This window comes from Telmatherina bonti (genome assembly GCF_933228915.1).
Source record: "Telmatherina bonti genome assembly, chromosome: 14".
Taxonomy (NCBI): domain Eukaryota; kingdom Metazoa; phylum Chordata; class Actinopteri; order Atheriniformes; family Telmatherinidae; genus Telmatherina; species Telmatherina bonti.
In genome coordinates this window covers 32530982-32675160 of record NC_136612.1, presented here as the reverse complement: position 1 = coordinate 32675160, position 144179 = coordinate 32530982, and the positions used below count along the sequence as shown (strand labels likewise).

At 41.5% G+C, this 144179-nt stretch overlaps 1 protein-coding gene across 1 annotated transcript; it reads right to left on the bottom strand.

Moving 5' to 3' along the window:
• Positions 1 to 24196: 24196 nt before the first annotated feature.
• LOC306766004 (shisa family member 6) lies at positions 24197 to 130820 on the bottom strand (the record flags this gene model as incomplete). The annotated part of the gene is made up of 8 exons (XM_079253578.1): positions 24197 to 24804; positions 30464 to 30592; positions 33452 to 33472; positions 34322 to 34384; positions 97681 to 97749; positions 98178 to 98273; positions 122365 to 122522; positions 130264 to 130820. The coding sequence occupies 8 exons, from the start codon at positions 130818 to 130820 to the stop codon at positions 24197 to 24199; spliced, it is 1701 nt and encodes a 566-aa protein (XP_079109704.1).
• Positions 130821 to 144179: the final 13359 nt, after the last annotated feature.

The window sequence follows — 144179 nt, the reverse complement described above, 5'->3', positions numbered from 1 at the left end:
TAGGGCCATTGGCGCTTGGTGGAGAGCGCAAACATCCACCAAGGCCCAATGGCCCTACCTCACAATGTTTAAGAATCCTTTTCCTATCCAAACGATGATCTGGATCACCACCAAAATTTAGTTAGTTCTTTATTTTCACATTTCCAACAACTCCTGAAAATTTCATGAAAATCTGTTGGTAAAATTTTTGAGTTATATTGAACACAGACAGATAAACGGCAGGTAAAACATAACCTCCTTAGAAACAAAGTGGTCAGTCCAGTGCTAGTTGGGATGTGTGATTTAGTTAGTTTTATGAACCAGCGAGACCAAGACATACACTATTTGCTCCAGAAACATGTCAAGGAAATGCCTGGTAAGCCTGATGTCCAGTTTGTTCCTGTATACTGGGTTAAATGGGCCAGTTTTCTTCCTGTACCAGACGCTCCATGAGCCAAACACAAAAAATAAGGAAGGAATAGAAACAAAGGAATCAAAACAGTTTTTTTAATCTGCTGATAACAGATGAAGCCAAACGAGATGAAGATCTCTAACGTTCCTGCTGAGGCATGTTTGACTGCTCCATCCGGCCTTAAAGGCAAGCTGGGCTGGTTTAGCTGACAAAGCTGTGATTAAAGATGTTTCAGAGGCTTCTTGGACAGGTTAGAATAACATTTGACAATCAATAACACACTTTAAAACCACTCCTGTGCGTGAGATTTCATTTAAAAATAATCTGCTTTAAATAAGAACATACAAGACAAACACTGACTCTGGTGGTTACGAGCCTGTGTGAGTGACGTATGCAGAAATGAGGAAAAGGTGCAGTTATCATGAGTTTTTGTGATTAACTGATTAGATATTTGTGTGAAAAACAGTGAAACAGGTGGAGCTAAAACGTGGCTGTAGAGAGAATTTCACTCTGTATGGTTATCTTCATATCCAAATGTTGTAATAAACAGGAACTGGATTTCTGCAAAGTAGCGGCTCCTTTCTTAGCAGATCGTCCACTCAGTGGCATCGTTCAGGATGTCATGAAGGCCATCTTATTTCTCCTCTTTTACTTTTAACTTCTCTTATTTTTAGCCAAATAAAACAAAATTCAATCAGGCAAAAGTGCTTGTAAACATGAATAATGGAAGGCATGTCCTTATAAGATGCCATCCCAGCATGCAACGCAGCCGTCATATTAAGTGTATGGAAACAGAAAAAACCCTGCAGATGAAGAGCAAGCCACTACTACTCATAGACCCGGCAGGAAAATATTTAAGCGGCAAAAGCTCATCCTGAAGAAGCTGTAAAGTGTGAGGACAACTTTCAGCTTTATGGATAACTGGGAATAAAAAAGTGACTGCTTTAAAAAGAAAAGGAGAAAGAACACGCAAAGGCTTCCTGGTAAGATGACATCATAATTTCACCAGTAAACACAACAATATGGATAAAACCATGGAGAGTTCGATGCAGGCAGTAACAACGTTCACAACGTGCTTCCATCGGATGCAAAACTCTGCAGCTGCCGCCGTAAACATAAAGCTTTCCATGAATATAGTTTTCCCTGATGAAAATGATTCCCTGATATTTGAGGAGGGAATTTATAATAACTCTCATAATTGTTGTGATTACTGTCATGATGGTAATTATCATCATCATCATCATCACCATTTGGCGGATGGAGTCCTCGTCCCTGATGCTTTGTGTGGCCCCGATAGCATCGCATGGATGGAGGTGATGAGGTCTGAGCACATTCAGGCTTCACAGTGGATCATCTGTGGTTCGGTGGTGCTTTGCTAAGCTTCATTAGAAAATCATTCTAATCATATTCAAGTCATGGATTATTACCTACAGGTAGCCGCTTTATAGTCATTCGCTGCTTGATTAACAAATGTTGTGGGGCAGAGCAGTGGTGCCCAACCTGGGGTCCCTGGAGCACCAAGAAGGTCCCTGAAATAGCACAGGGGGGTCTGTGGGGCTTTGACTGTTCAGAGCCATGTCCACAAAAAGACCAGTTTAGATGGGATCATTTCTGTTTTTTTCAAGGAGTGGGACTTGATTAAAAACAATCTAATTAATTACAGGCTTTGGAATTATTTCATCTCGATTAATCGCATTTTAATCGCATATGAATGGATTTTAAGGGATTATTAAATCAAATAATAGTAAAAGAGATTAATATTGTAAACTCAAGTTCTAGATAAATAAATTTGACTTTGAAAAAGTAAAAAAGAAAAAGAACAACACTGAATGGACCCAAAATTAAAGTGTCATTTCAAATACTTTAACTAACAGCTGCAGCTCCCGCTATTCTCTAGTTAATATCCTCCAACATGTTACAGTAATTATAACTTTATAGATGTTTTCAGACAAATTAATATCCAACTGGAAAGCAGGACAGATCACTTAGTTGCAACTTCAGTCTGATCATGCAGCCGAGGTGATCACCTCCTGCTCTGACTGCAGCATGGAGCTGCAGGGGGACCAAGCTACGCGTGTTCATTAGGAGGGGGAGGGGGAAGAGGGAGGCGTTGATAACGGAGAGAGAAAATGACACGTCTTTTTATTGTTACTTACCAAAAGTCCTCCATACCACCAGAAAAAGATGCTAGACGCATTGATGCTGGTTTTGTGTTTAGAAAACTCACTGAAGGGTCTGAAACATCTCTAATTACAGCCCCAGTGTGGCTAAGTTAGTAGCGGAGGTAGCGTGTGCATCAGTGTAATTTGTGTATCAGAAACTTGTGCTCTGACAAAGGTTCTGTCATTAAATGTGTTAATTACGATTAATTATTTACAGAAACATTAATGTGGAGTTGGGACGTTAAAGTCCAACCCCTAGTTTTTTCATTTCATTTCTGTGCTTCATTAATATGGAAGCAGTGTTTCTGAGTGGCTGAAATCACAAGTTCTGCACCATTTCAATAATGCAACTTCTATCAAACTAGGGGGACAGGACTCCCATGGGGGTCCCATGATAATATCAGGGGGTTGCAATGTCAAAAAAATATATAAAATGAATTGAAATGTTTTTTATCAGGGCAGTCAAAATGAAGGTGTTAATGCAACAACATTCATCTGTGGAATCATTGCGTTCATTATTTCTAACATATAAATGCATAAAGTTATTACTTCCCCAAATGTGGCAGAGAAGCTGGTTTCAGATGCAGAGGTGCCATGTCATAGTGGAGAGCTGAATCTTAATCCTAAAAACCACTGTATCTTCCTTTTGTGTGTAAATTCTGACAGTTTTCAAGGCTTATATTTAGAGGTTGGCCGCAGGGTGACTCAGGCACTGCACCTGACACACACCCCAACATATGCCTTGAAAAAGTTCAGAGTTGCAGCATTAATGAGAAAAAATGCCATGGCGTAGATGATTTGTCCTTATTTTGAAATGGAAAAAAAAGTAAGGCTACATGTTTATAATTACCTTTACTTTGGTTTTGGCAACGAAAAGGAGTCAGTCAGCCAGGAACTGGATCCATCATCATGAACTAATGCAAAGGGACTTGAACTGTACACCCCATAGCCCAGCCAGCATGTCCATATGGGGGTTGTAAGGGTTCAGTTTGGGCTATACTGAGTGGGTGTGGGTTTGAACTGGGCAAATCTTTGTCTCATGTTGTTTTGGTTACACGGGGTCCATATGTGAGATGAGCCCATAAGGGATGTATGTGGGCTATATGGGCATTGGGATCCCATGTGGGCTGATTAAATACCCTCAAGTCGAGCCTCAGATGAAACCCATTCAGAACCAACATGGACATGCTGGCTGGGTGTTCAGCTAAAAAATTGATTGCTAGCTTAAGTAGAAGTGTGACAAAAACAAACCAAAGCTGCAGGACCAACAAAGATACTTTCAGGAAAATTTACTATCGGATCATTTACAAAACTTTCTGACCTTAAAACTCTGCGTGCCGGACTTGTTTGATGACTCAACATCTATCATGGCCATTTCTAGTGCCGCTGCTACCCAGCAGCGTCCTGAGGCCAAGAAACCGACACTATACAGCTTTTACAACCGGGATGCTGTGTAATGTTGCAACAGAGTTTCGCTTTACGGTATGATAAGAAATTGGCTGTTTTTAACACACAATGTTGCTGATTTAACAAAGAAAAGCAAGAAAGAGACAAAACAAGAGTCATCGTAAGATTGTCTCTGCCAGCTGGAGAGTGCTAACAGGTCAGGTAGAATGCTAGATGGACGCTGAATTAGACATCGATAGGGGGCGCGTGAGGGGAAAATGGCAGATGTTCTGTAGTGTATCTTTAAAGCAAAGACTGATATTAATGCTGAGGTTGAGGCAGACAGATAACGCTCATGTCAGGCTGCAGGACCCAGCCTGATTCCAGATGAAAGTCAGTTTAGACCACAATATGTTGAGGGGAGATTAGTTTAGCAGTTTTCGTGCATGCATTTGATTGGCTGTGAGGGGTGTTGACTGAGCCTTTGCATAGCATCACAACCATTGTGTTGATATTTTTTAAAAATTGTCTCAAAACCTGCCTTTAGCACAGCTTATGATTAATTTTCTTTGTATTAGGTTATTAATTTTGTGCTTATTTTTAAAAATTTATTTATTAAGCTTATTATTTAGCTTTTCTTTTCTCTTTTTGGAGCAGCTTTTGGAACCAGTGTTAGTATTACACGCTTTAGCTCTTAGAACATGCTAGTCGCTGTTTTAAGATGTGAATTTGGATTTATTAGTGACTCTAAATGCAGATTATAAAGTGACTCTAAAGAGCAGATTTGCATCCTTTTATGGAGTGACTTTATGGTATGGACTAAGTGATAATTTAAAATGATGTAATAATATTATCCAGTTTAAATAAATGTATAAGAAATTGTTATTGGATAAATATACAAAAGAAAAAGAAATTATAATTTAATTTGCTGTTTAAAATTTGCCTTCTGACTGATGATTTTCATTATGTAAAGGTTTGCCATATAACTTTGTAATCTAAAGATTGTAAATAAGGAGTAGTAACTAAATAAGCCTTGGGCTTCCTTCTGCTCCTTCTCAAACAAGGTTTACAGTTACGCAAATGTGCATCCTTGTTCTTGTGCTGTATATAGACTGTATATGTGTTTGAGATAGATACAAATAAATAAATAAATAAATGGTCCATACTGAAGGTGCCTGTCATTTACTTACATGTAAAACAAATCATCCTAACTGGATGTACTGGATGGAAACGCACTGAGAAGATTTCACCGAACCATCTTGTCTGTAATTAAAGGTAATATTTAACTATATCTGCAGTCTGTTGGTTGTTTAAACTCATAAAAATTCAACGTGCTGTGAAAAGCAAATGGAGAGGAAAAAAATCAGACATGCAGAATGTCTGAACAGACAATTGATTTTTGTGGCTTTTTCCCTTTTCTGCTTTAGCTAAAATATTTCCTTTGAAAAAAAACATCTTTTTTTTACCTCCTCATCCAACAAACATCCATTCCTCTGCAGAAACACTCAGGGCCCTTTCAGACACAGCTCTGCTATTGACCGCTCCCATTTAAGCAATGGTGAAGCGGTGTGTCGAGGAGATCGATACCAGCCCACCACGCATACACACATGTGTGTGTGTGCTAGCAAAACCCCGGCCTATTAGCCGCATCCATCATCAGACTCCCGTGGAGGTACGGTCGCCGGTGAATGCTGCAGTGTTTACACAGTCTGCTTAAGCACCCTGCTCTATTAACTCACCGCATTTACCTGACGCTCACATCCCTTCATTTTTCTCCAGAGGTGAGAGCTCTTGCAGTGAACCATAGATTTCATGAATTGTTCAATTTCTGCTCAGGCTGGAAGCCACTGGTATAATTGCAGCTCAGATAATGGCTCTTATTTTCGCCAAGGTGGCTGGTCAGCTGCAACAAAGGAACTGAGCATACTTGCGATTGTTTGACTATTTCTTTTCTTGTGCTACTGCACCAAAGATATCTACAGGCTGCTTTTTATTTTCTAGTTGGTTGTTTTGGGATCATGTTAATGTCAAATGTTTCTGAATGTGAAGGTGGAAAAAACATCAATATTTTGATGAAATTAAAGAAGGTGAAAAAGTCTGGAGAAGCTGTAAGGCTGACCATGTGATAAAGTGTTCTTGGATAATACCCATCCATCCATCCATCCAATCATGTGTTTTTGTTTATCCATCCATCCATCCATCCATCCATCCATCCATCCATCCATCCAATCATGTGTTTTTGTTTATCCATCCATCCATCCATCCATCCATCCAATCATGTGTTCCTATTTATCCATCCATCCATCCATCCATCCATCCAATCATGTGTTTTTGTTTATCATCCATCCATCCATCCATCCATCCATCCAATCATGTGTTTTTGTTTATCCATCCATCCATCCATCCATCCAATCATGTGTTTTTGTTTATCCATCCATCCATCCAATCATGTGTTTTTGTTTATCCATCCATCCATCCATCCATCCAATCATGTGTTCCTATTTATCCATCCATCCAATCATGTGTTTTTGTTTATCCATCCATCCATCCATCCATCCATCCATCCAATCATGTGTTCCTATTTATCCATCCATCCATCCATCCATTCATCCATTCATCCAATCATGTGTCCTTATTTATCCATCCTTCCATCCATTCATCCATCCATCCAATCATGTGTTTTTGTTTATCATCCATCCATCCATCCACCCATCCATCCAATCATGTGTTCCTATTTATCCATCCATCCATCCATCCATCCAATCATGTGTTTTTGTTTACCCACCCATCCATCCATCCATCCAATCATGTGTTCTTATTTATCCATCCATCCATCTATCATTTGATTTCATTTATCCACCCATCCATCCATCCACCTATGCAATCGTGTTTTTATTCATCCATCCATCCACTCACCCATCCATTCATCCATCCATCCATCAATCCATCCATCCATCCATCCATCCATCCAACAGTTCCATCCATCCCCTACTTGTCCATTCATCCATCTTTCTAACCTTCCTCTGTCTTTCTTTTCTTCCTCTCCCTTCATAATACATCCTCCCTCTTGCTCCTTCCTCGATTTATCTATTCATGCATCTTCCTATCTTCGTCATCCATCCTACCATCATGCTATTTATCTCTTATTACATCTTGTTTTTTTCTTGTCCTCTTTCATATATTTTTTTCCTTTCAGGAACAATCTGGGGGTCCGAAGTCGCTGGTATCTAGAGACATAGCCCGCGCTATACAAATAAACTCGCTTTGCCTTAATGACGATGATGACACATTCCTATACATACTCACTGCATGTGTTGCCTGTTTCTCATGTTGGGTCGCCTGATGCATGAAATGAGCTGTATAAATAAATGAGCCTTGCCTTGTGAATGTACAGCATGAGAAAAGATAATGCGTTTTCCTACATTAAAGAATGTAAACTGTGATGAACAAAAACACGGGGGCTTTAATGTAAAAACCAGCTGTTTTTGTTCCATGTGAGAAAAATGCACCACTGGGTTTGACATACATCAATTCTTAACAACAGCTAAAAAACTATTTGAAAAATCGCTAAAGAAACCAAATTTACATCCATGTATCTTATAACTATGTGGCTATTGACTCAACACATACAGAATAAATAAAAATACATTTGAAGAGCTCTGGAGTTGCTGGTCCGCTCCTTTTAGGTAAACTGGGAAATGCAGTGGGGAGGAGTGATGATGGGTAGAGGAGGAGCAGTTTGCTGCTTAAATGGAGGAGAAAGCATTTGTGCTGGTGAAAAGAGGATTTACCAAAACAAGGAAGGCATGGATGTTTGGCAGTGAAGTTGATTATTCAAATATTAGAGGTAATATTGAAGTGATCCCTTTGCAGGCCTTTGATTCAGGATGTGGTCTATAAAGAACACCAGTGTCCGCTGGAGGTCTCTAAACAAAAAAGGACAACGCAGTATAAAGTAGTTAAACTTTAAGCTGCTTAGAGCAGCCAAACAGAATCAGAACATACACCACACATCAACATTATTTATCAAGATAGAACATTTTCTAAACTTATCTGCAAAGCCACTCTGATTTGCTTTTTCATGCATGTTTAAGAGGGGCGTTCTTAAAGAAGTAGTGATGGAAAGTTCATGTCTTTTCACAGAGTCGGGTCTTTTGACTCAGGTCTTTTAGAAGAGTCGGCTCTTTCTGTTTCCAAATGTTTTTTCATTTAGTGTCACTCAGAGCTTTCGAGTTTAGTCTAATTTAGAAATTCTAAGTGGCTTGTCTGTTGGTAAGTAATGTTTTTCCCCTAAAAAATTATAATAAGAGCCTTATATTTGAGTATTTATTACACCAGCAACAGAACACAGAACGATGATAAGTAAGTCAAGTAAATAAACACCAAAGTCTCAACAGGAGTTTAAATATCTCGGGGTCTTGTTCACGAGTGAGGGAAGGATGGAGCGTGAGATCGACAGACGGATCGGTGCGGCGTCTGCAGTAATGCGGGCTCTGCGCCGGTCTGTCGTGGTGAAGAAGGAGCTGAGCCAGAAGGCGAAGCTCTCGATTTATCAGTCGATCTACGTTCCTACCCTCACCTATGGTCATGAGCTGTGGGTCGTGACCGAAAGAACGAGATCTCGTATACAGGCGGCTGAAATTAGTTTCCTCCGCAGGGTGGCCGGGCTCACCCTTAGAGATAGGGTGAGGAGCTCAGTCATCCGGGAGGGGCTCAGAGTAGAGCCGCTGCTCCTTCGCATCGAGAGGAACCAGTTGAGGTGGCTCGGGCATCTGGTCAGGATGCCTCCTGGACCTCCCTGGTGAGGTGTTCCAGGCACGTCCCTCGGGGAGGAGACCCCGGGGAAGACCCAGGACACGCTGGAGGGATTACATCTCTCGGCTGGCCTGGGAACGCCTCGGGATCCCCCCCGCAGAGTTGGCAAATGTGGCTGGGGAGAGGGAAGTCTGGGCTTCCCTGCTTAGGCTGCTGCCCCCGCGACCCGACCCCGGATAAGCGGCAGAAGATGGATGGATGGATGGATGGGTCTCAACAATTTAAATTCTCTAAATTCTCCATTTTTTCCTGACTTTGTGTTTTTGTTTAGTTTCCATCGGCTCATCAGCGTATCAGTCAATCAGAGGAAATGACCACCGCTGATTGAATCAAGGCGCTGATGTTACATAAATGATACATCAATTAAGCTACAGCATTTCAGAAACCCAGCCAGCTCAGCTGAGACATTTTAAACAAATCTCTGGCTTCATACCAAACATCTGCGTGTTTGTTGGTTTGTCTTTTAACTCACAGAAAGGTCATCCTCTCAGAAACAGATTTCAGGCTGGATTTTTAAGCAGACATGGTTCTTTTAGACTTTTTAAAACTGACATTTAGTCCAAATAGACAGAGATTATTTCCAAAAGGTAGATATGGATCCTTCTTATAGTCCGACCACTGAAACAATATATCTACAACATTACATCTTTGGAGAACATGTTCTGCTCATGATTGAGACCATTCAAGCAACCCGCTGAATTAATTGACATGATGAAGAACACAAGGAGATTAAGATTAAATTAATGGCAAAACATTTATTCTATTTGAGCCACAGATGTCCAAATAACCTTGTTTCTTTTTCCATCTAAATGCAAATGGAAGAGTGTTGCAGAAAGTGGAAACCATAGCTTTTTAGCCTGCTGCCCATTTGTGTGAGCACCGTTGTGGCCACAAGCTTTTGTTCTGGTAGTGTAAGAAATGCATTGCTCATCCGCTCTTCTATGAATTTAGAGATTTTAAATGACCTAAAACATGATGGGAACAGTGGGTTTTATTGAATGGGCTATAAAGGTAATGCTTTATGCTGCTTTTTGCCAGCGGATCAGTGACCAGATGCATGACCTACCGAGGTTTCATAGCTTTTTCTTTTTAATTTTGCAAGTTTAGAAAAAGACACTTCCAAGGATGTGAGGTTGAGATTTGAAAGACTCAAATGCTAAAACAGAAGAAAGCAGGAAAATGAAGGAATAAGTTCATTTAACTAAACATGGGAAATGCAGAGAGTTGCAGGTGCAGGAATAAAACAGAACACAGCCCATATGGAAGGACAGAATCCAAAAACAAATAAGCAGGACAAACATGAGCAAGCAGGAGTTTGGCTTACGGACAACGATCTGGCAACGAGGATGATCACAAATGAACAACAGGTGGTCGCAATCAGCTCACTGAAAACAGATGAGAAATAAGCCAGACAGCAGAAGTTGCAATAAAACGAAACAATGCAAAACAGTGGAAGGTCATTCCACAGCTTAAACATCTGTTTTGTTTCCCTACAAATTATAAATCAACCCCAACCCTGTTTTATACCATCGTCTACATGCATACGCGCTTCAACAGGCAAGAAACCTGAGCTGACTCTTCAAGCAAAGCAACAGTTTTGCAGCTTTTTATCTCTTTCGAATAATTTTTTTATTTTTATCATCATGCCTATCTAATCAGGTGATTAGTTACATAGAATACTCCTTTAGTCTACCCAGGTTGGTTCAACCAAAGCCATTACTGCTCATTTGGCAATGAGGGATTCATGCAAACAACCTAGTCTGACAGTTCATAAAGATCACAAACATGCCAAGTTCCAAATACAGCCGAATAAGCCTGCTTGTCCACTGAATAGTCTTTACTTATGTGAGTTCCTGTACTGAAATGAAGAGTCATTTGGGAGTGGAAAGAGTTAATTCTTCGAAGAGAACTGAGTCAAGTGTTGAATCTTTGAAAAGAACCAAACTTCTCATTACTCCTACCTGAAGCTCTCTCCACTAAATGTCAGATGTTGACTTGTCTTATCTGTCAATCTGCTCCCTTTTCTCTTTCTTTCACTCACTTCCTCTGATAATGTCCTCTTGCATTTTGCTAAATTAACCGCTTGTTTGCAACAGTTTCTCATCCATGCGGTGCTACTGAGCAAGATTGCAGGGATTTAAGTTCAGAAAGATCTCAATTTTTTGCATGTTTAACGCTAACTGTGGCTAATAACAGCACTGCCAGCTCAAACTCCAAAGAATGTAAACAACATGGGGCACAAACAGAGCAAATTGAGAAAAAAAGTTGTTTCAGAAGTTAAAATACAGAAGAACTTTTTCAGAACAGGAAACTTGAGGCATAAACTAAATATCTTAAACTAAAATACGTCATGACACAAATCTGTTACACTGTGGATATTTCTTAATGCAATCCAAGAGGTTAGGTGATGCAAAAATGCAGGAAAATTGGTTTTGAATTGCTTCCTCCCTCCCCCAAGACCCACAAATGATGCATCTCTCCAGGTTTTAACTCCCACACATGACCTTGCATCCTCCAAAACTTATATAGCTGAAGTTACATTCAGATAACTTCTACATTGCCTGGTTCGATTACTGAAAAAAGGAAGCACTGACAGCTGTAATTTCCCCCCAAATAGGATCTAAATACAGGTCATGTTGTAGCGGAAGTAAAGAGCTATCATGAGGGGCAGGACTAATGATGAACTCAGTGAAATGTCAAGACGAGATAATGCAATGACAACAGATGAACCAGAGCCGTGAAGAAGTGAGATGTGTTAAGTAGGAAAGGCATTAAGATTTAAAAAAAAAAAACAAAACTCATTTCACTTTGTGAAAATTGTCTCCAAACAGTTTTCCCTTCAGGCTGACATTTTACACAAGGTCACATGTATTGACTCACATTTGCAGACATAACAATCTCATACGAAGAGGCCAACAGCAGACCGGCAGAGAAAAGCTAAAACAGAAGTGGGCCTTCACTTTAATCTAGCAGATAATCTAGATTAACAGGTTATTACGTGTTAGTAAATGTTTGTTCAATCACCTTTTGAGATTGCACTTTCAGTCTTGAGAAGCAAAAGGCACAGCTGGGTAAAGACCATCATCCATGGCATTGTTTACCAGCGTCTTTATCTCTTTTCCATCCAAACTGAGCCGCTTTATTTCTCTCTTATCGGTGTTCTAAACATGAAATTTGCTGAATTAGCTACTTTATCTTCATAAAAAGAAAAATGTCTGTAGTTCTGTAAAGCCTGACTGGTAATATGCAAGCCTGTCTGGGATGGAGAGTCATTTAGAAAGCAAGTTTCCATTTGCTGATCAGATTATGGCTACTTACCCTCCGAACTGCTCCGTGTTTGGGACCCCGCGCATTGCACGGCGTGGAGGCAGACTTGCGCTCCTCTACAAGGACTACTTTCCGTGCAGAGAAGTGAAACTGGATCCATTCAACTCATACGAGCTTCAAATGACTAAGGTTGGAAACACTGACTCTTTTTATTGTGTTTTAATTTACCGACCTCCTGGTCCTGCACGTGAGTTTTTAAATGATTTTTCTGAACTCTTATCCTTGATCATTAAACTTGATAGAGTATTGATTCTTGGAGATTTTAATTTCCATGTAAATGACTCATCTTGTTCTGTAGCATCTGAGTTTTTAGCACTTACCAACTCATTCCTTTTAAAGCAACATGTGTCCGGCTCAACACATAAAAATAGACGTTAGATTTAGTCTTCTCCTTTGGCCTGGAGGTTGACTGCCTAAATGTGGTCGATGTTCTTGTGTCTGATCATTGTTGTGTGTATTTTAACTTGTCTTTAAAAGTGGAAACTTGCACTCAAAATGTGGTGTATCAAAAGTGCTTTATAAATGAAATTGTTGACTTTTCTGAATTATTTCAGCCCTGTTTTGAGGGGGTTGGTAATGATGCAGACGCTTTTGTAAATACCTTCAATGACCACTGTGAGACAGTGCTGAATGTGGTAGCACCTGTAAAGCTCAAAATGAATTCTCTCAAAACATCTCAGCCATGGTTGAATGATGAAATTTCTTTATTTAGGAGAACTTGTCGTAAGGTGGAACGTCTGTGGAAATCCACAAAATTAGAGGTACACAGATTGCACCTAAAAGAGCTGATTGTGTCTCTTAATGAAATGATAAAACAGGCGAGATCTACTTATTTTGTTAATCTTGTGAATTCAAATAAGAGAAGCCCCAAAGTTGTCTTTGATACAATCCATAAAATTGTTTCGCCTTCCTCCCCATCAGTGCCTGTTTACAGTATTGATGATTGTAACAAATTTTTGAGGCACTTTGTCAAGAAAGTGGAGAACATCAGGACAAATGTGAATCCTCCTGATGTCACCACTACTTGTGTCTCTTCTTCTGTCTGTTCTTGGTCTGTGTTTTCGAATGTGACACATGTAGACATTTTGGCATTGCTGGGGAAAATGAAACCTTCTTCTTGTCCTTTTGATGTCATTCCAACATCTTTGTTTTATAAGGTAACTGACCTTGTTGTCCCACATGTTGTTGAACTGATCAATATTTCACTTTCCACTGGGTCTGTTCCAAACTTTTTTAAACAGGCAGTGATAAGTCCCATTTTAAAAAAGCACAACTTGGACCCTGCAGAGCCTGGTAATTTTAGGCCCATATCTAAATTACCCTTCCTTTCAAAAGTTGTGGAGAAGGTGGTGGCTGAGCAGCTGACCACTTTTCTATACACCAATGACATGTTGGACAAATTTCAATCTGGCTTTCGTAAGATGCACTCTACTGAGACTGCCCTACTTAAAGTGTCCAGTGACATCCGAATGGCTGCAGACTCTGGTGAATATTCTATTTTGGATCTTTTAGATTTGTCTGCAGCATTCGATACTGTAGATCACATCTTGTTGCTTCAGAGACTGAACAAAGAGTTTGGCATCTCTGGAACTGTCCTTAAGTGGCTGTCCTCCTATTTGACTGATAGGACATTCTCTGTGTGTTTGAATAACTTTATGTCTGAGGCTACTCCTTTGCTGTATGGTGTTCCTCAGGGGTCGGTTTTAGGCCCAATTTTGTTTCTGTTGTACATCACCCCTCTGAAGAAAATCATCAGCTTTTTTAAAAATGTGTCCTATCATCTTTATGCTGATGATATCCAATTGTACTTTTCATTCAAGGAATCAGAGTTGCATACACTTTCAGAGTTAATGGATTGTCTGTCAAGTGTAAAGATGTGGCTGACGGAAAATTGTCTTCAGCTAAATCCTCAAAAGACTGAAACTTTAATCATTGCCCCAGAGCAGAAAATTCCTTTAATTGCTGGCCATCTTGGTTCTCTTGCTTCATCAGTTCAGCCAAGCATAAGAAATCTTGGAGTTTGGTTTGATCAATCATTGTCCCTTGACAGCCATTCCAGACTCTTGGTAAAAAACTGTTTTTATCATTTGAGAAACATCGCAAAGCTGAGGCCAATTTTATCAAGGTCTGATGCTGAATTGGTGATTCATGCTTTTATTTCGTCACGCTTGGACTATTGTAATTCCCTTTTTACTTGTTTTAACAAATCTGCTTTAAATCGTCTTCAGTTGGTTCTAAATGCTGCTGCGAGGCTTTTAACAGGATCTTGTAGGCGCGCACACATTACTCCAATTTTACACTCTCTGCACTGGCTCCCCATTAAATTCCGAATTGATTTTAAAATTTTGGTCTTGACGTTCAGAGCTTTGCATGGCCAGGCCCCCTCGTACATCTCTGAGTTGCTGCAACCCTACAGCTCCAGTCGGTCCCTTCGGTCCTCGGGCCAAAACCTCCTCATGGTCCCAAAGACCCGCTTTAAAACCAGAGGTGATTTGTCCTTTCAGGCAGTTGCTCCAAAACTGTGGAATGCCCTGCCTTTTTCCCTCCGTGAGATTGAAACTGTAGATTCTTTCAAAAAGCAGCTGAAGACGTATTTATTTAGACAAGCTTTTAGTTGACTGTCTTCTGATACAGATTTTCAAATGTACATTTGTTTATTTTGTGTTGTTGCTGTTCCCCTTTGCGCTCTGTGAAGCACTTTGTGATTTTATTTCTGTGAAAGGTGCTATATAAATAAAATTTCTTCTTCTTCTACTTAATGTTAAACTTTGAAACCAATCAGCTGTACCGCTACACCTGCCAGGTACATATGTTGCAGGGGGAAAGTCAGCTTTTCAAGTTGATGTTTCACAGGGAGAGTGTGGAATCTGAAAAACATTCTGAGTAACTCCAACTCAGCCTGAAATTTGGAAAACAGGAGGGTAACTTCCACTAAAAGTCCACTTCTTTCCACAGCCTCTGTATAATAAAGAAAACTAAAAAAGCCCTGTGAGTGGTCAGACCTCCACCAAGCAGCTCATTTCTACCATCTAGTGATTTTCAGGCGATGTTCTGATCGTACGTTCATTTTGTATGGATCCACTATCAGATTCCAGATCCACTGATAATGAATCCACAGTCACTCAGCTATATTGGGATGTTTCTTGCATGTGTGTTCTTTTTCAGTGATGGTAGTATCCAGACGTTCCTGTTCTGGATGGTAGTATCCACAACGTTGTTCCTGTTCTGGATGGTAGTATCCAGAACGTTGTTCCTGTTCTGGATGCTGGAATCCAGAACGTTGTTCCTGTTCTGGATGGTAGTATCCAGAACGTTGTTCCTGTTCTGGATGCTGGAATCCAGAACGTTGTTCCTGTTCTGGATGGTAGTATCCAGAATGTTGTTCCTGTTCTGGATGCTGGAATCCAGAACGTTGTTCCTGTTCTGGATGGTAGTAACCAGAATGTTGTTCCTGTTCTGGATGGTAGTATCCAGGATGCTTCTGGGATCCACATCTATCTTTGATATCTGGTAAAACCTTTTAGGAACCTCTCCTGGATTTTCCTCACCATTTGTTGTGGAGTTATATGCAAATACACTGAAAATTATCCTATTTCACAGTGAGGAAGAATCCTTCCCAACATTTGTGCATCCAGATGCTGATCCAGATCACTAACAAGATTTAATGGAGTCTAAGTTGAGATCAAGACCCATTCTCAGAAAACCTTTGTGAAAATCTGTCAAGTATTCATTCATTATCCTAACTGCTTAGTCCAATGAAAGGTTTGCAGGGAAGCTGGAGCCTATCCTGGCAGTCGTTTGGGCGAAAGGCAGGGTACACCCTGGACAGCTTGCCAGTCCATCACCGGGCCACACAGAGGCAAACAACCACTCACACTCACGGGCAATTTCTGAGTAACCAATTAACCTAACATGTAAGTCTTAGGTTACCCACGCCATCTGTCAAGTAATTTTTGTGTAATCGTGGACAAACAGACAGACAGACGAACACCAGCAAGAACAAAACCTTCTTGGTGGAGGTAACACTGGGAGATCTTGTGAGCTTTCCAAAAGTTCAGTGGTTTCTGTTTTAAAGCATTGGTCCACAAAGGAAACGCAGTAAAGTCTCACTGATGAGTGTTGAGGGTGACAACTGGCCATTGAGTCCTGAAACAGGTCTGGTTTGAACCCAAATGCAGTACACTCTGAGGCAGGAACAGTTGGTAATGACCTTTATAACACTGCAGCAAACAGAAACGAGGAGAGAATGGAGGTTGGAGACAGATGGAGGATCGAAGCCTGATAACCAGTCCTCGGGATCCGAAGCACCAATAGGAGCAGACGGGAGAATAACCAAGGCCAGGTGAGTGTTTACCAGCAGAGCAGTCAGACACCAGGGACACTGAGGCAGAGCATGAGGTCAGGGACAGAAGGCAGGTCAGTCTACCAGGCAGGGAAAGCAGGTCAGGAACACACAGGATCGGCACCAGGTAATCAGACAGAGAAACGCTGGAAAGTCTTGCATACTCCTGAAGAACAATCTGGCAAAGAGTGAGGGTGCTGAAGAGGTTTATAAGCAGGACTGATTGGGAGGAGCAAAGGTGAGCAGAGTTGAGCTGATGAGATGGGAGCGGCTGGCAGGTAGAGTGGAAAAGTACTGCAGCTGGGTAGCGGGAGCTATTTATTCACAAGCTATTTTCCTGTATATTCATGAATGAAGATGTTATATATGTAAATGACCCACCTCAGTGGATGTTTGTGCATCAATACATTACCACTCACTGAAGAATTAATATATACTGAATATACATGCATATATTATAATCATGCAAGTTTGCCTTTGTGATACATAAGAAAATGATACAGCTACATTTTTTAGATAAAATATTTACACCATATATTTATTACTATATTATTTTCTAGATATTTTACAGAATGCATTAAAATAAATGGTAGATTATGATAAATTTAATATCACTGATCACTAATCACTAACAAACAAAAACATATCTTGAATATTTCTGTAGAGGTAAAATACTCGTTTTCAAATGTTGCATTGCTTTATATTAATACATGCATGAAAAGGCCAGACCAGATAGTCCAGGGTATACGAGGGTATTTACAATTTACCCACTTTTTTCAGTCTGCATTGAGTATACCCACTTCTAAACACCCTTTGATGCTGCTTTTACAATTACAAACATCCCTACACATGTACCTACATCGTTCAACACCTCAGCTAAGGTTACCTATGCTACACTGGTGCAGTTAGCCATTAGCTGCGTGAAGACTAGTGAGCCTGTCCCTCACTTGTCTGTGTGCCAGTATTGGTTAGTCATTTCATTTCATAACTCTTCCTCACTGAAACCAAGAGCAGAAATTATGTGACTATGAGCAAATATTCTGATGCATTTTTGGGATAAACAAATGGTTAATCTTACTTTTTCAAAAATAGCATTTTTCTGGGCTTCTTTTTTATTTTAAAGGGGGAAAAAATTGAGAGCTTACCTACTTCGTGAGGAACCACTACACCACCTGGTACATGTAACTCTGGAGTACTAGGAGACATTCCAGGTGGTGTATTAGTTGGCAAACAAACGTGCAAAACTTGTTCTATCTTTAAATGTGACTAATATAAGGCCAGTGAGTTGAGGAGGTCAGGATGACTACACACATGTGGAAATAGACACGTTTTAGAGATTTCAGACATCACGACTGGGATCAAGAGCAAGCGGATAGTTTTATTGTGCCTGAGATGTCTATTTTTTCTACAGCACATTGTCATGTGAACACATCATAACTAAATGGAACAAAGATAATCAGAGCATGCCAGCTGAGAAAATGAGGTCTTACCCCATAAAAGCAGGACTATTGCCAGCTTGTTTTTCATATTATACACCAATCTGGGTCACTAGCTGTCTCTACGCCATGAGAGCAACGCTGCAAAAAGTCGTTAACTGTTCATGTAACGGTAAGTTGCATTGTTGGGGTTAGCTTGAACTGTTTTCCCGTAAGGGAAACAAGCATGTGGGATGGTTGGGTAAGGTTCGGAGAGCTTACAAAGCCTGAGAAAAGAACTAAAACAAGTGCAATGAATCATGAAATGAGGCAAACTCATGTAAAATCTACCCTTTTAATAACCACCATCATCTGCTGCACCATCATGAGGTGAAAGTCATCACAGGTTCTTCTGTTAAGCAAATCTTACATTACAAGCTATTATAAATGACAAAAACGATTGAATCAATATGTACAACACCCATGATGTGCTTTAAGAATTTGTAAACAAAAAATAATGCACAAGAACAGTCATAGTTTGTAGTTTTGAAGCCTTAAAATCTCCAGATAGTTGTGCAATAACACCAACACATTTTTCATTCACACCACATTTACTAGTTTTATAATAAAAACAACAAAAGAAAAAAACTCTTCTTTGACTACGAAAAACAGCACAGTCCTAAACCAAGAAGACAACAAAGCTTTCATGGCAGCAAAGGAAACTAACAACCTTTTAAAGAGAGTAAGTGGCTCTAGAGTTTTACAGCGTGAACAGGAAATATTGCACATAGAGAAAAAGGCTCTTGGGATGACATCATTAGTAATTAAGTGAAAATAAGGAGCAGAAGTTTGTGAGATTAGTTGCGTGAAGTGGATGAACACAGACACCCTAAAACCTACAGCATTCATTATTTATTTTTCTGCACGCACTCTGAATAAAGAAAGGAAGAATCATATGTACAAAGACAAGAATTTACGGCAAAAAACTACCTCTAAGTGACATCATTTAATGCAGACCTGGCATCAGAAGTAAAGTGGCACTTCAAGTTGAAGAAATACATTTCTTGAACTGAAGGTACATTTGGCCAACTTTTCTTATCCCTACAACGTTGTTTTAAATAAATGAAGTCAAGTCAGTAAAGAAAAAAAAGTGCAACAAGACGTGAGCATCTTTTAATATAGTCGTAGATTTATCTATGATAAGATGCTGCTCTCCTGCCACTGAGACCACACAGTTCATAGCACAAATAACACTGCATTCAAGTATATACAGTAACTAACAAATCAGAAGAAACAACAATTTCCTGATTTTCACAGGTTCAATTCAATTCAATTCAATTCAATTAAACTTTATTTATATAGCGTCAAATCACGGCAATGCCATCTCAAGACGCTTTACAGACAGGAAAAAAAAAACATAATGAAAGCCAATTAATAATAACCTATATAAGGAAACCAACAGATTGAATTGGAGGCTCCAACTCAATCTCCCATCCTGAGCAAGCACGCTGGCGACAGTGGGAAGGAAAAAACTCCCAAGGTCAATCTGTTAAGCTTTTTTTTTTTAAAGTAATAGGTAACCACAATTTGGCAAATGTTGGTATTTTAGGACGGGATCATGCAAACCTGCAGATTATAAAAGGTTTTGTTTTTTCATGGGTCATAAATATTGAGAATTTAAAATCCTATAAAATCGACAGTTTCCATTCGTTTGTGCATACGAGATGGAATCATGACTTCTTCTGTGGACCACCATGTTAAGCGTGTCAAGGTCCATTTCTGCACAACAAAGCAGACAGATTCACAGTTTGGTCCATCTTCGGTGGTCTGCACATAATTTGGTGGTTTTCAAAGGGCGGACCTATCTGTCACCTGATGCATAAAATGGAGCGATACCACAGGAAATTGCATCCAGCTGGCAGGCAACAGACAAAAGGAACAAACCAGAGAAGAAGAGGAACAGGAAGAAGACAATGCAGAAACCAGCAAACAAAAAGCACCTGAAGAAGATGCAGAAGAAGCTGAGAACAACAAAAAAACTTTGCAGTTTCATTCTTCTACTTCTTCTGGTTTTTTCGGATGGTCTGTTACCGCTACCAACCGGGTCAAAATGTGGCAGTGAACTGTAGTGGATGAACTGACTTAACTACCATGGCAACGTAAAAGACAAATGGAAGTCGGTCATATGATGTATAACAACATTTGAAATGGTTTTCCCCCCTGAATGGACTTAAGTGAGCATAAAAGGGCCTTAAACCCCAGAAGCCTGAGGGTGTTTTCGTTGCTTTTGTATTGCTATAATATGCCTAATATCAGATTTCTGGAGGGTTTTATACACAGCTGTCACCACTGCACAAGACATTCATTATGTAGAGCAGGACACACTGCATGAATCGGCTGAAACAGGTTAGATACAACTGGTTTCATAGGTAAACAAGATGCATCTACTTTTGTTTGATTAACCGTTCTATGGTCCATTAAAAAGTCCAGCAAAAAGAAAAATATTCATTTTGTAAATAGGTTATTTCTTCAGCTTTACATGGATGTCAGAAGCAAAGCTGAGGTGGCCAGATGTTGGCTTCAGCGGATGCACATGCATTGCTGTTGCGAGATGGATCTGTCACTCAAACTCTAAAGGGTTAACTGTTCGGTTTCTCCCATCTTTGTTCAGCCAGAGTTGATGTACTTTTCATAGTCCAAGTGAGAAGTGCAGACATTCAACATTGAGTCTGTTATAGCAGCCCACCCAAAGCAGGCCCACCTAGAAGAATGCATCATTCTGTTTCCCTGAAAGGAAACTGCAAGTGGAAAGTAACTTTGTAGAGATCAATGGATGATTGGATATTCGTTGGTCATGTTTGATCTGTAGTCTTATGTTTGTCCCCGACTTTCTGCCAATCGGAAACGGTCCAGAACAAGGTTTGTTTCCACTGTTTGAGGCAGTTATTAAATTCAAATGTGCATATCTAAAAGATGGAACAGACTTGCTCTTTTTCACATCATTCGGAAGTTGTTTTTGCATCGCATCTTTGCTTTGTTTGAAATTTTTAATAAGTCGATGAGTTACTAGGTGTTTGACCTGATGCACAGTAGCAAAGACATCTTTAGTCATTGGCAGATACGTTAACTAGTTTTTTCTTCGAGGATATTAACACGTTTATTTTCATTTGCAAAGTTTAGTATTCTTAAATGTAGGAATACATAAATAAACTGAATTTTCAAGCTACCATCAAGCAGTTGTTTTGGGAGATGCAGTTTTTGGCACATCCACCATGGCTTCATGTTTCTTCCTTGGAAGTTTCCATTTCCTCTCTCTTTGGCAATGATTAGGGTACACTATGGGTTAGTCCACTTGGGACAACACACAGTGACAAAAAACTGAGACCTTCAGAATTAAAACAAAGTACTACCAACCTGATTAAAATCTACCTGGCTCAGTTTGTGAATTAAATCTTTATTAAAGACCAGAAGAACCCTTGAAAACCTCCACACACCTGTTTGTCTGCCTGAGTGGCCAGAAACAAAGGACTGTACTGTGCATCAATGCATGCACATATTCACAAATAAACCTTTAACACAGCTAATGCTATAGTCAAGCCAGTTTCTGAAAAGGGTGTGTTCACACTTGAGAGGTTCAAGTTGATTAAAATGAATCCTGGTAAGGATCATTCGCGGAGACATGAATTTGGCTTCATTCTGTTTACAAACAAAATTATTTAAATGTGAATCAAAACCTGATCAGACACAACCTACAAGACTTGATTCTTTACTTTATGTGTAGCTTATTCTTCAGATTTTATCACAATACAACACCTCACAGTTTTATCCCAGTGGTATCCTAAAATACCATTGTGCATCACTTACTTTAGTCCAAAGCACAAAGGTTAGATTTACCCCCCACATTCAGGATAGTTTTGTAAGTTTGGCCACAAAGATATATAGGAGCTGAAGGTTTGACCACATGTAATCAGTGTTTTGAAAGCCTGAAAATGATTATCTTTTAAAACCGGGTTCCAAAGTGAAAACGCCATTTTGTTTCCATGTTTACGACCCATATGTGCCATAGCTCTGCTTCTCTCTGGCAAACCCTGCCAACAGCTTTAACAGCGGTGGCTTACAGTGCAGAAGCTACTGAACCTGAAAAGGCTTTTACAGCTAAATCTTTTGCTTCTCTACAACCACCAGCAGCGATCAGTCAATACGGCAGCATATGAGCAATATAAGCACAATGGCGCATGCGCTGTGTTTTTCTTTGCATTGGTTGCATTTCTGTGGCAGCATCACAATGCCACTTACACTCTGGCACCTGCACTACAGCGTTTTCGGTGGATTTGTGTGGATGCACACATTTCCTGAAACAATTCCATTTCATCTCTGTGGATGAAGCTTTACTCAGCCAGCATGTCCATAGGGGTTAAATTTGGGGTGCTGATAAGATGGGTTTATCCACAGTTTCCATGGTGGCCTATCCTGTGTTTGTCCATTTAGCCAGCTACATGCCCACTTGGCCCACCTACATCCCTTATTGGGCTCATACAGCCCATGTATGCTTCACATATGGGACCTATGTAACTGAAACCACATGGGACCTGCAAAATTTGCCCAGTTTAAGCCCATGTCCACTCAGTACCCACATAGCCCAAACTAAACCTTTGTGGTACCCACATGGACATGCTAGCTGGGCTATGGGTTCTACACGGGTCCTGTGCAACTCTCCAAGTTGGGTCCCACCTGAAACCCAGTCTGAAACAATTTTGAATCCATACAGGCAACTATAGGGACGGCCATTATCTAACCAACATGGACCCCTCATAGACATGCTGGCTTGGTAATTTACGCTGTATATAAAGCAGAGGCAGTGACTGTAATGACTTTTTTTTTTTTTAATCGAGCATTTGCTGGTACAATGAAAAAAAAAAACACCCAAGTGGAGCAGGACTTCTTTCTGCTTTGGTCACAATTAGAAAACCACAGGTGTGAACACACCCTAAAAGCAAGAAAAGTCACAGAGCTAATGATTGTTTTGCTCTTAAAGTTTGAGACTTCTTTCATCTTTTTGGGGTATATGTACTGTTTCATCCATCGCTTTACAGATTTCTACCGCTGGTTCTGCTCGTAAACTATAATCAATAATATTGCACACAAAGCTAAGACATATGGCAAAAGCATGATTGTTCATTTAAGAGCATATGGGATCCTATTAATAAGGCATTGATTTAATGAAAACATCTTGACAAACATTTTACAGTTTAATTGATGCTTGATTGGCATGTGATTATGTTGTCATCTTTAATACCGATTGATTCAGTCAGCATCGTACCACAACAAACCTACTACTTGGCCAATTTGCTCCATAACACAATATCTAACAATGAAAGGAGCTGGCCACTGAAAAACTAGAAGGATTGTTGTCATGGATAACAAAGCACACAGCAAAAAAAAGGCTACATATGGAAATGAAGTTGAAATTTAAAGACGATGGGCCTCTTTTCTTGCCAGTGTACACTGGTTAGAGTTTGTTTCATACACAATCATCTTATGCCACAAGCACAGTTTAAAAAGAAAACAAGTACTCCCAACATACGTACATATTAGATCCACATAATTTGCAGACATCAGTGGAAATAATACTAATTTGGGAACTCTGTCTTATCTAAAATAAAAAAAAAATAAATATTCAATGGAAATCTGGTAGATTCCACTTGGGAGAAGAAAAAAAACAAAGAAACAGGGCCTGCTTTTTTTTTGTTTAATGCTGCTAATGTAGCTTATTTACAATCATCTATTGTATGCAACAGAAATAGCCTGCTCTCACTAACAGCATAAGCTGATATGTTCTGGCCGGTCACCAAAGAAGAAAAAGAAAACTTAATCCAAAAGAATGGGAATTCATCAATTGTGCTTTTTAACCCACAAATCCACTTCATTGTTGAAATGGGACAGTTTCAAGAGGCACCACTTGAAGTGCTTACATCAGTTAATGAGAATCTCTAAAGCTATAACAAAGACTGAAAATACAAATAGTAAATATAGTTTATTCATATACTGTATTCATAAAGTTGATACAATTTCCTACGAGTCTCATGTCCAGTTTAAAAAATAGTTCCGTCATGTCATAAAGGTCTTTGTGTCGATGCGCAAAGCCCTTAAGATGCTCTAAGAGAGAAATGTCTCCGCCAGGGTTGATCCTAGTTACCCAAAATCTGGATGACACAGAAAGCTTGTGATAAAAAGCAGGAAGAGTTTTAATGTAGGAAATTGTTTGAACAGAAGACCGAAATGTTCTGCTGAAACTCGCCGAGATTATGGGTGTCTGCTGACATTGGTGGTGTGTCTCAGAAATCCTCCTGCGCCGCCGTTAAACAGTTACCTCATTCTTACTGGCAGTGCGGTATGTGTGGTGGTGGCCAGGAATGTACTGTAGGTGGTCCACCGTGTGTGTTCGTCGGTTAGCAAACGCCTGCCTCTTGGATGTGGATGCATGATGGTTGACCATCAGCGTGTTGTAGGAGTCATTAGAGGCACTGGGTTGAGAGTGCATCTTGGTCATCTTGTGACGGTCCATAACCGGCGTCGTTGGAAGCAACATGTCTGCGTGAGACATCGCCCGTGCCATGGCCTTCTCCCGGAACTTATCGCGCCTCATCGCCGGAGACAGCAAAGGATCCTGGGAATGTAGGCGGTCTGCTGAAAGCAGCTGCTCGTTTGATAGGTTGCGACTGCTTCCGTATGCTGCGGCTGCCATTGCACCATATGACGATAAGCCATAATCGCCACGTCGCGGCGTCCTGGGAGGAGACAGGACATGGTCCTGGGACATGGCCCTCTGGACCCGACGGGGACGCTGCCGTTGCTGGTGCTGCTGGGGTTCTGCATTCAGCTTAACCATGTGTGTAGGACCCCGGCCACCAAAGTCCGGATGATGATGATGCTTTCTGGGGTAGTAGTCATCTATGTCTTTATCACCTGGAAAGTCAGAAAGAACAGGACATCAGAAAGACACAGCAACACCAAGACTTACTGGATTGCCTTTGGACAAACAGCCTTGTATATATGAGACAAGTTTGACATTTTTTAGTTTTGTTCAGACGTTGATGAAAACTAATAAATTACACACATATTCCAATATAGTGTAGCCATAAAGGAAACCATCTTTGGTCACTGTGTGGAAAAGGGAAGGAGGTAATTGGTCAAACCATCTTTCCCATAAGCCATACAACCTTTTCCTTTTTATTCATATTTTACTCTGTATTTCTAATGTAACAGCTATCTGGTTGAGGACCTACCATCAGCTACAGCATAGCAGTCATTTCAGGTTTAAAATAGTTGATCGTGAGTGCTTAGCTTGAAGTTTGGAAAGGTTTTCTTATGAACAAGCTGCTACACACTGCAAGGGTTGAGTTTTTAGTTGGACCGATTTCAGCCTTAAATTAGTCACACAAAAAACGTATCTCTGACAGAAATTATAGCCTTGAACGTGGTATACAGACTCACAATCATCAATCTCGCTGCTTTGTGTACTGGTACATGAGCCCCCAAAAGAAAATCTCTGTTCCGCCTTGTGTCTTCATACCCAGTTGGAAGGTGGTCTCTTATTAGGTTTGCTCATGTAATAAAGATCCAGTACTAGGTGAACCCTAAGAGACCAGGTACGCAGGTCATTTATGATAGGTCATTGTGATCAACCGCTTGTGGAGTTTTGGACACTTTGTGTCCAAAAAAAAAAAAAAAAGTCAAATGGGTCCACACAAAATTTTACCATGATGAAACAAAAAAGTATGGTGGGGATTGTTTGGATGCTTGTCTCTTTCAGAAAGATGCCATGCTGTGGTAAACAGAAGGTCACCGAATACCACCCCCATGGAGGTGATTGCTCTGTGCATTCATAATGAAGGTGGGCCAGCTCTGGCCTGTGGCGATGCATTCCAGCCTTTTTCCCCGCAGGGCTGGTTGAGATATGCCATTATGGCAGAAAATGTCAACCAAATTCAGACAGGGTTCCAATTATAACAATCAGCACAGCTTCATTGGGATCTGAGTGGAAATGCGAATAAAAACATGTTCTCCACCGTTTCTTTCTTCGACTTCTGAATTTAACACAGCTGTGCCAGCATTAAGCTAGTTCTGAGGTTTAAATCATCAACAATTCTCAGCAGATGTAGAGTGCTCTTATAAAGTTTGAATCAGGTTAAAATAACCACAAAATGAATTGGCTTTCTTCATAATTGCCTCTGCTACCCTTTGATTTAAATCCTTTTTTTACAAACATGCACACGAACACTACACAGTTAACAGTTTACAAGACTGTGGGATTTAAGATTACCTGCGTCCTGCTCTGATGAAATACAGCACTTTACTATTAACATGATTGCATGGGGCTGACGGGTCTCGAACACAGAGGAGCCACTGGCACAGTAAATTGCTAACAACGGCTAATTAAACTCTAGCTCCCACTTTACTCGATTGCATTCACTACAACCACTATATTTATGTGTCAGCTATTGATCACAGAAGACTGTGATCATGTAATGCACTAACGCTCATGAAACTGCTGGAACATCAATTATAAAGCGATCTTTAGGGGTTTGGAGCTGGAGAAGTGGAATTTTAAAGTGTGTGTGTGTGTGTGTGTGTGTGTGTGTGTGTGTGTGTGTGGGTGTATGTGTATGTGAGTGTGGGTGAGTTGGGGTCCAGCAGTATAATTTAGATTTTTCTTACTGGGAGGATTAAAGACTTGGCTTGTATGTTCTGAATGGTGTTTTAATCCCTTTCAGGGTGATTAAGGTGATAGACAACAGAGCCTCCTTTTTCCTGCCTCCTTGGAGGAGTTAAGCAGGTTATTTTGAGAAGCATCCTCAGTCTTTGCCTCGTTGACGATGATGAAGGACATCATCCTAAATGCTAAATTATATTTGCAAATTATTTGATGACGGAAACAAATTTGATTTCGTTATGATCATCCCTCCAGATGGTTAAATTAAATTAGCAACTAATTAAAGAAGTTCTAGGTGTGTTTCCAAAGACCTCTCTCATGCTTAAAGCCTTGGTTTTAACCTCGTTTGTTTGCTTTGTTTTTTGGAAGGGTGCATCAACAAAACAACAACCTGCCTCGCTTGTTTGACAAATTCTGCTGGGCATCCTGTCTCGAACTTGAAAGCTTGTTTGAAGTTTGGCATGATTTGTCTCTGTGATTTCCTGTGTGTGGACAAGGTTCCAGCAAGATAAGAGCAAAGCCCTGAGTTGATAAGAGACAGAAAATTGTACTCAGGCATGTTTTTCCACTCTCATAACCAGGCTGTGTGAAACAGGACCAATGGCATATTTAAATGTGTCCTCCTTGTGCTATTTCTCTTCACATTCAAGGACTTAATGGTTGTAGTGATGCAAAAGTCGGCTACGCATTGATAAGCTTTTGAGAATAAATACAGCAAAAGTAGTCAGATGAAGGTTTAAGCAGTGCTTTCGCTGAAAAACGAATGCAGCATAACTTTATCAGACTGAAGGGAACTTTTTCTTTAAGAATTACATTAAATACATTTGTTAAATGTGATAACAACATAATAAACTGTGATAAAAGACAAACATTCTGCTTTCACACATATAAGATAAAAGCTTAAAAGAAATAAAAAATGGGCCTCCAGTTTGAAAAGTCAGGCTCCAAAGAGGGGAGTAAAAGCATAACTTTGTGAGAGTCTGTTCAACCAGCAATGTAGTTAAAAAAAAAAAGACTGCGTGTCCTTTGCTGTTTAGAGCAGGCTACCAAAGTCTGGACCTGGAAATCTGCTATGTTGCAATGTTTAGCAGCATCTCTTCTCCAACACACCTAAATCAAATGGCTGAATTCCTTCTTCTGCATGTTATACAGTTCTGCAGAGATCTGGGGCCTAAACTATGAACCTGGACTTCCTCTCATTGCGGTAACTTCAGGGTTAACCCTGGGTTTTCCGAACTGAGACCCTGGTTTCGTTCCTATGGAGGTAAATCACCCTGGTAACTTAACGGCTAACCTGCTACAGAACAGGTGATATGCTAGATAGCAGATTAAGTATAAAAGCAACACCTCTTGACCAATCAGTTCGATTAGAAAATGGCCACCCACGAACCTAAAATGAATCCACGTAACGCAGAGATGTCCTGGGTTTGTTAATCTCGCTTCGTAGCACAGGCCTCAGCCTAGCTAAAGACATGAAGTGCATCAAACCTGAGCTTCAGCTTCACAGATTTGGATTTCAGTTTGTATTTATTCCACATGTTGAAACACTGCTTCTGTTTTCTTTACATTCCTATATAATGTTTAATATTCAGTACGTTAAAGGACAGTATTTTAATCTGCAGGTTTCTCCGTTTCTGCCATCACAACAGCAGTTATGCCAGTTATGACGGTGTCCTTTTCCCCAGCAAACGTTAAAATGAATGACAGGAACATTTTATCTGTTCTTTCTCTGTGCTGTGATGTAAATATGTAAGTTATTCAGTTAGAAGGCAGAAAAGGATTTTTGTCTGGAGTGCCACGTAGTCAGGTTAGTGTCATAAGGGCTTGTTTCCAATCCTCTTGGCCTATACCACATGCTTATATTCCTTCATTTTCCAGATGTAAAATGAACTTTTCTTTCAGTGAAACAAATAGTGGTCATTTATTTCATGCAAATTGTCCCCAAGGACCCTTACTCGGGAGACTGATCCTGAAAAGACTGGGCAACTGATCTTTGTAAAACAGAGCGGTACGGCCATAGAGGTACGACCAAGTGGGCTGGAATTGGACCTCGGAATCAATCTTTATTATAGTAGGAAGACAAATAACATGTTATAGGTCCTAATATCAGTTTTACTCCGATACAGGTATTCAAGTACTTAACATTTAGCAGAAAACGTGCATCAAATACTAATTAAAACTGTATGAAATTGAAGTGAACACTTGGGTTTAGTTGGGTTTTACTGAAAACCAACAGAACTAGTTGATTTTTAAGGTTATGTCACAAAATGTGCTATAAAGACTTTCGCTGAGGCCAGAATATTATAACTTCACATTCAGATTTTAGTTATTTGGAAATTTAGCAACAAAACCGCTTTCTGTAACTTTCTAGTTGACCTTTAAAGATGCAGTGTGTAAGAAGTGCTGACAACTGGTGCTAAAGATGGGCATAGACATATCCAAGCACAGTTGTAAATGGATGGTTACCACTGGATCCGGTGGCTCAGATGACTGCACGACATTCTGGACATGTGTCATTTCTATTTAAGATATTACATTTCTAAAAAAGTTCCCTCCATCTGTCAAACAAAGCTGCTATAGCGGCTTTAGAGGGTTTTCACTTCCCAATCATGGCAACTTCCATGTATGTGGACCCACAGCAAGTACCTTGAAGTAAATGGCTCATTATAAGACAGTTAAATGAAACAGTCATATCAGGGATTACATACCTGTAGAAACAGGTTTTAGTGATGTGTGAAAAGTTTCTGACATTGACCTTTGCTTTATTTCACACCTCAGCTTTAACAAATTGGGCAATATTTATGTGAGCTACTAAATATTTCTGAAATATTGTATGTCTTGAATAAAGGTTTGTCATTTCAATACAGATTAAATTCAACCATACAAATGTGAGGATGTGGAGGGATCTTTTTCTTTTTAATTACTGGGTTGAAACATTCTTCATATATGTAAATAAATAGGAACTGAAATGTAAAAATAGGGAAATATGAATCCTGGTCCATCGCTTGTATTTCCACGAAGTGCTTTGCTCAGAGCAGAAGACATGCCTGTGGCATTAAACTGCTCTGGGTTTTGGTACAAATGAAATAAACTTGGAGAAGAACAACATCTTTTATGCCGTTCAGTCAAACGTCTCGTTCAAAATATGTTTTTTGAAGAACGCAATTGTTTTAAAGAGTCAAGCCTCATGTTGGGCCTCATGTCCTGTCAGTGTTAGAGCCAATTAACTGGCTCACTTTTTGCCCATATCTGTCTTATAAACGCCAATCCATGTCAAGACTTTCTGCATTCATAAAAAAATGTAATCAATACAAGAAAACTTGAAAAAGGTCAATAAACATGCAGCCATTCCACAGATAACAAGGCAACCATCAGGCATCATAATCAAAATGAAAATGTCATGAGCAGAAAAATGAGCAACAGTGCTGCTACGCCATGAAAACACCATCCTGTTGGCGTTGAGAAGCCAATCTGCAAAACATTCTGCAAAAAAAAAAGGCTCTTAATATGTCATTAAGAGATATTAGCAACATGACACGGGCCGCAGATGGAGCCAAATTACACACCAATTAAATGTCAGTGGATGAGCTGGTAGACGAGTCGATGGGGATGAGCATGGAGGCTGCAAACGTGCCGTCATGCATTCTGAGTTTATTCCCCTAAAAAGGTGAAAAAGTGAAAGGAGTGTATGCATGATGAGCCAGCAAACACCTGGAGATACTTATCGTGATGCATGTCTCTGTAATGGACATTTAGCTTCATCAGGCCAGACACGGTGAATGTGGCAACTCTTTAATGCACGGGGAATGAGGCTGACGTCATTCCTGGGTGGGTTTTGTTTTTTCAGGCAAAAACACGGCGACAGAGGGCAAATGAAGGACCACCTACTTAATCTGTGTAGAGAGTATTTACTTAAGTCAGGCTTGAGGGCCAGCTCGTAGGAGGGTGGCAGATGGCTCAGGTTCTGGAAGGACCTGGAGAGGGACAGGTCGTAGGGTTCCGTCGCCGAGGTCAGGATGTTGTTCATCCGTTGGGGTCTCTCTGCAGGGGACAAAGAAAGAAGTGATGCACTGCAGTCAGGACAGAGAGACAGAGTAATACACAGGAAGGAGAGAGGGATAGACGGGGAAAGTGATGCCGCAGGAAATGTGCAGGGCTACACAGTACTTTCCAATGTTTGACACCTCGTCCTGGTAAACATCTGAGCAGCTCCCCCTCGGCTCATCTGCTCCAAATTAAACATCAAGATAGAGTAAGAAGATCATGAGTTCAGGCAGGCAACCACGTGGGGTCATTTTACTTCCAAAGATGTTTTGCTCAAGTCTTATTTGTTAGAAATAATCAATGCACTGACAGGAAGCTTACAGGCCAAAAGCCCCTGAAAATTAACCCCCAAAAAACAGCAAAAGATGCATCAAAGTGTACCTTTCTGTTTTTCTGTGCTATATCACATTTTGTGAAGCTTGTTTTGGAATTACCATCAACTTAATCCCTTGCACTGACCCTGTGAGATATTTGCAGCCACAGAAAGTCCTTTAAATCCGTGGCCAGAGGCATTGCCACAAAGCTGTCCTGAGGTGAATTTTGCAGCTGTGTTTGTTTTTCCTTTATTCACAGTTCCTACCGTGACTGGATCAGCCTGAATAACAACCCTGAGGCATGTGTGCATAACTCAACCTCATGCCGCAAAGCAAAACCAGAGTGACAGTCTACAGGAAACATGCTTGTAGTCACTGACCAGGAAATATTCAATATACTTACAATTTGGTGTTGATTATACACAGTAAATGTGAAACAGTTTCCTTTTTACTAAAGTTAGACTTCCTAAATTTGGGTCAGTAGAAAATGTTCATACCTTACATCTCAGATGATCGACTTGTACAACTAACGTCAAAGCTACTGAACCAAAAACATGTTTCACGTCATCCGTTTTCAATTTGTGCACGTCAGTGTCTGAGCCACGCAGAGGAGAAGAGGACTACAGGAACAAGACACTCATGGCAAGAGAACACTCATGAATAGCCACAGTGATAGAGAGCTACTACACCAGTCAAAGCAGATGCATATGGAGGATGTGCGACCACTGGACACTCCGAAACTCAGCAACCCCACCAACAAAGAAACAACTTCTGACTCAACGTTCTAATATCAGGAACCAAAATCTTCTCAAAAACCAGTGAGATACAAAAATATAAAAGGCTGCCAGGGGGGCAGATACGTCATAAACCACCATCTGAGAATGGGTAACAAGCCCCGAGGTGGACTGTTTAAGCCGTTTCTTAACCTGTGGATCTGTAGGAGCAACTGTAACCAGTTAGAAGTCATGGCCCCGGGAGCTCCTATTACCACTGGCACCATCGGACCTTCGCTTCCCACATCTTTTCTGCTTCAGCTTTTAGTGTCTTTTACATTTTGTACTGCAGTTTATTGTCAACCACCACATTCAGCATGGAATCCTATCTTGACCCTGCACTTCCAGCTAGAACTCTGTACAGATGTTCTCTGAAACTATTTCCGTCACCTGGTCAGCGTTCGACGTAAGCCGTACCTGCCTGCATCTTACACCTGACTGCATATGCTGGACTGTCTAGGTGGTCTCTTTGCACAGCCTGCACCTTGGTCCAGTCTGACGTAGTGGCCCTCAGCATCTACCACTCCAATGCTCAGTCTTCATGGCTCTTCTTGTGCAGCAGTGATCCTAACTATCAGTTCGGCATCACGGGCCGTCTTGTTCATGTACTCCTGTCCTTTCATCCTGGACAGTTGCTCTGATGATCACCTGCCGTTAGGATCAAAACACACCTTTGTAAATTTAGCTAATAGTCTAAGATGATACCAAATACATATAATAACAACTTGTTCACCATTAATTCTCATATTCATGGATTCAGCTGTTATGTTTAATTTATTTCAAAAGTCTAAAAGACTGTGAGGTTAATGCAGGAAGAGGAAGGGCTTGAATATTAGGCCACTTGTACATCCTGAGAGCTCTGCATCCACTGATGCATCTTCTTGTTCATTTTGAAACATGCGCCAAAACCTTTGACTCCCATTATTCACAAATAAGGTCAAGTACTCTTAAATCCTGTACTAAGATAAACTCAGATGTATCACAGAGCCAATAACAGGTTTAAAACCCTTTGGCAAAAGAGCCACAACCAATGAAACAGGGATCATGATGACGTGTCCGTGTTGAAATGTTTTGGTTCAGAAGTGATGACGTACACACAACATAACAGAACTTTGTTCACAAAGTGAGCTGCTTTTAAAATGCGATCTGTGTGTGTTGACGAGTTATCGCATCAAGAAAACTGACTAATCTCATTAGGCTCAGGGCTGAAAGCCTTTGGTGGCTCAGTTCGGGATATCAGTGTGTGTGACACTATTAAAGCTGCCTGCACTGCGAGGGGCTCCCGTGGCTTCGGTATTTGGGACGCCCAGTCATGGGTCAGGAAGCGCAGCGGGTGGGTAGGGCTGGGATGGGAGCAGGGACTCTGGTGCTGGATATAAAAATAGGACTGGATGACTACTGCGGCAAGGAGGACAGAGAAACACAGCACTAAGGAACATATGGTGCAGAGGAGAATCACTCCGTACGTCGGTGTGTGTGTGTGTGTGTGTGTGTTTCAGTGGGCGAGATAAGGTGGAAAGACGGAGGAAAAATAAATGCGTGAAGAAGAGATTTGGAGATTGGGCTAAAGGTCATGGATTGTGATGCAGCAGTGTGAGGTGTTGTGACTGCAAAGAATACAAAAGCACTTGACAAATAAAGGAAAGGAGAAGAAAAAAAAAAGACCTCCACTGTGCAGCAAATCAACTTGGATCCCAACCGTACATGATATATGTTTAAGAAAGGGTGATGGAAAAATACACATAAGCACGTGTATGTGTATCACTTACCATAGCGCATTTCTCTGTGGGCTAACAAATCCAAGTGAGAAAGAAAGGATCAATAACAGGAATGTGTACAGGATGTTTCAAGCAAAGCTGAGGAACTGGAGGCAGCTCCTGGATTATGTTAAGGCTGTTGCTAAGGGTTAACTCAAAGTCCAAAAGAGCATCTGTTGAATTATGCATGCTGGCTATGATCCTCGTCTGAAGCTAAACAGACTTCAAAAGTGCTGTTTGAAGAGTTTCATTTAGTTCTAAAAGCACTTTTGAAAGCCATTTTCCCTGTGAAAGGCCGTCCCGTTTAAGAGGCAGCCGGGCGCAGGCAGGACCAACTGCAACCCTCCATAATGATGAAGTTTTTAATAATGACTCAATGACAAGCTCTTAGCTTTAGCACAAAACATTTCCAAGTTTAAAACATCACAGATGAGATTTTGCTGCATTAAATGAATCCCGATTCCCTCTTTTTAACTGCATTACACTGCCATTGAAATGCAGGAGTAGAGACACATTAAAATATTCACTTTCACAGAAAATCACATTTAGAGAAATAGATGGGAGGCCATGACAGTAATTTGGTTTTTAATAACTTGAACAAACTGCACAGACAATCTGTTGGTTATTGTACACTTTCTTAATTTCCCTGTGAGAGATATCTTTTGTCTTTTCAATTGGAAACAGTCTGTCAAGACGTTTCTTTGGCTTCTGAGGCAGATTATTCTTAAAGCATTTCAGAGCGTCAACTCAGGTCAATCATCACCATGAAATCTTGCAATAACTGAGCTTATTACATTTTCTTTGAAGGAATTCTTGGTTTATTTTGCACCATAACTGCTTCAACTGCTGCTTGTGCAGGACCATATTGGTGAGTTTCCTTACCCAGTTTAGGCGTGAGCGCAGTCAGATCCAGGTGGCTGTGCTGGTAGTCATGGTGGTGGTTTCCTGTCAACATAAGAACAGATAAAAAAAAAATGGAACATTGAATACTGAAGTAAAATATTCAGTATAACAAGACTGATACTACAAGATTCTTTGGGTTGATTTTCAACACAAAAGGATTCTTACAATACATCCAATATTATAACTATGCAGAAAGCCCCCAGGCTCTCAGGCTTTGACCTCAGATTGGTGTGTGATTTGTGTGTGTCTTTTGACATGGTGGGCTGTTTATTCCATTTGCTTCTGCTTTGCAGCCCTCTACATCTGCTTGCTTTATGGGATGGTCTGCACCCACTTTGGAAGTTTAGCTGAATACAGCAAAACTTCCAATAAAGCTCCTGTCAGTCACAAATTTTTATGTTTTTGTTCCACAAAGGAAAAGGAGAAATTATGCAGCCTGTTTAAGAAACTCACCAAAGTTTCCAACCTTAAAAATGGGTTTTCTTGTTTTAATGGGATACAAACATTCCTTAATCACATTTCTGGAGATGTGATGCCCTTACAACTCTGGCGGCTGAGAAATCAACACTTCCAAACTTTTAGGCTGACCCCCGGGCCTGGCTCCCGAGGGGGGTGGGGCGGTGACCCGTGTCCGGGCAAGGGAAGACTTCTGCCAATGGTCGTCATCATCACTTTAAGAGTATGTCTTTACTTCTTTTTATTAATGTAAAAAACCATCACATTGCTCTGATACAATCACCATGCAAATGAAGGCCACATTTCTCAAACTGGGGTATGTCCACCTCTACTGGTCCGCTGAACAATTTTTCTGATTGACCAATTTACAAAACTGGACGCGTGTTCCGGCCCCTGAAAAGGCAACTCATTTAGGAAAAGAATAAGAATAATAATAAACACCTGCACTTCACTTTGATTAAATGCATCTCCTCAACAACTCTTTGTCAGGTCATGTCCAACTCTGTTGGGGAACTATTAGTCTGAGTTAGCGCTGCTGCAGGAAACACCTAAAACCTGCAGGACAACTGAGCTCAAGCACCAGAACCAGGCTTTCCTGGAAGGCCAGGCTGGAAAATTGGTCTTTTTAACGACACAAGCAACAATAAACATGTTTTCTTGCTTTCACATTTGATAAACTCTAAATGACCCGACACGGACACAAATCAATCACAATACACACCTCGTTTTACCACAACGTGGGACTAACTCACCAGCCAGACTCTTTTCCTCTGTTGTGCCACGATGGTGGAACGATCTCCCAAACTCTGTCCGCTCTGCAGAGTCCCCGTCTACTTTTAAGAGCAAGCTGAAGACTCAGCTCTTCTTCAACACTTAGCATAGCTGCATTTATTGGAAAGTTGGAGAACTTAGCCCAGTTCTTTGCAACAAACTTTATGGTATTAATTCTTTGTATTATAACATAGGTGATATTATGGGGTGGGAAGGGAGTAAAAAAAAAAAAAAGCCTGTAGCACTTCATGGAAGGACCTGCGTCCAACTAGGCAGCCCGCTAGCACCTTCCTACGATGTCCTCTACTGTTTGAGTTCATGCTTGTGTTGTTCTCACTCATATGTAAGTCGCTTTGGATAAAAGCTGCTAAATGACTGTAGAATAGAATAGAATAGAATAGAATAGAATAGAATAGAATAGAAAAGTGTTTTATTAATCCTGAGTCATCTGGATCCTACTTTGCTATTTGCCACCAACCTAAACATGTTTTCATGGCAGCCATCTTCGCTCAGCCAACCCCAACAGGACAACAACACGATCTGATCTTAACCCCATACTGATCCCAGTTCTGGCCTCTCTGGGAAGAATCCCAATCCAAAAGGTCAATCACTAATGTCCTGGTACTAAAAGTGCAGAGCCCCCTCAGATTGTCTTTGCCCATGCTCTTTCATCACAATGCAGCAGAGAAGTGCTGACCCTTCCATAATCTCTTTATGAGTTCAGTAAAAACAGGCTGCGCTATGACAGCATCAACTTTTCTGTCCACTCAAGTGAGGCTGCGCTGCATCTGTAGAAATGAAAGCTTTTATTTGTTCTGCGTCTCAAGTGGACTGTAAACTTCTCCTGCGCAGTTATGAGCGCGTTCCTTCCATTAGACGGAGTCCACACTCTGGAGCTTTAGCAACATGATTGATTATAGCCTTTTTAAACAGGAGCAGAGAAGCAGCTGCACCTTGCCGTGATCCATCTCTGCTCCAAGTCATTTGATGGTGCAGTAATGCAGTTATGTGTTGTTTGGCTGGTTGAAGAACAGAGACCTCTCAATCACTGAGCTGCAGTGGGAATTCACATAATTCACCAGAGTGAAAATATTGCCTTTATTCCATTGAGCCGGCTCCTTTAGAACAGTGTATGAAGAGTGTTATAGTTGTACCTAATTCACATTTAAATATGTTCATTTTTCATCCAATAAGAGCAATAAACACAATAAGAAGAGTGCACTGATGGCCCAAAACGATTTGCATGAGCTCTTTAGGAAGCTTTTTACTGGCAGCTGGCTTAGTTGAAGATCAATGTTCATATGTTGAGTTTTGCAAAAATCCAGACATAAATATAATGTTTTTTGGAGTTCCTTCATGTTTTGGAATGTAAATATGAGTGCAATTAAGTAGTAATGAATAGAAATATGGCTTTTGTCCACCTTCCCTGCAGCTGCACCATGTTTTGCAGTCACACAGGTTGGATTAAGGAACCAATTATAGCAGCAAAGGAAAACTTGTCTCACTTACGCCTCTGAAACTGCTTCTCCCTGCAGCACAGAAACCAGCATCAAATCCACACTTTAAGATGTATTACACAAGCAAAGTTCAAAAGTTTATTACCCATTGAGGGCGCTTCTCTGTGGGGTAATCTCTGCTCCACAGCTTACATGTGTATGATCCAATTATCTGTTTTATGCCATTTATTTGAAGGTTGATGGTCTCGTGCAGCTGCATTGACGCCCAGCTGAGCACAGGCTGGAATAAAATATGGATTTGCTTGTGAAGAAGATATATTAGGAGGGAGGAATCTGGCCCCATAGCTCAGTGATGTAGGCAGGAATGATTCAGCCATGGGACAAAGAGCCGTCACAACATAAATCAGTCACACCAAATACAGTTATTTCTAAAGCTGGGGTGTTTATTGCTTTAGTTCTGTTTGGCCAGCGGAGAACGATGCTGTCTGAGCTCCAGAGGATTCAAAGAGTTGCAGTAAAATGCTTTAGGACGTGAGACTTGACCCTCAAGTTCGGAAAAGAAGCCTGTCATGTGAAAACTAAAACGGATGCAGTTTGATGCATAAATTCAAGCATTTCTAAACTCTGGCCAAGTCAAGCAGAGGGCTGACAGCTTGTTGTCGTCATGAGATTTGGGATTGGAGGGTTGTAAAGCTGTAAATCACTTTGAGTTACATCTTTTAAATTGGAAAACTGCTCCATAAATAAAGTTTGATTGATTGATTGATAAAAAAGATGCCACAGGTAACACAGTCTGACAGAATATTGTACTTTTGCAGCAACAAGGGGATTCCTGAAGAGCTGTTAAATGTGTATTATGAACAACATCTCCCCGTAAAGCATTATTATTTCGTCCATTTGAGGAACATGGAGTGGTTCAAGGTCCAGCAATGGATCTGTTCGGTTTATTTGATTACATGAAGTCTGACACAGTTGTAAACATAACATACAGACATAACAGAAAATTTTTATAATAGAGGATCTTTCACTCATGTATGCATGTAAGAATGTTAGAAAGCTTGGATGTCCGCTTAAATCTCCACAGAGTCTCGTCTTTAACAGGAAAATGAGAACAATGCCAGAAAGTTGTTGCATGTTTGACTGTTCCAGTCAAAGTCACGCCAAGGGGGAATAAGGTTTCCTTCGTTTCCCGTGAAGAAACACCAACGAGCAGCCTGGAAACTGGAAAATTTCAGTTGTCTGATGTCTCCAAAGACGTCCCATGTTTCTTGTCTTTCATTAGGGATACCAATAATACATCTTTTCAAACCAAGTACAAGTAGTTGCATTTGAGTAAAAGCTGAAACCGTGTACCGATATGAGCACCAATGAATCCCATTACAGTTCAGTGGTGTGCATAAGAACGTCGGATGCAGTGATTGAGTGGTTAATTGTGTAAAATATCCAACAGTCCATCCTTCAGGTTTGTTTCTGGAAACCTGATAAAGTAAATGTTAGACATGAAAACTATCAAAAACTCCATGAATAGGAGAATGAAGTGGATTTGGTTCACCGCTTTCACAACGCACACAATCAGCTCTTCTCACTGAGACCACGCCAAATTTGGATTTTTAATACGGCAGGAGATGGACCAGTGACCTGTCCAGGGTGTACCCTACCTCCCGCCCAATGATCGCTGGGACAAGACCTTTAATTGGATTATTCTTGTGAAGGAAGGATGAATGAATGTGGCATGAGTTATAACTTTGTTGTTTGTGTGTAACCTTTGACACTAATACAGTTCCACAGATGAATCTCTTTGCATTAAAATGTTCACTTCAACAGTTCTAGTTTTTTTTGTTTTTTTTTTCATGTTAGTTTCGGACAAACTATAAAAATGTAGAATAGTTTCTGCACTTTTATAGTTTAGTTGGTTTGGTTTTCATTAAAAAAAAAAAAAAAAACACTAAAAGAAAAAAAACAACTCAGACTTTATGGGTGTTCTGCTTCAGTCTAAGGGTGCTTCAGCAAACCCCAAAAATGGGCTGAAAACGTCTATCCTACCTGGTTTAAAAAGTAATGTTTTAATATTTTTGTCTATCTTTATTGGGAGTGTATCTGAAACGTTCAACCACATCTGTATATTTTAATTTAGTTAAATCCCTTCCATTTGTGAATGACTGCCAGTCCGAAGAGGGAGAGGTGTACAAGGGGAAGGAGAGGAGCACGTGCAAGGTCAGGAAGAATCAGGAAAACAAACAATAGTGGTGCATCCAACTGCAACTGTTAGGCTGACAAAGAAAAGATTAGATAAGATAATTTTACACCCATCATGGAGGTTATGCTTTCCAGAAGCACCAATACACTTAACACATCAGTGGACGTCTGTCTAAGCAAGGCACCTGTATTACATTTTCCTCATCATCTATATGCTTTACTACTGCTAAATTTTACAATGCAGGAGGAAAAGAACAGAGAGCGGGGGAGGAGATGAGGGAGAGCAGACCAGGGAAAGAGAAGACGAGGACACACAGAAAGCAGCATACCAGCCACCGAGTCAAAGGATCTCATAATCAGCCTTTTGATTCAGGGGTTACTACTGGTCCTACACAGTTAAACTTGTCCCAGTACACACTCACTCCCTCAGTACCTTTCATGATAACTGGTTTAAAAGCTGTAAATGGTTGGAATTTTCTTCTCAAAAATGCTGCTCTCTGCTTTATTTGTTGGGTATTTGGCGAAAGTCTCAGATAGGATGCGTTAGTTAATGATGGAGTCAGTAATTGGCAAAAGGCACTGAGCAAGTTTCCAAAATATGAGACTACTCAGTCACACAAGGACAGTGTGGTTTGTTGGAATAGCAATAAAGCTAGTTTGTCACAAGGCAATACTGCAGAGCAGATGGAGGCAGCACGTGCCTCTGAAATGAGAAAAAGAAGGGAGTACCTGGAACATCTTGTGGCAGTGACCTGCTTCTTGGGAAAGAAAGGAATATCGTTTCGAGGTCATGATAAAACAGGAGACAGTGACAATACTGGGATTTTCCATGAGTGCATGAAACTTTTGGGAAAGTTCGATCCATTCCTGCAGAGGAACAAACCCCCGTCAAACACTACATAGCTCTCATGTTGCAGGTAAAATGGGATGATTGTTTGTTGTTCACACGAAGTAACTGCAGCTATTGTCAGTGAGATGAGGAATCAGAGATGTATGTCGTCATGGCTGATGAGGCCGGAGACGGAAAAACAGAAGTGTTTTACTTTTCCTTCACAGATGTGGGAATGAAACTGTAAGCAGCTTTCTGGATGCTCAGCACCCCTAAACCTCTGATCCTAGAATGGCCCCTGAGTATCAGAACAATTTTCTGAAAACTGAGTGCAACTACACATAGTATTGTGCTGATGTACCGTATCAGTTTATCCCCACGCTTCTTTTTGTGGTTAACCTGTCCTGTTCAGCATTATGACAATATTTCCTAAACCAGAGTGATTTCCAGGCTTAAGGTCTGATGGTGCGCTGTACACCTCGTGTGTCCGTCATCACAAGCTGCAGCCTGGACAAGCAGGGACATGCTGTGCAGACGCCACTCATTTGACGTGCACTTGTGTAATAATACTTACGCTGACATTTTACACATTGCCTTTCATGTGGAAATTTTGGATTCTATTCTCTAAATTTCTGCAGCAAAACCTCGTACTAGAATCAGCTGCTTTGTGGCACATTTTACATGATCACTTTAAAATGACATCAGTACTGATGTCATTTAATTTTCCATGTTAAAATCAGGTTCAAGTTCATAATATTTAGAGTTGTTAAGGATAAATGTAATTATATCACTAGCTAGGTTGCTAGCTCTTGCATGTACTTTGCATGAATTATGCTTCGTTGTGTACATGTCAATGTGTTTGTTTTATTTCCCAGAGCTGTAGAGCAGAAGAATTCACAGTCATGTGCACAAAAGGTTGGTTTTAAACACCACATTCAGTTCATTTATTGCACAGCATCATAACAGAACTGTGCGCTGTTGAGGACTTAAACTGTTGCTGCAGTCCAACGCGCCCCAACTGTAAGGTGAAGTCATTTGTCTTCTTCTCTGTATCAGTTTCATCATCCACACTGAGAAGTTGACATCCTGAATCTGCCTGACAGAGTAAGTGAGCTGTGAAAAAGCACACAACCTGAGAGTAAAAACAAAACGCAGCAGCACTCGGATTGACGTTGTGACTCTGTCACAAATGAAGCGCACGCTTCCAGGTTCCAGCCGGTGGACAGAGGGGATCCCACTGTGACCTAGATCCATTTTAAACGCTTCGCTCTGGGGAAGCTGATGGACAGACGCTGGCTCTGGTGAGAGCCCATGCCATGTCATTATGCTGGCAGGGTTTTGCGGTGCCATGTGGGCATGGTGGGACAGATCACCTCATTTTGCCCTTGTGCATACATTATATGTGGGTGTGACGGTGAGGCCAAGCAGAAACATTTAGTATTCCTTCCCTTCAGAGTTACTTCTGAGGCGGTTACAATACAAGCACAACGTCTTGGACTGCGAGCTGCACTAATTAGTCATCTTTCTGACACATGGGCAGATAAACCTGCTGCATTCGGCTCCCACTACATTTGATTATCCTGGAAATAAATATTCTGGAACGACTCAGAAAATGGAACTTTCTTTGATTTTGTATTTGCTTCCCCCCCTCCCCGCTGCTTCCTCAGAACTGTCCAGAGCCCCCCCACTGACATTTGTGGAAAAAAATATGACTGCATGCCCAAGACTTTGAAACGCATGACCACAAGATCAATAGCTCACAGCTACAACTTAATAAGGTGTGGGAATGAGATATTATGTCATGGCTGTAACTTTGTTGTTGCATGACCACAGCTTTCAATATACAGCAAGATCAAACAGCATGACGGGAGCAGGGAGGCGCGTGGCCATTATGCTCTTGCCATGAATGGATGTCTGTGTTAGCATTCTCAGCAGCTGCTTCTACAGACACGGTGAAATATTCTGATGTGTCATTTAAAGGCTTGAATGACAGATGAACACCAGAAAATGTGGAGAAAATTTAGATCTGGGTTTTGTCGTCACAGATGGAGTTTCTCTGCTGGAGAAGAGTCTCATGAACAAGCACACTGACAAAGGACGACGATGCTTCCTTCCCTGCTGTTATCGTTGCTTTTCTGATCAAGTCAAAGATTATATTTAAAGCACATTCAATCCTGATGGGTGTTAGCCTGTTTTAGCCTTTGTTGTGCCACATAAAACTGTTTAATATACCCATGTTTGGTATCATAACTGCAACTCTTTTCACTTCACCTTCTTTTACTGTTAGCACGTGGGGCAAATTTGACTGTTTTATCCAAAGAAATGTAACGTTTACCAATCTCCACCCATTTTTACAGTTGAATAGATATTTTTATCGAGCTATGAAATCACTAATGCCATCACTTTCAAATCGATGAGTACTAAGGGCTATTAGAAATCATCATTTTAAAGATTATTAAAAAATAATTATCAAAAAAGAAAGTGAAATATAACTAATTATTAAAATGTAATGACTCAATTTATTCCTTTCTGCCTTGAGGAGGTACTGCCTACCTTGCCCAGCCCGACTGCACACCACAGTTTAGATGGAGTGTGAAGGTGTAGAAGTTCAGACAGGTAAGGTGGCCTCATGCCTTTCAGATTCCTTATAAATAAATGCAGCGAAAGAATATTAACAAAGTGGAAAATCCATCGCCAAGTGATCCATTTGTTGGCACAAAACAAACATGTGGACCAATTAGTGCTCCTCACTGGGAACACCAGTGTTTTTGTTTTGTTTTATCTTTTACATGAATCCACAAAGGTGGCCTCTATTTGCTGAGTAATCCAAACAAGGTTCTTACTGATTCTTGTTGGTGGTTGAAGTTGTTTTTTTTTTTTTGTTTTTTTTTATTCCTTAAACCCACAAAGCCTTGAATGTGTTTTGGCCATTTTGCATCCCTATATTATGTCCAATACATGATTTCTGGAGTATTTTCTGCACATTTGTCATCACTAGATGAAATATTCATTTTGCAAGCTGCATGTGTCCTTTGTCCTTTGCACGTCACTGTGCATGAAATGTTCTAAACTAGTTGAAAAAAGTACGAGAGGATAAATTCAGCCATGGTATTTTCTTTGCACTGTGTTGTAGGTGATGTCAGAGCTGAGACTGACATACTAGATGATGGTTTGATGCCCAACAGATTAAATATTTAAGCAAATATTTTGCTTCCAACAGAAAACACAAATTATCTCCAAAACCCTCTCATTTCTAAAGAAACATGACAGAACCAATTAAAACTGGTTTATTACAGTTGATAAACTACATCTTTATGCTTATATGTTGTTTCTGATATCACTGTGTTGAAAATCTTTATACAACATTTTTACTTTTGTCTACTAATAAACACCTAAAGTAAAAAGTTCTTTTCTTTGCTGATGATGAATGAGTTTATTTTCCACCTTAAAAAAATTAATCTTTGTGTGAAACAGTTATTAACCACGTTTATTTTAACTCTGGAAAAGCAGCAGTTTGACATCAACTCACACATTATCAACAGAGAGAAGTCATCCAGACCAGCACAGTCTGAGCCTTACCACAACGCTGTTAGGAAACTCATCGGTATCATCCAGTGAAGAACAGCTTCTCGAAGTCTGTGAATTACTAACAAGGATAAGCACAGATTTATCTGATGTCTTCTTCGATATGTCAGAAGTAACATCACACAAAGCTGCCGTTATCCTCGCCGTGGAACATCGAACTCCATGAACCAGCAGATGAAAAACTCAAACAGGAGCTGAAGAGTCGGGAGCTGAGGGTGGAACCAGGTGGAGAGAAAAATATCCAAGCAGCAAAGCATGAATAAGTACAATCTTTACATAAGCATGCAGGCTACATCCACAAATTTACTTTGGGTCTGATGTTCCTGGTTCAGAATCTAAACTTTCCCTTCTTTTAATGACGTCATGTTATTATAATTTTTATCCACTAGTGATGGGAGGTTCAATTCTTTTCAAAGATTCTGCTGTTGTAACGCGACTCTCTTGAAAGAGTCAACTCTTTTGGCTACCAAATTACTTTTTCTTTAGTTTCACTCAGATCTTCTAATTTAATCTAATTTGGAAATTATGATTGGTTTATTTTTTGCTAACCTGATTTTATTCATATTTAGATCACAAATGTCTTCTTTTGTGCTCTTTTACATTAGATAATATTATCATATATGACATTTTAATCAAACCTTTCAATAACTGAACACACAACCACGCCAAGCAAATAAAATAAATAAGGGCTAAAACATGAACATCATGACACTTCAATTCATGAGCCATTTTTTTGAATCTGTCTTTTTTTTCTTCTCTCTATAGACCTGGTCTGTGCCACTAAACTTCCCTGTCTCCTAAAAGGTTCTTTGGAATCCAATGTATTATGTGGCCATTAAAATAAAGTTGGGCCACGACTAAAGATTCAGATCTATTAGACAACAATCAGTTCTTTTGGTTCACTACAAAGAATCAGATCTTAGAGCCGACTCGTTCATGAACAACACATCACTATTACCCGCAAAAATAGACAAGATGGTATATTATGATGTAAGGAGCTATGTACAGTGATGTAAATTGTCAGGAGGGACCACTTTTGTAGAAAATGCTTGAAGCAAGCTTTTTTTGACAGCAAAGTCCATCTATTGTCAGTACACACAAATATCAGGCAGGCACCCTGTTTGGAAGTGCATTCAGTGTTTTGATATCTGACCTTTTCAGGCCCCACGAGTCACAAACACTAAGATGAACACAGCAGTGAGTCATAATACAACTTCCACTGAGACAGTTGGAGCCCACAGGTAACACTGAAGGCTTGAAGTCAATATTTTCCATTTAGTTTGTTGTCATTGTCCTTAGTATGCTTGCACCAACGTGCACTATTTGCAGTCCTTCAATGCTAACAATGGTTGCAACCCAGGTTTCATCATCCTGCATCTGCACTCAGGTTTGTTTATGCTGGTTTGTTGAATGGGAGCAAATCCCAGATGATTGATCCACAAATCTGAGTATGATTTATAAGTATCGTCTTGGTCTTGGAATAAATTCATATTTCCAGGTGGAGGTCATTTTCTGTATCCTTGTACTTTTTATACATCACGTATCTCAGAATTTGAATTAAAACTACGTTATGTTTCAATCTTATTGGAAAATACAGTGTATCATATTGAAGAAAATGCAACATTAAAGCAAGTTTGGCTATTTTTTAAGACAATGTTTAACGCATGAATCCATCATTTTAATATGTGAAGATAACTTTCAGAAAGAAGCTCTTGCTGCAAGCGGATCATGATAAAATGCGGGTGTAATAAGGCTCGTGACACAGACAGAGCACATTGTGATTCAGGAGTAATTACGTAAAAACGCATCAAGCGATGTAGCAGCATCTTCTCATGTTTGGTGTAAAGCAAAGGCATCCAAGTATTCCAAAATGAATTATCCACCAAGCTATTTGCTATAATTACACTGTGTTTTCCTGTAATTACATTGGTTGGATAGCATAAAGCAACTGTTGATAAGCAGGCTGATGAAGCGATTAAATGGAAGAGAAATGGCAGGCTTTGTCAAGACACCACAAACTGGAAAATTACAACCAAGATCTTTTAATGACTTTGTAATTGCGAGTCAAGCTCAGCTGCTCGTTGGCATTTAACAGCGAGCACAGAGAATGCTAAAGTCTAATGTTTACATCGTTTACATCGTTCACTCCAATTTGGAGATGAACTGCACTTTTGGACGCAGCTAATTTGAGTTGAAGACTAGGATCAAACAAGTCTGATCACCATGCAAAAGTCATAGTAAACTATAAATTCACCCTGAACAAATGACTGAAGAACGCTTCTCATTTTGCCACCAATGTGCACTCTGACACCTATAAATTGGACAAAAGAAGAAGACGTTTGCAGCTCAGTGATTCAGTGCATTTTTCACTTGTTTGTCACTCTTAGTGGCATTTTTTCAGTTACTGACAGGTCTTTGTGTGAGCTCAGACAGCTATTACCCCCCCTGCTCTAACAGAACCGAGGCAGGAGACTGTCTTGGCATTACATGCCGGCTTCCCACAAGGGGCCCCTGAGGCAGCGGATCTTTGTTTCTCCAGTATTGATTAAGAATTGTGTGTCGCAGCTCTTGCGCCCGTCATGCACGCCTGACAGGCTTTTTCCAGTCAAGAGAAAGCTTGGCTTGGTTTCCCCTCCGAGAATGACCTTGTGACTTCCTAACAGAAATAAGTAAATACCCTGCAGTCCCAAGGAGCAGTGATAAATGAAAGTGGAGGCAACAGGAATCACTGCATAACAATTTAGCTACTTCTCCATTCCACAATCAGTCAGCAAATATTGGACGTGTAAATTGGATGTTTGATCACAATACAATATCAGATCAATCCAGTGGATAAGCAGTGATATTTGCCAGAATCACAATGATATGATTTTAATCTCATGTAATTCAGGATCCAGTAAATGATGAGAGATGATGTAACGTTCTAATCATATCAAATCACAAAAAGCAACCAAAATATATATATGTAAAAAAATAAGAACCTTCTGAGCACAATCAGTATTTAAATGACAAACCATCTCATAATAAATCAATTGCATCACATTCTGAACATTTACCTCTAAAATGTTGATGTCAAATAAAAGAGTTTGTTTGTACACATTAAAGCAGGATATGATGTAAACTCCTATTTACAGATTAAAACAGAAAATCTTTATCACAAAATCATCAAGTAAGAATAAAACTGGATAAGCAGGTAAGAATTTTTAGCTGTTGAAATGACTTTTTCAATGTTTGATCGATATGTTCGATTTGGATTTACATTATTGGCTCATTGAAAACTGAATCGCAGCTGTAGATTAATTCTTTAACCCTTTAAAGTTCAATCCATGAGAGAAATTGGAAGAAAATCTTAATTGTTTTGATCCGAAATCTTTATTTTTGGCTTTTTAACTAGCTGTAAAAATAGTTTTAAAATTTTTTTTCACATACTTTCTTATATGTCAAAATTTATGAAGTGCAAATGGATTCCACCAGGGGGCAGAAGACCAGTCTCAGATTCTGGACAACAGGGTTATGAGCAAAGTTATTGCAATAAAGTGACACAAAACATCACAAACTATGTGTCAAATAAGAAACATACACCACTAAAAGGTTAAAGCAGTGCTACATGAAATTCCAATATTTTCGTTATTGGAGTAGCCGTTGCGCTGCAGCAACCTGAAGCTACCAGCACACTGGCCATGATGAATGCACACCACGGCTGACCAAGCAGGAAAGGCAAAAGGACATTGTTGGAGGGAGCAAGGTGAAGAAAGAGAAAGGGACAGGGCAGGAAACCACAGCAAGAGTCAACATCAGACTGACTTTCACTGGCTGGAGGGAACGCAGAGAAGAGACAGGATGCAAAATGGTGCTTAGGTATGAAATCCTGCCAGTACCAGATTCAGCCACAAACATCTGTCGATATGAAATGAGGTATTTCATACCTTCATAACTATTTAAGCATGCTGAAGACTGCATTTAGAGGCACATTTGTCTTGTAATTGGTCAAATGGTGAACGTTGCAATTTATTCGGCTTAGTTCCTTTAAATCTTTCCAACTACATGTCTAGAACCAGTAAAAGCTTCAATTTTTTACGTTATTTTCCCTTTTTTTGGTTTACAGACGACCTCTAGAGTGAGAACAGAGCTTGGAAACAAAGGTTTTAAACATGCCACTCTGTCCACTTGAAATAATTTACAAAGGCATCCGAAAAGAGCAGAACTTATTTCTTTTGAAGTGTAAGTCATCCTGCCTTGTTGCTTTTATTTAATATGTTTTCATTATACAGACGCCAACAGCTGTGGAAAGAAGTGGACTTTTAGAAAGATGAACGCAAGCTTTTTGAGTTGAGTTGTGATGAGTATGAACTGCTATCATGAGACTTTTATTCCAAAAGAAGCCAACCTAACCTTCTTGAACGGGACGTCAATCTTTCACCATTTACTGATAATCAGAGAACCTTATCAGGAAGCTTTTGGCTAAGTGGCTGTTATATTACAGCTGTTTCCGCTGGTGGAGCATCTTTTGGCTCATTGCTGCACGCTTTGGAAGGCTTTGTCTCCTTCACACCACTGCCACTATCACAAAATTAAAGCAACAAGCGTGCCTTTCTCCCCTGCCACATGAGTAATGTGTGATGATTACAACAGATAATTACATCTATTTCCATGTAAATGTGATTGATACTTGTCCTACAGTGTTAAGCTTCCTTAAGCTGCAGTCGGAGCCGTTTTCCTCTGATCTTGTTATGATCTATCCATAATATTTGGATCCTCATTCTGAAGTTACCTAATTAAATGATCATTCGCGACAAGTAAACAATTGCTGATGATTCTAATTAACGACGGCTGAACGCTGTGAGGCGTTAGACGCTGCATCTTACAGTGTTTATTAGAAGATGCGATTAATGCAGTATCGTAGGGAGTTTAGATCAGTTTTTTCCCAGTGGCAGACGCTGAATGACTGCAGCACAACATGCAAAGAGGCTGCAGGCTTAATTGTTTCGGTGCTGTCATCCACGGTATCGACCGCTCTCATAAGAATCTCAAATGAACACTCGACTGATAATGCCAGCACTTGTTAAATTCTGAGCGCTGTGGGACTTTTGGAAATGTCAAGACAAGCCTAAATGATTAGAAAACAGAGGGACCTTTGTAAATAAATGGAACAGACCCCATTTTTATTCCAACTGGCAACAATATCTTGATTATGCATTTGTTATTCAAAGATATAATCAGGATTCTGCTCCTTTTCCCCGCTGTGCGTTTTAATTTCCACAGGCTCTGCCTGAAGCCGCAGGGTGGAAGTGTTGAGAACATTTGCTCACCCCGTGTGGCCTTGTGTCAAACATGCCCTGTAGTCAGGTCGCGCCTCAACAGGTACGCAGTCAGACTGCTTATTAAAACTTCGGCTCGAAGCCCACAGAGCTCCAGGATTTAACATGCCTGCAGCTTGCCAGCGAGCTGCAGGTACCAAGTGTTTGCCAAACACGTCTGGTTGGAGGTTTGACCGCCGGTCAGAGTGAGCCTTCATTTCCTTTGACATACTCTAATAATCTTGACTCACATGGGAAGTTTCACTCTGGCATTGTGGTACACTGTGACCTTTGAAGAAATACCAAATGTCTGCAAGATGATTTTATATACTGTAGTGGCTTGAGCTAAAAATAGTAATACAAGGTTTTTTGTAAAAATTCTGTTTCAACAGGCTTTAAAGTAAGTACATTTGTTAAATACAGCCAATCAAATCCCCTGTTATTGCAAATAATCAAGTTTTTGTTCTAAACCTGGACTCACATCCTTCCCCCTACCCTAACTGACTGACTCCAGTTTTCTTCAACTTAATGAAAACTAAACTAAAATCCTTCTTGTTGGCTGCAAATCCACACTCTCCAAATCTTTCACTCTCCATTGATTATTCCAGTGTATACCCATCCTCCCCAGTTAAGAGTCTGGGTGTCATCCTTGACATCACCATCTCCTACACTGGCCGCATCAACAGGACCACCCAGTTTGTATCCCACCATCTCTGCAGCATCAACCATCTTGTGTATTACTGCAGTGCCAGAAATACATGGTTCTCCCCACCCAGCTCTATGCACAGAATATACAACAACAAGCTGGAAGATCGGCCAATTCTGAAAGCTCAACGGCATGCAATGCATTCTTCTTTTTTTGCAATTTTCAAAAAACTGTTTCAACTCTTCAACTTTTTATACACAGATGGACACTCATCAATATGCCAAAAATAAATGATTATGCTTATGGGCGGTAACTGAATCTGTTTGACATCTGTTAATCAGCTTACATACTGCGTATGGTAGCGAAACCTGTAATTATACTGTTACTACACATGCAGACTGCTGTAAAAGGCATTTCCCACAACACTCTGATTACAGGTTATTTTCCCTCTTCTAGAGGTAAACATATGTATAAAGGACATTTACAACTGCACACCTACAGCGACAAGGAACTACGCTGCAGCCCTTTTATGGAGCAGGTTAATTGACTTATTTCTCAGGGAGGTCTTTTTATACTCTGTGTGTCCACAGTTTCCTTCCCCCCACTCAAACACAACCCCCCACGGTCCCGGCTGCAGGAGCGACTGCTAATTATACAACCAAACAGATAACTAATAAAAGTAACATTTATATGTTTATTTCTGTTGGTTTTCTCGTGCATCTGTTGTATTATTAGTGAGACTTTAGACGTACTGGTGTTGCAGAAAACCAAGTAATAAAAACTGATGTAGCATCGCAGCAAAAAATGGGTAATAATTTCAACATCTCTGTTGAAAAGATTCATTCTGCTGAATACAAGGGAGAACATGCTTTGGGAACATATTTGAGGGATTTCACTATCAAAATCTGAAAGACTGCGATAAGATAAGGCATAAAGAAAACAGTATGACGGCAGTGAGGGGAGCAGACATGAAAGGGAGACCTGAGAGAACAAATGTGTATGAGATGCTGAAGCGATTGTCAGGTTTTCTATCAGAGCCTGTGAAGAGCTGTATGGTTTGTACAAAAGGAGGGTCAGTGAAGAGATAAGGGGAGAAAGGGTGATCTGTCAGAAAAAAACACATGGAGAAATCTCGCCATGCCAAACAAAGGGAATGAAAAATACATAAGAGAGAAGAGGATGCAAGGATGAACCCTCCCCCTGAATCCTCCAAGACATTTTCTGAGCAGGACAGCATGAGAGAAGTGACGATGATGAGCAGATAAAAAGATATGGACCTTATCTCAGAGGATTTGGTCTCGTTTTATCCAGGGCATTACCTGGAGGCTACACCCTCAGCAGGGTCTTTAAAGGGGCAGCCAGTCTATGTGTGTATTGTGGACTTGGAGAAGGTGTTCACCTCCCACAGGGACTCCTGTAGGGGGTGCTCCGGGAATATGGAGTACCGGACCCCCTTGTATGAGCTGTGGGGTTCCTATGAGGGCAGCGTCAGAGCTTGGGCCACATTGCTGATTGCAAATCGGTTTGTCTTTTGGTGAGGGCTGCCCTTTGTCTCAGAGTCTGTTATGGACAAACTTTCTTGGCCCCTGGGATGCAGGGGGGTAGGGTCTGGTGGCCTCAGCTTTTTGCAGATGTGGTTATGATGGCTTCATCTGGCCGCGATTTCCAACTCCCACAGGAAGAATTTGCAACTGTGTGTAAACAGTTGGGATGGAAATCAGCTCCTCTGAATCTGAACTCATGTTCCTCAGCTGGAAATGGAATGTCTTCTCCGTCAGGAACGAGATCCTAACCCAGATGGAGTTCAAGTTTCTTGGAGTGGTGTGGACAAATGAGGGAAGAATGGAGAAAGAGAGTGAATTCATCTGCAGTGAAGTCGACTCTGCATCAATCTGTTGTTGAGAAGAAGCGGCTGAGCCAAAAATTACCAGCCAACCAATGTTCCTACCTTCAGTTATGGTTGCTAGCTGTTGGTAGTGACCGAACGCAAGGAGATAGGTAAGGAAGCTCAGTCATCTGGGAGGGACTTGCTGTATAGCCATCCTCATGCAGAGGAGTTGGATAAAGTGGCTTGTGTATCTGGTTAGGATGCTCTCTGGATGCCTCCCTGGGGAAGCTTTTTGGGCACATCCCGCTGGGAGAAGTGTATGGTAAAGACCCAAGACCCACTGTAGGGACTATGTCTCTTAGCTGGGCAGGGAAACCTCATGATTCCCCCAGTGGAGCTGAATAAAGTGGCTTGGAAGACAAAAGTCTGGTCTTTTCTGCCAATGTGACCCTAACCCCGGATAAGTGGTAGGAAATGGATCCATGGATGGGTGGGTGGATGGATTAACTGGAGACTGTAATGATGCTGAAACCACTCAGATCCTGGAAACTGTTAAAGTTCTGCTGGAATAAGTGGCCATTTAATACTGACTATAAAACTATGTTTTTTAGTCAGTGCAGTATAAATCATGTTTTTATCAACTTAGAATCTAAGTTTTACAGAACCTAAAGGCCATGTGTTTTCTCCTTGTATTTATTGTGGTTTAGGACAAATCAAACTTCAGCATTTCAGGAGCCCAGACTCACTGGAAAACCCGTGACAAACCATTTTGTCATTATTATGACACATAATGTCATCATATGGTTGCTGTTGATGGGCCGCATGGTCCATGAAAACAAACTGAAAACTCCAGTTTTGTTGATTTGTCCTCTCTAACCATTTATTTTCAGCTTCATAAGGAAAGTATTTTCAAGTGAGAGCAGGATTTAAGCTCAGCCACTGGTTTGGGATTTGTTGGGATGTTTAATAAAGGACATTATTGGGCTCCACTTCGTCATGATACAGATGTTGTTTTGTTTTTAGCACCAAAGGTAGTCTCTTCTGCGGGATTACAAGGGTAAAGAAAATGGATTTTAGCTTGTTTGAATCTGTGAAAATGGAACCATCCTCAGGATGCACAGTGACCTGGATAGGCGGAAACTTTGGGGCGAACACGCCAAAACGTTGCCATTACACAAAAGTTTTGTAAATATATTCTTTGTTTTTTCTTCACAATGACTCTATCAGGCTAACCTCAGTGAAACATCTAAATCTTTATTAAAATTTGACATTTTCATCGTAGCTGGAAGGGTTATTTACAGTTCGGAGTCTTGCTGTCTGTGTAAGTGAAGGTAACAGGTCTATCCATCACCAAACTAGCTGAATTTTCAATCAGTTCACAAATGTCAGATGTATTTATGTTACAGGAAACATCTTGTATAATTAATGTGGTATGATTGTGTGCCTATTTCTAAAGAATGGAGGTAGAAAAAAACAATGGTTTGGTTGGCTTTTATATGTTTCATTTCCACCAATGAATATCCTCCAATATTGTCAGTTTTATTATGTAGGCTTTGATGGAAATAACATATTATTGGGACCAATATGTTTATGTATCATTAATGAATCACTGTTTATCTAAACACTATTCAGGAAACAGTCAAGAGATGAAAGTTAACTAAAACATGAGATGTGCAGCACCAATATTTAGTAATAAAAGCTGTAATATAAGTAAAGAAGTGGTACATGGAACACTAAGACCTTTGTTTTATGTACAACCACAAGGTTATAACTGGGATTTGATAAAGCATGTGGATTTCCAAACAAAAATGTGTAACGTGAAGAATATGTTTATTAAATCAGACCCGAGCCTGCTGACAGACTACAGCGGATGCATCTTTCCTGCAAAAACAAAGGAACATTTCCTTTTAAACCAAACAATTAAACCAGTGGAAGGATACTGGAGCAGACACATTTATCTTGTTAACTATCATAAGATCTGAAGACATTTTACACTCCTGCTTTGTTCTGATATGCATGATATAGTTATTGTCGGTAAAATATCACACAACCTTGGAAAAAACTGCTGATTTTTTTAAAATAGCAGAACGTACTCAGACGATCGATCGGACACCAAACCGCTCTGCGAGAAGTTTGTTTTCCCGAGCAGCAGTGGATAAAAACCATCTACGCCTCCCACTGTGGTGACATTTGTAAAACCATCACTAAGCCCCATTACCTGCTCCCTCCTCTCACACACACTCTGGTAAGCTTTCACCTTTAAAAAGCAGCAAAACACATCCTTCTACTATGGATGAAAAGCATACATACTGTACACATCACGTTGCGCAACAGGAAATCACGGCATACGCCAGAAGTCCTTTGGGTGTTCGTTTACTGTCAGAAAATGGAGACGAGAAGGCAAACAACAATTTGTAAGACTGATTTGCATCATGCCTTCAAGCGGAGTAAATGAAGTTCCTGTGAGCTTCTTCCTGAAGACTCCTGCTGTCAGCGAGCCCCCACCAGTCCCATTTTGATCTTTGCTTTCATGTCTTACACTCCTTTTCTCTCCCCCCTGAACCAGACACATCTCTTTTAATTAGACACAGGAAGAAGCAGCTTGACTTTTTTTTTTTTTTTTTTAACGTGCATGTTTTCTATTAAAGCTTGAAACTAAAATACATTATTTAATGTGGAGCAACGTTGCATCAGCGTGTATGTTTACTGTAAGTATGGGCCTGTGGCCAATGCACCGTGACACATAGACAGCAATTCATATATATATTTATATATATATTAAAGAAGAGAAGGAAACAGGAAATTGCACTTCGAGGATCTTATAGATTAAATAACTGAATGAGATCCACAAGTGAGAGACAAACAGGCTCCAGGATATGTTGTTATAGGAGAGTTGAGGAAAAAAACCACACACTTGAGCAACCACAGCAACAAACAGACTGTGTTCCTTTAGTGAGACGGACTGATGCACTAACAAGAGTTGCTCCATTTCCTCTTGCTCTTTCAGTTCGTTTCGGGTGCCACACACACCCATCTATGGATTCACACAGGTTACGAGTCACTGGACAAGAAATCCTGGAGTACACTGCAGGGTTGGAATATCTGTGATTCAGGCGTCTGTCAGCGTTGCTCCAGACAAAGAAGCTTCATGGCGAAACAGGAAAGCTGAGGATAAAGCTAGTGTTTTCAGACTGAGGGTAAAGCATATTGAAGGACTGATTACCTGATTCTAATGAATTCCAACCAATGTCATGCATTTTTAGCTCCTTAATGATGATGGTCAGCACAGCAGATGAGAGGTGAGGAGCTTCATTTTAGCCGTAAAATGTTCCTGGTTTGTGAAATGAAGCCACGTGCCGGCATATTTTAGATCAGTGGCCTACTTTTGGCTGGACTTGGTAAAACGTGTTATTAACAACCCAAAACTTGGATGTTTTTCTGCTAATCAGCTTGAGGAGGCGACAGCTCATCATCAAACTGAGTCTAACAAGAAAACATTTAACAATCCATGGCTGGACTTTAATAATCTGTAGGTTTGTTACGCAGCATTTACGTGGTCTGTTAACATTAAACAAACCGTAAGAATTACTGACATGTTGCGGTAAAGATTGGTACTGCAATGACTACAAATGGCAAGAGTACTTGTGAAAGGACGGTGGCTGTCAGTGGCCAAAATCCTTGCAGACAAACATGATTTCATCTGTGAGAGGACCCAGATGCAGCGATGATGCACTACAGGTAACTACTTCAACATTGTGTACATGTTCACCGTCTTGTCTGTTACTTACAGCAAACAGCGCTTTAGCTCCTTACAAGCAAAGCCTTTTTTCAATCTCAGAGGGTTCCCACTGCATACACACAGATGTCTGTCCATTCAGAGACACCGTAGTTGAAATGGCGGCACATAAATGACAGCTGCCATGTATGTAGAGCATAGACTGTATGTAGAGATGGGCGTAGGCTCCGTGAGCATCATGGTGGATGATTGACATCGAGCGAACTCCAAGCTTTCTGTAGCTAAGAGCTAACTGAGCTAACTCGGAGATAACCAGAGCTAACAGGAGCTAACCAGCTAACGGAGGTAAGCGGGCTTCATGTCATGTTGTTAACCAGCTAAAAACCGCAGTTGTTCTATGTTCTTCATACTTGAAGCGGGAGATCAGGTACCTGTCATTTAAAAGGACACACCCCTAAATATGCCGAACTTCGAGATTAAATTACTTTTAAACGGGTGAGTTTGAAAAAAATTCACTCCCCCCACAGTTGTCATGAAGGTAAACCTGACCTATTAAACCTAAAATGGATTTTTGAACCAGGCTGTAAACATGTTTATTTCTGCTGTGAAGTTGGTCTTTTTAACATGGGAGTCTATGGGGATTCGCTCTGTTTTGCAGTGGATGAAAGGGGAACTGCAATTTTATGCACTTCTGCATATGCTTCACTTTTTACCACTGAAGGCTCCGTCCATCTTTCTTACATGTGGACCCAATGCAAGTATGAGCCCCATTCTCCCCCCAGACCTTGCACACTTACAGTTTCACACAGTTTCTGGCATTTTTAAAAAATTTGGTGGCGGGGGACTTATGCAAAAAAGAGGGGGTTCACTTAAACTTTATCCTTGCAGACTCAAAGGCAGAATCTCCAACCAGAGCACCAGCAGCTGACTTTCCTCATTACAGGTCTTGTAAACGCACACACCATCCAGGTTTCTTCGTGCAGCACACACTGAACTGCACACCAGCCACTTAGTGGATTGTTTCCTGACTGGTTAGAGTCATCTCACACAGAAAATGGCAGAAAACTTAAGCAGTGAAGCTGCAGTGAAAAACAAATCATCTACTTTGGTAAGCGACTGCTCCAACACACCATCCTATCTGCATTAGCAAGCCGCCAAACACTGAATATAAATGTGTGTTTGCCTTCCAGCGTAACTTGTTGTTCTTGCATGTCATCTTCCACCAATAGCTTATTGTCTGACACACAGTTCCACAGAGCGCTTGCACATCCATGCACACGTTTGCATTGATTAGTAAAATGTGCAGAAGATTAAGAGAGAAAAGATTTTTTTTTTTTGGGGGGGGGGTTATGCCTTTATTCTTTTTGCAAGGGGGAAATATTTGCATTGACCAGTCATACCAGCTATGTGCTGACTTCCTGCGCTTGTCCTACAGGTTTATGAATAACTTTTAAAAGGATTAACCTACAAATCAATGCCTGCTTTATTCCAGTAATTGAGAGTAGAGGTTCAAATTAGATTATAATCAGAAAAGTTGATTAGGAGCTTGTGAAATAATGAACCTCCATTATGAACTAGCTGGCATGTCCTTCACTCCTGATGGTTGGAAACCCATTATCACCCCAGCAGAACAATGCAACACATTTCACATTCATATTTCATTTCCCGTGTGCAGTCTGATGAATGAAACCCGACTGGAGATCATTGTCTGACAGAATGCAGTCTGGGGAGGGAGAGGAGGGTGTTACATCGGGGATAAAAACAGAGACATAAATAACACAACGCAGAGGGAAAGACAATTTAAAATGATTCTGCTAATTAAATTTTTCCAAAAGCCATTAAAACAGTTTTAGTGCTGTTTGAGCAAAGTGTTATTGTAATTGCATTCATCCGAAGCACATCAACTGATGAAAATGGTGCAGAGGGGAAGAAAGATGGAGCCACTGCTGGGTCACATCATTATGTCAGTGTTTCTCTGTCTCTATCCATTTTACACAACACCTCGTTTAATAACCAACTCATCATTTCTTTATTCGTTTTGTTATATATAGTTCATGATCTCAGCCACAGGTTTGAAGTAGAACAGGGACAGATGTATAATGCATAAAGCTGCCCATGCTGCCATGCAGAAAGTAATGTATTTATTGGTTATTAAAGCAGAGCGGAAGGGAACCCTGCCGCTTTGAGAATCCAGGGCTTGTTTCATGTTTTCTGCTTAATTAATGTATTTCTATGTTATCTTTGATTCCATCTGAGCTGGAAATAAAAAAATGTTTGAACACATTATTCGTACAGAACGTACGTTCGTACAGAAGCCGAAACTAATATAAGAACGTTTGGAAACCTTGTAATGACATACAGAATCCTAGAAAACCCTCCAAATAATAATGTATGTTTGCATGTCATGAGGATGAATAACCCATCCCACCCTTCGATTTAATTGTTAATCATATTAAAAGGAACAAACTGAAGTAACCAGGTGGAGCAAACCAAGGTTTCATGATGAATTTGCATCATTTCCCTGAGATTCAAAATTTGATGGGTTTTGCTTTTACGTGTTTAACCTTTGGGCACTTCAGGCCCCAGACCTGGAGTTTTTAAACAGCACTTAGACACATAAACTAAACACACAGTTTCATATTAGAACAAATCTCACAAATGTCCCCTTTAATATGACACTAAACTTACTCACACAGACCTCGTGGTTGCAGCGATACACTCATTTTATTCAAGATGCATTACATAACTTTGACCTGAGAACTCCACCTCCCAGTTCCGTTTGATGCCACAGTGACATCGTGTGCGTTTCTGGAGCTGTTGCTACCCAGCAGCTCCCTTAAGCTTAGAAACCACATTCAACAGCTTTTTATCAGGATCGCTGTGCGACGTTGCAGCAAAGTTTCACTTCACATGCTGGCAAATGAACAAAGACACCGGCTGTTTTCAGCGTGCACCAGGACTGATTCTATGATGACATACACGCACACATCTGGAACAATTCCAATCAGACTAGAGAGATTTAAATCAAAGCAAGCTCATCTTTCAATTAGTTATTCTCACTTAAACGTCCAGCGTGTAGAAAAAAACTCAGAGCTCAAATTTAATATTGCAGTAACAGCTCGTGCTACATATATTGCTAAGGTATGCAGAAACGCAAAATCAATGAGAGAACAATACCAGGACTTAAAGGCAGGGTAGGAGAACCTGGAAAAACTGTTTGAGCAAGGCTCATATAAAAAACACGCATTTCAAAATTTCCTCTTTTTTCAGACACCCGCCTGAAGCCACGCCTCCAAAGCGCTCATGCACACTCTGCTCTCATTCGGTTCTCCTTCAGCGTTTTTCTCGGAAGTAGCCTTCTGATTTATGCACCTTTTCTGCCATAATGCGCCTTTTAAGTGTGTATCGTATTTTGACGTAGTATGCTCGCTCACGTAGCTAGCAAGCTCTAGCTCTCGCTTCGTTGCCTTTACAACGACCATCAAGCCTCCCGAGATTGTGTGATTTATGTGCGTAGGGGGACAAATGGCAGTGGAGTTTGAGAGAGTCCATCCTCTCGCCATTCCATCGCAGGATGGACTGGCGAGCTGTCCAGGGTGTACCCTGCCTTTCGCCCATAGACGGCTGGGATAGGCTCCAGCTTCCCCACAACCCTGAATTGGATTGAGCGGTTTAGAAAATGAATGAATGAATGAGTTTGAGAGACATATCACCATTTAATCATTTAAAACAGGCCAGTTAAAAGGATTGGATAATGTTTTTTCAGCCCTTTGCACTCCACAGGACTGAACTACATCTTTTTTTTTTTTGTTACAAAGTTTAATTGATCAGCTTCAATCTGGGTTTAAAGGGATTTAAAGCAACAAGGTAAAACATAAAGGTAGGTAAAAGGTCAAGTATTTTTGTCCACAAGTTTGAACTAATTAATCTAAAAAACACAGTTCTGAAGAAACGTCACATGTGTCACTTTTATGCAGTGGTGGTGATCTGCTCCCTTTGCTAAACCTGAATGTCCTATTAGTTCCCATCTTTAAATTCTTAACCTAAATATGATAAATTACCTTTTGTTCCTTGATAAACTGTAGAAGAGTCATGACTGCAACATGTGGGGATTCATTGTAACTGTGGTGCAACTGGTTCTGCCTTCTTTCTGTGTTCTGACACTCACAAATGCTTCAAGAGGAAAAACAGCTGAACTTAAGTTAAGGGCAAACGAACCCGTTTGGCAAGTCTTAAAATATCCCTTTAACTAGAGCAGCGCTGGAGGCTCGGGGTGTAGCAAGCTGCATGGAGAACCTGTCCACGCAGACGGGGACCCGAGTTACATAAACCAACACGAGGCATCACGAGATCCCTCTAACTGGAGCTTGTGATAATGAAATGGCCTGTTGAGGGCCTTGGAGCGATCAGGACTGAAATGTCATCATCTCACCTGCTGCAAGGCGACCCAGATGACTGAGCAGGTGCACCACGGAGCCAGGGATTAACTCCAGAGCCTCTACTCTGAATTTCTGCCCCTGCCAGCGAAGCAACTTCTACATCTGCAGTGCTTTAAAACACTGAAAGGAGCAGGGATGGTTAAAGATTCATGGGCTGCATTTCCACAGCCATCCGTTCCACTGATGAGGTCTACAGTGAGGGATTAGGGAACCTTGCATATTGTTAAAAGTAAATTGGTGCCTTTCAAATTTTGCAGCAGTCCGTCCGGCTCATATAATGAATTCCAGTAATGAACTGGCCTTATACAGGGTAGCACACTATAAGCTGTAAAGTGTTGTACTATGCAGACCACATTTGTCACCATTACAGTCAATATTTGGTGACTGCCACAAGATGAATGTGGCCCTGGGGAGCAATGAAAGAAGCTTGGTCTAATCTAATGTGAGTCATGATAGTCTCAGTGGCTCCTGTTGGCCCAGGTAATGGTCTGCATTATACAACGCAACACCAGCTATTCTGTCACCTCATCTTCAAGCTCATTTATACAGTACAAATAGTTTGAGAACAAGAAGAGTACAGCAATTCCAGCAACGGAAAAATGTAGAGTTATAGCTGAACTGAAATGTGTTTTATTTCTGAGCCAGAGCTGACCCAAATACCTCCTTTCCATTTGTACTGGTTGTCTCTGGTGACCAAGCTTAACATGGAATCAATTCAACTAATTGGGAGACTTTAAATGGAATTGTTCTTTCCCTGGAAATGAATCGTTGCCAACCCGCCTTGTTCGGCCAGCAGAAAACAAACGGTTGTGTTTAGCTTTTAGCTCCATCTTCCGTTCACTTCTTAAATGCATTTCTCTGCTATTCTCTAAAAACACTCTGCAGTGAAAGTCTATTTGTGTTAAAATGTTTGATTCTTTCTTTTTACTATGCTACAAGGCATCTAATGATGGACAGAGATTCAAAACATTAGGACAATAACAGTAGCTGGCCGTTGGGAATGTTAGCATCTAGCATTAGCATTTAGCATCACAGAAACCGCATGCTAAGACAGTCCAGTGAAAGGCTCTGTGTTTACTAGTGTCACTTCAGCTTAGTGTAAGTTTCTACTGTTTTCCAGCTTTGTTTCTTGTGTGTTTGTTTGTGCTTGTAACTAAAGGCTCGGCATCCATGCTGTGTCTGACCTGCATCAACCCTCGACAATACACCAGCAGAGGAGTGGTGGTGGGAGAAAACGAAACTCTGCTCTGCTCTGATGTATAGAAAAAGAAAGACAAAGCTGAACTGACCAGAGCAGACATGCACGCAGCACGATTATACAACCCATCAAGTTAACTGCTGTGAAAGCTGACGGGCTAAAACAGAACTCTGTGCTCTGTTACCACGTAATTGAAGAAAACAGACTCCGAATTTTCTCTCCTGCTTTAAAATCACAATGTAAGGGCAAGACCAAAAGCTGGGGTTACATCTAAGCCACTTTAAGGTGTGAAGAGTTTATTTTCATGGGTTTTTTGGGCTTCAGCTGATGACCGCAGAAAGCCCTTTAAATTAATTCAATTCGTGACAAAGTAATTTCAAGGCACTTTCAGAGACAGAGCCCAATTCAGTCCAATTCACTCTCCAATTATGATCCTATTAAAGCAAATCCACAGAATGATCCACATTAGTTCAGTTTATAATAGCTGCATTCATATAAACTAATTCATAAAAAAACACAATTGCTTATGTAAGGGCGACCAGCAGCACTGGATCCTTATTCTAGTCCCAGAGGGAAATGGGGAAATAAAATTGGTGTGGAATTTTATTTTTTGATGGGCATGCAAATAAATTTTGTGAACACACACACACACACACACACACATAAAATTAGACAAGTTAAAAAAAAAAGTGTACAAAATAAATTAACTAGAAAAGCACCGTGCGAGCTCAGACCTCTGCCAAGAGGCTCTATTCCACCATGCAGTGATTTCCAGCCTGTTCTGGTTCTACGTTCATCTTATATGGATCCACCATCAGATTCCAGATTGACTGATAATGAATCCACAATGTCTCGGCTATATTGTGGTGTTTGTTGCATGTTTGTTCTCTTTCAGTGATGGAAAGTTGCTCCTGTTCTGGATGGTAGTATCCAGAATATTGCTGGGATCCACATCTATCTTTGATATCTCTTAAAACCTGTTGGGAACTTCTCCTTGATTTTCTCACTATTTATTGTGGGGTTATATGCAAATATACTGAATATGGTGTTCCAGCTCCCTCCCAAAGTCCAGAGGCATGCATATTAGGTTGCCGACTAGTGTTGACTGCCCTTAGCCTTGATGTTGCTCAGATAGGCTCCAGCCCAAAAAGAAAACAAACACAGAGTTATCAAATTTCTCCAACAATTGGCAGGGAGAGGGCAACACACCTCGTGTAGCTTGTTTGAACTCCTAACCCTGTTTGGGGTGCTTAGAAGTGACCAGTATTCACATTCACACACCACAGTTCCCAAGGGGTTGCAGTAGGGAGGAACAAATGGCAGTTGAGTTTGACAGACATATTACCGTTCAATCGTTGATTCAAACGGATCGATGTAAATGATTGGATGGTGTTTTTCAGTCCTGTTCATTCCACGGGGACTAGATTTTTTTCATTTTTGGGTTAAATGATTTAATTATTTGGCTGCAGTCAGGGAGTGAAGGGGATTTTAAGCATAATGGTAAACATGTTCCTGTGTTATTGTAATTGCATTCCTGTTTCCCTTTTAAGTGTCTCTATTACGCACATTTCAGTCTAATTTATTTTAATATACAAGTCCAGAAGGGCAAGAAATAATCAAGCATTTTTCACAAACCCCCTCATTCATTCTGAGAGAGAAAGCTCCGCCCTATGTCCTGCCTGCAGGCTGCGTCTGATTGGTCAACTGACAACAGGAGTAATTATACTGAGCAGTAAAGGTGGGCGTGGCAATCACTGAGTCCCTCCCCCGGGACTTCACTAAGATCTTTAAGTAGAAAAAAACTCTTAAACCAATCATTTCAATCGCCATGGAATCCGAATGCAGAGAATGCTGGAAAACTCAAACATGTGTTTAGTTGATAAAAATGGTGCTGCTCATATATCTGATGACTATTCAACATTATAACACTGTGGAAAGTTCAGAAGACTGATAGATAATAATAGAGCCCCTTTAACCAATAACCATCACTTGTTGATGACAAATTCAACAGATTCTCTCCCTTTCAAAAGCAATGGGCTAATGATACAAGTTTAAGGGCACAACAACTTAGTGAAATGTTTATGTTTTGTGTTGGCCACATAATGGGGAGTATTGTGTTACTATTCTCTCCAGAATAGTTTGTAAAAACCTGTTAAATATTGAAAAGCAGCCTAAATTTTATAAACTCACCCTATGCCAATTTCTTCCAGCACAACTTGTTCAAAAGAAGCCCAGCTGGGTGGAAACCTGATCAGTCTGGCAAACTGCTCAAAGAAACCCCCTTTATTTACTGTAAACTGGCACCTCTAGCAGGAGATTTTTCCAACTCATTTTTATGATGACCATTTGCCAGATTGTCAAATAATAGCTGAAGCATGGAGGACAAAAGTCACATCATCTTAGGGTAGATTTGTAGCGAGACCATAGCTCTAACTCTGTAACAGCTTGCTTCAGACAGCTTGAGAGTTTCTCTATTCGGCTGTCAGAACCTTGTCTGGTTTCAGACACATTGCACCCAGATCAAGCAGCAGATTTAAGGTTTTATTAGATTAAAGGCATCAATCAACATGGGGTTTTTAAAAAACATGTTTCACAAGCTAAAGCCTTCCAGCTAGACAGAGTCTGCTCAGAGTCCAACGGCTTGCTCAGTGAGTCGGCTCGCCAGGTAAATCCACTCACACAACCTGAAACCATCTGACCATAAAGCATTTATTTTACCAGCAGTGTTCGAGGAGCAATTCTCACCTCCCTGCTTTGTTTTTCACTCCTGGATCCTTCAGCTTCAGAAGAATCAAACAGCCACTGCTGACGGGAAGCATGTCAACAGACAAAGCGAATGCCTCGGGGCCGGTTGGCATCTCCGGCTCGGCTGGACATCAACATGAACACACAGTGTGAGGCTTATGTCCATATCACACCCTGTGTGCACAGCATATCCAACCTCCTCCTCCACTTCTACACACTGCAGGCAACTCCATTTACAACAGGAGATGTTGCTATGCTTACAACAACAGAGCATGGTGATGTTTCTCATGAATTGTAAAGAAGCCTTTGGGTATTTTATATTTAACAGTCCAGTGCATGAATGTGTTCGCAATAAACCTAATAACAGTAGAGAGCACACTTCCTTGTCTTTTGCTGTTTTTATGGCATTAAGGTTTAAAGTTTTTGGATCTATCCACAAAGAATAAAAAATAGCATCAACTTATAGAACTTGTGTCCATGTTTAGAAAAAGCAGGGCTGGAGCTAGAGAGGACTCCAGTGAATTGACAGCTCACCTGGTTTTTCCAGACCTGCATGGACCACCAGTATCACAACACCTGTGTGAAATAGATTTTAAAGTAGTTTAACATGTTTTTGTGCTAATGTTAGATAAGGCTATTTCCCTGATGTTATGCAACAATGCCAATGTAGATATAAGCTAGTGCAAGATTATTTTTAACCAAATGCTAATCTTGCAGGAAAATAATGTAATATTTTTAGGGATTTCATTTGGGATTACACATAAATTAGGTTTATCAACATTTTCACAGTGAAGTTGAAAAAAAAAAATAAACTAAAGATGCTCAAAAGCATCTCATTATTCACATTACTTAGCCCTCATTAAGCTAGTGCTGCACAATCCAGGAGGCTAGCAAGGCTGCTAGTTGATTTTAGAATAAGCTATACGACATGAAAATGATGACATATATAGCCTGTAACCACTTTGATTTCGTATTGTAAGATTTTAGGATCATGGATTAAGAGAGAAGAGATATTTATGATTTTTTTGTTTAGACAAAGGACACATCAGGCAATGACAAACCCAACACCTCTAACATGGAACGAGTTATGCAGGTCATTTTGATCAATCAAAAGAATCCATTTACCATCACCACCAAACAGTATACAAGAACTGCTGTGAGAGAAGCCATTGATCCAAACTACTACACCAAGCTCCACATACTACAGCTTTGCAATCATCCAAAATGTGCCAGAAACCACAAATGGCTGAAAAATTCCATTCTGTCAGGCAGCCACAAAACAAATGTCTCATTAATCCAACAAACTGTGGCAACTTGTGTTCTCAGTCACAAACAAATCTGCTTTAACAACAGGTCATCTTTACAGAGTTGGAAAAATTAGCAATGCTACAGATCTGACTGGTTTAAGCCCACTGTTCTGACTGCATGTTAAGCTAATTCTAGCGTCAGTAGCCTTTCACATGCCTGTTTTTTTGTTTGTTTTTTGTCAAACAGACCTTAAAAATGCAAAAAGAAGTCTAACAATGGTTAAACAAATTTTTACAGAAGGAACAAATGCCTTAGATTAAATAAAATGAGAATGACAATACAAAGCAGAAATAAGAGGGAAGATAAAAACGGCTACAGTGTGGAGGAAGAAATAAAAGAAGTTAACAAGTAGGGCTAAATGGAAAGTCAAAAATAGCTTGTCACATCATTTCCACATATATGTATTTTATTTAAATATGTTATGTGTGTATATACATACACACACACACACACACACACATATTATATATATATATATATATATATATATATATATATATATATATATATATATATATATATATATATATATATAAACATGGCTTTCGAGGACAGAGTTTAGTCCCAGACTGTGGAGATTTGGGATTGCAGCATCCATCCCATACCATCATACTGCCACCACCAAAAGCTTAAATCAGCATTGGAGCTCATATATTCAACTCTCCTGCTGATTCCCAAAGATCAGTTTACTCACACTTGTGTCTCAACTTAAAAAGGTAAAACCACAAGATTTGTTGCCAAGAAGCTTTGTTGCACCAAAGAAATGATCCACCAAACACCAATTTCATTACTTAATTATACATAAAATGGTCCTCAGTTTCAAGCCAGTAATACCCTTTGGTGTTCAGTAATTAAACACCAATAAAACAGTTATGCTTAATTAACTAATGTTTAAAAATGTAACATTTTCTTTAAATAAAAAAGTTCTGTTTACTAAAACTGATGCAGAGATACCCCAGGCTCCCCAGGGCAGAAGTTATGGCCACAACATGACACAATGCGCCTTGGGGGGCACTGTGAAGGGCCAACAGGGGCCGGAAAAAAAAAAAAAAAAAACATCTTGAAGAATAAAATCTGATGGTTTGAAGCCGCACACAGCATGAAAACATGAACATTTATCTCAGAGGATGATATGTGGTCTAATGCCCATTATATTATTTTAAATAGATGCATCTTCAGGTCCCTGAGGAGGTGTTGTGTTTTGAAGACGACCACTGTGTTGAAGCTACATTTAGAATAAAAAACAAAGGAATTTTAAAAGACCTTAGCAGAGAGCTGAAGACAGGGAGCGTAATAGGAATGTAAGTTATTAATTCAGTGTCTGATCTTGACAGTGTGGGTATTAAAGCAGAAAGTAGGCCACCAGTCCAAACCGCAGATCATGCAGTTCCTCTGAAATGAACATTGTCAGTGCAAAGGCCAGCAACGCCGAAGTGCATCACCCTGCACGTTCACTATAATGGGGTCAAATGTCAAATATGCCGCCTCTCAGAGTGAATTCCACCTCCGTTCTGATCTGTTTATTTGTAGCTGCTTTAATATCACCTGCAACAGAAGTTAGACTTCACGACAAGAGAACATGAAAGCAAACAAGATGAATGAAAAGTGACCTAACAACAGAAAAAGGAAAAACATCCAGAGCGTGTCTGATTCAGAATGGAGGATTTGAGCCTTTAAAACCAACAAAGCATCACTTAACCTTCTCTGATCTGCCCTCAAATAAAATTTAACAGCTCTGTGTTTGATTTGTTTTGTCAGGCTTCTTGTATGGCAGTTCTCTTGCAGACGTCTGCCTCCGTGAGCCCAGAACATTCCCCTGAAATCTAATGATCTCCTCCAAAATGTGACGTTTCATTTATAATCCCCGCTGACTGCTCAGCTAATTGCATTTCCTCATGAAAAATAAGACGACATCTGCCCGCGGAGGCTCAAGTGAAACCCTAATGAACATCAGAAATGCCAAATATTTATCGGAATTTCATGAAGACTTGTGGAGATGCTTCCGAATGGCTCATCTAGGAGCAGGAGGAGACCCGGTGTGAATCCGATGAATAGCAGAGAGCTTTAGCGGAGATGTAAGACAACTGATCTGAGTGCAAATGAGGCGTGTTATTTTCAGCTTGATTAGACGTTCTGGAGCACTTTACCAAGATGAACTATTAACTGTGTCAATAAATGAATGGAGCTGCCGAGTCTGAGTCATCCCTGGTTTCACCCGGAGGATCCCTGTTGAATTAATTCATCTGGTGTCATTTTATTAACTCAACATGTTGTTCAACTTCACAGACATGAAAAGGAAAACTAAATGAGCAGCGCTTGAATCCTGGAAGATCTTTCATTCTCAGCTGATTGCATGCGGCCCTTCATGCCGTTCTACTCCACACTTCTCAGACAATTATTCACTTTTCTCCACAGTTTTTCAAACAGTTGCAGAACTTTAAGGAAACTTCATGTGGTGAGCTGGAATATCTGTCTGGTGATGTTTCACAAAACCATCATGGAAGGAATTTTTCCCAGTTTTAAAAGACAGAAATAATTTACATTAAAGGGTCAGTGGTATAGTTTTTTTTAAAAAAAAAAAAACATTTTCTTTTGGGTGTCAGAGGTCCAACGAGATTGTTTTCAGTGTTTTACTCCAAATTCAGCCTCAGTCCTTCATTTCTGCCTAACGTTGATAACCAAACGCTGCTCTAGATTGGTCTGTTTCTGTGTCTGAGCATTTAAATCAGGACTGCAGCTCCGGTCCCTTGAGGGCCACAATCCTGGAAGTTTTCCATGAATCCCTGCTCCAACACACCTGACTCAAACTGATCAGTCACCTCATTTGCTGTTGGATCCACGTAATGTAGTGTTTCTCAATTCCAGTCCTGAGCCCCCCCCCCCTGCATGTTTTAGACATGATCCTCCTCCAAAACACCTGAGTCAGATTATTTAACTTCCCCATCAAGTCCTTTGTTTCATTCTGGTGTGTTAAAGTAGGGCTGCCTATAAAACATGCGGGGGGGGGGGGTTGAGAATTGCTGATTTAATGGAAGCCAGGTGTGTTGGAGCAGGGATACATGGAAAGCCTACAGGACAGCAGCCCTTGAGGACCAACTTTGGGCACCCCTCATTTAAATCTTCACAAGTAGCGTCTGTCCACGGCCCCTCCACACCCCTCGCTGGGGGAGGATGCAGGTTTTACGGGCACCAGCTAGTTGTGTGTCGTTTATGAACGAGTCAACTCTGTGAACCGATTCCCGTCTAACAGAGCTGAATCTTTAGAAGGGGTGGGACTTTATTTTAATGGACACACCATGCAGTCAGTGGAAAGATGAGGATGATGCCGCTATGCAAAGGAGGGTGTAGTTTGGTCTAGTCTGGTCTGTCTGTCTGACTGACAGGATGAAATTTACAACCATCCTCACTAGAAAAGAACTTTTAAACAGGTGGACATTGTCCTTAAAAGGGTTAAAAGCAGACTTATCTGCACACAGCTGCAGTCCTTGACACGTAAACTTGCCATTTCGTTATGACTTTATTAAGGACTCACAGGTCCAAAGCATTAGAAAAGAAAAATATATCAAAGGTCAGCACTATTTGCTTTTTATCTTTGAGTTATGAAGGAATGAATTATCTCACCTGCTGCTAAACTGTAAATGTAACACCACCTGCACACTTATTTTACAGTCAGCGATCATCCTAAATAATAAACTTTATGGGTGTTCATTAATAAATGAATCACATTTCAGCTGATTATCAGAACACCCGGTAAAAGGTCCCCCAGTTTGATAAAATCCACAGCAAAGCATGCATGTTTTAGTTCATTTGCTTTCATTATTTGCTCATTAGAAATGTTCTCCGTCATGTCCCTGTTCCTTTCGTCCTTGAGGAGACTTTCCTGATATGATAAATGTCAGGTCTCAGGTTGCAAATGATGAATGATGAATGCATAATAACAGGTAAAAATGATGAAATGTGGATCTGGGTTCGTCATGCTGAAGCTTTTTTTTTTCCCTCATTCCATTAATTCATTTTAGAAATGTCTTTATTCACATGGCAATCTCATTTTTATTTATTTCCTATTCTTTCATTCTGCACATTTTTACTGGTGCATGAAGAAACTGTTGCAAACAGTAGATTTGTGACAACATGACACATATGTCAACATTCATTAACAAATATTTGCTTTTCATTCTGAAGCAGATGGAAGCTTGGGAAAAAAATCTTCATTTATTCTAATGTTCATTAAAAACTTTTTTAAAAAAAAGCAGAATCTTTTTCAGACAAGTCCAAACAGAGAAATATGATTTGAAACAGCAGGTTTTACTGGCAGAAGCCATGCTGCTCCTGGTAAAACCTCAATTTTCTTCATTCAGGAACATCATTTCATGTTTTTTATTGGATCAAGTTGAAGCAAAAACTTCTCTTTATGTGATTCTTAGAAGAAAAGCGAGCAGATCCGCGGCTGTAATAACCACAAACACAAACTCACCTGACATTTCCGATGATGGAGTGCAACCGTCTCGCACACGGCTGCTGGTTGCACAAAACCTCCTTCCCTTTCTGCACCCAGCCTTTTGTAATAAAGCCGGCAGAAAATAATTACGCAGAGGCCGTGAAGATGGAACCAGATGCAATATAGTGCTTCTTTTTCCAACATGTAGTTTACTGGAAGACTTATTTCCTCAGCAGAAAACGACTACAGGCATGATCTGCTGTGAGCTTCTCTCCTGGAAGCTCCTCGGGGAATTAAAAGTGTTTTTCTAAACTGGTAAAATAACTTTCTGCAGCGCGCCTCCCTGATTTGGGCTCTCTGCGTTTACCCGTGTTAAATTCTGCTTCGCAAACAGGTGAAGAAGTCATTTGAACAAAGTTGCAACGGATCAAAACAGCAGGTAAAAACTCAGACATCACGTAATGCTTCTTCAGAAAACCCTCATTAAGCAGCGGGTCGCTTCTTCATGACTGAAGAGGATTTTAGCGCCGGGGTTAATACAGAGTTCATATGCATTCAGCCAGGCTGCAGAACAAGGAGCAGGTGGAGCTTATATTATCTAGCATCACACAAACAAAGCAGTTCCTGAAGCCAAGAGGATCCCTGAAGGTGTCAGAGAGGAAACACCATCTGTGAGCAGCAGTCGAAGCCGACTGGCGGTTCAGAAAGACCAGGATTGCATTTAAATTCTGTAACCACAGCAACAACAGACACAGCAGAGGAAGATCTCATTAAATACAAGGCAGACTGTGTGTGTGTGTGTGTGTGTGTGTGCGTGTGTGTGTGTGTGTGTGTGTGTGTGTGTGTGTGTGTGTGTGTGTGTGTGTGTTTGTTCCCCTCAGGAATATGCAGCTGTTTTATCAAAAGACACCGGTCTAAAACATTTTGCCCACAACATTTGGAATGTGATGCTGTGCGGCGCGTCAGCAGGGGAGCGGTGCTCATGGCCGTCAGACAGGACGTGAGGTTCTTACAGCTTTTCTGAAGATGAGGATCGTTTATTTATCCAGATCGGAGCAGAAGCTGCTTAGAAACTTACATTCTGTCTGGGATTTTGCATTTATCAAAGCTTGTTAGATAGACTTAAAACATCACAAAGCCAAATTTTATAAAAACTTCAAGGTAATTTGGAGCCTGATGAAAGGAATAACATTTAATTCACAGGACAAAACGGTCCACTTTTACAGTATAAGCTGGTATATTATATAATATACAAGTTCTGTCACTCTGTGTGCTGCAGAAGCAGATCCATCACAGCCGGCACCACAACTCTGATGAGCAGCTTTATCCTCCTGCCATCATCACTTTGAGCTTAATGAGTGTTCTGTGTTGCTGCTCCATCTCCTCACAATGTTTGCTTCTGTTCAGATCCTTTTGCTTGTGTGTTAACTGCCTATTTTCTTTATCTTAAGTTTCTTTTTCAGTTAATGTGAATGTCTTTATATGAAATGAAAAATACTTTATTAATCCCCAAATGGAAATTCAATATTGTAGTACATAATAATAATAATTCATTTGAGGAGGTCTTGTTCCGGAGGCTGATGGCTGCTGGCAGGAATGATCTTCTGTATCTTTCAGACTTTGAGCGGACCTAAAGAAGCCTCTCACTGAACACACTTTTTTTTTTTTTTCTTCACTGTGTTGTGGAGAGGGTGTGAAGAATCCTAAGAAAATGCAGTGACCAGGGGTGCATTCACATGTGGATAGTCTGCGAGTATCGGCCCGATTGGGGTCTCGGTTCAGTTGACGGGGTGCATTATTCCATATTGAGACTGCGTTCACGCTGCGAATCGGACCTCATGGTAAAAACAAATTACAATATATAAACATGTAAAAAGTTATATGAAAAAATAAAGATAATGAACAAAAACCTGCATTAAACCAGTAAAATATCACAACAAAACATCATCATGACATCTGATTGGCTATGGTGATCATGTGACAGAGAAGGAAGACACTGTTGTCGGGCTTCACACATTTTTTTTTCTGAAAACTCTCAGAAGCGAAAACAAATGACATGTTTTGTATCAGCAGAGTGGTATCTCCACATATAAAGTATCGTATCCAATATTTTAACTGGCAAATATCGAAGTATCGACACCAGGTATCGATATGCCCATCCCGACTGCAGATCCTGGTGCATTAAAGAGTCAGAATAAAGATCGCGGTGAAGGAACGCTGAAGGTAACAAAGGAAGCTGATGACCAAACTTTCTCTCAGACATGGAGGAAAGATGGATTTTCTAATGAAATTATGACAAAAACCTGCATGAAAAGCATTTTACGTGTCTCTGCTGTGTATGGATCCTCCAGGAAGATGGTTGAGCCTAATATTCTTCTTGTTGTCAGGAGAAATATGTTCCCCATTCTGAAATATTTATTCCAGCTTTAACTAATTAGAATCAAATTAAATGTATTGAAAAGCCCATCAGGTTCTGCACAATGACTCAGGTGTGTTGGAGCAGGTGCACCTGCACCTCTGGGTTGGGAGTTATAGGATGCATGGTTCATGGCTCTGACAGAAAACTGCCATCTCAGTTTGTTCCAGATCTGGATTTTTTTTAAATTTCCTATTTTACCTTAAATCAAACCTGGAAACAAAGAAAACAACATTTAACATATTTGCATCATAAAAAAGCCAGATGTGAAGAGAACCTAACAGACGGACTGAGACAACCCCGTTTCTCATTTTAATGGAGGCAGAAAGTTTGAATCTTTAAATGCGGGAACATTTTCATCAGAATATCTAACTGAATTACATTCAGTCTTATTTTTCTTTTTCCCAGTGTGATTTTTCTTCCGCTTTTTGCTCCTGTTTGACATTCAGCCTCTTTGCATGAGAAAAACTACAAAATGCATGAGTCAGTTATCTGCAAAATGCCTTCAAATGAACGTTCCCAGCATTCAACAGGACATAATTACTGCATAAGCAGTTGGCGTTTTTTCACCAGTTTTGTGCAGAAATCTGGACAGATCTCTGTGGAAAACAACAACCAAAAACTAGCAAGCCAAACACTTTGTGATGTGCCATGGCCGCGCAGCCTTCACCGCTGCCTTCCAATTACCAAACAAACAGGGACATTGTCCTTTAGCAGATCACGCACGCACCGAAACCTTGACAGGAGAGAAAGATCTTAAAAATAGAGGCGAAGGACGCCGAGCAGATTGAAAAAGAACACATCTGATTTCTGTTCTCTTTTCAAAAAAGGTCACTTTTTCCCTCATTTTATCCAAAGGTTGTAGGCGATGTGCTTCTCATGAAGGATGTCTTTGAAGAATTGGCTTTTTTTTTCCCTCCCCTGCACCTTTCTGCTGACGGTATAGATGCCACATACGTTTGGATGCGTGCTCATACCCTGTTTCAGCTTCCTGCTGGTCTCCTCTCACCATTTGTTTCTTTCCCTCCCCGGTCCGTCCGAAGGATAAATTACGGATGATAAAAGCATGTTTTGCATGCAATCCCCAGCAACACAAAGCCGTCCAGTAATGAGCCCATTATCATGCATATCACAGATATCAAGAGGAATGGGCTTAAAAGCTTACACGTTTAATTGATTAAAAGGCGAGCGGGCAGAGACGGCGCTTCGTAACAAAGATGGTTCTTTCTTTTATTTGAAGGTCATGATTTCTGAACGGCACATCCGACACGTTCTTATCGACTTCTGTAAACGAATGAGTTCCTCGCAGATGTTCCTGGCTGAAGAGCAAACTGTTCGGTGAGATTTGGCCGACTTTATGTAAGAAGCACAAGTCGTGTCTCAAGACATGACGTGGAAGGTCCTCAATCTGACCCAGATATTATAAAAGATGTCATCTATTTGTGGATGCACCGACTTTAAGCGTGCTTGTAAATCTGTGCTTTCATCATTTTCTTAACAGATTTCTACAAAACTGTTTTTGAAGCCGTGAACTCTCAAATCGATTTTGTCACATAAACTTAAAGGTCGAGCTGTTTTTCTGCTGCTTCTTTTCGTTCATACAGTCCACACTTCTGCTTGGTTTATACTGACCATTCAACCTGCAGAGCAAACCATGATCCTTGCCTTCCGTCTCCTCAAACACCCCCCTGTTCTGATTTTCCAAACTGTTAGCGTTTCTCTCCTGGTCCGTGATCATTCCTGAATGAAAAATGAGGCAAGTGTCTCAACTTCCAAGAGTGCTGGCAGTTTAAGTGTAATATGATATGAGAATAACTTCAGCTATTATTGTTGCTTTAAGTATCTTATGGTCTACTCTCATGGGTCACTTTGAAGCCCACCTGTTCCACTGCTTGTTTACCCAAGCATCCAATCAGCCAATCACACGGCAACATGCGGTCATGTAGACACGGTGAAGACGACTCGCTGAAGTTCAAACTGAGCATCAGAATGAGGAAGAAAGGAGGTTTCAGTGACTGAACATGACATATTGTTGGTCTAAGTATTTACTGGGATGGACAGAGGAACAGGAGGTTCTCATCATGCATGTGCAGCAGCTGTGTGATGCTTCATGTCACTAACACCATGACGTCTTGGTGACAAACAGTTAAGGTAGTTCTGATGGGAAAAGGGGTTGAACTGTTAGTGTTGTGTCTAATAAACTGGCTGGTGAGTGAACTTCATGCAGTCATAGTTCAGTTTGAAGAACAAATATCTACTGTATTACATGTTCTGCCACGAGACTAAATCTGCGTACAACATACGAGCATCCTGGATTTTCACCCAGCATCACCAAACCGATTTTTCAGGATGGAAAACACTAAAACATTCCAACAAAAACCTTTAAAACCAATGCATGTTTCACTCGGAAAGCACTTGGAGCGCAAACCTCCGCCAAGGCCTTTAAAAAGTTCCTGGATCAAAACGGTGATCCGGATCACCACCAAAATTATATCAGAGTTTCTTTTTCACATTTCCAACAACTCCTAAAAATTTCATAAAAATCTGTCCATAACTTTTTGAGTTATCTTGAACACAGACAGACAAACAAACAGATAAACGCCAGTGAAGACATAACCTCTTTGGCGGAGGTGAAAAATGCAAACAAATGTCCCTCAGCATCATTTAAAGCATTGTGAGTCTGGACAGTTGCAAAGACGACCTCATCACAGACGAATCAGCAAGTTCAGGAAGTGACCTGGAACCCTCCGTCATGTCTGCGGCATTATCTCCACCTGAGCAGCGGCACCATAGTCTTGGAGGTCGTGCTGCACTCTGTGGTGCAATGTGACCTGGATGAGAGTTGGAGGATATGTGGGGCAGCGCAGATTGCCTGGTATCCACAGGGCCAGGCAGGTAACCAAGCTGAGAAACTTCAGAGACACAAAGTGCTGAAAGATATGGCCTACTCCATTACAGCCCGAGAGCCTCGGGTCCGTGCAGCCCAGCCTCTGGCCACGTGCCAACAAGGAAACCTGGAGAACGTAATTGATCTGTTTACTTCATAATGATTACGTTTCGACAGACGAAGACTCGGCGACTACAGCACTTTGGAGCGTGGAGGCAGATGCTGCTAAACCTGCATATTTGGATGCTTTTAGTGATTCATTTTACCCTTTTGGCAACGATTACGCTGGAAGCAAATTACGCCTGACTTCAGCATTTAATCCTGGTTATAAATTGGCTTTAATAGTTCATCTTGCAAGCATTCAGAAAAACAAAATAAATTTGTCTTTTGTTTTGTTTTTTTGTTGCACTGAACTAGTGAACAAAGTTAAATGAGATAGATTACCCGCACCTGCATTTGTCCTTGTTAGTGCACACACTGGCCTCAGGCTACTCATAGGAGCTGAAAACCCAAACAGCTCATCTTTTGGTGAAGATGGAAGACTGATAAAAACCAAAGTCAACATAACACCACAAACTCTGCTTATCAGGACATGTGTGAGCAGTAAACAAGGCTGCAAGCAAGAGATGCAAAATTCTAGTGCAACATCCTGATAACTCATCCAACTTGTTTTCAGCTGCACCACGGCAACAGCTGCATTTCCATTACATTTTTTGCAAAATAAAAGAGATATTTGTAAATTTTGACAAACAACTGAACAGTGTTGAGCACTTAAGCTTTAGTCAGCCGTACAAGATTTTACAAGAATTGCAGTTCATGCAAGGTAGCCATGTAGCATTTTTTGGAGTTTTCTACTTGCTGCAGAGAATTTGCTGAATCTTTTCTCCCACATTTTCTTTTCTAAAACTCTTAAATTTGCTGGTTTTTTGTTCCACAGTGCACCATTTTTACTGGAAATGAACGAATCACAACCCCCACACCTCGTCCGGGGACATGTAAATGCAAAAAATGTGTTTCCATTACACTTTTGCAACATGTTTCTTCTTCTAAACATCTGAAAAACCACCTTAGCATAAAACCTTTTCAGCTATATTTCAGAATTTTTTTTCGAAATGTAGGTGTTTCCATTACCATTTTTTTTATTAGGATATTTTGTTTTTGCGCAATTCTAGGTGTTACTAGCTACTGAGACCTATCTGGTGAAGGTCTAACAAGAAAACACAGTCGACCGTAACAGCTGATTACTTTGTGTCTACAAGTAACTACAAATCTGAGCGAACTAAAATAACCTATGGAGTTCCACAAGGCTCCATTCTGGGACCACTGCTGTTCAACATGAGCATGTTCCAACTATAAAATAATGAAAAACAACTCAATTTACCATAGTTATGCCGATGACACACAATTGTACATAACTGTCATCAGAAGACTATAGTCTGATCCAACTCTGATCACGTGTATTGATCAAATTAAAGGCTAGATGTGCCAGAACTTCCTTCAGTTAAATGAAGACAAAACCAAAAGTTTTTGGAGCCAAAGAAGACAGATTCAAAATCATCGAACAGCGAAGTTCAAAACCAACAGCAATCAGAAATCCTTTAAGTCAGATGTGAAGTCATCTTTTATTGCATAAACATAGAGGATTAAAGGACTGTTGACTCATCAGGATATATGCATTTATCTGCAGCAGACTACGGTATTGCTGTTCTTCCAGATTTCCCTGAAAAGTCCAGAACGCTGTCGACTCAGTCCTCACAGAGACCAAAAAAGTGGATCATAGAACTCCAGTCCTCAGATCTTCCCACCGGCTTCTAAATCCTGATGTTAATTTATAAACCACTGAATAGTTCAGGACTAAAATCCATTCAGGATCTTCTGGTTTGTAATGAACCAACCAGATACCTCAGCTTATCAGGGTCAGGTCTACTTTCTGTTCCTAGAGTCAAAACTTAACATGAGGCAGCTTTCAAGTTTTCTGCTCCTCACATGTGGAACAGACTGCCAGAAACCTGCAGGTCTGCTGAAACTCTTGGCTGCTTTAAATCAAGCTTAAAAACTCTTTTGTCATCAAAACAACTGGTAATTTGTCACGCTTTAACTTTTATTTTACACATTTTACGAACTTTTAGATTTTTCAGCTTATTTGTTTTTTCCATTTGTTTTTCTGCTTCCTGCATCCTGCTGTGATGCTTTAAATGTTTTTTATGTGGAGCACTATCAATTGTCTGGTACAGGAAATGTGTTTTACAAATAAACTCTCCTGGCCTGAACTCTGCTCTTCAATAAGGAAATGAGATCAGAAAAGATCATAAATAAGATCAACCAAAGGATTTCAACCTCCTCAGAAGAGGGTTGAGATGAGTTATGTAGGAAGACATAAATTTCTACTGGTTTCATCATGCAGGTATCCTGAAATGGAAAGAAAAGGTGAAACACTGGGGTGTACCAACAGGAAAAATGGTGCTACACGTGTTGCGCTCGTTTGTGCTCACAAAAGCATTGAATCTCATCAGATGGATGTTGCGTTCCATCCCATCAGAACCAGAGAGTGATGGTGTACCATCACATGGCCATTTTCAAGCCAAATTATCAAAATTGAAACACAGAAACTGTTGAACATTGTCACGGAGTGGAGGTGGCAGTGTGAACCCAAATGTGAGGAGAAGAGGCAGGATGCAGAACAAAGACATTTTAATCTAGAGTGAAGCCAAACTAACACGGTGGAGGAAAACACATGAAGCTAACAAAATGAACCAGTAAACAGAACTGAAACCAAAGGCTTTAAACACAGACAGAAACAGAACAAGACACAGGTTGAATGACTTAACTAATGAGTCAGGTGAATCTAAAGAACGGAAAAGCAAAACAGGAAACAGGACAAAAAGGAACACAACAAGGAAAACTACTAAATAAAACAGGAATCTGGAACTAAAAAGACACAAAAAGTCTAAACCATGACAAAAAATGTGCTAATTTCACTGATTTTATTGCTCATGATGATCAGCTCTCCATTTTGCTTCCAAGTATTTACATCACCAAAACGGTGAATCTAACCGGATCTTACAATCAGCCATAATGTGATGTTTGCTGAGCAATAAATCAGACAAGAGTCTGTGTGAGATTACTTCTCATGCTCATCATATATATTTTTTCTTAGTTAATTAGCTAATTTTAAAGTTGGTTTTACATGTATATGAAGTTTAAATCATCTCACGACAGTCTGAGATGAAAGTTTATCCATTAGACCCAATTTTAGCTTTAAAATCTTTTGTCAAAACCTCCCACGCCAACTCGAACACGTCGCAACCGTTAAACTGTTTGTGGTCTTAATGTGAGGAGAAATTACTTTGCAAGAATCCCTGAGGTAACAAAATAATGTCTCTACTTCAGAACCAGCTAAAAACCAGTTTCAAGTCTTTAATCAACTTCAAAACAGCCTTTTAAAGCTTCATTTTAGTGTAGTTTTATTCTCATTTCTTAAAACGATAAACAGCGGCAATGCAACATAGACGGGTATCACCAGTAGCCACCTGCACGACTGTCGCCTCAGTAATAAGACAAAGATAAAGGCAATAATACCACAGAAATACAACCAGATAAACCCAAACAACGCAAATAAAATAAAACTATTTGAAACCATACACTCACTTCTAAACTCAGTAGAAAGATCAACTTCAATGATCAATAAAAACTTTTCTCTCAGAAAATCAGGAAGTTTGTTCAGAAAGGTCTGAGATGTGAGGAAGAGGAGCTCGTAGCGATTGCTCCTATGCCCCGAACCGTCTCCCTGGAGGCAACACTTTAGGATAGGCAGGATACTTTCAGCCATATGGCCTTAATTTTATCAAGATATGTCGTAGTACTGGTGGTACTAACCGGTATCAGTAGATTTGCATGGAGCAGCGAGAGCCGAAGCAGCCTGCCGTTCCATATCGGATCAGATGAAAGCAAGCAGATGACGTGACCTCAAAGCTGTCTCCACATCTCAGACACGGGGTTCTGGATGGAACCGACACTCTTTGGTAAAGTCCGCTGCAGTTTTATGACATAAAACTTAGATTCATCTAAACTTAGACCTTTTTCTTTAAGCAGGCTGGAAACCAGAACAGTTGACTGGATGTGTGATTAGACAGAAACACAAAGGAAGTAAACTGTAATAGATGTTTGAGAACAAATCTTTCCTGCTTGTTTGCAACCTTTTGTCATTGTCAGAAATGAACTTCATCACAAACAGAAACAGAAGCCAAAACTGCTGGAATTTCATGATCTGAGCCAGCTCTGGATCTTGGCAAACTGGGCCAGTTTCTGGACTGGAAGTCAGTCCTCCACTCAGAATCATTATCATCAGCTTGACATGGTGGATCTGTGAACAAATCCAATTGCTCTCCAAAATAATGCCTCTAACATGAGCCAGCAGCGTGACGGCACGTCTCACACAATCAGCTGCAATGTCACACAAGTCAAGTGAAGCCGAGCCACGTCCAGAGACATCTTGTCGAGGAAACTGACCGCAGATCCAGTCAGCGCCTCCGGGCTCGGTTGCTCCTTTGTCACGGGCAAATGTAAGCACGGATGCACACTCGCCTCCTCGGGCCGGATGCTGGTCTCTACCCTTTGGATCGCAAGTTCAATTAATTTCACAGTTGGCAGCACCCGCAGTCATTTCGCCGGGGCCTGTTGTCTGGAAGTGGAGCAAAATGGGAAGAATAGGATGCACCCGGAGCTGCGAGCGCTCGGCCCCTCCTCCTCTTCATGAAGGCTCCAATCGCCCGGAGCCACATTGGATCTGATAGGGCCACAGCGCCGCGGCATATTAAAGCTCATATCAGGACGATAAGGGGAGATGAGACAGATGCATGCATCATTACTGCGCTGTAAAGACGCCCCTCTTCCATCCCATTCAACACAAATGCTTGAATTTAGCAGAAAGTGCAGGTCATTAAGAAGCTAGTTCACAGGCTGCAGATCAGTTCTGGAGTTTGGATGCCATCTCAGACAAATAAAACACCGAGGGCTTCAGAACATGAGCTGATGTCAAGTTCAGGTCAGCATTTAGTCTAGAACGTTTTCAGGCACATAAACTGGACGACGACTCCATATTCAGCCTCCTTTATGCGCACGAGCGCATGTAGTTTCCCTGTAATATGAACACAAGCTGCTCTTTCAGATGCATTTTTGTGTCTTTATAGTCTTTGAATTGTGTACTTGATCAATATCCTAAATTACTCATCTAAAGTAAAGAGGCTCAGGCTCTGGTGAGGCAGCCGTCTGCTGGGGTGGGACCGACTCCACACGTACCAGTGAAAGGAAAATCACTGCATGCTGCCTTGAAACTAAACAATGCGTCATTTAAGATTCAACTGATACGTGTGGCATTTGTTATGAATGTGCAACAAAGAGGAGCTCTAACTAGCGGGAGAAAGCGAAACGTAAAATCTTGCAGGTTTGGGTCTTTGTGTTCTCCACATTGAAGCAGACGGGAGATACCGAGTGCTTCGTGAATCCATTCAAACCATGCTAAAGATATCGGTTTTCTTCATCTTTAAGCTCATCTAGCATTCAGGTTTGCAGAGAAAAAAAACAGAGATGAAGCTCTCGGGTGGAAAAAAAAACACCTGAGAGCTTCATCTCACATCATCATCTCTGTTTGTCAGATGAGAAACTTTCACGTCCTGCAGTTAGTTTTCTTGTAACACGTGGTTTTCCAATAAAAAACTGTAATACAAGCAAACAAACTGCCGCACGGTGGTGAAACAGCTGTGCACTTGTACCGCCGGCCTTTAACTTGAGACTGACTTTGTTTCAAGGGTGACCTGGTTTCACTTCGGCGTGGCACATCCTCGCTGCTGGTTCGAGAGAGAATACAGATGCGACCTCGGATCGTCTGCTGTGTAGCCATCCATCCCCCTCCATGCCGCTTATCCCATTCTGTGTTATTGGAGCCTGACCGTGAAGGCGCAGGAGCACAAACTGGACAAACTGCGGAGGGGAAAACTGTCAAATCACCAGACCTGCACTGGGATTAAGGCAAAAAGCAGAGCTGTTGCACCCAGCCTGCCCGGCTCCTCCTGCAGAAGTCTCACATTACAGGCGAAGATAGCCGCCTGCAGAATGTTCAAGTTTCCGAGTTCACTGCTCCCCTTTGGATTTCCGTCTTTAATGTTCCCCGTTCTGTGTTCTCTGACATGCAGGGCAGTGTGCACCGGTTGCCTTTTCAGGACAACACACAAGGGAGGACGCTAATCACAGCCCCACTCAGCTCTCACACCTCTGCCTTCCTCAGATTCGCCTGCAGTCACTGATCTTACCGTCACAGCGAATTACTGAACCCAGGTTGGATTTTTCATCGTCACATCTGGGCTCTTTCTTTTAAAAAGCTGGATTTATGAATGAAGCCTGGTGTAATTGAAGGTCTTCCTGAAGGGTCACAGGAAGTGTGTGGGCGGCTCAGCTTTTCCTCCATTCACAGAAAGCACTGAGAGGCACTGAATAATGAAGCGCTTTGAGCGGACTCCGCTGGTGTCGTCAATCTGCTGATGAGCCGCGGCTGTCATTTCTATTTTACATACAATTACCATCCATTTGTGTCCATGGTGAAACCTCGGCTGCTGGGGGGCATCAGCGTTGGGGGAGGAGAAGAGTGGATTGGATCGGGATACGAGTGGGGGTGGACATTCTGCCCAACCAGGCTTTGATTTATTTCTCTGATAAGATAAATGTTCTTTTAACAAATCCTTTGGTATTATTTGTGACTGCATTCTGGCATTATATCAAACTTACACTGTCCTGGAAAGCAGGCATAAAATAAAAAAGGAAAAAAAGCTTTTTCAGACAATCCAGTGCTTTTACACAGTTTGAAGAAATAAAAAAGGATGATATTCACTCACAGTCATCAATGAAATCACTAAAAAGATTCATTCATACAAATATCTTGGTTCCATAGTTGATCCATAGTTGACCATAATTGATAATTCCATTCCAACTTAACACTGAACATATTTTCACAAAATGTCAACAGCGCCTGTTCTTTCTCCAGAAACTACAGGTTCACCGGTCCATTTTCCCAGCTTTTTACACGTTTCACTGAATCCAGTCTCACATTCAACATCACTGCTTGTTTTGGATAACTTACTTATAGAAATACTTTCAATAAAATCATCAAACTGGTCAGGAAAATTATTGGCCAATAACAGCAGTCGCTTAAAGACCTTTACGACACCAGAGGCCTGAGAAAAGGTGCACAGATCTCAATCAAATCAAAGATACTTTATTCATCCCAGAGGGGAAATTCAGAGTTCAAGTCAGCTTGTCCAAGGTCAGACATACAGACACGTAACATTAATGACAAAAGAGTAATACAGAACCAAGCTTAAGCTTAGGCCGTGCAGCCAGTTTACCGGCGCTGCCTTACAAGATAAGAACAGAGATACATTAGGATCATGGGGGGGGGGGTTGAGGAGAAAAAAGGTCATGTAACTCAGAGATACAGAGGAAAAAAAAAAAAAGAAAAAAACTCACATTGTACACTGTACCTGTACACTGAAGCACAAACTAAAACAAGACACACAAAGTCCAGGGAGGCGGTGAGTCATGTGGGAGGGGACCGGGGGTGGTTGAGGAGGGGGACAGAGCGTCTATGAACATTTCTTCTTCCGTTCTCAGGGGGGGTTGCGCCGGCCCAAGGCCGCTGGGAAGCCGAATCCAGATATGATTGTTGTTTGGGTTCCAGACGAGGAAAACAATTTGCCCTCGGCCTTGAAGTCCATAGTCGATCTCAGGCAGGCAGCTCCAGACAGCCGAATGGGGGGGTCAATTTCCACCGATCCTTGCAGACATCTTCTCCATGTTGTTGTCGATTCTGCGGACCAGCTCCGGGACCTCGGCCAAATGCCCAGTATGGACCAGACTGGCATCCTGCTTACGGTCGAGTCTGGTCAAAGCAAGAGTGTGTACACTGCTAGCCCGGCGCATACCGTTACAGAATTCTGGCAGCCTGCCAGTTGTTGCCAGAATCTCCACCAACACTTCACAGCCACCGAACCGTTACTATATCCTGCTACCATCAGGACGCAGGTTCAGATACCTTCCACTGAAGACAAAGAGAGCATCCTCTAGTTTTGTCCCAACCTCATTTCCCTTGCTAAACAGCTGATTTGGATACTGTGGCTCTTAATTTTAATTTTACTTCATGTATTTAATGTTTTTATCATGATGAACAGTATGAATGGACGTGTTATGTCTACATGTTTTGTTTTTATCGTGTCTGTAGTACCGTCGCCTCTGCAAACCAAGTTACTAACAAATAAATAAATGGAATTATTTATCTGAGAAATCTATATTTGCTGAATCTACTTTCCTTTTAAAGCTTTTGTTTTTATAAATTTTCTCTTTTCCTTGAAGGAAAATCTGAAGTACCACTTGGGGCGGGGGGGTAAAGAAGCTGAATACATGGAAATGGAGGACAACTTTGCGACATAATGAAGGGAAGTCACCTAACCTTGAATGCAAATAAGAAAAAAAGGGATGACTGTGTTTCAGGAGATGTAGAAAAGAGCCAAACACTATTTCTACCCTGAGGAAGGTGATGGAGCAACAGTGTGCTGATTGATCTGAAAATGCAGCACCAAAGTCCATTTATGCTTGACGCAGAAGTCAGATACGCAGATAAACGGATTGTTTCGTCCGTCTCCTGTGTCGGCTGAAGCCCTCGTCCATTTACAGGTGGTTTAGCTATCTGTTGCAGAAAGCGGAGCAATACCACCGAGAATCACAGGGGGGCAGTGGTGAGTTATGTAGCAAAAAGAACAAACCAGAGAAGGAGAAGATGAGATTTATTCTTCTGGGTTTTTTTTAGACAGCTGTAAACAACTTGCATTTCAACCACCAACTGGTTCGAAGACACTGAAGTGAACTCTGACCTCAGCACTGCCCCCTAGTGGATGAATTGAGTTAACATCTATTGCAACGTAAAAGACACATGGAAGTATGCAACACACAACCGACGTAAGGCAGCAGAAATGTGCCTGTCTGCATGAAAGAAACAACTGTTGATGCAGTGTTTGCAGTAAAATGTTATTTTCTAAGAAAAACTGTTATTTTCTTAAGCTAATGGACAACACACGTTATGCATCATAGTTCCTCAAACCTGTCCTCAGGACTGCACTGCACAATATAAATATATACCCAGCACACCTGATCTTAGTGTCAATATGTTGTGGAAATGCAATGCCATTCATTTTTTTTTTTTTTAGCTGATGAGCCATTGTGGAAGGTCCTATGAGCCACTCCATAGCCGCAGGTTATAAACCCCATCATGCATAATAGTCTGCATCTTCGGACAGAGGCTTCTTCAAAAAACATGCAGCATCGGTACACACAGTGTATGCAGTCTGTTTGTGTGTATCTGCACAGACCGCTGACTAAGTTGTGCTCCAAGATCCCCGCTTGCAACACTTGATGCAGACTTGAAGGGTAATGGTAGGTCTCATGTCAGGTGTGTAGCACGAGTAAAACACAGGTCATTACACTGCGTGTGCAGACAGCCTAATTGTTTAAAATAGCAGAGTATCTGTTCCATCAGATGCACGGAAGACTCATTTAAAACATGGCTGACAGGCTTTCAGCTTTTTCTGTACACCATATGTCTGTCAGGTGTAATGTCTTCACTTTACAATGCCTGAAAACAGCCCATGGTGGGTGGATGGAGTCATCCACCTAAAATAGGGTGTTTAGTTTGCTTTCCTTTGGTTCAATGTGGTCCTCTGTCGAAAATATATCAGACTTTTCATGGTAGCCATTTTGTTGTGAATGAAATCTCTTCTCAGTGTAAATACAAAATGTTTCTTGCATGATAAAAACCCTCCGACTGGCCTTCCTTACCGTACTCCATCAATGCTAATTATGATATATAAAAGCTTTTCTTCAGACACGAAAAGGAGGTCCATATAAAAACAGTGCATTCATTCATTCATACATTTATTTTCTGAACTGCTTAGTCCAATCAAGGGTTGCGAGGAAGCTGGAGCCTATCCCAGTAATCGTTGGGCGAGAGGCAGGGTACACCCTGGACAGGTCACCAGTCCATTACAGGGCCAACACAGATAGAAAAACTATTATTCACACACACACACACACAAACACACTTCTAGGGAAATTTTTTAGAAAACCAATCAACCTAACATGCATGTCTTTGGAAGCCGGAGTACCAGGAGAGAACCCACACACACAAAGGGAGAACCACGTATGTATAAAAACGGTACATAAAGAAAAAACCAACAGAAGGTTAGTTCTTTAATGAAAACCTTGTGTCTCTAATGGATGAATTTCAGTCAATCCCTTCATAAACATTGACAACCTTCTCCTATTGTCTTATTTTGTCATTTCATCTTGCTGTACCCAGCAGGTTCCCACCTTTTCACAACACCTGACCTCCTGCTCCTTCATCTGCTCACTGTGTTCACAGTTCATCTGTCCGTCAGCCAGAGTCAGATCAGTTGTAGCAGTCCTGCAGCTTTCCACTCTTCTCATTTCTCTGTGATCTTTTACCTTTCTGTTTTTTTCTCCTTGGACTCGGCCGTCTTTATTTACCGCCATCAAACTCTGCTACAAGCAACAAAACAAGTGCACTTTGCAGCACCACTTGGGATTAAAGTTAGCAACACAACTGTGTCCCTGGAGACTGATCTGGCTGCACCTATCCTTTTAAAAAAAGAAAACAAACACACCTGGACTAGCTTGTGATTGGTTTAAAGAATTACAACAATCTTGGCGCCACGATGCTCAGAATGAACCAATGGTGCCACTACAGAAATGATTAATTCTGATGAAATGATGGAGCAAACCTCCATCCGAGAATGTTGTAAACATGCTTATAGTAGAGCTATTTGTTATTCACTCGTTGTAAAGTAATTCAACGCCCTGCTTTCTTTTGTCTGCATATTAAGCGAGGTAATGAACTCTAATTAACTCCTTCGGCCCCCATGTGCCAGATTTATAGATTGAGAAGCTGCCCGAAGGTCTGTGACAAAAGCTGAACAAAGCAAGAAATATGAAGCTCCTTTTAATGTTCAAGACCAGCAAAGTCCTAAAACTGCAGCTTTGGATGAACTTGTTTATTGAGCAAACAGTGCACATACAGTCTGAAATGGTCATTCTGAACCATCTTTCACACCACACCTGTAAACTTTCCTTTGCTCAGTTAAAATGAAATATGATGTGAAAGGCTAAGATGTCAGATTTGAAGACCGTCTCATATTTCAGGGCTTTTTAACACATACCTCAATATTTCTGACAATATGAAGGTTTTAATATGAAAACAAACTGTATATACTTCCAATCTGAGATAGTGTTTAAACTAGTAAGATAACAGGTTGACCTTCCTTCCAGAAAGCCTTTTTTTTAACAAACATGCGCTCCATAATGCATGAGTAAGGCCGGACCTGACGAGTTGTTAGGAGGCTATCTGTGTGTGTGTCAGGAAGTGATGAATGAATTTCAATTCTAAGTCTTGGCTTTGTGATCAGAAGACTTGTGGGATTCTCAGCATGTGAGTTTCATGTAACCAGTCTAATCAGCTTCATTAGCCTGCATTTAATGGACAGGGGAGATGAGGAGGCGAATCAGTTCATATTGTGCATTTGGCTGGCACAGATCTGAGCACCGTGAGAGGACGTCTCCCTGCTGGTCTGAATCAAGCTTACTGAGAAAGAGCCGGAAATTGCCACTTTGGCAAACACTGCGCTGACTTAAAATGACCTGATAAAAGGCCAATCAAAGTCCTAATGGTGCCCAGAAACTGCAGTGACAAAGAGGACCCACAGAGTAGTTGCAGTAGATCTAAACAGCCACACCTCACTTGCTTCGAATGCTTCAAAATGACATTTAATGTATTTACTGTCTGCGTTTTGCAACTTTGGCATCAGTGCAGAAATACCTGAAGATGCTGAAAGACTAATCCGACCGCCATTTTGTGTGTTCGCCATCTTGCAGTGGAGCCATTTTTGCGGTGGGAAACTGGTATCTGCTGCATGTCTGAACTTTACACGGATTTGTTTTTCATGCTAGTTAGGCATTGGATATGACACGAACCAACCCCCCAGCTGGTACTCCAATACATTACTGTACTGGCTCGATCGTTGAGTTGTGGTCAATGACTGCACATGACATGAGTCCTGACCAGAACCAGCATGAGAGATCATATTTCTCCAGTTTTAGCCTCTCTTCATTGGCTGCCTGTTGAATCTAGAATAGAATTTAAAATCCTTCTCCTTACATATAAAGCCCTCCACAACCAGGCACCACTATATATCAAAGACCTCATTGTTCCTTATATACCAAGCAGAGTACTTCGTTCGCAGACTGCAGGGTTACTTGTGGTTCCTAGAGTCTCAAAGAGCCGAGCAGGAGGCAGAGCCTTTGGTTATCAGGCCCCTCTCTTATGGAATAAGCTCCCAGTTAGTGTTAGGGAAGCAGACACCCTCCCCACCTTTAAGACTAGGCTGAAGACTTATCTTTTTGATAAGTCCTATAGCTAGGGATGGTTAGCATCCCTTAGTTATGCTGCTATAGGTTTAGACTGCTGAGGGACATTTCCTGATACACTGAGCTTCTTTCTTTTTCTCTTTATCTCTTTCTTTTACCCCCCCCCCATAACAGTGTTGCATCATTAACATGTATGTCTCCTGTCTCAGCAGGTCTCCCTGGCCAGGAGTAGCAGTTCCTGTTGTCTGTTGTCTTTCTGTCCTCTTCCCCCCACACAGCAGAGGCAGATGGCTGCCTGTCCTGAGCCGGGTTCTGCCGGAGGTTTCCTTCCTGTTAAAAGGGAGTTTTTTCCTTCCCACTGTCGCCAGTGTGCTTGCTCAGGATGGGAGATTGAGTTGGACTCAACTCAATCTGTTGGTTTCCTTATATAGGCTGTTATGAATTGGCCTTCATTATGTTTTCCCCTCTGTCTGTAAAGCGTCTTGAGATGGCATTGCCGTGATTTGACGCTATATAAATAAAGTTGAATTGAATTGAATTGAATGACGGTGGTCCTCGAGGACCAACTCTGGACACTTATGGCTTACATCATGCTGGTAATCATACTGGTTTTTAACCTTAATGGGTGGCACATTTTTATTTTGCTGCATAATGTTTGCATGTGGCATACTGAATTTATGTACAGATAATTTAACATTTTACTTCTGCTGCTCCTTCTTTCATTCAAATTTAACTTGACGATATGTTCAGATTTTAAAACATGTTTTGATTTATTGAATGAAATAAATAAATAAAAAAAATTGGAATAAACAAGTTAACATTTTAGTTACTTTTGTTTTTTAAATTTGGAACAGATGCATAAAAAGTGGGCAAAAATTAAATGTTTCACTGCAAAATTGTTAACAATGGAGCCAACTTGCCCTGGACTTCTTACGCTAGTGAACTTTAAATATTCTTTAGCAGTCAAAAAGCTATGCCTGCACCATGCAACGCATGCAGCAACTGATTACATGACAATCATTTGCATGTAACTATGGTTACAATGGTATAAAACAGAGTTTCTGTATTTCTAACCATATGTATTACCATTATTCAGTAATATATTTGTGTTTTTTCTTAATTCTTTTTTTAAATCAACAAATCTTGATATTTTATGGGCCCCTGGTGGTATAGTGGCGCATTGAAGCTGATTTGGCTTATGCCCCTGGATGGCTCTCAGCAGAGTGGCTAGCTCTCTGCTAGCCTTTTCATGGGGTCTTTAACAATCTTTTACACTTTATCACATCCCCTTCAGAGGCCACGTTCTAGGGCAGAATTTTAATATGACTATCTACATTGTAACCACGACCCCTCCCACAATCCACACACAAACACTCATACATGCACAAACCTGTCAGGCCTAAAAAGCCTGAACATTTATCATTCTTATTTATTACTGGCCTTCGGAAAGCTCACGTAAAAATGAAGCTCTGCATCACTTGAGTCTTGGCAGAGGTTCTATTGGCCAATAACTGCAACTAAAAGTACTGCAGGTCTTCATGTACCAGCTATAAAAGTGGGGCACAAGTGATTTATATCATCAGTTAAATTCCTTTTAATGGCCTGTAATATTTCATGCAGATGCAGCATCGTATTGCGTCAGACGCCTCCATTTCCCGCGGACCAAAAGGTTTTTAGCATGTTGTTTTGACACCAGAGGTTGTGACAACCTAATTTCATGGCGGCTAAACGAGATGATGCAAATACAGGGTTTCATTGTTGGACTAAATATTTGTTTTTTCCCTGATAGAACAGAAAAATTTCCAGTTTCATCTTCTTAGCAGAAGCTGTTGTAGTGAATAAACAGCACAAGCCTGATCCCGTGTGACCCTGACAAGTTGACATTTTCCCTTTGTTCTCCTTTGCAGACGGATCAGTTACATCTGAGGCTTGACGGTGACATGTGGACCTTTATTTAACTGGCCAGAGGGGGGAAGATACTCGGTTTTACAAAAATCCGGCTACGTGTTCATATGGTCTAAAACAGCATTCCTTAGTCCTGGTCCTTGGGTCCCACTACCCTGCATGTTTTATTTCCTACCAACAGCACACCTGATGCAGGTTAACGTAACTGCTAGCTAAGTTATCTAATTTTTTTTACCCAAATTATTTACAGTTGTAAATAATTTTTCTGTTGTTATTTAACATGTTATTAGTTTTTTTTCCTCAGTTGGTTCACTGTTTCTCATGTCGGCTCCTTTGGGTTTCTGCTCATTTGGCCTCACAGTTTTGGATCTATTGGGTTGTTTTGCATCCATTTTCTTTTCGTGTCAGTTTGTTAATATTCACGCCACAATTTTTTATTTTCCACCTCCTTGAAGTCATTTTGGGTCCCACTTTAGCATGTTTGCTCATTTTGTGTGAGTCAAACTCTTATTTGAATCATTTTGGACCTCCGTCTCAGACATAACCACAATACCATCTCTAAGACCAGAGGTCTTCGATGTCACTTGACACGGTTTGGATTTCTTGTATCATTTTAGTTCTGGTTTCCTGTTTTCCTTGTTTAGTTCGTTCATCACTAGTTTCCTGTTAAGTTGCTCACCTGGTTTGATATTCTGTTTCCTTTCACCTGTTCCTAGTTCCTCCCTCTATGTATTCATACCCCTTGGTTTCTGTTCTCAGTTGCTGGTTCGTTGTGCTTTTGTTTAGCTTCGTGTGTTTGCTTCTCCATGTTGGTGTGCCTTCAGTTTATTTCTTGGTCATTAAAAACCATCATTTTCTGTATTCCTGGCTCCCATTCCTGCATTTGGGTCCTCCACCTCCAGGCATTCATTCTGCCTCCTGATGCAGCGCCACCTCAGGCAAGAAGGGGGATATGTAACGTAGAAAGACTGGTTGAACGCTGCAGCCTCATCTGAACCAAGTCGCCAGTCGTACTGAATCTAGCTGACTATTAGGAGTGAATGTGACCAGAGTCTCCTACTGATGGTGCTGCTGTGTAGCAGATTGTATTTTGCACAACAGACTTCTAGAAGATATGCATAATCTTTGTGCAAGCATTGAAGAATGTTTACTTCCACAAGAAACAGCCTGCTCCGTCCCTTCTTGTTGCATTTCCAGTCTGGTCTGTTGAGCAGTTTATCTTACATGCAGCTCATTCTGCAGGTTTCCCCTTTTCAGACCAGCAGAAACCTCAAACTCCAAATATCCAGACAAATATCTACCTGTTATTCTACTTATATTGTTAAAAAGCAGCCTATGAGGTTAAAGGGGTAAAGTCTTGTGATTATCAGCTTTAGTTACAAACACTAAAAGCTGCTAAACACAGAAAAACTTCCATTCCTCAAGGTGACACTGGAACAAATGAATTCTAGGTCACTGATACAGATACTCAACCCCCCCCCCACCCCCCACTCTCCAAAGACAAAGTCATAAATTTCAGGGTGGATTTCAAGCAGCAGCATCAAGTTGATGCTCAGAGCAGAAAGACGGTGACTCACCACCATCTGAGCGAATCAATACGCAGTATCAGAGTCAGGCCGGCGAACATGGAGGTGCAGTGAGCCCATGATGTCACGTTACATGATTTTAAAAATCGATCAATGATTCCTGAAGTCTCCAGTTACCGTCTGCTCAAGTTCACGTACCAGACTTTAAAAAGAGGGAGACCAGCACAGGCTGCGTGATGGAAGCAGACGGGGCAAAGTGATACCTTCTGGGCGCACTTTGACACCCCTCCATTTGCACTCGCACTCAGCCGCAAACGGACCCACACTGCGGCCGCCAGGGACCACAGCACGTGAGCTGGGAGTGCTGCAGCAGCGCGTCCCAATAAGACAAGGTCACCTCGAGTGGATCGGGGCTGGCTTGGGGAGGGTTGGTGGGAAGCAATTCCCTCGGGATGAAGAGGGGAAAAAAAGAAGCAATTCATGAAAAAGTAATTAAGCAGGATGCACATCAATGGATGCTGCAGGCGGGGAAAACACGGGAAAGATTAATAAACCTGGAGGATGAGGGGAATGTTTGTACACAAGATGTCTGAAATGTTGGCTAAACACACACACACACACACACACGGTGTGAGGTTGTTTAACCTTGGATGTGTTGTGGGATAGATTTAGGTTTTACTGATATGTTGCAGAGAACTGAAGCAGCAGATACACACCTAATACCTCATGCAAAAAACTAAAAGCATTCTCTGGTTCCAGCTTCTCATTGTGATGTTCAACATGCCATTTAGAAGTTTATAAATGAATATATTATGCATTTCAAACACTGATATGGGCATTTATTTGGATGGGTTTGAGCCAAAATGTGCCACCAGACACAAAATGCCCCTTAAAAAGGTAAAAACGATCACGCTGATGTCTGGTTGGACACCTTTAGCTTTGATTTGTGGGATTCAATAAGCTTCTGCAATCACAAGATTCATTTCCCTCCAGTCTTACTTTCATTTTTCACCAACATCTGGGAGTCTGACCCCTGTGCAACGCCTTCTCCAGCACATCCCAAAGACTCTCAGTGGGGTTGGGTCTGGACTCTGGTGGCTAATCCATGTGTGAAAATCATGTTTTCTGTTCCCTGAACACAGTCTGACTCCATGAATCCTGCTGGAAGATGGAAAAACCTGCTCAGTATGTTCAGGCATCAGCTGACCTCACTGTTTGGACACATAATGCTGCCAAACCTAGACCTGAATCTAGGCCTGGACCTAGACCTGACCAACTTCAGCAAACTCAGAACATGAGCTGTTTGTTCCAGTTTTTTGCGAAGTAAAGCAACATTTCTAAAATTCGAACAAAATAAAAATGTGGTTTTCAGGAGTTTTCTGCTGAATGCTGTTTAGCGGCTACGCCGTAATTCTTGTAAAATCTCATCTGAAGTCATTTACAGCTGTCGAAAAACACCAGAAGTAGATGAAAACACAATATTTTTTTGTTCTTCTCAACTTTCTCTGCATCTTCTTCAGGTGCTTTTTTTTTGCTTTTTTTTTCACCATTTTTGGACATCTTCCTCCTGTTCCTCCGTCTTCTTCTTAGTTTGTTCCTTCTGCTGGTTGTGTGTCGGCTACTCAACACTGCCTCTGTGATTTTTGGTGGTACTGCTCCCTTTTCTGCATCAAGTAACGGAAAGCTAAGCTACGCTAAGCCCCCTGAAAATGGACCAACTTATGTGCATACCTGACGCAGGAGACTGAAGAAACTGTCCGTTTTTCTCTGCTTGATGCTGAAGATCTGACAGACTAACATCGTTTCCACAACCATAGGAAGCATTTTTCCACATGCTTGTTTAAAAACTGAGAAGCTACTCATTGCATCAGTGTGGTTAAATAACCTGTTGCAGCTGAAACTTCACCACTCAGGCAGTCCTGACCCAATAGGAAGCTCTGAACTATTCACTGAGGAAAATCCAGGAGGCGCCACATTTTTCTTTTTTTTTTCTTGGCTTGGCATTTTATATTTTATTTCACATCTTGCCAAAATGGTTCTATAAGTTTATAAAATTCCTACTAATATAATAATTCTAATATACATCGGAAAATAGTGAAAATAAAAAAATTACATTTTAAAAAAATAAATGAACGAGTGAAAGAATAAATTAAATAGATCTTATAAAAATGTATAAATTTTCCTCCAAGGATGAATAAAATATTCATATTCAAAATCTGAGGTCAGACGTCTGTGCTCAGATGATCATTTTAAATCTTGTAAATATCTTTGCCTAAAGAGGTCAAAAATAAAACCCCAAATCTGAAAAATCCACTCTTAAATAAATTTTTATGAATATTTATTCATCTATCAAACATTTACATGCATGAAAAAGAGAAAAGATTAAAAAGGAAGAGGCTGAACAAGAGCGAAGGAGAAAAAGATGAAAGTTAAAGAAAAAAGGTACATGGAAGGGAGCAGGAAGAGGGATAGAGATAGAGAGAGAGAGAGAGAGAGGGAGATGAGAGAGGGAATGAAAGAAAAAGGAAAAAAGTTTTTAAAGTAAAGAAAGGGGAAAAAAAAGGAAAAGAAATGAGGACATTAGGAAAGGAAAGGAAACTAGCAGAGGTATGAAGGGAATTAAGAAAAGCAACAAATGGATCATTAATTAAATGCAACAATTAAAGACTAATCAGACTAAATGGTTAAAAAAATGTTTAAATGTAAAGTATAGAAATGATTCTGCTTGATTAGAAGCATCAAACTAAATGTCTTGAAAATGAAACCACTTCAAACTGAGTCGAAGCGGTTTAGAGACTCGTCGTCTGAAAGCAGAGCGAAGTGTGTGATGTTGGGCTGGAGAACGTGACCCTTGAACACGCCATATGTTTTCCAGAGGAGTTGGTGGAGCAGATGTGGAGCGGGAAGCTGGACTCGGTGACACGCAGCACATCTGTCAGTCTGCTTCCTCCTGCCAGGAGGCGTGTGAGAGGCGGCTGTCGGCTACATGTTAAACTAAGACATGAACGACACAGGAGGCTGACAAGACCTCCACTTTGAAGAGACAGTGACAAAAAATGTGCTAAAACCTGTCAGGCAGGTAAGAGGTGACAGGTCCTGTCAGGACGGGGTCTAAGCCTGAGACAGCATCTCCGGCTGGAGGGATCCGCTCAGTTCATCCACCTTGTGCTGTTTTTAAACCTGCTGCTTGGGGTTTGCTTCCAGGTTTCTGGAAGGAAGAAGCTAAAATTAAGACTGCAGCTCAAATGTCACCGCTTCACTTCTCATTAGCCGGTTTGTTTTCACAAACTTTCATTTGCTTCTTTTTAGTGAGTTTGCAGATAAAAAGAGAATTTTTATCACTGATGTCTGACGTTCCGTTTGCATTTTTCACGACTGCTCTTTCACCTTTCATAATTCATCTTGTCATTTATTTATTTTAGATAAATAAATCAAGAAGTTATTATAGTATTTAGATTAAATTATTTCGGTCACTCAGCGGCTACTCCTGACCACATGGTGGCAGTAATGTTCAAGTTGAGGTTAAAGGCCCATTTATGCTCAGTACAGAAGACAGATGGATAAATAGTCTCCAAGCGGATTAGCTATCCAACATAATACTGAAAACGGAGCAATACCCCCGGAAATATCAGGCGTTGTGTTGAGTTGTTACACGCAACCAGCGAAAGAAACAAACCAGAGAAGAAGAAGAGACACAGGAAGAAAAAGCAGAAAGTGCAAAATAAAAACATCGAAGGAAGACGCAGAAGAAGTTGAGAACGGAAAAACATTTGGTTTTATTCTTCTTCTGGTGTTTTTGGAGGTCAGTGCTTTACTGCTACCGGTGTCAAAACGCAGAAGTGAACTCTGAACTCAGTACTGCCCCCTAGTGGATGAACTGACTTGACGTATATAGCAAGATAAAAGAAAAATGGAAGTAAGAGGGCAACGACGTATCAAAACATTTAAAATGGCCATTTCCATTTCCGTATGTACGAAGCATAAATGGACCTTATGTTGGTAACTTTATCTTCCACTGACACGGTTTAAACTAGTTATGCAAGCAGCAGCCAGTAATCTAAATACTACTTCATGGCATCTTGTTACAGAGTTGGGCTTGGATGGCAAACCACTATGGGACTCTGAGCGAGGCCCTTGACCAGCTGCTCCCCAGGCCCTACGATCTGGCTTGGTCCAATGCTCCCAGTGTGGACTGGGATGGGTTAAATGCAGAGATATTTTCCCAGCTGGGATTAATAAACTATAACATAGATCAAGTTTCTTTGTCTATTTCCAACAAGGTGTGTGTGGTAGCAGGATAAAATCAGATCCTGCTGAAGACATTTGGGAACCAGTGCATTAAACCCATAAAAGAAGATGAAAATCGATCATGTATCCGCCAGTAAGCTCCGCTAAATTCCCATAACTGGTAAAATGAAACAGTTTCATGCGCAGCTGACTACAGCCTGCTTGACCCGGTCCCAAAAAATGCAGTAAAATCGGAAAATTGGGGGGAAAAAGGAAAATCTGAATATTTTTGAATGATTTAACTGTATAATTTATGTATATTTAACTGTTAATCTGAATGCGGAACGTTACATGGAAAGTTTAGCTCATTTCAGAAGCTCAAACAACGTTCAACACAGTTCCATTGATGATTCCTGATTTTTAAATTTATTGCATTTTATTTTATTTTATTTATTTATTTATTTGGAAAATAAATAGATGAGCTGCTACTGAAGTTGGAAATATGGCCTTCATGAGCTCGCAGCTACATTAAATCAGAAAAACAAATTGGTGATGCAGATGGTGAAAAATATACCAGTTCCATTTGAGGTTTCAACCCCCGCCTTCCTCATTTCTTCTTTTTTTTTTTGTACTTTTGGGTGAGTTCTTTTCCCGATGAATGGAATCAGTTTGTTTCAGAATCTCCAACCAAACTTTTTGAAAATCAAGCAAAAATCAACAATTAAAACCAAAACTTTCTAAAACTTAAGTAAAATAAATTATCTCAAAATCAAACATTATCAGTCATCATGAAAACTATCAGACTTTTATTTGGTTAAATTGAGTAGTTTTGTTTGTAGTTTACTCTTTCTCTTTTTGCTAATTTGGTTGTGCTTCACAGTCTTTGGTTTTGATTCTCCATTGTTTGGTTTAATTTCTGACACAAACCTGTCATGGGAGGCTCTTTCAGGGGCGCATTCCGATTGGCTGGTGAGTTTTGGAGTGACACAGCTGTAGCAATTTCTTTTGTTGCCTACTGGTCTTTACAGGGATAATTTTTACTCAGTTTTTTTTACATCTGGAAGAGAAGTGAGCTGAATACTTAATGGCAGAGATGCCTCTCTGAGCCAGGACCATTTCATGACCATCACACAGAAACATCAGCAGAAAGCCACGACCAATACAGTTGAAACGGTTTGAGTTTTTTCTCTTGAACAAGAGCATATTCAGCCACACGACACACTCATCGTTGTGGTTCTTCCCAAACACACTGAAATAAGGTTTGGTGAAAGGCTTCTCATGCTGCAGCAGATCCTTCAGTACACATCTGTCTCTGGGCGTTTCAAGCAGCCACACATGCTTAAGCACATAACACCCGTGGAAAATTCATCCAGAGATGATGAGCATCATTAGCTTGAAATTCAAAACAAACCTGAGGCAAAACAGGAAAAAAAACCACTGTGGCTTTGTCACTGGAAGGGGATCGTTTTGTTGTCAAAAGCTCATTGTGTTAGAAAATCATGTCAATTTTTAAAGTTGACCTAATGCACAGAGATGTCCTTGAGGCCGCTTTCTGGCAGGTTTTAGATGTTTCCTGCTGCAGCATCTGATCAGATTAATGACTCCAGATGTTATCAGCAGCACTCGACAAAAGGCTTTGGAGAATTTGATTTGAATCCGCTGAGTAAGAGCAGGAAAACATCCAAAACCTGCAGCTCTCGTGTTGGGAATAACAGCTTGGCGACAGAAAATGATTAATCTGGAAATGAATAAGGAGAGAAATAAGGACATATACAGATGAAACTATGGATTAAAAACAGTTAACAGTGAGTTTTCATCATTTACGCTGGTTTGACTTCTCAGTGTGGACAATACGCTCCGCCCCCAAAGCGGATGATTGGCAGCTTGGGCAGCAAAGGAAGAAACAGAGAACGATGGGACATGAGGAAAAGAAAAGTAAAATAATAGAATTATACCTCCACAGCTGACGTGTTTTACACCACTTCCCTCAGGAATGATGCTTCATGCGTGTGAAGCACCACAGACAAAACCGTTTCTGTCCTCAGACCATCAGACTCCTTAACTCCACGTGTACGTGGAGACTTTTACCCCATTCGGTTTGAAATAATCCCAAGATGTCTGGGCAGCTATTTCCATGGAAACGAATCTATTCTGACCTGGTATGGACGTGTGCTAACATTTACACATAATGGTCCTTTCTGACATGCGCAGAAAGATGTTTACGGGACTGATCAACAACGGAGACGTCTACAAACTGATCACAGTGGTTGTGGCGCCTGCCTTCGATTCACGATTCTCCATTTGATGTGAAACCATCCCACAGTAAAACTGAACAGTCATTTCATTCGGATCAAAATCCCAAAAGCAGCTTGAATATCGCTCATCGTTTTCATGCCTGAGCTCAGAAATCTAAAATAACTCCTTTCAGTAAAAAAAAATATTTTTTATGACAAAAGACAGACTAGTAAACAGATAACGATGTGCTCAAAATTTTCAAAATAAAAGCCTGTTTAATAAATGGATATTGTATCTTTTTTTTGCATTTTGGAACATTGTCACTGACACATTGACTACGGGATCGATGTAGATCAACATATTGTTACACTCCTGGTAATCTAGAAATCCAACAGGACAGTAAAGCTCACATATTGATCCCCGACTGTTTGGCAAACAAGCATCATCTCTCTTCATCACTTACCTTGCACACTTAAACAGCATTTTGCTGCTGCATAAACTCAGACCTGGAAGCACAACAGCAACTTTGTCAACATCCTCAACCATCCACAGACGCCATAAAAATCCCAAACAGGCTATTTCGCATCTAATCCTGCAGACAGACCAGCAGCTGTGGTTTTGGCACTCAGAACTTACACTCAGCGGCAACAACTGATCAGTTTGTGTGTGTGTGTGTGTGTGTGTGTGTGTGTGTGTGAGGTGTGAGCATGACAGGGACATTTGGAGAACATACCGTAGGACATTGGGATGTCCAGATCTCCCTGCCAGGACATCTGTCCAGATTCATCAATGGACTGCTGAGCTGTAAAAAAACAAAAGAAATCAAACCTCTTGTTTCTTCCTGCTCCAACAATACTTCTGACTTATTCCGATTTCTAAAGACAACGGCAGGAATCTCTACAACTTGCGCCATGCTGCTGCCTTCACACTCGCTGCCTACAAAGTGTGACTGCGTGGCATAAACAAGAGATAAATACATGAGTGAGAGGACTTTGCAAGATGTCACTTCAAGCCATTAAGAACTGCCACGTCCAACTTCCACTGAGCTGAAACAAAACTCACATTCTTTCCTTTTATTTGTTTTTTTTTTTGTTTTTTTTAGCAGCACAGTCCTGTGCACAGTCATTTGGCAGAAACAGGATGACAGCATGACACTGTAGCTGTGTAAGTGCAATCATCATCATTCTGAAGGAGCTGTGAAGTGAAAAACACATCACAAGGATCAACTACCTTTCAAGTGGCCACGTCCGAGTGTGACAAACCCAGAGGAGAGGAAGTTGTGCATGTCTTGGCCTCCACTGCGCAGATTTTCTTTCCCGTAATGACCTGAGGAGAGAATTTTTATGTTTAATTTATAATATTTCAGAATGTGTTCACCGTGAAGGAAAGATCTGGCAACAAAATGGCTGCTCTGTGTAGCTAAACTTGATGTTCGGAGGCAGCAGACTATCTGAATCCTGGTATATGTCTGCTCTGAACATCATGCAGGTTTTGTCTAATGACTTAAAATCCACGTTACTGCATTATAACTGCATTATAACTGCATTATAAGCTTTTCCTCCACCGATAACGCGGCGTTAACTGGTGCACTGCCAGCCAAACCAAACAGTTTCGACAAGATATGGCCCACTCTCTGCTCTGCCACTGATCACATGACTTTATTTAGCAAAATCTTGCAGGTCTCAGACAACATGCACACTTTTCTTTTTCCTCCAATTTCTCTGTCTGACCTGACAACATTAGTGTTGAACTGGAGTGTCATCCCTGATAAGAGCTAGTAAACAGCAAATTAACAGTCACTCGATGAAGGCAGCTCGCTTTTTGCTGCCCAACATTGTGGCGTAACAAACGTCTGCACAGCAGGTGATGGTGAAAACACAAGCAATGCCTGTTAAAAGGCTGGAAATGTACTTTTACAGAGCAGAAACTGGTTCTATTGCTTTCCAGTTAAGCTCAGTCTGTTGTTCTTTACTCTGGAATATTGGCATTTTTTTGTTTAGGTTCCATAAATGTAACTAAACTAGCAAGTAAAGAAAAATATGCAATAAAACATAAAAGAATAAAGAACCATCAGCATTTCCAGCCGGGACAGAGGAGGCTGGAGTCGTCTCCGGATCTCCGGATGAAATTAAAGTGATTGATGCCAAGTTTTTTGTGTGTGTTTGGTTTTTGATGGGGTGTTAATGTTTTAATCCTTAAGACCAGCAACAAACAGACATAAAAAGGCTAAATAATCCATCAGGTGACCAGTTTAGGGAATGAAGGAAGGAAAAAGGAAACTCTTTTTCTGAGTCTTTATGACTGGTCCCTCAACACTTTGCTCTCACTAAACCTTGTTTCCCTTCAGTCAGTCTGTTCCTGACATTTATTCAGCTCCACTGTGAGCCAGATGTCCAGCAAGCTCTGGTCATGCTTTTCAAGTCTAAAGACAATGTCTTACTCTGGGAAAAAAAAAAAAAACAAACCCAGGTGGAACTGTATCTTTTCTTCGACGAATAAAAAGCCAAATAATTTGGATTGACAGAAAATTATAATTGAGAGTTTAGTTTCTTTTACAGGGGTTGCACAAGCTAAAACCTGGTGTTGGACTTAAAGCCAAATCGTCATGCATTAGTGTGTTTCTGTGATTGTAACCTTGGTGGCATGAAGCTGGTTTCCTTTTTTCCCCATTAACAATATTATGTTTCTCATTTTGAAGTTAAAGATCCGGTGTGTACCATTTAGAGAGATATGATGGCAGATATACCATATCTTTGCCAAAATCATGCTTTTACAGGTGTAGAAATGCATGAAAATAAGAATTTTATTAATCTACATACAGCATGGATCCTCCCACTTCTCATTCACCGTGTTACACTGCCATATCGTTGCCCAGCTCAGAGCTTCAAAGAAAAACACTGTTTGAGTTACAGGTTTTCTTTTTTTAATTAGCTTGGAAAGATAGTTAATAATCATATCCCATGAAATATGACCGTTACAGAGCCTTGGACCTGCTACATAAAAGGTTCCGTCAGAATCCATGTATTTTATGATACAGAAAGATAAAGTGCTGTATTATGAAATAATACATGGATCAGACTATGCATATAAAACCTTTGATCTATCTATATAACAAAAGCTACCGAGATGCCATAAAGATAGCCTGGTCAATAGCAACACAATATGAAAACAACAAAGAGATTAGAGTGAAAAACAAAAACACTGCTCTATGCTTTCACCCTGTCGTTAAAGATGGAGCAGGAGGCTTTAAGTGAAATGACTTCATTCAACTCCAAGTCATCCTGTTGTCTAATCCGAGCACATGGCAGCAGAACTAAATGTACTTTTTCCATGATCGGTGTGTGTGAGGTGGAGACAAAACAACAAATTTCTGCACAGAAGACTGTACTTTAACAAAAAACAAACTAAATGTGCAGCCTGTGTGGCACAGCAATAAATAACAGTTGTTTCTGGATAGAAAAGATGGAAGGCGTTTGGCAAAACATCTCACAGATCGCTGATATAAATGTCATAATTTTAAGCTCTGTTAAAATCATTTTCATTTGGAATAATTGTCTATCAGTAGAGTTAATTTTGGATGAATTTAGCCACTTTTATTCCAAATTTTGTTTCAATTTAGCAACAAAGCCATCTTACGTACAAAGTCATGCTTAACTTGCGAAAAATTTTGGGATAGTTTAGAAATTCACAGAAGATCAAAATTAACTTGGAAACCAGTAAACAATATATGAGATCTTCATTTATCTACTTTTTGACTTTGAGGAAATTGTTATGTTGAATCAAGTAAATCAACCAAGTTTTATTTACAAAGCACTATTCATAACAACTACAGTTGACCAAAACCCTGGGCAGAGATAAAAACACAGGACACCTGCAAATAATGAGTTTGTTCACATGTGACTTCATGGTTATGCTTCAAGGGCCGATCTGAATAAGTAGGTCTTCCGCCTGAAATGGTAGGTCCATGATGGGGCATAGCTCCAGGGCCAGAGTTTTCCAGCGTTGGCCTCAGCACTACAAAAGCACAAGCTCCCCAGTTTGCATCTGAACCATAGCACCCCCAGCAGGTTGCCGGGCTGGTGAGGGGGTCCGCATAGATGAAGTCTAAGGCCAGGACGGAACAAAAGACAAGAAGGAGGATTTTTAAATGAATTCTGGACTGAACTTGGAGTCAGGATGGATGTGGGCATGTTTACAGTTGTGGGTGAGGAGCTGGGCGGCAGCATTCTGTTGGTTTGTAGATGATGCAGAGGCCTAGTTTACTCAAATGTGAGGGTGTTGCAATAGTCCAAGCTAGAACTGACCGAGGTGTGGATTGTTTTACCAGGTCTTTACAAATGAGGAATGGTTAGACTGAAAGAAACTGGCCCTAATCACAAAGTCTGTCTGGTTCTTGAGTTTAACATTACTTTCCAGTGTCACTGGATTCCTGACTGCATGGTTGAGGTCAGAGGTGTGACATGTGGAGCTCCATTTGTTGAGCTGGAGGCACCAAAGAGGATGAACTCAAGTCTTTGACTCAGTCAGACAGAAGGTTCTGTCACAGCCAAGGTTGAACCCTGACTAAAGTTGGGTGATTTTCACCCACACTACATAGATTTTGAATGACTACACATCCTACGTTAGTTTTCCAGGGTTAATATCATGAAGATACCTCAGACAGTGTTTTTCTGAAGAGTTCAGGGCAACCAGCAGATAGATTTGTAGATCATCTGCATACAGATTGACCTTGACATCATGATGGGATGTTAAAAGGAAAAAGGTCCCAGAATGGAACCCTGTGGCACACCAGAGGACAGTGGAACCTGGAGGAGGATGTGTTTGCAGTACATGTAAGCTTTGCCATCTCAGGATCAGTTGAATGACCCATCAGAACTCAACACCTTCAAGTCAGTTTGTTTTTCGCCAAATTTACTGAAGCTGACATCAACAGAATTAGTTTGCATACATTTAGTGGATTGATTTTCCCTCGTTGGGTCAACCCATCTATCAAAACCAATCTATTAAAGGGATTGATTTCACTGAAAATTTTAAAAGGCTGGTACTGCTGCACCTTGAAGCTAAGCACAACAGTTTCCCTATTCCTACTCTTTTCTGCCACTTAAGAAGAAATCAGCCACAGATGACGAGAATACTAAACAGGGCTAAAATGGCATAACAGACAAAAATGATTCTCAGGTGAAAAAAGGCTAATCAATATGTATTGCTTGAGGATGCCAGAGATGCAATCAGCAGATTTCAGGGTTTCATATTCCCTTTTCATCAGTGCTACTTCTTTTTCCTTCACAGGATCTAAAATATTTAACAGCTGGATAGTAAAGTAGCAGACTTTTTGGCTCGTGAGAGTAGGGAAGATTCAAGTTCGATAAACTTGATTTTAAAGTAGTTTTACGCTTCGTGTAAAAAGGCAATGCGGAAAAATCATAGGTACACAGCGTTTCAGATTTCCCCTGTGCTTAAAAGGTCTGTAATGCAATTTGTACCTCATCACAGTAGCGCTGCAGAGCTGCTGTAATTGAAAGTGCAGTACGAACACACAAACAGTAAAACAAGGTACCAGCTAGCACTGCAGCACTGTTCAATTGTGCTGTCAATCAAACAAGTCTGGAAAAGGAATTGAAGAAAGAGGCATCCAACAGACAAGGGGGAAATGAACAATAATCTAGAATGTGGCATCTTGGCCCTTCATTCGGCCTCTACTCCTTCCATTCTCCTCTGTTAATCCCTCTCTATATTAACTAGCAGTTAAGTGCCTCTGTCTCTAAGGGGCCACTTCAAAGTCAATAATATCCCTCAGACCTCTGGGCCGGAGGAAGCTGAGATTGAACAGCATTTCAAATTATAATAATGAGAAGAAACACCTGGGGCCAAAGCCTGGCTTTCATCAAAAGATTTGCACTGATGCCTCAACAGTGCAGCTCATTTATTTCTCCATTTTCTGTTTGTTTCTTTAAAATCTACTGGCAAAAAAAAGATAACTTACTTAATCACATCTAATTTAAAGCCCAAACGAAGTCCTGTGCAGAATATTTCTAGATTTTTGTCTCCGAAAGTAAAATACAGATGATTCATAACCTCGGCAGCCTCCAAGGACGAGACCATGCAATCATGTACCTGGAGATGCTGACAGTGATATAAATTGTTCCCGTGTGGTAACATGAACCCATAGCCCCCTATTATCTCTGGAAAGTGCTCCTAAAAACTGCCTTATCTACACTGCGTAATGAAAAGGAACTGGCCTTAGAAAAAAATGAGGCTGTATTTGAATTGGTACTCAGGAAGAAGAAAGTGTGCACAAAAGGTTTCATTTAACTTTGGTCGTGATTGCCATGATTATCATCCACAGATAGTTGCAAGTGTTAGAAGTGGAGCAATCCAAGTAGAGTCAGGTTCTGCTAACTAAACTCTTTTCCAAGTCTGCAACCACTTAAAGAATTTTTAATGAAAATTAAACCATCTAAGGTCTCCTTTGTTTCAATTAAAACAGTTCTGCTCACTCATTTGTGTTAAATCTTTAGTTAACAGCAATTTATTGATAACAAACAGGCCTAATGCTGTTCTTAAGGCCTTTACACACTGAGGCTAACCTGCAAAGATTATCTTCACTGCTAATAAGTCGGAGGTGAAAAATAAAGCTTTTTGCCGACACATACCAAGCGTCATGCAACATTGCACACGAATGATGAAGATTCTTACACAAACTGGTAAGGCGGCAAAAACAAACATGGATTCTACATCAAGTGATGACGATATTGTGCTGATGCTTCAAAACAAAAAAAATAAATAAATAAAGAGCACACTGGGAACATCCTATAAACATTTTATAGTAACATGTTTACGCTACAAACATTGTAATACATGTGATCTACATACCATAATTCATAATTCAGCTCGGTGAGACTTTGCGACACGTTGCCTTTGTCGATGATGCAGTAATTTCTTTCTCATTTGTCTTACAAGCACTTTTTCTGTAACACATAGACAGTAAGACGCTCGGCTGTGGTGACACGTTTGAATGAGGCAGCAACAAATTGACCTCGTGTAGCTCACAGCCAGCCTGTCAACAGGCCTTTTCTGATTGGTCAATTTTATATCTCTGAAGTTTGAATTTTAAGAAAAACTATACAGAGGTGAATTACAGCGCAGCCCGTGAGAGGAGGCGCAGGTAAGTGAGAGAGGCGCAGGTAAGTGATGTGGCAGTGACGTAAATTTTGCGAGACGGCAGATTTAGTCAAGGCGCGTGAAAACAAATATTCATTCTACATCATATTCTTGCCAATATAATCTTAAAACTGTTTCTGGAAGCAAATAATTAAAAAGTCTTATTCAAGGTAAACTCTGGAGCAAAGCGAGGAGGATCTCACCAGCTTGTCGGAGTTTATTGACGAGTGTTTCCACCGCATCGTCATGGGCAAGACAAGCCAAACACCGACTCCGTCTGCGCCCAGATCCGCTTCAACCTCCAAGAGAAGCCGGAAAGAAGACTCACCCGGAGCGACGTCCTCTAACGGGGACGACACCTCGGACATCCTGATGTCCATTGACAAAAATCTCGCCAGCTTCGACGCTCGTCTGGGCCTGTTGGAAGTTCTCCACCGGGAGTTTCAGTCGCTGCGGGAGTCGCTGGAATTCAGCCAGAAGCAGGTGGAGTCTCTGGCCGCAGAGAACGCCAGCCTCAGGGAGACGGTGACTTCTCTCAACGAGGGAATGACTCGACTCACAGAGGAAAATAAAAAAATAAAGGAAACTGTGATCGATCTCCAGGCGCGCAGCATGAGGGACAACCTGGTCTTTGCAGGAATCCCGGAGCAACAAGAAGAGGATCCAGAGCAAACAATCAGATCCTTTATCCAAACCAAGCTGAAGCTACCCGAAGACGCGGTGAGGAACATCTCATTTCACCGAGTTCATCGCTTAGGTGGGAAAAGACCGGACAGCCGCAGACCCAGACCGATTGTAGCCAAGTTCGTGAGCTACAAGCAGAAAGAGCAGGTGAGGGATCGAGGTCCGGAACTCCGCGGGACCGATTTTAGTGTAAATAATCAGTTTCCCAAAGAGATTCTGGAGAGACGCAGGGTCCTGTTTCCCATCCGGAAGAAGCTCAGAGACGAAGGATCCCGTGCAGTCATCGCGGTGGACAAATTGTTCGTCAATGGACAGCTTTACCGTGACAAAAATACCACCCCCTGGCTCTACTAACCTCAGGTAATATCTATCACTCATACAGCTAATTATTGTTCAATTTACATGTTAATCTGCTATAAGCACATTAATTATGGTAATTCAGAACTGTACATTTACTGCCAGTCTTTGTAAATTTGCTGTTGTTGTTGCTTTCGTTTTGTTCTGTTTTTGTTTTTTGCCCCCCCCCCCCCCCCCCCCCCCCCTTTAGGGCTTTTGTTTTTGCTCTTTTGTTTGTGCTATTTCTTTTTATGTGTAGTTGTAGTTGTTTGCTTTTCTCACTCCTTTCCTTTCTAGCTGCTCTTTCATTCTATTATGCCATACCAACAATAATAGGTAGGGTACGCACGTACATCCACATGACACAGACACTAAATGTCATGCACATAACACACCTACAACACAGAGCACGTTTAATCACATCAACACTCACCCCCAACTCTCACACACACTCTAAGCATGTGGACAGACATATAGGAACATTGTACACACAGATGAATTTATATACGCACACAATCTACACACAGCATGCATGCATTAATGTGGGCTTGCACACACACATACTTTTATAGAAACACTTCAGTAGCTTGAGCATGACCACCCTGAGGTTTGTTACGTGGAATATACGAGGAGCTGGTTCCAGGGAGAAGAGGTTGAAGGTGTTTAGCAGATTGAATGATCTACAGGCAGACATTGTCCTGCTACAGGAGACTCATTTATTAAAAACAACAGCTAACGTACTCTCTACAGTACAGTTCCCTCACGTGTACTCGGCCTGCTTCAACTCAAGACAAAGAGGAGTAGCCATTCTGATAAACAGGAAAATTCATTTTACTGCTAATAATATAATTTTAGACCCAGGTGGAAGATTCATAATAATGACATTATCTATCCTAAACATGAAGTTATGCATTGCAAATATTTATGGCCCAAACACTGATGACCCCTCCTTTTTTCATTCCTTCTTCTCCTTACTATATGATCACCTTGATAATACACTTATCATTGGGGGCGACCTCAACATGACCTTAAACTCTGGGATGGACAAGGGGGGCGGAGCAGGGAAACATAGGGTCTGGCAGTCAGCAAGAGTTGTTAAACAATATATGGAGGATTTTGGTCTTTGTGATGTCTGGCGCTCACAACACCTCACTGCTAGAGAGTACACTTACTTTTCATCTGTCCACCACTCATACTCCAGAATAGACTACTTCCTCACTAACAGCTCTATGATGAACAATATCTCAGAAACTAAAATCCATTCCATCACTATCAGTGATCACGCACCAGTATCATTTACCCTAATGAATAAGAAAACTAAACCATCCTATAGCAAATGGAGACTTAATACATCATTACTTAAAGATCCTGATTTTATCAGTTACTTCAAACGGGAGTGGTCTTTGTATATAGAAAACAATGACATACCAGGAACATCAGCATGTGTTCTTTGGGAGGCAGGAAAAGCAGTAATGAGAGGGAAAATAATTTCATTTTCATCACATAAGAAAAAGAAGGAGAGTTCAAAAATATCTGAACTAGAGCTTAAAATAAAATCACTAGAAGATGCCTACAAGGCTTCTCCAGAAGAGCAAGTGCTGAATCACATAAGAAAGGCTAAACTAGAGCTGAATGAAATAATTAACCAAAAAACCCAGTTTTTGCTACAAAGACTTCGCTTAGAGAATTTTGAACATAGCAACAAATCTGGAAGATTTCTCGCAAATCAATTAAAAGCAAACAAGGAGAAAACAACCATCTCCTCTGTTAAAGATTCAAGAGGAAATATCCTCCATGATCTTGATGGAATAAATGACACATTTAGGGATTTCTATAAAACATTATATTCCTCAGAAACAGATCCATCAGACAACAGCATTGAGGAATTTCTCAGCTACCTCAATCTTCCAAAGTTACAACAGGATCAGGAAATGGTTTTGGACGCACCCATTTCAGTAGGGGAACTACATGAAGCTTTAAAACACATGCCCAGCAATAAAGCTCCAGGACCAGACGGTTTTCCAGTTGAATATTATAAAGAATTTTGGTCTATACTAGCACCCACTTTTTATAAAATGGTTTTAGAAATTAAGGAAAAAGGCCAAATATCTCAAAACATGAATTTGGCTAGTATTACAGTAATACTAAAACCAGGAAAAGACCCCAAACTCCCATCTAGTTATCGTCCAAAATCACTAATGAACGTAGATCTTAAAATAATCAGTAAAGTGCTTGCTACAAGACTAGAAAAAATAACTCCACTTATCATACATCCTGATCAAACAGGATTTATCAAGGGACGACATTCCACCACTAATACGCGCAGACTAATAAATCTAATTGATTATGCCACCATACATAACCTGGAAACTACAATAATCTCTCTAGATGCTGAAAAAGCATTTGACAGGGTGAACTGGAAATTCTTATTTGCAACATTAAGAAAATTCGGGTTTGGCTCATCGTTTATCGACTGGATAAAGATACTGTATAGCAATCCAAATGCATGCGTCAGGACAAATGATCAAACTTCTCACAGCTTCAGATTGCAGAGAGGCACCAGACAAGGCTGTCCACTCTCCCCCTCACTTTTTGCAATCTTTATTGAACCCTTAGCAGCTAGCATTAGACAAAACAAAGACATTAAAGGCATTAACTGTAGAAATATGGAGCATAAGACCAGTCTTTATGCTGATGATGTATTACTTTTCCTTCAAAATTCACAATCATCCATCTGTCAGACAATCGCACTCATCAATAAATTCTCATCAATTTCTGAATATTCCATTAATTGGTCTAAAACCACCGTTCTACCCATCAACTGTTCCTTCCATAATACTCCTGACACTGCTTTACAGTCAGGAGATATTAGATACTTGGGAATAAACATCTCACCCAGACTGTCAGACCTTATAAAGCTAAATTATGTCCCTCTACTAAAAACAATTGAGGACGATCTCACACGGTGGAAATCTTTACCCATATCACTAATGGGAAGAGTTGCAACTATAAAAATGATGATTCTACCTAAAATCAATTATCTGTTTTCAATGATCCCCATTAAACCTCCCTCCACCTGGTTTAAATCACTGGACTCTAATGTTACTAGATTTCTCTGGAAAGACAAACCACCACGGATTAGTCTAAAAACACTCCAGAAGACTAAAGATAGCGGTGGCTTAGACTTGCCTAATTTCCAAAATTACTTTATAAGCAATAGACTACAATACATCTCTAAATGGCTTAAACCTAGCTATCTAGATGAACCATGGCTTAATATAGAAGAAGCTATGTGTGAGGATATGGCAATTTCAGACCTGCCATTTATCAGCACAGCTGTCAAACGCCAAAAATGCTTTAAAAGCATTAATATCAGCTCCTCACTAATGGCCTGGTGGGAATTTCTTAAACTAACCAAATCCTTGCTTATTCCATGCAAACTTACACCTATTTGGAACAATCCCGACATCCAGCAAAACCGGAAAATGATAAACTTCCCTCAGTGGAAGAATAAAGGAATAAAACAGTTAGAACATTTAATAGAAAATGGGAACTTTCTCCCTTTTGATACAATTACTTCACGATATGAAATCAGCAGCACAAAATTCTTAGAATACCACCAACTTAAATCTATTATAGGTAAGAAATACACCCCTGATCAATTAAACTTGCAGCTACCTATCAGGGCTGCAGAATTCTTAAATCTCAATGCCCCGAAACTGTTATCCAAAATATATAGATTACTATCAAAGCTAGACGATTCCATATGTCTCCCAACTTCTAAATGGGAAGCAGACTTATCCAGTAACTTTGACCAAAATGAATGGTCACAAATCTGTTCAAATACATTTACAATGACTAAGAATTCAAACATGCAACTAATACAATTTAAAATTCTGCATAGAACTCATTATACAGGACACAGGATGTTCAGGATGGGTCTGTCACAATCAAACATCTGTCCACACTGCACTGGCAACACAATTGACAGCTACTACCATGCTTTGTGGTCTTGCCCACCTGTCCAGGAATTCTGGTTTCAGGTATGTAAAGATCTGTCAAATTGCTTCAAATGTAACATCCCTACAAACCCCAAACTGGGCCTACTGGGTTACTTGGGTGAAATTAACATAGAATTTAATTCTGCAAACTTAATCCTCACCAGTTTATGTATCGCAAAGAAAACTATCCTTCTAAACTGGAAAAGCAAACAAAGTCTGTGTATCCAGCAGTTCAGAAATCTCTTATTAGATCACATCAGTGTCGAGATGATGTCTGCCTCCTCAAGAGATCAGTCAGCTGAACTTTATTCCCTCTGGTCCCCTGTGATCAGCTCCATCACTTAGTATGGGGGGAGAATGTGACCTTATTGCGCTCGGGGTTGGTGGCCGGTTGGGGTTCTCTGGAGGCTGTGGGTCTGTGGTGGGCTCCTGGGGGGGGGATTTTGACTGCTCCATTGCTGGAGTGGCTAGGTTTCTAGCCCTACTGTGGACCTGGATGGGCCAGCGGCTGGAGTTGCCGCGCAGCGGCGGGGCGGGGTCGCTGGCGGGGGATGGGTTGGCGGGCGTGACTCCGTAACGGGCGCCTGTGCCGCCGTGGGGTGGGCTGGGCGGGGTCCCGGGCTCCGGTGCCCGGGGTTGTCCCCTGTCTCTTGGGGGTGGGGGGTCGGCTTGTGCCGGGGGGGGGCTGGGCTGACCTGGACCTGCCGCTGCGGCGGCGGGCGGGTACGTGCTCTGGTGCCTGGTTGCGACCCTGGGACTTGTTGAGTGGGGGGTGTTTGATAGTGTGGATGGGATGTGAGTGTGTATGGAGGGATGTGTGTAGGGGGTGTGCGTTGAGGACTGGTGGCGGTACATAGGTATGTGGATGTGTGTGGGTGGGGAAGTGTGATGATGCGTGTGGGGGGGGGGGGGTGTCTGTGGGGGGGGGGTAGTGCCGTGTGTGTAGGGGAGTGGGGTGATGCGTGTATGTGGGGAGTGGCGGTGGTGCATGTATACGGGTGTGTGTATGGGGGGGGAGGAGGGGGGAGGGGGGGCGTGCTGTCTGTGTGTGTGTGGGGGGGGGCAGGGGTGTATGTATGGGGGAGTGGGTGGTGCATGTGTGTGGTAGGTTGGTGGATAAGTGTAGATATGATGGATGGGAGTGGGGGAGATTTGGATGTGACGTGGGGGTCAGGAGGATGGTTTTAAGGGTGGGCTGAACGGGTGGCTGGGTGGACCTGAATGTGTCCGGAAGTGTGTGTGTGTGTGTGTGGCTGTAGGTTTGTGCTGAGACAGTGTGAGGTGCCGATGTGTGGACAAGGTGGGGACTTCATGTCCCCAGGTGGGGGTGTCCTCTGTGAGTGAGGGGGCGGTGGACAATCGGTCTGGGATTCCCCTTCTGCCGCCCCGCCTCCTCTTTGTCCTCGTGCCCCCCTTCTGCATGTGGTGAGTTGGTCCCCTCTTGGGTCAGTGATGACTCTCTGGTTAGAGTCGCCGAAGGCTCTGGTTACGGGGATGGCTGTCCCCGGCTTGTCCTGGTCCTTGGGGGGCCCTGGGAGTAGGGGGCATGCCCAGTGCTGCGGGCGGCTCACCTTCTGGAGGAAAGCTCACTTTCCTCCAGACTTAAATCCCTCAACCCCTCTTCCTCCCCGCTCCCCATCACACACAGGCAGGGTATTGGGAGGTGTGCACGTGGCGCTGGGTGGTGAGAAAGGCCATCAAGGTGGTCTTGATCGCTGCACCCAGCCTCGGCTCACCTCCCAGTTTTAATTACACTTAGACACCAAACACCAAAACACTGACGACTCACATGATTAGGGGGAAGAGCATGCGGTGTATGGTGGGCGGGGCTGCTTAGGTGGTCCCTCTCCCAGCACCGCGTGGCAATTCCCTCAGTTTTAATTGCAACTAATACATACTTCACAATCAGTCATAAGCGGGGGGGAGGCAGGGACGATAGGGTCTTCTCATGCCCCTGCTCTCGGGGCTTTACTGGGGGGGGGTACGGGTGGGGGAAGAGTGCCGTCCATTAGGCCTAAGTCTGGGCTGGCCTGGCTGTAGGAGGGTTGTCGCCGGCCCTGGGGGGGTGCTGGGTCGGCTGCATCTGTGGGGTGGTGGGGGGGACGCTGGGAGTGGTGGGCGGTAATTATGGGGGCCCTGATCGGGGCCATCCTGTCCTCTGCCCCCTCTGAGGTATCTCACATGGGACATGATGGAGGGGTGAGGTGAGGATGTGTGGGAGTGGGTGTATGGGGTTACAGATGGATGGTGGGATGGCTGGGGGGGGGGATTAGGGTTAGGGATATAGGTGGGTAGGGGATAGGGATGTGTGAGGATGAGTAGATGTGTGTGTGGAGGGGTATGTTGGCGCGTGGGTTGTATTGGGGTGTGCCTGTGTTGGAGGAGTGAGGGTATGTGTGTGTGTGTGTGTGTGTGTGTGTAGGGGGGGGGTGTATATGCGGAATGGGATGTGTGAGTGAGGGTGAAGTTTGGAGGGGGGCTATGGGTGGTGGAGGGGTGTTTGGTGGGGCATGTGTGGTTGGGTAGAAGTAGAGGGATGGGGTGGCGGGGTGTGAGCGTGTGTGTGTGTGGGGGGGGGGGGGGTGAGCGTGTGTGGGGGCGGGGGCGATTGGGGTTCGTGTGACTTGGTATGGGTGAGTGAGTAGAGGTGGGGTGGGGTTGTATATGTTATGGATGATGTGCATGGATTGCAGAGGGTTGTGTGGATGGGGGTTGAGAGGGGAGTGCGTGTTTGGGGGGGGGGGGGGGGGGGGGTATGCATGTATATGTGTGAGGGGAGTGCGTGTTGGGGGGGGGGGGCGGGGTATGCATGTATATGTGTGTGTGGTTTGGTGGTGGGGGGGTGGTGTCCTGTACCCGGGGGCGCAGCTGGTGCGCTGGGGTGCGACCTGGCTGCCGCTGGGTGGCGGTCTGGGGATCCTGGTCCTCCGTCTGTGTGGGCTGTGCCCTCTGCCTGCGGGGGCGGGGGGCTGCTCACGGGCTCTTGGGGCCCTGGGGCCTGCGCTCTGTCTGCCCTAGGTGGCCGGTGCCCGGCGGGATCGGCCCTTGCCGGCCTGGGCCTGCTGGGGCCTGTTCCCCCTGACTGCGGGGGACTCTGGTTGGGCACCTCCTTCGCCACCTCCTGGGCAGATGCATGGCTGGCTCTGGAGTGGGGGGGTTGGGATCTGTACCTGGGGGTGACTGTCGGTTACCCGGGTCTCTGGGTTCTCCTGGCCTTCCTCTAGCTGTAGGCGGGCGGGGTCACATTGGCATGATCACTCTTCTCTAAACACGTTCCACTCTGAATGTTCTGCATGAATGTTCTGCATGTGTCACAGTCACTGAGTCATCCAGCAAGTTTATTCACTAACAGCAGGTACCTCTCTTTCTGTCTTTTTGACTTAACTTGCTAGTTTCTGGTCTTCATGATTGTCAACGGTTTTGTTCTCCACGAATCTAGAGTTGGCTTGTGTGGGTGTATATATTTATGTGTGTGGGTGGGTATGTGTGTGTACTTATGTGTATGTGTATGTGTATGTATGTATGTGTATGGATATGTATATATGTATGCATATGTGTGAGTGTATGTGTATGTATGTGAGTATGTATATGTGTATATATGTATATATATATATATATATATATATGTGTGTGTATGTATGTGTATATGTATGTATGTATATCTATCTTTATGTATGCATGTATGTGTACATGTGTGTGTATGCATGTGTATGTATGTGTATATGTATGTATGTATGTATATATGTATATATATAATGTATGTGCGAGTGTATATACATATATATGTAGGTGGGTATGTATGTGCATATACATGTATGCATTGATCTCTTTCTTTTTTTTTTTTTTTGTTTTTTTTTTTTATGTTCTCTTTTCTGTTCTCTTTCTGCCCCTTTCCTGTCCTTTCCGGTCGGGTCCAGTAGCATAAACTCTGTAATACAAGCTATTATCCAAAACAAATTGAAAAATAAAATAAGAATCAAGAAATACAAGGGGATCATTACATCTACAAAAGTTCCCCTTGGCAAAATAAATTTGCTCAGCAGAACACAGCATCCAGAACATCAGTCTGCTTGCTTAAATGCTGGACAAGACAAAAAAAAGAAAAAAAAAAAAAAAAAAAAAAAAACTATACCTCAGTCTTAAAAATTAAAACCTGCAAATTCGTTGGACCTTTCTATTGACATTGATTCCATAAGAAATATTGCCATGCAAATTATTCAAAAGAAATATTAAGAGTAGGTGTGTGAGGGGCTTTAAACGTGTTGGACAAACATGAAGCCACGAGTAGCCGTCTGGCAGACTGTTGCTGCTAACGTATACCAACCAGAAATAAAACACATCACCACTAAGAAAACATAAAAAAGTATTGTTTAACAATCAGTTTGTTACATGTTAGCTGTAAGCTAAACAATATGGACGGCAAGCACACAGGTGTAACACAGGCAAGCTCTTTACTTGCTAGATCGCCATGGTAACAGAAGCTGGAGAAGCTGAGCTGTTTATGATCATATTCCACAAAAAGCGCCATCATTTCCTGATTCTTTTGATATCCCAAGGAGCAAATTAGACTAAAACAACATTTAAATGCCACCAGACAGAAACATGGGATCTGCGCCAATGTCTGACATTCAAACCACATCTAGACTGTTTGTTGTTGACTAAAAGTTGGATTTTCGAATAACTTGCAGGAAAGAAAAGAGCCCTCATACAGCCAGTTTGTCATATATTGCCATTTTAAAAGCTAAATTTCATATCAAAGACACACCAACTGAACAGAAAATGGACTCTTTTGACAGGAACTCTGAACTCAATGATCCTCGGCTGACAAGGGAAGCAGTTTCACTGAAATAGCCTCCAGACTGAGTGTCATGTTGTCATGGGAAGCACGTATACAGCTGCTGCATCAGAATGGGATGTTCAGTTTTTTTATATTTTTTGTCTCACTTTGCCAACTAATCCATACGGCTGGATCGAGCACAGAGGAGAACATTGGCCTGTAGTTGAGAAAATTCAAACAGCAGGAAAATTCTGTGTCATTTGAATAAAGATACTCCAGGTCTGATGTATAAAACTGCACTTTGACTAAAACTGTGCGGATGCATAAGGCGAGATCCTCCATATGCAGCCTTTGAATCAGATTTAGAAAGCTATGCTTACATTTGGTTCTGTTTCATAAAATCTACCCATCATGCATCTGTATTTAGGCATCGAGTTTATGAGGCTGATTGTTAAGGAGTAAATAAAAGGTAAATACTCCCCAAAATTGTGACGTTTGCATATAAAATATAACTTTTACCACAAAGAATAATGAAAGCAACATGATAGAAGCTAGTTTTATTGTAATTTTGTGCTTTTATTTCTGCAGGGATGTATTTTAAAATCTCCAGCCCTGCTCTGGTTTTAACCTTTTCATTTTTTCTTAAAGGTTTTTAACCTTTTTATGCAAGTATTATTTTTTTATGTCACTGTTTTTTCTACTAATGTTCAAGACAAAATGTCCTTTAAGGCACTTTTTGAAATATTATAAATATTTTCCATAATGTTATATGAAAAGTTTTTTTGTTTTTTTTTAACTGCTCACCAGTAAAACCAGCAGCATTATATTCCTTTGTCAAAAACACTATTTTTAAAATCAGAAGCTGAATTTAGAGTTCAAGAGTTCCAGACAAAAACACCAGTAGCTCCACAGCATCCACAGACGGAGCAGGTGCGGGCTCAAATAATGGTTGTTTTTTTTTTTAGTTCTAAATCATTGTTTTAGTTTTGTATCACTTTTATCTGTAAAAGTAGGCCCAAAGCTCAGGAGGAAGAACAGTCATCCTTCAACTGGAAATTTGGGATGTCAATTCCAGTCTTCCCTGACTTTGTGCCAAAGTGCCCTTGAGCAAGATACTGAGCCCCAAGTTGCCCCCCTGATGTGTCTGTTGGGTTAAGTACATAGTATGAGTATGTGTGTGAATGGGTGAAAGTGACATGTATTGTAAAGCACTAAGTGGTCGGCATGACTGCAAAGGCAAGTCTGTTTATTTTAACAGACTGGGAGACATACAATATGTAACCGTCTTGTTCAGAGTGTTTCTACGTTCACAACAGTGACAGGAAAAATTCATCGCGACCCAGGTGAAACTCAGCACCCGGGACAGCAGCAGCGTCGCACATCCCGCTCTTGGTTTGGTTATGATATTGGAGGGACTTCTGCTGTTTTTAACGCAGTACGCGGCAGATGAAGCATCAAGGGGAAAGTCGAGAGATTTATCTCAGATTGACAAATCTTGTCATTAACGACAAAAGTAAAAGACAAGAAAGTGAAAGTTTTTGGTGAAAATCATCATTTGATGTCAGAGCTCAGATTAATTCAGGTTGTGCTTGATCAGTCACTGACACCCTCGCTAATTGGTTGCAGCCATACAGTGATAAAACGAACAATTTCGAATGTTCCGTTTGCACGGCTACGTAAACGAGGGTGAAATTTCACATGCATGAATGTCACCTGTCGCCTGGGTGGAGGCAGCCATTTTCCCCCCCATCACACAGGTTCCATGGGAAATTTGGAGAAGAACTGACGCTGTGTGTCGAGCCCATAACATAAGAAATATTCTGTAGTGACATTTACTTAGTGTCATTGAACATGTCAGAAGTTAGGAGATCACAACTTGCGGATCACAAGAAAAATGACAAGTCTTTCATAGTTATGGGTAGTCTAGCCAACCATTACAGGGAGGCCACCCCAACCAGTCCAACCAGTTATGGGTAGTCTAGCCAACCATTACAGGGAGGCCACCCCAACCAGTCCAACCAGATGGCTGCCCTCCCTGAGCCGGGTTCTGCCAGAGGTTTTCTTCCTGTTAAAGGGAGTTTTTTCCTTCCCACTGTCGCCGTGTGCAGCTCAGGATGGGGGATTGGAACGAAGTCATGACTCGATGTAATCCGTTGGTTTCCATCATAGGATATGTATGAATTGGCTTGAAATGATGTGTATGTTGATTTGTGTATGTAAAGTGTCCTGTGACAACACTGTTGTGAAGTAGTGCTATACAAATAAAGTTGAATTGAATTGAGTCTCATTTCAGATCTGATTGGATGGAAGTTAAGAAAGGCGGTTCTGTTCATGTTTTCATTTATGTGTGCAAGGAGAGGACAGAAGGTGCGTTTCCATTACACCCAGAATTGTGCAAAAACTAAATATTGCAATTAAAAACCACAAATGGAAACACCTATTTTTTTTTTTTTTAAAGTCTCAAATGTCACTAAAAAGTGTTCATTCTCTCGTGAGGTGGTTTTTCCAGACGTTTTGATACAGAAACATGTTGCAAAGGTGTAATGGAAACACTTTTTTTCGTATTTATGTGTCCCTGGACGTGACAAGAGGGGTTGTGACCAATTCAGTTTCAGTAAAGATGGCGTGGTGTGGAACAAATGTAACAAAAGCTGTGAAAAGCCGGAACAAATTCTCTGCAGCAAGTAGAAAACCCCAAAATAACATTATGTGGCTACCTGCACATGCTGCAAATTTTGTAAAATCTTGTGAGAGGAATGGGATTTCACGAGAATTGAGGCTAATGCACTAAACGTATCAATGGAAACTGCAATTGTTGTTTGTTACATATATTGCTTTTGTTTTTAAAAAAAAAAAATTTAAGGAAACGCAGCTCGAGAGGCGGCTTGAAGTGGAACAAAGCAATTCTTAGTGGCTGATTGGGTTCGATTTAGGCCCATATCAGTAAATGACCAACACTGGAGCATTAGCATATTTTATCTTCATTAGCTTTACATATACCATGATTATTAATCATTTGCTTGATTTGTGTTTTTTTTTTTTTTTTTTTTTTTGTTGAAATACTAAAAGGGAAACAAATTTATTCGAAAAACGACCCTGCAGGGGTGAAAAAGAAGAGATTGGATCATAAATGAGAGGAAATAGCCATCAGCTCACACAAAGAAAGCATCAAGCTAATCATGGAGGGCCAGCAATTTCTGTTTTATCTGCAACGGCTGAATACACAGGCTGTACGGTATACCTGCTCACATAGAAACGACCTGGAGGGGGGGGTAGAAATGGATCATTTTATGCTGGCAATTTTATACAAACAGCCTTTGGGAGCCATTCGCAGGGTATGACCCAATTTGATTCGATAAAATCTAAGCTAGCGCTAACTGCTTGCTAATATCTTCTACTGGTAAAATTCTCATGTTTCAGCTATTTATAGCCCTCATAATTAGGTCAGAGTAGGTTATTATAAAAAATGAACATGAACAGAAAATTCTTTGACATGATTAAACTTAAAGAAATAGTTTTACTTCATTTTGGGTTATTGTCGCCTCCTTTTCTTTCACACCTCATGTCAGCATGAAACTGCCTTATAAACACATCTGTACATGTAGTCTGATGAATCCAGTGTTCTCATTTTCATACCTCTTCAAGAGAAAGGGTAAATGTACGGAAGCTGAAAGCAGCCATGCTCACTTTTATTTTTAAACAGCTGGAAAAAAAATAACCCGTTCTGGGTTATTTGGTGTGTTGTGTGTCAGAACAGGGACACATGGAAACCCTGCAGGACAGCGGCCCTCGAGGACGACTTTGGACACCCCTGCTGCAGCTGACGGAGCTCTGTGGGATTGTTTCTGTTCAAGAGGGGTGCAGGGTGGTGGAGAGAGGCCCGGTCCTCCAACATGTATGAGAGTGATTGTCTTCTTCTCTTCCAACACCTCAGATGGTGGGAACAAGTGGCATCCCACAGATCCATTCTGTACTGGGACGCATCAGTGCAGACACGCCAGCAACAGACGCAAGCTGACGTCAGATCGAGGAACATTCATCTGATTAATACATCCAATAACACAAAGGCTGACTGACAAAATGCAATTTCAGTCATTCACAACATGTGGTCCTGGGGGTCTATTTTGACCAAAGAAATCAGGGTGTGACCCCCCCCCCCCCCCCCCCCCCCCACACACACACACACACACACACCTCCCAATCATCTTATGAATATCTGATAAGCTGAAAACTAACTAGTTTTCTCAAGATAAGAAAAAAAAAAAAAAAAAAAAGAATAGTCCTTGTTGTTACCTGCTTCCAGATAAATATTGTATTTTATTTGTATGAATTGTGCTGTTTAATCCCTTATCCATATACCTGAAACAATACCTGATCTGGCAACAAAAACAATTAAAACCCAAAAAAAGCAGCCCTGTGAGAATGGGTTATTATCTGGCACTACTGGATCCTTTTCCTGTTGCTATAGGGAACCAGTAACGTCAGCCAGATGCTAAAAGCTGATTACCGGAAGTGTTTTTTACTCCAGCATGTGTGGAAATACCTTTTGGCCACACAATGTGCATTTTTAGACTGACGAAGTGGAAACGAGACGAGCTTTCAGCAGAGACATACATAGTAAATGTGACTACAAGCCATTTGAGTGAAAGATCCCTCTCCTCTAAACTGACTTCAGTCGCTGTGAGAGTCCAGCAGAGATGATTTCATTCTCTGCCTCCAAAGTGTGGAAGACATTTGTCACCTTTTTTCCACAGCGACATGGCAATTGGAGAGTACAAAATGAGAGAACAGACCACGGCTCCAGGAAATTGAAGTGATAATGCTCGCTCTGGGAAAGTTCGGGAAAGGGGGGTCCAATCCCCAGCAGAAGACGCTCCATCAGCATCAGTCTGAACAGCATGTGTGATTCAGACCACAGACCATCGCTGTTTGCAGCAGACGACTTTCAGTGTATTTTTACCCTTTTTACAAATAGTTGCTGAGGAAACTGTATTAAACTGAATCTTTAATAAAAACGTAAGATGATAGAAAAAAGCAGGAAAACAGTGTGAGCTCCCTGGTGAGACAAGAAAGTAAGAACAGTAAGCCAACTCATCAGATCCCATCGGGATGGATGCTGATTTTCCTTCAGAGCTGCCTTCATTCCTGATGTCAGATCCAGAGATTGTGCTTTATGTTGACATGAAGCATCATGTCAACTCCACCTCATCATGATGAGAATCTCCCGTTCCACCACGTCCCAAAGCTGCTCTGTTGGATGTAGATCTGGTGACTGTGGAGGCCGTTGGAGGACAGTGAACTCATCGTCATGGTGGAGATGATGTGAGCTTTGTGACATGGTGCATCATCCTGCTGGAAGTTTCCATCAGAAGATGCTACACTGTGCTCAGAAAGGGATGGACATGGTCAGCAGCAGGACTCAGGTAGGCTGTGCTGGTTAAACCATGTCATGTTGGTACAACGCTCGTTACGGACTTCACGAGACGCAGGGACTTGGTTCTTGTTCTCAAAGAACAAGAAAACAATAAAAACATTCATTTTGGTCTCACCAATGAGAATATTTCTGTGTTTTTGTCTCAGTTTCTCATATTAAAAAAATATTCACTGTTTCTGACTAACCTGAAAAAATGTATTTTTCTTCTTCTGCTGCTTTACAGATCTTGAAAAAATCTCCATTTATTCAAGTCTGACGGTTGAAAACCTTGAGTTAAACTTTTAAGAACCTCAGATTTACATCCTATGAAAAAAATCTGTTTCCTTAACTTTCAACGTGATTCAAAGAAGTCGAACAAGACTTCTTTTTGTAGTTCTCACAATGTAAATATTGGATTAGATTTAACCGTGAAAAATTCAACCGCAGCCTTGAACGTCAAGAAACTCAAGCGACTCACTGATGCTTTGTCATCAAGACATTTTCTTTCAACCATGTTTCCATAAAGCTGTGATATTTAGGTGACAGCTAGAGTTTGTTTTTGTCTGCTTATTGTCCAAATACGTGGCTGTTTAACTGTAATTCAGCCATTTTAATTGTGAAATATGTTTCATTTCCAGCTTTATGAGATTATTTTTTTATTCTACTTTTGCATTTTAGATTATTTCTAGTTTTATTTTTGTTTTTTATTGTGTTATTTTAGTGCTTTAGTCTCAAAATTTCATTCAGGATCGATACAGTGTTCACCCATCCTAAAAGAATAGATAAAGAAATATACAAATAAATAAACATGACAAATTGAACAGAAGGTCACATCTCCCCGGATCGGATCGATTTCCTTCAGTCTGCCTTCAACAACGTACTGGGTTTAATGGTTGTTGTCCAAATTTTTACATAAAGTTTCAACATCTTGCTTTATCAAGAACAAGAGAACAAATTTTTCTCCACACTCGTAAAAAAAGTGTCTTTTTCTTTTTTCTCTTCAGTTTGGTGAGAAACGTCTGACTGTCTGGGTGTCTATCCCTGTTTTTTTTTTTTTTTTTTTTTTAAAAGTCTGTGACAAGGGGAAGTAGAACATGGTAACCCAGACTTTTACAGTTTGGGGCAGAGGACGCGGCTCTCTGCTCAGCTGCATTCAGCACAAACTGCTTATCCATTCATGCATTCTGCCTTCTGATGCTGATTTTAACTGTTTCTTTTTTAGAGAAAATACTGAACATTTTATTTTAAGAATTCAAGAGGCTGTCGCTTTGCAGGAGTTCATTCAATCCATTTCACTTCAGATTTATTTGTACAGCGCCACTTCACAACAATGCCATCTCAGGACACTTTACAGACACATTCATTCAAGCCAGATCATAACAAACAGCCTGGTTTAGGAAAACCAACAGATTGCATTTAATCTTGACTTGGGTCAAGATTAAATGTTTGTGATGGAAATTTATTCTTCTCTTTTGGGTCCAGAACAAGACTCCACTTCCAACATTGTCATTTTGTTGTCTAATTGCATGACTTAGCTGTCAATCATGTAAATACAACTGATCGTATCACTTTAGCCGCCATGATGAAGTGTCCGCCAGAACCTCCAATCAGATCGATTAAAGTCGGACAGATGAAATATTTGTCAGTGGAAACGTGGCGACTGTTACACGGAGAAAAAGTATTTTGAGTCATATAAAAGTATAGCACTACTTTTACCTAGGTTTTTTTAAACTAAATCTACATATTAGGGATGGGCGTATGTTCGATACACACCATGTTTTATTTTATTCATCATTTTACTTCTTACATTTATCATTATTCCATTTCATAAACATGAACAATCTTACCTAAATATGAGTTTGATTATTTTGTTTTAAAAAGGTTTATTAGATCTTGTTTTTATATGATTTACCAATCAGTATTTAATATTATATTGATGTTCTGTTTTATGTAAATTCAGTATTGCCCTTGCATTAAAGGCTGCATACTGTAAAATCATGATTCTCCTTTAAAAGGAGCAGAAGCATAAAAGTTAATATTGGCATCAAGGTAAACGCAGCATAAACTTGTGGTATCGTATCGACAGGATAAATCTGGTACCAACCATCCCGCCCTCATACACCTAACACAGCTGGATAAAACAGAAAAAAATCTGCATGAACATTAAAAGTCAACGACTTTAACGTTGTTCCGTGTCCCATATCTGCTCTTATTTTTATGAAAATCCATCTTTAACTTTCTGTAATCCTTTAACCTGACAACTTGGATCCTCTACATTCTGCACAATATAGACAGAAGTGTCACATCATCATGGAGGCCGTGCCGGAAAAAAATCAATCTCACCCATGAACAACAAGATTTACATATGAGACGGAGTAAAAGTTGCAGGAAAACCAATAATAACTAACCAGTAATGGATGACTGAATACCAGCCTACAAGCCACTGTGGTTCCTCCTGATGACCAGGCAGATCCATGTCAACCACAAACAAAGTGAGAAAAGTACCACCATCTTCTACATCTCCCTGCATGTTGGCCGCTGCGGCTGATGGAGAGAATGGTGACATGAGAGTAAAAACATAACACCAGCGAATCTGGGACACCATACTGGGCCACTTAGCAAGCGAGTCAATCCCTGGAGCAGGGATCTGGAGACCGACCGGATAAAAGTAGGAGGAACACTGCTGCACGCCTGAATTATCTTTGGACAAAAAGCTTGAGTCGGCCACAGAAGATAATTTACATCTCAGATTGGAGCCAATGCTAAGTAGGCTGATGTGACTGCAGCACCAGGAGGAGACGAAGAACTCAGATGGAACTCAGTTGCATTTCATTTGCAATATATCTTTTCTTATATTTCCCCTGAAGACAAAGCTTCTGTTCAGCAGATGTCAACCAAAAGGAGGCTGTTTCAGATGCAAGCGAGCAAAATTATTTCTTTTTTCATGCACCACTGTTATAACTTACTGAGACACTGCATGAGCAACACAAGGAGCCTTTAAATGTGCTTTACTGACATGCAAAGATGCAGGGACGAGTCTCCTACCGTGGTTCGACGCCTTGGTGTGAACAGGCGTGTAATGATTCTTCAAGGTTCTGACCGGCGTCTCGTCTTTGGGGGACCCATCGATTGCTGCGATGTCTTCATGTTCATACTGAGATATGGGAACTGGTCCTTGTTGCCTCAGAATGTCCGCCAGAGCTCTGGAAGGGAATCACAGGCGTGAACAGAAAATTAAACCTCTTTTACGACTCAGAAGTTGCCCGAACGGTTTGACGCAAAAGCTGGAGAGTGACATTTCTAAATGTTTGTGCCAGTTAAAGTGTCAAGCAAGATAAATGTATTTTACCCTCTTTTTATACCGTTAAAAGAAAAAAAAAAGGGATGATCTAACTGTGTCAGTGTCGACCTAACATAACCACACAGTCAACTTTTCCATAACTCTGTGACTTTGGAAGGTATTCGGTGTATTAATAGCATTTCCCTTCCAGGGCGAGAAGACTTTAGCCGTTTCTTCTTCACAGACGCAGGCGACCTGATTTTGGATTGTCCCAGTTGCTTCGTCGTGTGCAGCAGGAGCAGAACCGGCTTTATACGTCTTAATAAGACAAGAGGACAAGTTCTCCAGGAAGAAAAAAAAAAGCTGCTCCTGATCGATGCTGCGGAACACGGAAACTGCAGGGGGTCCGGCTTGTGACAGGCTCCTGCAGCTTCCATGTCTGTGATGCTCACAGATGCTGAACTTAATAAATCTAAAAGGTGCTTTAGAAAGAAAAAGAGTAAAAGGGTGATGGACACAGAGGAGTTTGGGTTGCATCCATTGTTTACGGAGCAGTTCTGTTATTTGGGAATCTTTTAGAAGCGTTTCTGGACGGAAAACAGCCGTGATGACTGGAAGAAGCTTCCAAGAGGCACGAAACACATCTCACAGCTGCATTTATCTTTGTTCAAAATGAGGGAGGTATTTTTTGCTGATTTTTAGCAGCATACATGCATGTGCGCATTATATTATTACGTAGTGTGTGTTTTTAAATGAATACTTTGATGTGTGAAGGCTTTATTTAACATGCAGAAAATGTTTTTGTTTGCTGGCTACATAAAAAGTGGTTTATAAATAAAGTTTTCTTTGATTTGCGATGCATCTCCGCCATGCATGACCAGAGTTGTTGCACAGTTTAACTACATTAGATTTTCCGGCTCTTGTGATTTCATTAGAGCCATTAAAACTCCATTACCACAGTTTGTACGAACTAAAATAACAATTAGACATTAATATTATTATTACTACATTCAACACTGGATCAGCCAGTAAATGGATGGATAGTTCAATTATATTGACTGTGCCTTACAGTATGTGATATAAAAGTGTGAAATAATCTTTGAGGAGAACTCACTATGGTTGTGATTTATTCAGCCAAAGTCTTAAGGTCCATTTCTTTTCAACACAGATGGACAGGCAGTTTCACCCATTTTCTGTCAGTTGTGCACATAATTTGGCCCATTTACAAGCGCAGGTATTTTTTACTTGATGCAAGATACTGGAAGTCATGGGGGCAGTGTTGTAGAAGAGGACCAGGAAGAAGAGGACACAAACGCCAAATAAAAAGCACCTGAAGAAGAAGAAGCGGAGAGCAGTAAACAAAAATCTTTGTGGTTTTCTTCTTCTTCTGCTGTTTTGGGATGGTTGTAAAGAACGTTATAGCGGTGCATTACCAAAACCAACCAGTGTCAAAACGAAGAAGTGAACTCTGAACTCAGCACTGCCCCCTAGTGGATGAACTGATTTAACAACCATGGCAACGTAAGATGCATGGAAGTATGAACGGCAACGGATGAAACAAACGTCCCCATTTAAGGGAGCGGAAATAAATTGCTACTGGTTACCAGTAAAAACAGTGTTTTGACCCCAAATTCAGCCTCGGCCCACGAATCCAGCCGTTTCAACGGTGTCTTCAGTGATCTCTACTGAGACCAGGCTGCTTCTGTTGCTAAACCATAAAATCTTCACGAGCAGTGTCTGTCCACGCCCACTCCACGCTCCTCTCAGGGGGAGGAAACGGCGGTGTGTTTTTAGAGGGTGGGCTCAGCGAGCTAGGGGAAAGGTCGGTGGCTGTGTCCACAACCAGGGGGAAGTGGTTATTTAAGGTTACATTCACTACAAAGTGGAGCAAGTGGGAGAGGTGACAGGCATTTCTCATTTTTCTCAGCTTATGTGGAACCTATGACTGTTAGAAAACCTTTAGAAAGTGAATTTTACATAGTATTGAACCTTTCAGGCCAACTAGCTCCAATAAAAACAGACTAGTCAGCCAGAAGCCATAATCCAGCATGACTCGGCAAAGTCATGAAAGCTGAACCAAATACTAGAATCAAACTGGTTTTCTGTGGTGAATGATGGGCTGGAGGACCCATACAGCACACAATCAAATGCAGAAAGGGAAAGTTTAGTTCATATGTACAGATTCAGACTGAAAAGCAAATACTGGGAGCGGGAAGAGCGAAGAGTCCGACCAACACATCAACAATCAATAATCCAGGAAATAAACAACAAATACGACAAAAACCACCAAGAAACACAGAGAATAAACTTACTGGCAAAAGGCAGGAAAGGCAGCTGCTGTGGAGCATGAAGCAGATAAACCAGAGTGTCTGTCCATGGTGACACATTACAGGTGTGTGCAATCAACAAAACAAAGCAGGTTAGGCGGACACAGGAAATACATAATCATGTGCTCTGAGTGCGTGTGTATGATAATGAGGTGAGGGTTTTTGTCTGTGTATGTATCTAATATATATATATGCATATATATATATATATATATATGCATATATATATATATATATATATATATATATATATATATATATATATATATATATATATGCATATATATATATATATATATATATTTATACATACAATACATATATTTATACATACAATACATACAATTGCCTCTCGGTTTGCTCTGTACATGCTGATCGATAGCACCTGTTCAAATCGCAGGCTTGGGCTCTCACTCACATTTCTTCTGATTTGCTGAAGGTCAGCCTCCAAACAGAAAAGGTCTGCCAGCAGCTCAGGATTCTGCTCACATTCCTGCCTCAGTCTCTGAGGTGTGAGTCGAAATCACTTTACAGAAGCACCGGAAATTACCAGAGACGCCCCCCACTTCTTCAGGAGCGGGCCCTTTGTCAAACATACAGCTAATCCCATGTTCCACCGCTTCCGGTTGGTCGCGGCTGTCAGCGCCTCTGTGGCCGGCTCCAGCAGCCTTCTTTACAGCAGCGAAAACAAACAAATCATAAAGGTGTGGCGACGCTACTGACGAGCCCCCTTTCACTCCGCCCCCTATAAAGTCTCAGGACCACTGCAGTTGCAGCCTTAAGTAGATTCAGTTAAAAGGGCGACGTCTGCTTTACCAGCTGCTCATCTCTCACACACTAAAAAGCAAAAACATTGCTGCGCCACGATGATTTGTTGGCCTTCAAAGTAAATATTGGAGAAGAAAATCTCATGAGTCCATATGGATATTAAAAGCTGAATGCGCCAGCTTTTAAGAACACATATACTGGCATCGCTGATGGACTGAAAGGGCCCCTTTGTGGCGCCGTCAGTCTTTGGATTTGAACATTTTCTGGCTGCTTCTCAGAGAAAGAAGGCTGAGTAATCCCCTTGACATTTTCAAAGCAGCAGGATGCAAAGTTTCATGACTGCAGAATAACAATGCTTAATTATTCTCTTATCATTAAGTCAACTTCTGGGCTCTGGCTGGGAACCAAAACACCCTCCTCTGCTTTGCCCAAAACGGACAGGATAATAGTCGTTGATTCAAATGACGCATGAACAAAAGCCGTGACTAATGCATGGTCTTATTCGTTTTAAACCAGTGAAGGAAAAAGTGACAGTTTCAGTCAGATCAAACCCCAATTAAACACCCATTTATCCCTTCAGGTTCCATCTGAACAATGACTGACACGCCAAAGAAGCAGCGGCGGCGTGGCGTGTGAGATCTAAGATTATCTACATACGTGTGCGCTGTCAATCAAACAGCCTGTGGTGGATTATATCACCGGATCTACATGTAATGTTTGATCCTTCGTCTTTTACACTGATTTCAAACTAAGTCCTTTTTGTTTTGCTTCTTTGGTAATTTAAGGATTTAGTGGCATCTGCTAATGACTCTGCAGCACTTTTGCAGTCATGTCGACCACTCAAAGAGCTTTACTCCACACACCTGGTTCACATCTGAGGGTTCTGTTCCTTGGCATCCGGTCAGGGAAAGCCTGAAATCAGCTGCTCTTCCTTCTGAGCTGCAACCTGATGAACGTCTGTGTCCAGAAGAAGACCCCCTCTAAGCTGCGTTTAGTTGATTCGTCATGGTTTATTGTTTCTGATGTGCCACTAAAGACGCACCACAGAACGGTGGCAGATTTTCTCAATGATGCTTCCTGACGTTGGTTTTTCCGCCTCCATCTTGCATCTTACCCGTACTGTGAGCGCTCTGCAGCCAGTAAAAGTCTTATCTGGCCTCTTTCTCATCTCCACTATTACCTCTCTTCGTTCGATGATGTCCTCTTTTAATCCCGCGCTGAATTAGCTTCAGTGTGTTTTCAAAATGCCTGATGCGTTGCTATGGAAGTGCTAGCTTGTGGCACAGTGCAAAACATGTGTCCTGGAAGAAAAAGCTGTATGGCGGTTTCCCAGCATGCTCAGCTGCAGAAACGTACATTGTAGATATCATTGAGAAAGGAAAACAGAGTCCCTAAAGGACATCGCTGCGTTTCCATGACAGGTAACATTTCAGTAAAGTACCACTGTGCAGGTGCTTCCACTGAATGGTGTTCAGCACATAAGCTACAATTCTTATATGTTCTCGTCTGCTGGACAAGATTTTATGAGCATTGCAGCTGATGCGAGGTTGCTAGGTAACCAGGTTACTAAGTAGCCGAGTTGCCAGGTAGCCAGGCTGCAAGAAGATAGCCAGATTTCCAGGCTGAGTTGCCAGCAAGTCAGGTTGTAAAGTTGCCTGGTTGCCAGGTTGTAAAGTTGTCTGGTAGCCGGGTTGCCAGGTAACCAGGTTACTAAGTAACCGGGTTACAAGGTAGCCGGGTTGCCAAGTAGCGGGGTTGCCAGATTGCCAGGTTACAAGGTAGCAAAGTTGCTGGGTTGCCTGGTAGCCGTGTTGCCAGGTGGTCAGGTTGCTAGGTAACCAGGTTACTAAGTAGCTGGGTTGCCAGGTAGCCAGGTTGCTGGGTAACTAGGTTCCCAAGTAGCCGGGTTGCCAGGTCATATTGTTTCAGGATTGAGGATTTGCCACAACTCTTTTAAGCCTTGCTCCCTCATTTCTTTTTGAATTCATTGTAAAACTCCACATTTCACTGCTATCGAGGATGATGGTGATATTTTCTCCTTAATTTTTTGTAAAAAATTATTTCCATCCATCCATGGACAGGAACAGAGCTGCAGGTTTTGTGCAGTGTGAGGGTTAATGGAAACCAAGCTCCTGTCATGTGGAAGGATCTTGACCTGATTTTAATATAAATCTAAAGTCTTTTTATTCTTTATTTGGCTTCATCCTGAGTTTCCTCCATTTGCATCCTATAACGTCACCACTCACCAGATGAGGTCTCGTCTGGGTTTCGTAACATGGTAGCAGCATGGTGGTACACGTAGAGCTTGTAGATATAAACGGTTGTCTCTGTGGTCATGAATATAAAATCATTTCCTATTTTCCATTTTGCATTTCAACACCAGTGAAACCAGCTTAGCAGATCACATTGCATAGAAACATAATGACATTTTATCCTTGATATGCAATGCCTGACTTCTTTTTGGGGAGGGCTTTCAATAGGTAGTAATATGTAACTGATGCAATCTCTCCAGAGGTTTCAAGTTAGTTTATATAACGACATGGAAACCCTGAAGCATGTGGGTCAGATGGATCTGACAGACAGGCTGGGAGAACAGAGTCTGAATCCTTCTGGAAGCTTGTTTTCTTCTCTTCACATAGTAAGACTTAAAAACAACTGACAGCTTTCCTGTCCCTCATAACCCAACTGGCTTGTTGCTGAGGAACCAACATATGCATGTATTTGGACTAATGATGCTGTGTGTAGTCCCTTTGTTGAGAAAATGGTTTTACTGGGACTTTTCATCAAACACAAAAATCCAATAAAAATGGATGAAAACATGAGGATTGGAAGCAAAAGGATGAGTGGGAAGATGCACCAAAGGTCTTGTGATTTTGTCATGTGATCTGTGCTGTTTGTTGCTGCCTTTTATGCTTCTTTGTACCATCTGTAATGCTTGTAATGTTTTATGTAAAGCACTTTGAATTGTACATGAAATGTGCTGCACAAACGCGCCTCTCTTTATGCATGACGATTTGATCTCTGATCACATAGAAAGGCATTAACAACAAACAGTCACACAGTTCAATGATTGGTTAATGAAATTCCAATAAAGGAGTTGATTTATTGCCAATAAACAGCCAGTAAAACCCTTCACCTCATGATGCTGCAGATTACTTGAAAATAAAAGCTTTACTTGGTCTGGGTTACACTTACATCTTTCATAAAGACATATAAGTTTGTATTTCTTCCTCTGTGTGTTTCCTCCACTCACCACAGAAAACCCCAAAGTCAAACCCAAAACATGGTCTCAGCTTCCTCCTGTGCAATCAGGTCCAAACAGTTCAAATATGAGAAAGTTTGTTTCTTTCTCTAAATCATTCTGAGCTACAATGAGACTGGAGATACCAGTCAAAAGTTTGGACACACAAAATTCACATGGGACACACATTAAATCCAATATGAAAGTATGCTGTACATTGTACAATGTACTGGCAACCTGGCTTAAGCTGTGATTCTCAATTTTGGCCCTATTATGTTATATATATATATATATATATATATATATATATATATATATATATATATATATATATATATATATATATGAAGCTTGTGCCTTCCTTGACAGAAACATTCTTCCTTTTCTCTAACAAATGAAGTCAAAGCGATGAATCTTTGTCAGAGGTGAGCCTGTAGAGCTGCATACAGCTAACCATATAGCTCGTCTGTTAGATGTTCGATTTCTGCCGCTTTCTTCTCCATTGTTAGGGTTAGGTGGGACTCATTTGGTGAATAGTGATGCCATATATTTAATAGCAAGTGATTCCACTTCAGGCTAACCTGTAACTTCCAAGCTACAGTTGTCAATTACATCTACTAAACCTAAGAAATAATAATAAAAAAGAAGCTTGATAAGAGTTTAAACCTCAGAAACTCAAGGCTGCTAATCCAAAAACCATACCATTCAGAGCCATGTAGAATTTAAGGCTGCAGGTTTAGCATATCTGCATTTAAAACCCACATGACACACTTTTCACACGTGCTTTTTCAAATCTTGGTCGTACAACTCACCCAATTCAAATAAGGACACGCTCACCGTCAAGCTCTGCAGGAGAACAGAAGTCAAGTGGAGCAGGGAAACATCTACAACACTTAGCTCTGATGTGTGTTTACGTTGCTTTGCAGCAGCTCAGTGGCCACTATCCTGTTGCAGGGGATTTACAAAATAGGTCTTTGTAGGAGAGACCACTCCCATTAGGATGATCTCTCAGAGCTTCTCTGTGACATTTGCTTTATTCCCTGGAGCTTCAGCAGACATGAAACACCCCCCATACGCCTTCTAACAACTGACACAAAAAGGATTGTTATGACACATAAAAAGGTCACGAGCTGGAGTGAAGTCATGATATACTGGCTGTAAGTTAGGCAGGGTGCAGATCTGGTGATTCACTGTGGCATCAGCTGAGTGGATGGGAAGGGGATGCAGGGGTGGGGGTGGGGGTGGGGGTTTCTGAATGAAACTCCTGAACTAAAATGAAGCAAAGTTAAACATTTATTTTCTCAGAAGAAGTTGTAAAAAAGGATTACCTGTGCACATTCATCTCCTGCGGAGGCTTTGTGGCTTTATCATAAGCAACTTTAGCAGAAATCCCAATGGCGATGATGAGCGCGATGACCCCGCAGGTGATGTACACCGTGGTGTTGGTCTGGTCCAGCTCGGGGTCGTACGTGTCCCCAGTCGGCGCCGGGGAGGGCGGCTGGGTTTTGATCCAGTCCGGGGTGTTGTAGTTGGTGCAGCTCTTCTGCTCCAGCCGCTTCCCCCGGTCCGCGCAGCAGAAGCGCAGGAAGCAGCTGCCGCAGCAGAAGCGGTGGTCCGTGTTGTTGCACGCGAACTCTTTGTCGTACTGTCCGCTCACGTCGTAGTAGCCCATGCAGGTGTCGTGCTGGCCCACCACCGGAGCCTGAACCTGCGTAAACTTCCCCGGCACGGCCGGGGGAACCGAGGTGGTGCTGCCGTTGACCTCCTTCACCTTTGGGGTCCTCCGCGGCGGGACTTTGCTCTTTTTGCTGCTGGTGGCGGCGCACAGGACATTCAGCGGGTCGAGGTAAATCAAAAGAAGCAGGAGGTGCTTTATCCCCATCATTTGAGGACGCGCTGGTGTCCGCTTGCTGGGCCCCACTCTCATCTGGTTTTCCTTCTTCTGGTGGTCCCTCTCCCACTTCTTACCGAGTGGAGCCCATCGCGGGGTTCTTCAGCGCAGCTTCTCCCGCCTGTGCCAAGCTTTCTTTCACGGACTTGGACTGGCTGGTTGTGTTTTCAGCAGACACAAAATACATCTTCAGATGCAAACGCAGAACCAGACGTCTTTAAAAAAAGAAGGAAAATTAATTTGGGCCAACTTTCTGGGGTTTCGGGCGCATAAGATGGAAAAAAAAGAGAAGATGTCCTCCGGGAAATGAGGTGGAAATGAACTTAGGTTGAGGTTCTGTGGAAGAAAAACAGGTTTGTTCGTTAAAACTTAAGCTTTACCTTCACAAAGGATGGAAGAAAAGCAACTTTGTTTGAGTTAAAAGGAAGAAAACGCAGCGACCACTTTCAGCACCACGGACAGCTTCCCACCGACATGACAGCAGGAACAACTCTACAGACTCTTTTCTATGTTAACATCTCAGAGAAGATCTCATCAGACCTCTCAGCTTCCAATCTGACAGATCTTTCCGGGAACTGCTGGACAATAAAATAAAAGCTGCCGTGAAGCGTTTGGTCGCTTCGTTCCACCTTCGTTTTGCTCGCAAACTTTCTTTCTTCCAACTTGTTTCTCCCAGTAGAGACAACCAGGAACTCTGCTTAGAGAGAAGATGAGGATGAGGAGAACTTACCAGGTGAAGAGTAGCCGCTAACAGCAGTGTCTCAGCCACTGCCACGGAATCAAAGAGCCTGTGGAAGACAAGAGGCAAGACCTCTCTCTCCTCTCCGGCCCGCCTCTCTTACGCGCTCTCCAACCACCACCCCCCCACCCACTCTCCAACCACGTCACTCATTCAGTACCTCCGTTAATTATCCCCCCCTCCCCCCCCCCCCCCATGCTCTCGTGCCTCCAGGCTTCACTCGATGACTCGCGGAGGAGAAAACAGGAAGATAGCAGTGTGTTAAAGTTGTTGGGGGAAGAGGAGGCATTCTTGTTGCGCAAAAAGCTCCCGGCTGTGTGTGTGTGTGTGTGTGTGTGTGTGTGTGTGTGTGTGTGTGTGTGTGTGTGTGTGTGTGTGTGAGCGAGAGAGAGAGAGAGAGACAGAGAGAGAGAGAGAGAGAGTGTGAGGAAGGTTTGCTTTAAACATGACAAATCAAATAGCCTTTTAAAGCAGGAGGAGGAGGTGAGGACTTTCTGCAGAATGTTTGGATGCAGTGGAGGAAAAAAGTTGCTGGGTGGAAAAGAAAAGCTTCAAGTTTCACAAAGCTCATCTCAAATTCTCACTCAAACACTCGAGAAGCAGGTTTTGATTCTTGGTAAAGCAGCTGATATGAAAACAAGTGACTGCTTTAAAGTAGTTATGGTTTAGTCACATTTTCCAATTTACATGATCAAAATGACAACTTTTATTTTACCAATACATTCTTTTACTGCATCAATTTAGACTTAGAATTTCTTACTGTAAACTATTTATTTTTTTAAGAAAACGTTTTGTGTTAAAGATTTTGTCTTATTCTCACTCTGGATCATTGGAGTAAAATATCACTCATAAGGCAGAGTGTTGACCGGCCAGTCGGACAAGCGTGCGACTGCTTTTAATTGAGCGTCTATGCAGATTGTCTTGGTGACAGCGTGTCAGTTTATAATCATGGTTGTTAGAAATGATCACTACATTCACAAGTTCCATGTTTGCCATCTATCTCCAAAAATATCCAGCCCAGAAGTTTTAAAGAGCGTGGGTTGTCCACTGTACGCCCCCTAGTGGAACAACATGTGTAATGCAGCATTTAAAACTATACACAACAAGTGATATGGATGCATGCGCCGTAATCTGTCCAGAATTTTCTGAACTGTTTTTATTCCCTCTTCTTATTTGTATCTGCACCACATGCGCTGTGGTGGATTGTATTTCATAAAACTCCGGAGTAGGAGCTTTCCAAAAGTCAGGGGAACATACAATAAAAAGAATTTGCAATGACTGGTTGAACCAACAAAAGCTCAGCTGCAACCAAATAAATCTTTACAAAACTTTGCCCATATTAACAACTATGAAAACCGCCATGGCAGAGGAAGGGACAGATAGCAAGGCCCAGATTTTATTTCTGAAAATGAAATGAAAAATAAATGAAAAAGCATGTTTATATCTGGAAGTATTTTTGGCCTCTGGCGGCCACCATACATTCACATCTGAATTTGTAGTCATTCCACATCTTATTTCTGTCTTTCTGCCTCCTTACACCCATCCCTTCTGTTTGACACATTTTTTCTCTGTCAGGTTCATCATTAATATTTCAGAACTAATAAATAATACAAATTTATAATCATAAAAAAGGATCTAAAGAATGAAAGCAGCCATAAATACGACATACATTCCAGAGCAAATCTGTCCAGCACAACTTGGCACACAGACCACCGTTCTGCAGGTTATGATGCTAGACCATAGACTGTATATAAAAGATGGGCAGAGCCTCCGTGATGTCACCCATAGGTTTCTGAGGAGCTAAATTGAAGCTCGGTGGGCGGTTAGTACCATCACCATCTTGGCAGGGTCAAGCATGTTGTCTCACCCGGAAAATACAAATATGGGCAAAGAGGTGGAGCTGAGAGGGGGGCTTTGAGCGTCATGGTGGATGATTGACATTGAGCGAACTCCGAGCTTTCTGTAGCTAAGAGCTAACCAAGCTAACCCGGAGATAACAGGAGCTAACCAGCTAACGGAGGTTAGCGGGCTGAAGCTAAGTCACGTTGTTAACCGGCTATAAACCGCGTTTGTTCTACGTTCTTCTTACTTGAAGCAGGAGATCGGGTACCTGTCAATCAAAAGGACACGCCCCTAAATATGCCGAATTTCGAGATTTAATTAATTTTAAATGGGAGAGTTAGGGAGGGTTGCTGCATGGGTCACACAACTCTGCTGGGAAGGCAACGGTGAATAAACAGATGTTGCCTGCAAAGCAACTTGACAGAAAAAAATTACTTAAGAAAAGAAAACATTATTTTCATCGCTGATAAATCTTCTGGTATTTTAATTTAATCAATCTCAGAAAGTCCAAAATGTTAATTACAAAAACACTGAAGTCACCGTTGCGTGAGACAAAGAGAAACATCAAACTAGCAGATGAGGAGCGAACTGAAATTTTTTGCACTTTCTTATACGCTTCACTTTTAACCTCCGGAGGTTACCGCTTGTGCTGGACAGGACAGGGTTAAACAAAACCTCCATGTTCACTGCTAGATGTCAGTAGTTCCTACTCACTGTACCTTCAATTGGTTAAGGTCAGGGGTCTGCAACGTTCAGAGCCATCTTTACTACTTGTCCTGCTAAATTAACAGTAAAAAACAGATTAAAAGTTACAATAAAAACATTTTATTGCTCAATGTGTCACAAGTAAATACATCTCCAGACCTGGATGTCTGCCATGAGTTTGTAAATCAGCGCTATGTGGTCAAAACTGCTAACATGACTCGACTCATCGCAGGCAATTCAGTCTGCTGAATCAGTGTGTTGACTTTTTAATGGACTTCTTTGGTGAATCTTGTGCACCGAACCATTTCCAGAGGTAGGTTGGTGAGGTTGGTTAGTGAGGTAAGTTGGTGAGGTAGGTTGGTGAGGTTGGTTGGTGAGGTTGGGTGGTGAGGTAGGTTGGTGAGGTAGGTTGGTGAGGTTGGTTGGTGAGGTAGGTTGGTGAGGTAGGTTGGTGAGGTTGGTTGGTGAGGTTGGGTGGTGAGGTAAGTTGGTGAGGTAGGTTGGTGAGGTTGGTTGGTGAGGTTGGTTGGTGAGGTTGGGTGGTGAGGTGGGTTGGTGAGGTGGGTTGGTGAGGTTGGTTGGTGAGGTTGGGTGGTGAGGTTGGGTGGTGAGGTTGGTTGGTGAGGTAAGTTGTTGAGGTAGGTTGGTGAGGTAAGTTGGTGAGGTAGGTTGGTGAGGTTGGTTGGTGAGGTTGGTTGGTGAGGTGGGTTGGTGAGGTTGGTTGGTGAGGTTGGGTGGTGAGGTTGGGTGGTGAGGTTGGTTGGTGAGGTAAGTTGTTGAGGTAGGTTGGTGAGGTAAGTTGGTGAGGTAGGTTGGTGAGGTAGGTTGGTGAGGTACGTTGGTGAGGTAGGTTGGTGAGGTTGGTCGGTGAGGTAAGTTGGTGAGGTAGGTTGGTGAGGTTGGGTGGTGAGGTAAGATGGTGAGGTAGGTTGGTGAGGTAAGTTGGTGAGGTTGGTTGGTGAGGTTGGTTGGTGAGGTAGGTTGGTGAGGTAGGTTGGTGAGGTTGGTTGGTGAGGTAGGTTGGTGAGGTTGGTTGGTGAGGTAAGTTGGTGAGGTTGGTTGGTGAGGTTGGGTGGTGAGGTTGGGTGGTGAGGTAGGTTGGTGAGGTTGGTTGGTGAGGTTGGTTAGTGAGGTTGTACGCACAGTGCTGCTCAGATTTCCACAGAAAATTTGAAACTGCAGCTCACAACTCATCTTTAGTTTCAGCAAAGGCTGTGTGTTTGTTCTGGAAATGTCTTTCCATGCCACATTGTTTGTTGTTTGCTAATTTCTCTGCACAAATAAAGTTGTCACCGAGCGTAGATTTGTTTGTCCATGTACGACACTGTTGTTTCAGCGCAGCGGGGCTGAAAAGCGGTCAAAGCGCCGTGGCCTGCAGACCCCTACTTCAGCTGCTTATACTGGGGGTGTCAAACTGCAGTCCTGGAGGGCCGGCAGGCTTTTGTTTCATCCCTCTACCAACACAGCAGAATTAAATCAAATGGATCCAGCAGCTTCAACCTGTTTATGAATTTCAGTCAGGTGTGTTGGAGCATGGAAACAACAAAAACCTGCAGGATAGTGGCCCTCCAGGACTGCAGCTTGACACCTTTGGTTTATACCGTACGATCCATAAAAAATGGAATTAAAGTGTAAAAATGAAAATGGAAAAGAAGTGCTGGCCTATGAGGTCCTCTTTGATTTTGGCCCATAATCTCCAAATAAAGTACATTTAATTTAAAATACCTTTTAAATGAAAAGTTCTCACCATTTGGAGGTTTTTCTAGGTTAAAAAAAAAGAACTGAATGTGAAAACTTCTCAGGTTCAGCATGTTATCCTGCCACAAACTAACTTTTTATTGTTGTTTATTATCAAAAAATGACTCATCATGCATTAAATCTTCTTATCATTTAAAACAGTTTGAAGTCCCTTTTACATACTAGATTAACCCAAATAAACAAGTTTTTGAGTCAAGGAGAAATGTTGGCTGCAGGAGGAGGTTAAAAGAACTGATTTATTTCCCATTTGGTTGGAGGTTTTCACGAAGGTGTGCTAATCTGGTCAGATCTGGTGCAGCAGATGGTGAAAAACGACCACATTATCACATTCACATCTGACAGTGGAACAGCTTCAAATTGACTTTCAAATACTGTGCTGTCATGGTCTAAAGTCGCCGTCGTCACTCAGCCGGTTATTATGCAGCATGTCAGAACTCATCCATCTGCCGTGCCGACTACAACCGCTGCCAAGACGCATCTGTTTCGGCGAGCTTCATCAAGGTGAATGCTGTTTGAAACCCACTGGTGCAACATGGCGAAGTTCACCGGAAATGTTTCATACAGAAATGATGACTTTTCAGAACTTTGTGGCTCCTGCAGGTAAAAGTATTGCTACATACGTGTGATCTAAACATTTACATGGCGAACTGGTTTGTTTTTACACATTTATACTTTACTAAATGAAAACATTGTAGGAAAAGCTTGAAAAGGCCATTAAACCACCGGATTCCACAGGTCTCCAGCTCACCATCCTCTTGACAGAAGAGTTTAAATCTCCTAATAATGATACTGGTTGCCTAACGGGAACTGTCCAGAGCAATTTCATCTCACGCCGCAATTTGGACAGAACATCGGGAAGTGGACGTTAATTGCCAGCTCGTACATCACCGAGCGATCCACCCCTGCAGGTCTCGTGAAAAGTGTGACCAACTCCGCGGCGCCCCTGACAGCACGGTACAGATAATATGACGGGAAGACAAGAAAAAGGGCAAAGAGCTTTTTGACGAATGTCTTTCCACAGTGGATGCTCTGGAAGGCAGCATTTGCAAATTGGCTCTCCATTCCTCTGTCAGTCAAAATGGCACATCAGATGGCGTGTTGAGCACAAAAGGAAGAGGGATTGTCCATTAGTGTTAAACAGCTTAGAGTCCGCAAAGCTGGTCTCAGCAAAAAGAACTGACAGGTAACAACCGGGTTGGCACTGGCTGAAGAATAATGAGGCCATATCTCCACAGAAGAATGAAGAGATAAATGAAGAAATATTCAACTTGGAATTTGTTTTCCAAGCCAAAAAAGTCACAAATCAAGCACACTGGGGAAGTAATACAGTCATTTCCACCACAGGAGGAATGCTCTTGAAAGCGCTCGCCTTGTAATTGTCATGTAGATTAGCATCAAGGATATTTGCCCCACATTCTCTCACTGCGATCTCGCTGCTCTATATTTTGTCTTTCAATCAGGGATTTTATGTGGGTCTTGATTTGGCTTGGCTCAGAACACCAAGCGAAATGTCTGCCCCAGTTCTGGTGCAGAGGGGGAATTGGTCTCCTTTGACACTGGCCCTGTTCAGGGGTCCGTTCCGGTGCCTTTGTTAACGAGCCAGGAAGCCTCAACATGTTTTGAGAGCTCAGTGCTGCATGCAAATTCAATTACAGCACGACTTTTTTGTTGTGACAGTGTGTCAGTAAAGAGAGCATGATGCTCGTATCTGCTCACTGTGGATGCGTCTGCCGGGCTCAAATGATGCCACAGTAATCTGAAACATGCCAGTTATGAGAATATAAAGGGCCGCTGCTCAGAAAAACACAATGCCATCATGATAATTAGACTGGTTTTCTTCATTTCATTAGTTAATTCTGGGAACATAGAAGGCATTAAGGACGACTGCGTTCCACATAACATCTGAAATAATGAGCTGTGTTACTTTTTTATTTAGTAATCTGCTCATTTTAATAATTTTTTCACACACTTTTATGTATCATTTGGCTGTGCAAAGACAAATATGTTATAAAAAGGTCACATAAATATTTGCTTTTGTTATTTAGGTCAGTATCCCAGTGAAAAGCTAAATTTACTGGGATTTTATTTTATTTTTTAAATAAAATAAAAAAAATTCTATTTTTTTTTCTTTTATTTTATTTATGACTGTGAGTGAGGTGATGGAAAATAAGCACTTTATAATTACGCATTATGATCTATAAAAAAAGGAAAAGTTAAAGCAGTCCTGCTTCCCAACAACTTCCCCTGTGGTTTATGTGCAGCATAACGACTGCAGACCTTTATTTCATGCATTTTATCCACTATATTGTGTCTTCTTCTGTTTTTATTTAATCATTTTAAAGGTTTGTTTTTAATGTTTCCTGCATCCTGCTTTTAATGTTTGATTTAAAGCCCTTTGAATTGTCTTGTACACAAAATGTGCGTTACAAATAAATCTGCCTTGCCAATTACTACAGCTCAATGTAAATAATCACTAATATTATTGAAGGTTTCTGCCACAGTGAACTGTAAAATGCTTTATTAAATCTCTTCTCATAAAGCATAATCACATGTTTCCTGTAACAGCAGATATAATAATAGTAATTTAAAAAAAAGAGAAAAACATACTTCTGTTGACATGTGCAACATCCAGCTGGTTCTTTACAAGCTGCCACTCATTTATTCAGGATCCTACATCATTAAAAACTGTCTTTACTTGGAAAAGTTACCAAATACTGAGTGATGTAGTTTGAAACATTTGAACGTTTTCTGTAATTAAATAAAAATTCAAATCTGTATTTATTTTATGAATAAATTATTTACCATTGAATGCTGTAGGATTCCATATAAAAGCTTTCATATTTTTACTCAGTGGAGTAAAAGTAAATATAGGGGGAAATTATACTGGCAGTTTTACTTCCACAGTGTTACTAATTTCAAGTGTCTGCTGGTGCAAAACAAAACATTGCAGTTTATACATATTTTAAGTGTTGAGTGTGCCTTTGCACTCTGGCAGAGTTTGTTCGACCCACCTGTCACTGAGATTTATTCCCATGTGAAGAAGAGCTTGATGAGCTGAAGAATTATTTACCAACTTTTATGGAAATGAGGAAAACGTGATTTTTTGTTGCCCTTTTTTCATGGAGAGCGCATCTTCTGCGCAGCAGGGAATACGTAAATGTGACAAGTCATTTCCATCTCATCAGTACTGATGAACTATTGTTTTATTCAGCCCGACATTTTCCAAAAGGACGGACCCAGACTGGGAACTTAGGTTTATCACACCGCGGTAAAATCCTCATGCTGTTCAGTTCTGTAGTTTGATCAGATAACAGTGAAGGAGCAGTAATATGTCGATCTTCATCAGGGGTCCAAATGAAATGGATCTCCTCAACAGTGTTCTCAAGTTATTCTGATTCAGGTAGATGTAGCAGGAAATATCCACAACCTGCAGTCCTTCAGGACCAGCTTTACCAAACCACATTTGAACTGATTTAATGTCTGCTAGCTAGCCCACATGCAGGTTTTAGATGTTTCCTACTCCAACACACCGGATGCAATTGAAATGGATCTCCTTAAGTTGTGTAAAAAGCATGTTGCAGTAGGAAATATCCAAAACCTGCAGTCCTTCAGGACCAGCTTTACCAAACCAGATTTAAACTGATTTAATGTCTGCCTATCTAGCAGGTATGCATGTTTTTGATGTTTTCTTACTACAACACACTTGACCCAAATGAAATGGATCTCCTCAACAGTGCTCTCAAGTTATTCTGATTCAGGTTGATGTAGCAGGAACTATCCAAAACCTGCAGCCGGTTAGCTAGGCAGAAGTTAAATCACTTTAAATCTGGTTCGGCAAAGCCGGTCCTGAAGGGCTGCAGGTTTTGGATAGTTTGTTTGTCCATTAGCAAAAAGGTTGATGGGCCTCAAGAAAGTCTGGCACATGTCTCTGCTGGATATAACTTGAGCTGCAGGAGTGACAGGAGGAAGAACCAGGGAGCAGATCGAAGAGGAGAAGCCCGCTGAGGAGGGAGCAGTCACAGATGGAACGTACCACTGGCTTGGCGGTGTGAGGGCAGGACCAGGAACCTGAAGAGCTGCATTCATTCTGGGATCCAGTGGTGGAACTACTCAGTGCTGGGCCTCTGGATATTCCTGACCAAGGAAAAAGCACGAGTAAAGTGGCAAAGCCTTGGATCTGGAGTGGGAGTCTGGCTGCAGGGCCAGGCGAGAGGGATTTGGGTTTTCCTCTGCGGTGCAGTCTCTCATCAGCAGGCGGACTGGACACGTGGCGTCACCGTGGAGGAGAGGACCAGAAGGGGAATTGTTGTTCGACGGACCCACCCCAAGCCGCAGCAGTGGACTCTTTTAAACAACATGTTGGAGGACAGGATTTTATTTATTTAAAATAAAGTAATTTTGCTATTTTAACTTTTAGTGTGGCTTGACTCTGCTCCTCCTGCCTTTAGAGGACCATTGTAGCGAAGAGGACTGTCCCTTTTTACACATTTTATTTTACATTTTGAAATATCCAGGCCATTGACACAAAAGGATGGTGAGCCATTAATCTGATTCTGTCGCGTTGCAGCAGGAAATATCCAAAACCTGTGTGACTGCAGCACTTCAGGACCAACTTTGCCCATCCCTGATCTAAAATGATCACATGATAAACCCTGCAGTAGACTAATTACTAAAGAATAACAGCCATGCAGGTTTTAGATGTTTCCCCAAAAAACACCTGATGCAAATTGAACTGATCGAACAGTTTATCAAGTTCTGATCAGTGGCTCGTTCATTTAAATCAGGTGTACTGAAACAGGAAAACATCTCAACCCTGCAGGACTGCGACCTGATGTCCAACATGGCCTCCCCCCGGGCTGATCAAAATGAAAATGTCAAAACTAATCTACACCAAAGAAAGATGTTTTAACTGTTTCAGCAGGTTTTGCAACAACAGCTTGTTAATTGGTACAAAATCTCATTTGTTGGCTGAACAATTGAAGTTTGCCACAAGATTTAAGTGACTTTGAATGAACAATGTTGTTGGTCTGAGTCTTCACTGGGATTTTCACACACAACCATCTCCAGTGTTTACAGAGAAGGTCTGATGAAGAGAAAATATCCAGCGAGCAGCAGTTTGTCTGGACCACAATGTCTTGTTGATGTCAGAGGAGAATGGACAGACTGGTTGGAGATGATAGACAACAAGAAGTCCAGTAAGCACTGGTTCCCACCAAGATATGCAGAATATCTTCTCTGAACATACAACACGTCCAACCTGGAAGCAGATGGTCTCCAGCAGCAGAAGACCACAGCGGGTTCCCTCCTGTCAGCTAAAAACAGGAAACTGAGGCTACAATTCACACAGACTCACCAGAACTGGACAACAGAAGATAAAGAAACGTTGCTGGTCTGATGAGTCTCCAGTTCAGCTCCACATTCACATGGTAGGATCAGAATCTGCTGGAAACATCATGACAACATGGATGAAGGATCAATGCTTCAGGCGGCTGCATGTGGAATGGTGGTGGTGGTGGTGGGGGGTAGATTTTCTCGACCTTCAGCACCAACATGGTATGGTTTAACCTCCACAGTCTACCTGAGTGTCGCTGCTGACCATGTCCATCCCTTTCTGCACAGTGTAGCATCTTCTGATTCGTGAACTTCTGAAACTTCCAGCAGGATGATGCACCACGTCACAAAGACTACATCTGTCAAGGTTGTGTTGGAGGTGTGGTTCCAAATGCAGGAAGAGGAGCCAGAGATCCAGAATCTAGACATTTTAATCTAAAAAACTTGACATTGAACACAGGAAGCAGACACACACACAGTGGACCAGCAACTGGGAACAGAAACCAAACGGTAGAAATCCTGAGAAACAGAACAAGACACAGGTGAAATGGTTGAATCTAACGAGACCAGGTGAATCTAACGAACAGCAACAAAGGCTACACAGGTAAGACAAGGGAACTAAACAGGGAAAAACTACAAACTAAAACATGACACCACAACTAAAGATAAACAACACACATCATTACAACATCATCTCCATCATGACGATGAGTTCACTGTCCACCAACGGCCTCCAAAGTCACCAGATCTCAGTCCAACAGAGCAGCTTTGGGATGTGGTGGAACGGGAGATTCTCATCATGATGTGTTGGAACAGGAGATTCTCATCATGATGAGGTGGAACGGGAGATTCTCATCATGATGAGGTGGAACGGGAGATTCTCATCGTGATGAGGTGGAACGGGAGATTCTCATCATGATGTGGTGGAACGGGAGATTCTCATCGTGATGAGGTGGAACGGGAGATTCTCATCATGATGTGGTGGAACGGGAGATTCTCATCATGATGTGGTGGAACGGGAGATTCTCATCATGATGTGGTGGAACGGGAGATTCTCATCATGATGTGGTGGATCGGGAGATTCTCATCATGATGTGGTGGAATGGGAGATTCTCATCATGATGTGGTGGAACGGGAGATTCTCATGGTGATGAGGTGGAACGGGAGATTCTCATGGTGATGAGGTGGAACGGGAGATTCTCATGGTGATGAGGTGGAACGGGAGATTCTCATGGTGATGAGGTGGAACGGGAGATTCTCATGGTGATGAGGTGGAATGGGAGATTCTCATCATGATGTGGTGGAACGGGAGATTCTCATGGTGATGAGGTGGAACGGGAGATTCTCAGGGTGATGTGGTGGAACGGGAGATTCTCATCATGATGAGGTGGGACGGGAGATTCTCATGGTGATGAGGTGGAACGGGAGATTCTCATGGTGATGAGGTGGAACGGGAGATTCTCATGGTGATGAGGTGGAACGGGAGATTCTCATGGTGAAGAGGTGGAGCGGGAGATTCTCAGGGTGATGTGGTGGAACGGGAGATTCTCATGGTGATGAGGTGGAACGGGAGCTTCTCATGGTGATGAGGTGGAACGGGAGATTCTCATGGTGATGAGGTGGAACGGGAGATTCTCATGGTGATGAGGTGGAATGGGAGATTCTCATGGTGATGAGGTGGAACGGGAGATTCTCATGGTGATGAGGTGGAACGGGAGATTCTCATGGTGATGAGGTGGAACGGGAGATTCTCATGGTGATGAGGTGGAACGGGAGATTCTCATCGTGATGTGGTGGAACGGGAGATTCTCATCGTGATGAGGTGGAGCGGGAGATTCTCATGGTGATGAGGTGAAACGGGAGATTCTCAGGGTGATGAGGTGGAACGGGAGATTCTCATCGTGATGAGGTGGGACGGGAGATTCTCAGGGTGATGAGGTGGAACGGGAGATTCTCATGGTGATGAGGTGGAGCGGGAGATTCTCATGGTCATGAGGTGGAACGGGAGATTTTCAGGGTGATGAGGTGGAACGGGAGATTCTCATGGTGATGAGGTGGAACGGGAGATTCTCATGGTGATGAGGTGGAACGGGAGATTCTCATGGTGATGAGGTGGAGCGGGAGATTCTCATGGTGATGAGGTGAAACGGGAGATTCTCAGGGTGATGAGGTGGAACGGGAGATTCTCATGGTGATGAGGTGGAACGGGAGATTCTCATGGTGATGAGGTGGAGCGGGAGATTCTCATGGTGATGAGGTGAAACGGGAGATTCTCAGGGTGATGAGGTGGAACGGGAGATTCTCATCGTGATGAGGTGGGACGGGAGATTCTCAGGGTGATGAGGTGGAACGGGAGATTCTCATGGTGATGAGGTGGAACGGGAGATTCTCATGGTGATGAGGTGGAACGGGAGATTCTCATCATGATGAGGTGGAACGGGAGATTCTCATGGTGATGTGGTGGAACGGGAGATTCTCATGGTGATGAGGTGGAACGGGAGATTCTCATGGTCATGAGGTGGAACGGGAGATTCTCATGGTGATGAGGTGGAACGGGAGATTCTCATGGTGATGTGGTGGAACGGGAGATTCTCATCATGATGAGGTGGAACGGGAGATTCTCATGGTGATGTGCAGCATCTTTGTGATGCTTCTCGTCAACATGGAGCAAAAGCTCTGAGGAATGTTTCCACCATGTTGAATCAGGCTGTTCTGGAGGAAAAAGGTTGTTCAACCGGGTTCAGTGTGGCATATGAGTTGGATATCAGAGAGCAGAAGCAGATGTTAGACCAGATAAACAAAAAAAAAGCCTTCAAGGACCCATCTTTGTCTTTTTTTGGACAAACTTAGTAAAGCTTCACAGCCAGAAAGTTGTTTTGGTTTGTTGATTCCAGTAATTTATTTCCATTCGACACGCCTCTCGGCTCCATGATGCATAGAAGAGGATTAAAAGCTGCACTAAAACCTGTAAATTGGAC